General features: G+C 34.6%; 14 protein-coding genes across 21 annotated transcripts; 10 read left to right on the top strand and 4 right to left on the bottom strand.

Moving 5' to 3' along the window:
* The first annotated feature begins 14,892 nt into the window (after positions 1-14,892).
* On the top strand, positions 14,893-16,381 carry LOC143921775 (uncharacterized). The gene is made up of 3 exons (XM_077445161.1): positions 14,893-15,672; positions 15,753-15,787; positions 15,860-16,381. The coding sequence occupies exons 1-3, from the start codon at positions 15,116-15,118 to the stop codon at positions 16,120-16,122; spliced, it is 855 nt and encodes a 284-aa protein (XP_077301287.1). The 5' UTR covers positions 14,893-15,115; the 3' UTR covers positions 16,123-16,381.
* LOC143921776 (cancer-related nucleoside-triphosphatase homolog) lies at positions 16,140-17,434 on the bottom strand. Its single transcript, XM_077445163.1, has 5 exons — positions 17,304-17,434; positions 17,084-17,189; positions 16,757-17,013; positions 16,470-16,670; positions 16,140-16,311 (listed from the first exon to the last, which is right to left on the bottom strand). The coding sequence occupies exons 2-5, from the start codon at positions 17,184-17,186 to the stop codon at positions 16,246-16,248; spliced, it is 627 nt and encodes a 208-aa protein (XP_077301289.1). The 5' UTR covers positions 17,187-17,189; positions 17,304-17,434; the 3' UTR covers positions 16,140-16,245.
* A 953-nt stretch (positions 17,435-18,387) lies between these two features.
* Echs1 (Enoyl-CoA hydratase, short chain 1) lies at positions 18,388-24,176 on the top strand. Its single transcript, XM_077445160.1, has 6 exons — positions 18,388-18,736; positions 20,008-20,184; positions 20,607-20,755; positions 20,837-21,041; positions 21,179-21,366; positions 23,183-24,176. The coding sequence occupies exons 1-6, from the start codon at positions 18,625-18,627 to the stop codon at positions 23,246-23,248; spliced, it is 897 nt and encodes a 298-aa protein (XP_077301286.1). The 5' UTR covers positions 18,388-18,624; the 3' UTR covers positions 23,249-24,176.
* Positions 24,177-25,141: 965 nt separating this feature from the next.
* On the top strand, positions 25,142-29,657 carry Rpt1 (26S proteasome regulatory subunit Rpt1). The gene is made up of 10 exons (XM_077443738.1): positions 25,142-25,367; positions 25,610-25,647; positions 25,737-25,910; positions 25,988-26,127; positions 26,202-26,370; positions 27,384-27,516; positions 27,612-27,738; positions 27,817-27,913; positions 27,990-28,198; positions 28,280-29,657. Exons 1-10 carry the CDS (start codon positions 25,292-25,294, stop codon positions 28,422-28,424), a joined length of 1,308 nt encoding a protein of 435 aa, XP_077299864.1. The 5' UTR covers positions 25,142-25,291; the 3' UTR covers positions 28,425-29,657.
* Positions 28,817-32,195, top strand: LOC143920781 (uncharacterized). Its single transcript, XM_077443736.1, has 8 exons — positions 28,817-28,946; positions 29,672-29,797; positions 29,876-30,004; positions 30,250-30,651; positions 30,722-30,813; positions 30,958-31,126; positions 31,198-31,552; positions 31,796-32,195. The coding sequence occupies exons 1-8, from the start codon at positions 28,929-28,931 to the stop codon at positions 31,909-31,911; spliced, it is 1,407 nt and encodes a 468-aa protein (XP_077299862.1). The 5' UTR covers positions 28,817-28,928; the 3' UTR covers positions 31,912-32,195.
* Positions 32,196-56,547: 24,352 nt separating this feature from the next.
* LOC143921317 (uncharacterized) lies at positions 56,548-57,925 on the bottom strand. The gene is made up of 3 exons (XM_077444565.1): positions 57,261-57,925; positions 56,830-57,142; positions 56,548-56,711 (listed from the first exon to the last, which is right to left on the bottom strand). Exons 1-2 carry the CDS (start codon positions 57,506-57,508, stop codon positions 56,902-56,904), a joined length of 489 nt encoding a protein of 162 aa, XP_077300691.1. The 5' UTR covers positions 57,509-57,925; the 3' UTR covers positions 56,548-56,711; positions 56,830-56,901.
* A 10,730-nt stretch (positions 57,926-68,655) lies between these two features.
* Positions 68,656-70,742, top strand: LOC143921065 (TBC1 domain family member 31). Its single transcript, XM_077444184.1, has one exon. It carries the CDS (start codon positions 68,733-68,735, stop codon positions 70,686-70,688), a length of 1,956 nt encoding a protein of 651 aa, XP_077300310.1. The 5' UTR covers positions 68,656-68,732; the 3' UTR covers positions 70,689-70,742.
* Positions 70,743-72,216: 1,474 nt separating this feature from the next.
* Positions 72,217-76,241, top strand: l(2)10685 (5-methylcytosine rRNA methyltransferase l(2)10685). Its single transcript, XM_077444529.1, has 11 exons — positions 72,217-72,294; positions 72,391-72,494; positions 72,584-72,779; positions 72,861-73,110; positions 73,534-73,709; positions 73,783-73,908; positions 73,997-74,180; positions 74,264-74,384; positions 75,411-75,535; positions 75,613-75,750; positions 75,830-76,241. The coding sequence occupies exons 2-11, from the start codon at positions 72,414-72,416 to the stop codon at positions 75,978-75,980; spliced, it is 1,548 nt and encodes a 515-aa protein (XP_077300655.1). The 5' UTR covers positions 72,217-72,294; positions 72,391-72,413; the 3' UTR covers positions 75,981-76,241.
* MFS3 (major facilitator superfamily transporter 3) lies at positions 75,979-94,864 on the bottom strand. 3 transcript variants are annotated; one of them, XM_077444531.1, is made up of 12 exons: positions 94,776-94,864; positions 90,295-90,500; positions 83,102-83,316; positions 82,416-82,500; positions 82,194-82,342; positions 78,241-78,388; positions 77,413-77,576; positions 77,191-77,340; positions 76,975-77,107; positions 76,744-76,899; positions 76,564-76,649; positions 75,979-76,498 (listed from the first exon to the last, which is right to left on the bottom strand). In XM_077444531.1, exons 2-12 carry the CDS (start codon positions 90,329-90,331, stop codon positions 76,298-76,300), a joined length of 1,524 nt encoding a protein of 507 aa, XP_077300657.1. In that variant the 5' UTR covers positions 90,332-90,500; positions 94,776-94,864; the 3' UTR covers positions 75,979-76,297. The 3 variants fall into 3 exon arrangements, with proteins under 3 accessions (XP_077300657.1, XP_077300659.1, XP_077300658.1); XM_077444533.1 differs by lacking the exon at positions 90,295-90,500 and having other exon boundaries at positions 94,776-94,861; XM_077444532.1 differs by lacking the exons at positions 78,241-78,388; positions 94,776-94,864 and adding an exon at positions 80,492-80,639 and having other exon boundaries at positions 90,295-90,520.
* Positions 91,157-101,849, top strand: LOC143921292 (solute carrier family 25 member 16-like). 5 transcript variants are annotated; one of them, XR_013261419.1, is made up of 8 exons: positions 91,157-91,297; positions 93,360-93,594; positions 96,138-96,364; positions 99,288-99,470; positions 99,542-99,698; positions 99,774-99,915; positions 100,619-101,065; positions 101,181-101,847. XR_013261419.1 is itself a non-coding variant. In XM_077444534.1 (7 exons), exons 2-7 carry the CDS (start codon positions 93,531-93,533, stop codon positions 100,791-100,793), a joined length of 948 nt encoding a protein of 315 aa, XP_077300660.1. In that variant the 5' UTR covers positions 91,157-91,297; positions 93,360-93,530; the 3' UTR covers positions 100,794-101,849. The 5 variants fall into 5 exon arrangements, 3 of the variants coding, with proteins under 3 accessions (XP_077300660.1, XP_077300662.1, XP_077300661.1); XR_013261420.1 differs by having other exon boundaries at positions 91,267-91,516; positions 101,181-101,686; XM_077444534.1 differs by having other exon boundaries at positions 100,619-101,849.
* mts (protein phosphatase 2 catalytic subunit mts) lies at positions 101,835-108,638 on the bottom strand. 2 transcript variants are annotated; one of them, XM_077444539.1, is made up of 6 exons: positions 108,077-108,289; positions 107,813-108,019; positions 105,911-106,120; positions 105,522-105,826; positions 104,200-104,439; positions 101,835-104,117 (listed from the first exon to the last, which is right to left on the bottom strand). In XM_077444539.1, the coding sequence occupies exons 2-6, from the start codon at positions 107,912-107,914 to the stop codon at positions 104,045-104,047; spliced, it is 930 nt and encodes a 309-aa protein (XP_077300665.1). In that variant the 5' UTR covers positions 107,915-108,019; positions 108,077-108,289; the 3' UTR covers positions 101,835-104,044. The 2 variants fall into 2 exon arrangements, with proteins under 2 accessions (XP_077300665.1, XP_077300663.1); XM_077444537.1 differs by having other exon boundaries at positions 107,813-108,638.
* A 4,971-nt stretch (positions 108,639-113,609) lies between these two features.
* Positions 113,610-115,683, top strand: Rack1 (Receptor of activated protein kinase C 1). Its single transcript, XM_077444597.1, has 5 exons — positions 113,610-113,843; positions 114,161-114,369; positions 114,739-114,945; positions 115,022-115,273; positions 115,356-115,683. Exons 1-5 carry the CDS (start codon positions 113,735-113,737, stop codon positions 115,530-115,532), a joined length of 954 nt encoding a protein of 317 aa, XP_077300723.1. The 5' UTR covers positions 113,610-113,734; the 3' UTR covers positions 115,533-115,683.
* A 915-nt stretch (positions 115,684-116,598) lies between these two features.
* SCAR (wiskott-Aldrich syndrome protein family member 3 SCAR) lies at positions 116,599-136,502 on the top strand. The gene is made up of 8 exons (XM_077443934.1): positions 116,599-116,798; positions 133,382-133,574; positions 133,670-133,821; positions 134,079-134,347; positions 134,428-134,632; positions 134,810-134,920; positions 135,001-135,417; positions 135,507-136,502. The coding sequence occupies exons 2-8, from the start codon at positions 133,453-133,455 to the stop codon at positions 135,710-135,712; spliced, it is 1,482 nt and encodes a 493-aa protein (XP_077300060.1). The 5' UTR covers positions 116,599-116,798; positions 133,382-133,452; the 3' UTR covers positions 135,713-136,502.
* Positions 136,503-141,733: 5,231 nt separating this feature from the next.
* On the top strand, positions 141,734-143,884 carry Ing5 (inhibitor of growth protein 5). The gene has a single exon (XM_077443682.1). It carries the CDS (start codon positions 141,847-141,849, stop codon positions 142,534-142,536), a length of 690 nt encoding a protein of 229 aa, XP_077299808.1. The 5' UTR covers positions 141,734-141,846; the 3' UTR covers positions 142,537-143,884.
* The last annotated feature ends 295 nt before the right edge of the window (positions 143,885-144,179 follow it).

Here is a 144,179-nt window from a genome sequence, read left to right as displayed (position 1 = left end):
CGGTTGAGATAAAAATATTATTGTGTGAAAATCATCATTCTGTGGAAAATTTTACCTCTAATCAATTACGTGATTTGGGACATGGGAGATAATTAAATTCAAGGAAATATAAAAATAAGATATCTACAACGGGGGAGGGGATACCACTTCCGGTCGACTTAAAAATTTGAAAAAAAATCACAACTCAACGATTGCCATTTCACTCACCATTACAAAGTTCCAGCGTGATAGGATTAACAGTGACGATCGGTGGGTAAATAGCGTGAAGGTGACCCGTAAGGTTTTGGGAAATGCAGATGATCTTTATTTGTAAAATGCTGACGCTTCAATGTAATCACGTTCCAGAAATAACGCAATTCATTTGGAAGAAGATAGTCACGGTGTTGATAATTCGAACCAATTTCAAATAATGAGACCAGTATGCTTCTGAATACAAACTTCTTGTCCAAGACATACCTATTTGGAAAATTATTTTCACTGGTAACATTTTTAGTGGCTGCCATAATGTGAAAAATCAGTTCCATGACATGCAATTTCCCAAAATCAACCTTTATACAGTGATCCTAAATCACTGGTGCTCTTGCGTTACCACTTATGTACATTGCATCATTAAAATAAAAAAAAATACTTGCTATGATGTATCATATGTATGTAGTTGGAAAAGATATGTCCGATAGTCCGATAGTGGAAAGCAGAACCGCACCGTCCATATGTGCGAATTATGCAAATCACACAGGCGGCCGAGCTCCTCTAGGCGGGCCTGATGGAAAGGATATATGTATGTCCCGTAACGAATAAAGGTATGTAAGTGAGAAAGGAAATGAAAGATATACATGATTTGGTGAATAGGACAGGATATACATACATATATCTGGACATATGTATACCTATAATCTAATATATAATTTCGAAAGAGACTTTGTATGTAAATATACTCGTATATGTATCTTTGGTTGGGAATCATTAACAAGTCAAAATTTTTATGACAACGAGTAGATTTTTTTTTTTTGATTCAAAAAATTTAATAAAAAAACAAATGAATATTTACTACTAGATTCGCCATGTTTACGCTGTTTATATTACAAATACAGAGCGAAGCCGGATAAAACAACTATGAATAATAACTATATGTTTAAAATTATAGATATGTATGTATATATGCATACATATTTCAGTAGGCTTACTTGAAACCATCAAAATAATCAAAGAATTGTTCCAATTTTTATCAGACTAGCCCTAGAAAACATGTATGTGCTAAAACTATCCTAGTATGAACGTATGTATATAAAAAAAAATGCACAGGTATTTTTAGATTTCTTACAACTAAAATATAGTTGGTTGAAAAAATTATTTCTAAATTCAATAGTATAATGATAAATAATAAGAACTCACTTGGTTAGAAGAACAAAAACAGACTCTGTTTGTGAAAATTTTCTAATAAACAATTGAATAGTATAATTTAAAAATAAAATATTTTAATTTGAACTCTTACAAATTAATCACACTTGCTTCTACGCCATTGGTCGAATGAGAGACCGCCTTCACAGTATCTACCAATCATATAACCCCATTTCTTAGTCACCGCAACGCGATTGGTCAACAATGCGCTTTCCTTTGTTGGCGCGAAAGTCGCGAGTTTGCGCGTGCCGGATGTCTCCGACGACCATCATCGATCAGGGCCACCACGTACATAATTCCATGTCCGATCCGCGTTAATGGCGGACATAAACATGTCCAACACGCGCGCGCACGCCATAGCCAATCCCCTTTAATTGATCCGAACACAATGTCGTTCCATTCGGCGCAGGCGTACCAACTGTCCGGACATGCCCAATTACAGGGAAAGATCGACTCATGAGCGATGACACGTTTAAGGACGCAGTTAAGGGTTAAAGTGTGCAATTTTGACAATGTGAGAGGATAGTTAGCGTGCCGTAGCACAATTTGTCTCGTTCTGTACGCGCACTTAGCATTAAACAACTTGAAGTGGTCGTTAAAAAGTGTCATGGACGACATTAAAAGCATATAAATTGCGACATCGACGCGCGGATAGATAAGGTTAAATTGCAGTATATCATTTTAGCATTCGTAGACTTGTCGTTGCACTTACGCAGTCTTCGTTCTCACGCACGGGAAAATTAATGACTACCCCGTCAATATAGACTAACCTACCTACATACATAGTGCCAGGGCTCCATCGAGAGCGAAACTAAACGAAACTAAGAAAGAAGAGAGCAAAGCTAGAATTTGCATAAATGAGGTGAAGCTCCTCTCCGAAAAATAGTTTGGTAAAGAGGTTAGTAAGGTGCTGAGAGTCATCTTTTTTTTAAGACGAGCGTCTTGTCTCCCAACTGATGGATTTTATTCACAACACAATACAATCGGTTTGATTTTCGAGATCGACAAAAGATTCTCAAAAAAATCAATTTATCGCTCGATAAATTGCTTGGTGAATTGTATCCTAACCAAAAAGTTTTCAGCAACGATTTTTGCCAGCAGCATGGCTCGGTGGTTGGGGAACACTGAGAGGCGCCGGGTTGACATCGATTGTAAAGAATTTATTCTGAGTATATTGTCTGCTGGTCAGACTTGGATATTTGTGACCCAAATTCGATCGTTTCCTATGAGAGTTTGCCAATTTTTCTGATTTCATTAAATTGACTAAAAAAACCATCCTACCTACCTACTATGTCACCAATATTTGAGTATGATTTATGTACAATAAAATTTATATACCAGTTAAAAATTCGTAGATGTCTCGTTAATTTCGAGTTTTTAGTGTCTGATAATAAAAATGCTGCATTGTTTGTAAATGGCCAAGGAGGCGCATTGAGGTTTACCCGTTGGGCCTTCCTAGTATACATATATGTATGTATAATATATATTGATGCGTAGGGGTGGGTGGAGGATCCAAGTAAAAGGCCAAAGTCGTTTCACAGCATTTATTGGTGATTAAGGAGATAAACGCACTCGGAGATACTCCGTCCAGAATGTCTTGATATAGCCTAAGTACCACCTTATAACGAATAGGTCTCTCAGGGCATCTTTGACATCCGGTTTGCTTACCTATTTTTATGGTCACGTTCTAGATGTCCCACGCTACCGCTGTGGGTTCTGAGAACTCTACCGGAATGCGACCGAGTTACCGCTACCCCCACCAAGTGCATTCGGGGGTATCTCATTGTAAGCCGAGCCTGGAGATAATCCTCGAAACCAATTATAACGGTCACACAGTCTCTGGGATGCTACTCGGCCTAATCCGATTGCACTTACTCGGCCTAATCCGAGTGTACGTAACAATATTTATGTAAAATATAAAATAAAATTTTATATTTTAATTTTAATAAAAGTTTCGAAAACCCGATATCATTTTTGTAAAAAATTGAATGATTTTTTTGACGTAATATGGACTAGTAAAATAAAATTTGACAAACAATTTTCTAAATATCACTTTTAAATGGCCTAGAATAACAATTTATGTTAAAATTAATTTCATTATTTTAATTTGTGCTTTTTTATTAATATTGCATTTTTAACTTTATCTATATACGTAGTTTTTTTTAATATTGCATTTTATTAAATTGTACTATGCAGCATGTGTTAATAAAAATGAGGGGGGGGGGGCGCAAATTTTAGTTATTGGCCGGGACGCTGAAAATCCTCGTGGCGACCCTGGTAAAACAAACAAAATTCCCACCATTTCCATTGTTCAACTTTTAACCTGTGTAAGTGACCAACGACTGTAAACCAGGTTAATCAGACCTGAAATATTCTAGTAACTATGATTCCATCATAATTGATTCAAGAGAAATAAAAAAAAATGAAAAATATATAGCTTTTATATCATCAAAAAGTTAGCTACATGTAAAAATAAAATACTAAGAATTGAACTAAGACATCAAAGAGCCAAGATTTTCCCAGTTTGCTGTTATAAGAAATGATTGAAATTTGTTATATCTTTCCCATTAGTCACTCTTCCTTTCGATCATCACACCAGAAAATTCCCATCTTCCTTTCATCTTAGTCCGGCATTAATGGTAACCGTAACGTGTGCAAACATGTACTTAACAAGAAACCGCAAAGTGCACATCGAACGATTGATCAAGTCCAATAATTTAAAGCGTATTAAACCCTTTTGTGAGATACCAACAAAATAATAAACACATTGAATAGTAATAAACTGAATGAGGTAAGCACGTCGGGGTGTGTTTATTCTCGTTAGTTAAACGGTCGACAATATTGCGGTTAACAACTGGGTAGTGAACGACTTCAACCAGTTAACGATTAATCTGATGCAGGTATCACCAGTGCTACCTAGAAGTTATAAGATCGATTTTCTCCGTAGATATGTTCTACGAAAAAACCTTGTAAATCTAAACCGCATTTGCTTACAAAATATGTTCCCTTCTCTATATGATAAATTATTTATATTTTTGGCGGAATATTTTTTTTAATTTGGAATTTTGACTTAATCGATCTATTTATACAGCCGGGACTGTATAAATAAGGGATAAGATTTACAAATATGTTTAATCAAAAATACTGAAAGTCACACATTCACAGAAAAAATGATCTTAAAATTTGCACATTGGTGTTAAAAACCTGAAATATGTCACTCAAAATAAATCAAAATTAGCATAATACGATGTCGATTTAATTTCTTTAAAGCAGTTAATAATGTTGAGATCCAAGATCATTAATCAGCGTGTAATATTTTTAACTGTTATCAGATGTTTTTGGCATCCATAAGTTGTTTGCGTCTTTCTAAAAAGTGAAGCCTCAGAGTTTATAATTGACATTTTCCTTAAAATTAAAGAATCTCCGGTCGCATTGTCGAGTTGTTTTTTTTTGTACACATTTTTAATCAACAGTCGAATGTGTCGAGTCACCCAGGTTAATAAACAGGCGATGAGTCTCTCGGTACGTGGCGGTGGTCTGAAACAAATACCGCTACACGAGCTTTTGCCCACACTATGACAAGAAATAACTCAATGGCTTGATTAGTTTTATTTATCAAAATAATTAATGGAGAGACAGTGTCCCTCCAGCAAAAAATCCAAATTTGGTAGTTAAGAAGAGGCAATTGCTTTTATAGTAAATTTGACCTTGCTCAGTGATTGTGCACAATTACTATATGAATATTATAATAGGTGGTTAGCCTGACATGCAACAGGTTTTATCAAAACATTTCACCCTGTTGGAAAATGTTTTATAACACAGGATTTTTTTAAAGAACTCCAGAGCTCTAGATACAGAAATATACATACATATTTTAATTTTGACTCTTACTTATGAGATCTTACATTTTTAAATAAAGTATATACAATACCTGTGTATTGTTATATTTTATGCAATTTATATCTATATATAAATATAATATGTACATTCCATACCACACACCGAACATGGGGATTTGGGCATGTAGACAAACGGTAATGACACTAAGCTACATATGTATATAAAGTATTATTTCAAGAACATATTTATTAAGAAAATGAGTTATTCAAAACTTATATTTACATATGTGAACTTTATAAATTTCATGAAAATATGCTCAAATAGTTGTGCAGTTTGAAAACTTAATAATTGGTATCTGAAAGTACTAATTAATGAAAACTTTTGGAATTCTATACATGTATTATTACTTTCATCATCAAATGATAATATTACCACAATAACTATTTTTACTTTTTTATGTGCTCCGTTGCATAGGAAAAGCTGCTTTAAATTTCATTAAATGATATTTGAATATAATTTTATTTAGTAAAAAGCTTGACAAGAAGTGAATTCTGGCACCTTTTTTTAAAAAAAAAAGCACTGGACTTGCTATTATAAATACGACGTAAAATCATCCCTAAAAATAGTTCCCAATTTAGATTTTTCACAACATAATTCAGATATATGTATGATTCAATTTACACTCAAAACTATCCTCAATACGATAACCATCCCTAATCCTAAATACCAATCAAAAATTCAGTTTTTAGATTTATAAATGACCTACCGTTAATGGCGTAGGAAAAGCTGCTTTAAATTTTATTTAAATGATATTTGAATATAATTAATGAACTATGTACATATGCAGGTATCAAAGATGATTTTTGAATATTTTATTAAAAATTATTTAATCATTTATAGTAAATTTGAAACTAAATAATATAATATTAACCAGTTTAATTTTTAACAGAATGCTCTTGTAATGCACGTTTCATTTCTATCGAAAATGTACCAAGATCATTAAGCTCATCTTCATCTTTCTTTTTATTATAAAATAAATCTGGTTCATTGTTATCTTTTTCAGGGCTGTTATCATCAACGTAAACACATTTATCGTCATTCATGTCTTGGTCACTTGTCATTGAATACGGTTCTGATACAGTATATTCTGTGCCTAATGAATTTTGTAAAAACAGTGGATGATTACAATCAATTTCTTCGATCATAAATCTATTCTTGAATTTATCAGTCATTTCATCTGAATCGTCTGAAATCTATTAATATTTCAATTATATTATGTATTTAAAAAATGATTTTACTAAAAATATTACATCTCAATTATTAGTACCTCTAATTCAATACCTCTCTCAATCATTAGTACCTTTGAACTATTTTCATCTAACAATAAAATGCTTTTTTCTTGCTGTTCTTCCAAATTTTGAAGATTTTTTATATCACCTTTAAAATTTAAAGTAGGTAAATACATATACATACATATGTTATTAATAAGCAAACATAAATATTATTCTTCCATATTCATACCTTCAATCTCCATAGTCTCTGATTTATTACATCGTTTATGACATATATCAACAGCAGTTTGGATTATTTGATCAATGTCTTCTTGTATTGCTTCTTTTATCTCACATTTATTCTTTACATTATGTGACTCGTTTTCAATATACTTTTTTTCTGTATTCTCTTGTAATGCACTCACTGAAATATCTTCAGAAATATCTTTGACTTCGGTTATTTTACATCCCCCAGATGGTTCTAATATAAAAATAATAATAAAAAATCTTCTAAAATCATTATTTCCAAAAATAATGATATATATTTTTTAATTAACTATGAATATGAACCTTTACTTCCATACAACAAATCAGCAAGTAAATGAACTTCATTTTTATCAAAAACGTTTCCATTGTTGCCAAATCGTCCATCATATAGTTTTGGTCCCCATTTAAGAGTCTCAACCTCCTCATTTTCAATTTCTTGGACCAAACATTTACCTTTAACGTTTTCAGACCAATTAATGCATGCTGTCGTCCACGGAAGTTTGATATCTTACATATATACATACAACGAAAAGATAAACAATTAAAATTTAAAAAATGATAATTAATATTTTATATATATGTACATATGTAAAAATCGAAATCACCATCATTTGTATTATCTCCTGAATCACTGGAATCGTCTGAATCGTTGCCATGATCATTTGATGAAATATTGGTATCATCTTCAATTGCACTTTCATCATAAGTTGTCTCTATGACATCCTGAATAAATACACCATTATTATTTTATACTTATTCTTTAATCAATGTGTAAAATATATAAAATACCTCTTCGGTGTTGATTTTAGTTATTCCCAATGATTGTTCCATACGTCGTTTATCGCGCATTTGTATTAAATAATTAACGGAGTCCATTATTTTCTGTTGATCTCGTTTTATCCAACGATCCCTTTCTGCTACCTCTTCATCTATACCACCTTTAATTATAATATTAAATCAAAAACTATATTATGTTTTTCAAATAAACTAACCTAAATTTAAATTAAAAAAAAGTTTAATTTAATATGAAAATACCTCGCTGCCATGCTAAAGCACAGGCCCTATCTCTAGGGAAAATGGGTCTATTGTCAAGATTCAGTAATTCTTTTAGCCTTAAAATTACCGTTTTCCGATATGCTGGAATATTTTTAATGACAGGATTTCCAGTTAAAATCAACACTGTAAGAAGGAATAAAAAGTTTATTAAAATCATAAACAGATTTTTTAATTTTACTACAATTTATTTTTCTCTACCGGACAGTGCTGGAAGTTTTTCCAACACATCCAAAATCAAAGCACTTTCCAAACGATTATGAGACAAATCTAAAACTGACAAGTGCCGACATTCATCTAAGCCTTTTATATCATCTATAAAACAGAATCATAATTAAATTTACTAAATACAATATCACCAATCACACTTAATATATACATACATATGTATATACATATATGTATACATATATATTTGAACTTACCAACAGTATACAGAAAATTATTTCCCATATTTAAGGTGGCTAAATTTGGAACGACATTTAAATTTTCAATTTTACTTATCATATTGTGATCCAAATTTAGAGTGTCTAGTTTAGGACAACCTTCGAGATTTTCAATTTTTTTTATTAAATTATAATGTAAAAAGAGACATTTCATTTCAGATTGTTGACTCAAACCTTCCAACTTTTTTATGCCATTATTTTCGAGAAACAAGCATTTCAGTCCAGTGTATTCTTCCAAGTTTTCAATCTTTGCAAACCCCTTTAATGATATTAAATAAATAAAAACAAATATTTTCGGATAAGATTATATGAAAGATATTATTATACTCACTTTGAAATGTAAATATAAAACATCATTCAAATATGGAGTGGTGTACAACTTTTGATCTTTACAGTGCCTCAAAATAAATTGTTTACTCATAATTGGACCTCGGTGTATTTTGGCTGGAATATTTTTTTCTTTATTCTCACCAGCCGTATTCTGAACTGTCAATTCATCTTTAACAATAGAATTCTTATTTTCAGTAGCACTTTCAGTATTTGTGTTTGTCGGTTCGATTAACGGAGCGTCAATTTTGTCATCAACACAAGCCGTTTTTTCTGTTTGTATCACATTATTTATACATGTGGGTTTGTCATTATTTATTTTTCTTTCAAATTTAGGTTCGTTTGCTATTTTGCTACTATAATAATTGTTTACAGAAAGTTTGGAATTTTTCAAAGCCAAATTTACATCCTTCATGAGATTCTCTAATGTGTGAATTTTATTCTGAATATCAGTTCTAATCACATCCTGAATTATTTGATCACCATCGCTTTTATCATTCTCAGGATTGTGCTTATTAATTTCTGAAATAATAAAAAAAAATACATAAATTATCATTAAAAACTAGATTATTTCCCAAATCTGATAGATGTTACAACCTTCAATCTCACTGCTTAGCTCTGATTGAGTGGATTGCGGTGAAACAATTTTCCCCAAAGCATCTACTGTTTCAGCAAGTTTTGTTTCAATACTATTCGCTGAATTTATTTTCTTGTTTTTCTCTAATTCTTTCAACATAAACTTTGTTTTTGTGAGTAAATTCTTCTGAGTAATCTCATCAGGTATGTCGGGTAATATGAGACTAATCTTCTCCAATAATTCTTGAGTTTCTTTTAATTTGTTTTCAATTTTAATATCAATTTTGTCTTTACAACCATCATTCATTTTCAAATATTCCTGGTAGGCATCGTAATCGATATTCAAAAATTTGAACATTTCATTTATACCATCAACATTATCGTCTCTGCTCATTTCTGCGACCATCTCATTCAGTGCGTTAGATTCGCGCAAATTTATAACGTCTGATATTTTACCTTCCATTCTGTAGATATCTTGTTTTCAAAACGAATCTTCAAACGACCTCGTTTGAATACACAAATTATTGCATAACAAACAACTTGAGTGAATACATTGGCAATTATAGTCACAATCAATAAATGTATCTCCATAGTTACAAAACATATTTATAGTGTACTAGTTGTTTTACCCGGCTTCGCTCAATATTTGTAATATAAACAGCGTAAACATGGCGAATCTAATAGTAAATATTAATATGTTTTTTTATTAAATTTATTTGAATCGAAAAAAATATAATATTCAACCAATTGAATTGTTGTCACAGAAACTTTGCTTTGTTTTCGAAGTTCCCAACCAACATTACATATTTTCTTACATACTTACATACAAATTCTCTTTATTATATATTAGACAAAAAAAATATACTTCTATTTATGTACGTACATATATACGGTTCGGTGATTACTGGTCACAAATTACTCGTCACAAAGTCACTAAAATCTCTATAACGGAACATCTGGCAGCCGAAAAGTCCATCATACTAACGATAACTATCATAGTAACGAGAACTTGAGTGCCAAATATTGTGTATTCGCGATTTTCATGGCAAAAATTGTCTTTGTGACCACCCCAATGTGACGAATAGTCCAATTACCCATATATACATATATAAGGTAGATTGGCTCATAGGCGTCTAGGTAAACTAGCATTATCTCAACTTTTCAAAATACAGTAAAAATATTATATTATTACCCAGGGCTTTTTCTCCCGGGTGACCGTCACCGCACCGAATGTTAAAAAGTCAAAAATGTTCGTTTACCATGCGAACATATGAAAAACGTATACGTTTTCATATACATATGAAAAACGGTTAGTATACATATCAGTGGCGTGCGGTAAAAGTCTCTCTCCCCACGTTGTACATCCTCACTTAATTTGCGCGAGCAGGATACAACAGGAACAAGAGGATCAGGCTTTTCCTCCCGTATTCTGCGAGCGCACATTAAACAAGGCTGTATGACAAAAAGAGAGATAATTTCACCGCATGCCACTCATATATACATATATTATATATATATATATATATATATATATATATATATATATATATATATATATATATATATATATATATATATATATATATATATATATGGGCGACTTTAACGCAAAAATAGGACAAAAGGCAAATACAGAAAGAGCAGTAGGCAATTTTGGTACCGGCCAAAGAAACGACAGAGGCGATCGCCTCATAGAATTCGCAGAACACAACAGGCTCTTTATCACTAATTCATTTTTCAGGAAAAACACCAACAATAAGTGGACTTGGAAGAGTCCTAAAGGAGACAGAAACGAGATCGATTTCATCCTAACAAATGCCCTGCACTCCGTTAAAGACATTAGTGTTTTAAGTAAAGTAGATATAGGTAGCGATCACAGATTAGTCCGTGCCAAGATGGCCATTAATATAAATTGCGAACGTAGGAAATTAATAAAAGGATGCAGTAACTCTCCAGATTTCGCTCAACTAAGGTCTAGGAAAAAGGAATTCGAACTCGAACTTGGAAATCGATACGGGAAATTAAACCCAGAAGCAGACATCGAGGAATTGAACACTGTAATTAGTTCGGTTCTAACCTCAACAGGTAAGAAATTAGTTGGACTCAGGAAACAGATTAAGCTAAGTAAAATTTCAGAGGAAACCAAAAATCTAATTAAGCATAAAAGGAAGTTAGATAGGGATAATAATAAACAAGAATACAATCTAGTAAATAAGGAAATTAAGAAGAGAATAGTCAGGGATGTCAGGGATTTTAACAGCAAGCTAATAGAAAATACCATTATGAATAACCGTAGCCTGAAAAAGTGCAAACAAGATCTTTTCTTAGGCAAAAACCAAATGATCGCAATCAGATCAGAGAGCGGAGTAATAATTAGGAATAGAGAAGAGATCATAGACAGAGTTTATACGTTATATGCAAAACTTTACGAGAACAACAACGGTCAATTTCCCGTTCCGGAATCGACACACGGCCAAAGGGTTCCTGCAGTATTGCCTAGCGAAGTAGAGGCCGCGCTAAAAACTGCAAAGAACATATATATATATATATATATATATATATATATATATATATATATATATATATATATATATATATATATATATATATATATATATATATATATATATATATATATATATATATATATATATATATATATATATATATATATATATATATATATATATATATATATATATATATATATATATATATATATATATATATATATATATATATATATATATATATATATATATATATATATATATATATATATATATATATATATATATATATATATATATATATATATATATATATATATATATATATATATATATATATATATATATATATATATATATATATATATATATATATATATATATATATATATATATATATATATATATATATATATATATATATATATATATATATATATATATATATATATATATATATATATATATATATATATATATATATATATATATATATATATATATATATATATATATATATATATATATATATATATATATATATATATATATATATATATATATATATATATATATATATATATATATATATATATATATATATATATATATATATATATATATATATATATATATATATATATATATATATATATATATATATATATATATATATATATATATATATATATATATATATATATATATATATATATATATATATATATATATATATATATATATATATATATATATATATATATATATATATATATATATATATATATATATATATATATATATATATATATATATATATATATATATATATATATATATATATATATATATATATATATATATATATATATATATATATATATATATATATATATATATATATATATATATATATATATATATATATATATATATATATATATATATATATATATATATATATATATATATATATATATATATATATATATATATATATATATATATATATATATATATATATATATATATATATATATATATATATATATATATATATATATATATATATATATATATATATATATATATATATATATATATATATATATATATATATATATATATATATATATATATATATATATATATATATATATATATATATATATATATTTATATATATATATATATATATATATATATATATATATATATATATATATATATAAATATATATATATATATATATATATATATATATATATATATATATATATATATATATATATCGTTGTCGTCATTAATTGTCGTATTTCAATACTTTCTTTGCCAGCGCATCAGTGGAACGAAACATTTTTTTTATATACGTATTTATATTTATTTTTCAATCAAGCTTTATAAATATTTATCAATTTTTTAAAAGCTCTTCAATTTCGGGTTCATCATCAAAGTAAATTTCGGGTTCGTTGTCAAAGTCATATAAGGAGTTATTACTTGGGAATTGATTATTGTCGATAAATTCATTTTCAGAATCAGTAGAGCTGCTGATTTGTCGAGTTCCTCGGCGAGGAGCTATTATTTCGCTTTCGTCACTTTCACTGTCCGATATCATTTTGCAGAATTAAAATAAATGGCAAAAAACAATAGAAATCCGCTTTCAATTATATAGGTCACGAGACGTCACGAATTCGTGCAATCAATCAAATGCAACTGAAATGCATACAAAATGTTTATGATACATGTTGAAAAATTATTTGATTATTAGAAACTTCGCATCCTTGTTTGTCTCGCTCACACATACACAATTAAAACCAAGAAAGAAAGAGAGAAAGACCGCTACCTGTTTCAAATGTATCGCTTGTTTTGACAACGACAAATACATCGATGTCTAAAAATAGATTATTGAAAAAAATAATGCGTCGGAAACGATCGTCAAAACTTATTTAGTGTATATATGTAGGTATCTCTTTCGCACGCACGCATGTAAAAGCAAGACAGAAAGAGAGAGCGCGAGTCCACAACTGCTTCTTAAAAATGTATATAAAGTATTAAAAAAATTACGCGCGTTCGGCGAAGCAAGTATGTAAAAAAATATATTATATTTATTTTTTTATAAAGTAATTACAAATGTTAGCATTTTTCGCTTGGACATTGAAAAACCTCGTAGCAGCCAAAGGGTTAAATACCCTTTTTTTTTATCTTTCGACCTAAGATCTTTCGATTTTCGATCTTTGCCTTCCGATATTTGCGTTTTCGGGCTTTTCAATTTCGGTCCCGTGAGGTAGACCCTTTTCTCCCATGTAACGCGGTGGAACGACGTTCTGGTACCTTTTTGTCTCAGCATTTTTTATGTTCCGAACGAATATTCTATATAATATAATTTGAATATAATATTTTCCAATAAAAAACTTGACAAGAAGTGAGTTCCGATTTTTCAAAAAAAAGTCCTGCGTAATAACTTACTACCCATCTGTACAATTTTTTTTTTATTAAATTCACTGGTTATAAAAATAGTGTTAAAAAATTAATTTATCCAAGATATTTCTTCAAATATCAAATAGCTTTACAAGATAATTCATTTAATTGAAAAAAAGCTATGGCCAACAGGGAAACACTCCGTGGATTAATTATGAAAACTATTCTAACATTTCAAGGACGGAAGACCAACAACTGCAAGGGCGGATCCAGAGGGGGGGCGATGGTAGCAATCGCCCTCCCCCTCCCTAAATTGTATTGCCGTTTGAAAATTATACATACATACATATATTGATTTAAAATATTTTTGTTGTGGCGTACAAAATGGTTGTCCTTTTGTTACCTATGTTCATTGGATTTTAATTGCATCATGAATAAATATTAATTGCATTATTTTTTTTTATCGCCCCCTCCCCCCCCCCCTAGAAAAAGTCCTGGATCCGTCCTTGAACAACTGCAACATTTCCCATGCTTATACATATTTTATAACATCAGGAATCAAAAGACTAAAAGTGAAATCAATGAACGAAGTAAATAAAATGCGGAAGGTTAGAAGGACGAATGCTATTCAGAAAGCTTCATCCAAATAGGCGACGATGAATATTATATATGTAACTTACATGTATTTGATGCAAATATTTAATTTAATGTTTATGATATTTATTTAATTGTATAAATAAATAAAATAATTTAAGAAAAGTAGTTGGTCGTATATTTGACTATTTTAGTTCAGCCCACGTTGTTTTCTATTTCCTGTTTGTAACAACGAGTGACAGCCATTTGTTTACCCTTTATCATTTCGTGTAGAGTATCTTTACCACATGGCTAACTTATTAATTTCATAGATAGGCATTATTATTAGGTGTAAAAAATATTTTCATATCTTTATTTCGATTTAACCGAATTATCAACAAACAACATTTTATAACCTTTAAAATTACTTTTCAACATGGGTTGTGATTTATTTGTCGAACACTCAAAATCGTCTAACGATGATACATTAATATTAAATAATAACATATTACTTTCCGGAAACAATAATTGTATCGATAGATGCAACTCTTCGTATAATATTTCATTATGGAATCGACCATACAATGACTTTTTTAAATTTTATTTATACATTAACCTGACAAAATTAGATTTAAACGGGATCAATCTGACATCGCTGCCAAACGATTTCTCCAAATTAAAATCCCTACAAGAGTGTCGATTATCAAGAAATCAGCTAACCGAAGTCCCGTACATAATTAAGGATCTTCACTGTTTACGATCAATTGAACTAGATGGGAACAGCATATCGTGTCTTCCCGCTTTCCTAGATTATTTGCCAAATTTATCACTATTAGATGCGTACGATAATAATATAACATATATATACTGCTCGTTGGAACATTTAGAGTATTTAGACGTTGCCTTAAATTACGTAGAACCTGAGACTGATAATTATTATGACCAAAAATTAAATCTACGTGCCCAACTTAATTATTCGAGAAATGATGACTGGTATGTACACCATTATTTTCATTTCATATTCACCGATTTATTATATATATTTACATATGTACAATACTTTTCGTTCACAGGAAATTTTTCGACGATCACAATATCCTTGAAGAAAGTAAGATTTTTTGTATTTTTTTTTCCTAAATAATATATTTTCAAATTAATTTTTAAATTAATATTGTTATAGGTGATAATGAACATAATCAGGTAATTGAGGATTGTGTATATGAAAATTGGGATGATGATGAAGATGATTATTGGACTCCAGCTAATACCAAACATACAAGACTTGACTCGGCCTTATTATGGGAGACTTTTGTCAATAAAGAAATGAGAAAGGGGAATTTCTGTCCGGTAGATTATCATGTGCAACGTGTTCCTCAGACGAAGCATAATGAATATCACATACCTGGACAATTTGACGATGCCACATCTGATGAAGATAACTAATGTGATTGATGAATTACTGATTTTAACACTACCAACTAAGCGTAATTAAATTTCCAACCAACGATAAATAAAATTTGTTTATTTTTTTCGTAATAAATGTAAATCAAATTACCATAATTTAAATCAGTTTGCCTTAGTAATTAAGTCTAGAAGTTCATCAGGAACCTGGTTCCTGTTTGTTAAGTTTACCTAAAAATATTTTTTTACCATTAGATATGATATGAATTGACAATATTAAGTATGAATCCTATTTTCAAATAAAAAAAATAAAAAATATTATTTACTTATTTTCATGTCACATTCCTTCCGGTGTAAACATGTTAAATATGGATGTTAGAAATACTCACAGTAAATAGTTTACTTCTGGGATCGTTCCGAATTGACTCTACCAATGGAATTGGTCTCCCTTTGGTGACCGGTATCGTAGCCAATATGATACATTTTTCGTCTTTGAATACCTTTTGAATTTCTTCTTTAAATTTATTACTAAAGATTTCCATTTTTCCAATTTCATCTATGATAATGACACAATCTTTCTCTGGATCTCTCTGTTAAAGTTTATTTAATTTTTATGTATGTACATAATTAAATATAATTTCTAAAATAAAAATCTAGTAAAAATAAAGTTACATACCTGTTGAAATATAGGAAGCACCATCGACTCAAATTCATTCAGCAAAACCGAATATTGACCGACCTTAAATTTAGATTCAATTTGAGTGTCTTCAGAAAGCCTTGCAAGCGGACCCCTCGCACCATTGATATTGACAACATCAAATCCAACTCTACGCTGATTTCTTCTTAATTCTTCTGTATAGAATCCTATAACCGGCATGTTCAACTGCTGCAGCAATGAGCATAATGCCTTTATAATTGTTGTTTTCCCAATTCCTATTAATTTGTTCATTGAAGTATACGCATAAAAACATTAAAATGAAACATAAATTTATAATAACTTCACCTGGAGGCCCAGTCAATATAAACCGTTTCCCATTCGAATTTGACATTTTCATAATAAGGTTATATTTACAATTAGTGTTAAGGTCGCTTTCTACGTTAGTCATGACCTGAAATTTTAGTATCAATTTTTTCATGTTTCATTTTAGCAAATAGAATCTTTAATTTTAGCATCTATGTATTTTAGATATACATAATTTTAAAAATAATGATTATTTTTATACTTTTTAACATAATTTATGAAATGGCAACTATTATGAAAGTGTGGCAGCTCGCTATATGACATGGTCGAGTTCGGTCACCTTCCTGCGAGTTGGGACCAACTCGGCCGTGTTCAGAGTTGCTACCTCACTCCGTCTTCGGCTGCCATTATAAAAACATGTGCATCAACATGCCAGTCGTCTCCTTCGTTCTATCCCCATAAAAGTATTTCCATGAGAAAATACATAAATAAACGCAAAAAAAATCCACACAAACATAAATTTTAACGTCTGGAAAAAATGCTTAAATTACGGATCTCAGTATTTCAAATCATGATCAATAAAATATTGAAAATTGACACGAGAAATCGGCCGAATTGATCGCACTTAATTATTTACAAAACAAGTAGTAGTTGTATTGGAGTCATACTAGTTGTATTATATTTGGCAACTACAATAAAACATGTGAGTGTCACAGAATCACGATGAATATCTTATTTCGGTAAACGGACTATATATATACTAGTATATATATACTAGTCATATGTGAATCAGTCACAGGACAACCAGTCGCTCGAGATCGGTCACACGTGATCACCCGTCACACTAAACCTGGTCACGAGAAAACTGGTCACACCCGAAAATTGGTCACGAAAAAACTTGTCACACCCAAAAATTAAAAATTAATCGAATTTTTGGGTGTGACCAGTTTTTTGTGAGCAATTTTCGGGTGTGACGGGTGACCGATCTAGAGCGACCGGTTGTCCTGTGACCGGTTCACATTTGACTAGTAATCACCGAACCCTTATTTCAATCCCAATGACTTGGATTTTTCTGATTTGTCATTATAAATAAAATATTGTTGCGTAGGGGTGGGTAAATCGCTTCACAGCATTTATTCAACGATTCAAGAGGTCCACACGTAACCACCGCTCACTCCAGAATAATGTGATCTACCGTGTGTACCTCCTTATAAAGGAAAAGTTGCCCAACATAGCTTCCTCTATTCATTAATGTGTCTATTGTCTAGGCACGTAGTTTAACCTGGCGAGTCACACGCACTCGCCCAGGTCTATAAGAACTCTAGCGCATCCTTTATTCGGACATCCTTTGTTCCTGGGTGTCTATTGTTGACCCACAAATGCACTTAGACAGTAGATACTCTCATCTTCCCACGTTATAATGTTGATTGTATATAGAAGACGTATAGCCGTTTTATGATTTGTTACTGTCTGCTCCAACCGGCAAGTGCACATTTGTACAAGAGCACACATCACATCACATACCACAGTCGTACACGGCACTTGTCAGTCGACATTCGTTTCGTGCAAAATAGTGTGTAATAATGTCTAGTTCCGGTTTAATCCGCACCCTGGTGGGACAAGCCTCTCGAATCACCAGACTTCCTCTGTCTGCCTCCGCACCTTCAGTAGCCTCACTTCGACTTTACTCCACAGGTTCGTCATTTCAAATATGTACACATCCACAAAATACATTTCTATCGTCTTGACTAAATTTCACTTATTCGTTGCAATGAAAAGTTTTTTTTTTATTACTACATGCTCAAGCTTTTGTCTTATATATTAAAAAAATAACTCGTAGAACCTGTTTTAAAGCTGATCATATGGAAATAGATTGCCATGTAGCCGTCAGTTCAAAGTCCTTGAAAATCAAAGACGTGTTTCTAACTTTTTTGAAAAATCTCTTTCAAATGACGGGCTGAAAACCAGACTGGTACAAGTGACATTTTTAAAAAAATCTGGTTAAGTGCTAAAATAATAGTATATATGAAATTTTATTATTATAGCACTTAAACCAGCTTTTTTTAAAAATGTCACTTGTACCAGTCTGGTTTTCAGCCCGTCAAATGTGTTTAATTAAAAATGTATACACGACTTCTTATTACATACGTAATTAATTAATTTTGATTTTTAAATGCTTTTTATTATTACGAAATTATGTTCACAATACATCTTATATCTATTTTAATAGCTACTGATCTACTGATCATTTTCTATTTTACAATTTAATTTAATTTGGTTAGTAATCATAGTATTATATTATTCTAATGTTAATCTACAGCATAATAGGAAAAAGAGCTCAAAAACCTATGTACAATTCATTAATTAATTAATAATTAATATAAATAATATGTAGATTTATGTCGCGTTATTGTATGAAATTTCAATTGCACTGAAAAAATATTATTTATACAACTATCCCAAGGTTCAAAATCAATAGATAAATTTATCGTGAATAAAACCATTGCACTAAAATATTCTATACTATTTTTAAATATTAATCTTCAAAAATAAATTATTTCAGTTAATGATTATTTATAATATTTATAAAAAATTTAATATAATTTAAATATCAATACATGTTTCATTATAGGTTTGTCTATCAATCTATACGACTTGTTAATACTATATGTATAGTAAATTTGCTCTATCTACTGGTCAATTTTTGCAACAATTTCGTGCATTTTCCCAGCTCTTTTATAATTCAACTGAATATTTTGACCGAGTCAACACGTATAAGGTTCAAAGTCTATTGAAATCTAAATATACGTACATATTTATGTCCCCACTCACAATCCCAGCCCTCATGTGTTATCTCGTTACTTTGAATTACAAACACACAAAGGCCCATAATTTGTTGTCAGTTTGAACTTATTGTTATTAATGAATGATAGATCGTAATATAACATTTTTATTGATTTGTTCAGCGCCCAACTATGAATTCATCAAAACTGAAGTAACCGGTGCGAAGAAAAATGTCGCCGTCATTACTTTGAACAGACCGAAAGCTTTGAACGCTCTGTGCTTCGGTTTGATGGCTGAAGTCATCGACGCTGTGAAGAAATTCGACTCGGATAAATCCATCGGCGCAGTCATATTGACAGGTATATTTTTAGTTCGGTACTAAATAACAGAATTACAATATTTGCGATAATACTATCACCAAATTTATCACCAGTTATCACCAAATGTTTGTTAGGACTGAGTTTTTTTTATGTTACATACATTTTAAGTTACGTGTTTTGTAACGTGTGCATATTTCATTGGCCATATTTTTGTCACGGCAAATATTTGAACAATTTTTTTCAGCGTATCACTACTCCCGCTCTTATCGTATTTATTACGACTATTTACATTACGTAACAAACAATTAATCTGTTGTTTTCATTCTACTGTTGTTAAATAAGATTTCGACTGAATTGTTTGACTTTTCGTCTCTCAAAATAAGAGCTGATAAATGAATTATTTGTTTTGCACTTATCAATGCGTAATTTATCTACATAATTATTTCATGTTGATTTTTCAGGCAGTGAAAAAGCTTTTGCTGCCGGAGCCGATATTAAGGAAATGCAAAATAACACATATGCCAATTGCTTAGGGGGTGGATTTTTAAACGAGTGGAATAAAGTGGGAGAATGCTCCAAACCCCTCATAGCAGCCGTCAATGGTTTTGCTGTGAGATTTTAGTCATCTGATTATTCATATGTACATATTTTTAATAAATTATTAATTTTATTATTATTTTATTTATTTTAGTTGGGAGGTGGTTGCGAACTAGCAATGATGTGTGACATTATATATGCCGGGGATAAAGCAAAATTCGGACAGCCTGAAATAGCCATCGGAACAATTCCCGGAGCCGGAGGCACCCAACGATTGACCAGATTTGTAGGAAAATCAAAAGCAATGGAAATTTGCCTTACTGGAAATTTTGTCAGTGCTCAAGAAGCTGAAACTATGGGTATTGTTTTACAATATTACGCTAAATATGTATTCATATAAAATTCCTAGTTGCAGTGGCAAATTCGGAATATCTGTAATGTTACTATGACCGAATATGACAAATAAAGTAATAAAAGCGTTTATCCCATTTTACAGGATTAGTTAGCAAAGTATTCCCTGCTGATAAGTTACTTGAAGAGACTGTCAAATTAGGCGAAAAGATCGGTTCGCATTCACCATTGATTGTGAAGATGTGCAAAGAATCAGTAAATAGGGCATATGAAACGACACTGCAAGAAGGTCTCCTGTTTGAAAAGAGAATGTTCCATGGAACATTTGCAACTGTTAGTAAATTTCTTTTTTTACTAACCTCTTTTACGTTTCACTTACGATTACAATTCATTACTAACCTCTTTTACGTTTCACTTACGATTACAATTCAGGAAAAAGTTTGCCTCTTATCCGATCGTTTTCATACTTTGCCATATTGCTCATTTTGGTCATCAATATAAGTAAATGGAGCCTCCGCTATTACGATGGTGCAAATATATTTGTAATTTGCCCGCCGACATTCTATTTGACGTTAATCGCCCTAAAAGTTCAGTGGCATTGATCGCCCACTGCGCTCGCTTCGGCGTTTTCTTGGTGAATATACCTTTTCGCCGTCATTTAACTTAAATTCAAATTCTGTACACTTTTTTGATAAACATCGTATTAACCCTTTCGCGGGCCGTGGGAATACGGTTTCCCAGTGACTTAATTGACTTCAAAAAGCTGTTGGGTGTACATACATATGAGAATTTTTAAAAGCAGTGACATTTAGCGGAATTCCCCACCAACACGATGCAATAGATTCCTACTGTATCGATTGAAGTGGCGGTTCATCTATATGGGCTGCGGGGCTACAGCCCTCCCAGTATAGTACAAATGCATGCTATTATTGCCGTCCATATGGGCTGCAGGGCTTCAGATCTCCCAATAGAGTACATGGTATGGCCAACAAGCTATTACATCCCGATTAATCCCTGCAGCCCCCCCTCTATGAATTCTCACGAGCCGCCACTCTTCGATTGTAACATAATCATAATTTTCCCGTGTTAGCTGAGTAAATATCAGTTTTTTCGAGGTGTAGTCTTATTTTTTAACTTTATAAGAATTTTAACGATCAATTTATGTTCCTTGCACTTTGTTTTATTATATGTAATATAAATTATTATTGAATTGTTCCATATTCTTATGATTTTCGAAAATGGGAATATATATTCCCACGGATCTAAGTGAAGCGTATATTTTATAATATTGGATTTTACAAAATTTTTCTTTTATTTGTTAGATGTCACAAAATTGGAATTTAAACAACCCCACCCAATTGGAATCTTTTCATCTTCATCTTTTGTTTGTTTATTTGCTCTTTTATTTTTAAATATATATGATTTTATCTTAAAATGCATTTTTTTTAAATTATATGTTTGCACCACTCAAGGATCCGTGGGAAGTATACTTCCCACTTTTTTTTTCTGTTTAAAACATATTTATTGAAAGTTTTTTCCACATTTGCATGTGTATTTTTTAGTAATACTATCAAAATGAAATTTGTAAAAATCTATTAGAAATAATATGTCCGCGAAAGGGTTAATTCAGAAAACTTGTGTGTCACTATAAAAATAATGATTGTCTGTAAAACATTACAATAATTCATATATGTATGTATGTATTTTCGTTTATCTTTCTCTCTGGTTGTCAATAATATATAGAACTAATTACACTGAGTAACAAAAAAAATTACCAGAGCGGAGACTAACCAATCTTTACTAACTTTAACCCACTGAATTCGAATATGATAATGATTTTTGTTGGTTGGTGATCGTTTATGAGATATGAGCGTTTAAAAAAATGTGCGATTTTTAGTTTTTTGGGGTCTTTAACTCAAAATCTAGTATTACTGTGCTCAAAGTCAGTATTGAAATCAATAGTCAGATGTTTTTCCTATTGATTGTGATATTTCATTGCTTTAAAATACTTATAATTAATTGTCAAGCGAATTTTAAAAGTCAAAAATATATTTTTTTATGGATTTTTTTTCCGTGCTATTTTTATTTATTTGGCAAATTTTTTTTTCACCACGTACAAAATTAATGTTATTTTTTAATTGTTTTGCAGAAAGATCGTCTGGAAGGTATGACTGCTTTCGTCGAAAAGAGGCCTCCCAATTTCATCGCTGAATAAATAAGAAATTTGTAATTGAATTTTTATGGCATTTTATTGAGTTTCGAATAATTACTTCCATTGTTATAGATCAGTGTGCATATATTTTTATACAGTGTAATATACAACATATTGAACTATTTTTTAAATATACACTTACAAAATAATGTACAGTGTACTTTTTTGTTTTTACCTTGTAATCATTTATTATAATAATAGAGATATTTTCAAAAATTCGAAGTACGTACAGACATACATGCACCCATTTTATTACATCACAATACACACTACTGAAAAGGGCGTATTGTTCTCCCTCGAAAAGTCTTCATAAATGTACTCAATATATGAACATATAAGATATTTACAATTATTGATCATTAATATAATTCCAATGTATTAATACAATTCCGATTTAAAATCTACTCGATAGAATTTTGCAAATACACCTTCAAGAAAGGTAAACATTATACATCTAATATATAATTTTGAAGGATACTTTGTATGTATGTATATATGTAGGGTTAAAGTAAGGTTTGGGTGGTAGAATCCGTGACGTCGTAAAAATCTAACTTTCTATGACGACGATATCAATATCGATTCCTTTTTCAGTTCCTGTTCGGATTATTTATTCAGTTCCATATCCGGATTCCTTTGATAGTTCCGGATCCGGATTTCTTTTTCAGTTCTGGATCCGGATTTCGTTTTTAGTTCCGGATCCCGATACATTTTTTGTTCCGGATCAGGATTCATATTTAGCCATGTTTAAGCGGTTTATATTACAAATACCGAGCGAAGCGGGATAAAACCACTAATAATACCTTATAATATGATTATCCGAAAAAAAAAAGATTAATTTAGCCTTAAAAAAATAATTATAACAATTATTCAGTTAGTATTTGGACACTTGTTTGTTTTTGAGATGTTGAATTTTGAAATAGAGGAACCACATAAAATTAATTGGCCATTTGAATTTCATACCCAAACTACGATAAGAAATTAAATCCCATATTCCCACAGGGTCTACCTCACTGGCCCGAATGTGAAACGCCAGAAAACGCAAATATCGGAAGGCAAAGATCGAAAATCGAAAGATCTTAAGTCGAAAGATCAAAAAAAAAGGGTGCATGGTAAACGGTACATACTCACTTAATTTGCGCGAGCAGGATACAACAGGAACAAGAGGACTTTTCCTCTCGTATTCTGCGCGCGCACATTAATACGGGAGGAAAAGCCTGTTCCTCTTGTTCCTGTTGCATCCTGCTCGCGCAAATTAAGTGAGTATGTACCGTTTACCATGCACCCTTTTTTTGATCTTTCGACTTAAGATCTTTCGATTTTCGATCTTTACCTTCCGATATTTGCGATTTCGAGCGTTTCACATTCGGGCCCGTGACGGAGACCGATTCCCACAATAGTGCTATCTTACGCTACTAATCAATCGCTACATCTGTATTAACTGTTAGAGTTTAAAAAGTAGAGCAGAGAGAATAGTTACGGTTCTAAAATCTCTAGTATTCAAATGGTTCGGTGATTACTAGTCAAATGTGAACCGGTCACAGGACAACCGGTCGCTCTAGATCGGTCACACGTGATCACCCGTCACACTAAAACTGGTCACACCCTAACACTGGTCACGAGAAAACTGCTCACACCCTAAAATCGGTCACGAGAAAACTGGTTAACCGATCTAGAGCGACCGGTTGTCCTGTGACTGGTTCACATATGACTAGTAGTCCGTTTACCATTCAAATATTGACCAATTACTTTAGCTTCTCCCCTAAATTAATTTTTAAGATGATTTTAAAATATCTAACACCCAAAAACTATTGTAAATATAAATGAAAATAGCTATTTGGGTGGGATATATCATGCAAATAATAACATTAATATCGATTTTGAGTGCGTGAAATTGTTGCAGTGTCATGTATGTATATGGCCGCCTCAGTATCGCTTGTGGCCGACAAAATCTGCTGGTCGCGGTGACAGTTGTGCATTCGTAGGCCGCGTTGGGTCGAAGCGTTTCCAGATTCAGCATCAGTTCAGACTCCAACTCCAGCTTCAGCCATGCCGGACCATTTGGGAGATGACATGCGCCGCACCAAAACAGACGATAAGGAAGAACCAGAGAAGGAAATCAAGTGTAAGAACACACACACGCTCATTGGTTGACTGTACAAATGTATTGTTTTTTATGTATATGGTTGAATTTTTAAATGTCATTTTGAAATAATTCACTTTCACGAACTCTTTTACTTGATACGTAAAGACAGTAATTTCGTATTTAAACTATAGTGAATCAAGTCAATAGTCAATTTTATTGAATTGTACAATGCCTTTATACCCAATAGTGATTCATATATGTATATATGTTTTCAATTACAGCTCTAGATGAAGGTGATATTGCACTATTAAAAACATACGTAAGTTATAAATTACTTGAGAATATTTTTAATTACTTTAATACATGCACGTATCATATAATACTCATTTTTATGCGTACGCTGTTCAGGGTCAGGGTCAATACACAAAAAGCATAAAAGCCATAGAAGATGATATCCAAACAGTTATAAAACTCGTAAACGAATTGACTGGCATAAAGGAATCCGATACAGGTCTGGCACCGCCTGCTCTTTGGGATTTGGCTGCCGATAAGCAAACTTTACAAAATGAACAACCTCTTCAGGTCAGTATATGTACTTTCTGTGAATTTTGTCTCATTTTTCATTCATCCACTATAAATAGTGTATTGTATACATTTAGGTCGCTAGATGTACTAAAATCATCAATGCCGATTCTGATAACCCCAAATATATAATCAACGTTAAGCAATTTGCAAAGTTTGTTGTTGATTTGGCTGATTCCGTAGCGCCGACAGATATCGAAGAAGGAATGCGAGTTGGGTATGTTTTTTGCAGTCTGCATTTGTGTGATGCCTTTGGTTATGATTTTTTTTTTATATCTTCTTGTTTTTTAGGGTTGATCGTAATAAGTATCAAATTCATATCCCATTGCCGCCTAAAATTGATCCCACAGTCACGATGATGCAGGTTGAAGATAAACCTGACGTCACGTACAGCGATGTTGGAGGTTGTAAAGAACAAATTGAAAAATTGAGAGAAGTCGTTGAAACTCCATTGCTTCATGTTAGTTGTGCTCTACTTGAGTTACCATTATTTAACTGTACTAATTTAGCAATTTTTTAACATTCTAAATTGTATTTTTACATAAGTACATACAATATAAAAATATATATTTACACTATACATACATATCTGTATGTATGCATAATGTTTTCCCACATTTTTTCTATTTAAAATCTATGTATCTTATACTATAGTATCTAAATCAGTGGTTCTTAACCTGGTTGGAGGTACTGAACCCCATCAGTTTCATATGCGCATTCACCGAACCCTTCTTAATTGGAAAAATAAAATATGATTTTTTTCAAATTCAAAACATAGGTATATATTTTACTGGTGCACAAAATGAACCGTGCATCAACATCACTGTGTTCAAAGAACAAAACCATTAAAAGATAATTTTCACAAAAAAACAAAAACAATCATGAATATTTACTGCAAATCAGTGTGACTTCTGCTGTTGCCTTTCAGAGATCAGTTCAGAAACGCGCAGCTTTACCTTGGCAAGTGCCATTCTCATGTTATTTTCGCAACAAAGGCTGTTCCTTTTCTTCGTTTTTATGTCCAGCATCCTCGAAAAGGATTGCTCGCAAAGATATGTTGTAACAAACGGTATGAAAATCTCCAGAGCTTTCTTAGCAATAACAGGGTACGTTACCATTTGTTGACACCAAAACGTTGAGAGCGTTGTTGTTCTGAAGAGTTGCTGTTGAAAACCTGGCTCTGCTGAATTTCCGCCGAACCCCTGAGATTGACTCACCAAACCCCTGGGGTTCGATCGAACCCAGGTTAAGAACCACTGATCTAAATACTATGGTATCTTATGGTACCCTAACTTAGACCATAGATGGAATTTGGAAGGGTTTAGATTTTTTTTGTTGAGATCACAATAAATCTGTTGATTGACTATACCAAATTCTCAATGTTGAATTGATTTTTACAAATGACAACTATTTGTATACTAAATCAATTTATTTTTCAAAACTTTTGTTACAACATCCTTTTTTTTATTACAGCCTGAAAAATTCGTCAAATTGGGAATTGAGCCTCCTAAAGGTGTTTTGTTATTCGGCCCACCTGGAACCGGTAAAACTCTGTGCGCTCGAGCTGTAGCTAACAGAACCGATGCTTGTTTCATTAGAGTAATCGGTATATATACATACACATATATATTTATTTATTTTTATTCATCATACAATTTTAGCAATGTGCATTTTTAAAATGTATTAACATATTGTTTTTAGGATCAGAATTAGTTCAGAAGTATGTCGGTGAAGGTGCCCGTATGGTGAGAGAACTTTTCGAAATGGCTCGTAGTAAGAAAGCCTGTCTCATTTTCTTTGATGAAATTGATGCCATCGGTGGTGCTAGGTTATAAAATAATTTAAATCGTATGAAATACTATACAAATCTCTCAAGTCGAATTCTAATATAACGATTTCCGGTTAGGTTCGACGACGGTGCTGGTGGAGACAATGAAGTCCAACGTACCATGTTAGAACTCATCAATCAACTCGACGGATTCGATCCTCGTGGAAACATCAAGGTCTTGACAACTAATATTAGTATATTATATAATTGTTCATATGATTGATTATTTAACATGAAATTTTTTGATGTAGGTTCTTATGGCTACAAATCGTCCAGATACTCTCGATCCAGCTCTGATGCGTCCAGGTCGTCTCGACCGAAAAGTCGAGTTTGGTCTGCCAGATCTTGAAGGTCGTACACATATATTCAAAATCCATGCACGTTCGATGAGCGTCGAACGTGATATACGTTTTGACCTATTGGCTAGGTTGTGTCCAAACTCAACGGGCGCCGAAATTAGGTCTGTGGTTTTATAACTATTCTTAGGTAATAAAAATTTTATAGACTTGTTTTACATAACTAACATATTTTTGAATTTTAGGTCCGTTTGCACTGAAGCTGGTATGTTTGCGATCCGAGCTCGCAGGAAAGTTGCCACTGAGAAGGATTTCCTCGAGGCGGTGAACAAAGTTATTAAATCGTACGCTAAGTTCTCGGCCACTCCTAGATATATGACTTATAATTAAATTTTTCGCATAAAATTGATTTTATATTTGCTATATTAATTAAAATAATCGTCTTAATAAAGATTTTTGAATCAATGTGTTTTTTATTCATTTTAAAAATAGAAATCTGCAACGCAGGATTATATTTGAATGGTACAAGGTGTATTTCCAGTTTAAAGTTAAAAAAGTTACTTAATGGTAGTTGTGTTTTAAATGTTGATTCCGGTCGAATCTATTTTTTTTCTGACGCCTTCGTCAAAAATATTCTTTCCTTTATTATTTCTAATGTTCCCTTCTTTAAATGGAATTTTAGTAAATATATATTTGTATGGAATGGGAGTAAATGAAGTATGAGTAATTTAAAACAAACATGTAAATCGAAATGTTGCCATAGTGTGTCAGTTGATATTAACAGTATTCTCCATATAGTACATAATATTACAACAATAATTCTTGTCATTTATCGAGATACGACTGTGTTATTATATATTGTTATTGGAAATAAATTTTAAGTATATTAACAAAATGAATACAGATAAAAAGGTAATTAATACGTTTTTAAGAATTCTGTGAAAACAAAACGTCAATTAATTTTAGTTTTCTGAAAGTAAAATGTAAATTTGTACGTAACCTCAAAGCTGTAGTAAAAACTCCAATTTGTTTTATTAAAATAGCGATAAAAAAATCATGGTGTATATAAGTATAATATAGCATCCCGTAAAAATTACATGATATCCTTGGCTAATAACTGCATAACTGTATAATTTAAGTTTTACCTTTTAGAATCCATTCCATATGTACTTTTCTAATAACATATTTTATTGCCTTATCGGAAAATCTTAGTTAATTTAAAATTATTTCATTAAATGATCATCTGTATTTTATTGAAAATCAAAAACATTAAGACATTTTGATAGATGTATTCATTTAGAGCTACATATTGAAAAACCAGTTAAAATAATGTTCTTTATTTATGGGTTGTATAGAAAGTATGTACATATATTTTTTACAGTGAATATTTGTTTGTACGCTATAGTTTTCATTTTAGAATCATCAAATTTGGTATACTATCTCATGGTACGCCAATTTAGACCACAGACGATTTTTGATGGAGATCGGATCGTGAGGTCAATATTTCCTGAAAAAGTTCCATGTTTTACTTTTTTTTCAACTTTAATCTGCCACATCTCGAATATTATTAATTTGAATTTTTACTTCGAAGCTAATATGTAAAATATATTTGATTTAGATGATTATTATTGTTTTAGATTTTACCTATTGATATTATGGATTTATGTAATATACTCCAATGTCTAGGTTTTAATATTAAAAATGTATTAAAAGAATATAAACCTCTCGGCGAAGCCGGAACGACTATTGAAGTTAACTGCAATGTAAGTTTGGCATATACATATATATTTTAAGGCACACTTTGAAACAAATTCAAATCAATTGGAGTGAAAATTATTTAGATTGCAGGAATAAAAGTAGTTTTAGAATCTAAAAACACTGAATGCAACTGTCCAAAGCTTGAATACATAGATGAAAATGAAAAGTGGGAAATGTCTGGCACCAGCGGTGGAATACAAGTTTCTAGAACGGTAAGTCGTCACATGTTATACTGTGTATTATGTACATATACTAAGATTAATAACAGTATTACACAACGCTTATAACCAGGGACTAAACAACATTTTAATTGATTTAAAAAAAAAACAGCACATTTTATTTTTGATCTTTCGGTTTTTATTTTGCATTTCTTTTTCACACTTCCAAAAAATAGCGGTTTATTTCTCTATTTTGTTTTAGTCACTGTGTTACCAATTACTTGCATTTAATCTTTTAGGAAAACAATTTAGTATTTCAACGAGACTTGTGCAAAAGCATGATTATGCATGTCAAAAGCGAAGTCAATAATTTAGTTGAACTACTCCGGACGAAGATTATTCCAGTCACGCCCCCAAATAAAAATATATTGAATAAATCATTTCCAAAGAGCGCCGATGCACATTTGGGAAATAGTATATCTGTGAGCTCTTCGTGTTTATTTTCATCTCCTCCCAACTCAAGAGGCCTTCAAATTAAAGTTGAAACTCCAGGTAGATGCAGATCTCTTGACACTCTCAACGATACTAATTCTAAGATCGCTCTGTTGCCAGAACCAAGAGCCTTAAGTGCTTCTCAAAAGTCGTTAATAGAAGATTCAAATCAGAATATTGATAAGATTGTCGATGAAAAACAAACCTCTGTATGTAACATATTTAATTTATCGATATATTTTTATATTATTTATTTTAAATAAAATATTTCTTATGCAGAAAGTAAAAACAATTGTACGGCAAAACACATATACTGCTAGTCCTACAAATTCTCATGAGCCTCGTCATGTACTTCCATCACGAACATCGAGGTACATTTTACAATTATTTGTATATAAATCAATATATTTTAACTTTCGAAGCTCTTGTAGTATAACTTGTAAGCTCCTGCAGGTTCAATGATGCATTGAATATGTCAACATAAAATGTAACCTTTGAAGAAAATATATTTTCAGCCCCATTCCTGCTATACCATCAACTGTGATTTTAAATTTACATCAAGCTGAAAAAATTGCCGATGATCTAATGGTACTTATTCAAGAAACAATAAAAACTATGGAGCCGGTTTACGAAAAATCCCAATCATCTTTAGTCATGGATGTATCGAAGATATCTGTGGCTAAAGTAATATTTCTATCATTAGTTGAATTAATTATAAATATTTAATTCAATAACGGTTTTGTCATCCGTTTCAGTCCCAAGTCTTGGAGCCGAGAGGTAGAACTGGATCTACACTATCCACAAGATCTGCCATGCCATTCGCTTCTAGTCCCAATTTAAGTAACATCAAAGAAATCTCAAAAGCTTCACTGAGCGTATCTAAAAGAAGACTCAGCTATAAAATTTCCCCGGCCGTAGTGAAATCCGAAATGAAAACAAATAGTTTGAAGAGGAGCATCCCAAAGAAGCTATCCTCTATTACATCGATTAGCCCGAGCTTCGGGGTAGTAGGAGGCATCAAAAAGAACCTGGGCTTAGGCTCTGTTCTTGGCAATCCGATTGTGGGCTCCTACAAGTCATTAGTTGACAAAAGCGGTATCAATAATTCAGGTAGACAACTCACGTACTCCTGCATGTGTACATATAAACGTATTTCTGCAAAAAGAATTCAACCCACATATGAAAGTTATCATTTGAATAACCACAACTCGATTAACCTTTATTTTACACAAAGGGTAAAGGTACAATTAAATTATAATTTTTAATTAAAAAATACAAATTAATATGAAATCCTTTTTGTAGAATTTCATCCAAATTTAACATCTTTTCAATTTTTATTTACATTGTTAACAGCTAAGGCGAAAAGTTCACTCGGGTTGTCGAGTGAAGTCAGCGAACCAAAGAAGAAAAACCTATATAGTCACATAAAATCTACGATTCCAAGACAAGTGTCATCAGCAAAAAAGTAACAATGCTTAATTTTAAAATATTCGGTTTTTTATTGTTGTAGGATATTATTATTATTAAGACAATATGTGTTATATAAAAAATATATTTAATATCATGGACATTTTTTTAATATCATACTTGTAAAAGGTCGAAACTAAAAAGATTGATTATTCAAGAAGTTCATATTATTGAAAAAAAAATTAATATACTTTGAATTGAAGAGATTCAATCTGTAATCCTTTTGCTCATTTACTACCAATCAAAGTGTGAAAATTATTGAATAAAAATTTTGAATTTTTGTGACAAAACAAGAAATGTAGAAATAATCTACACATTATTTTTACAAAATATTTTAATATACACAGATTTTGAATACCAATTATTTCATTTTCAAAAAAAAAAAAAACGACGTGAAAAGATTATCACAATATTGAAATGTATAAAAGAAATTTTGGGCGAAATTTCGAGCTTTAAATAATCTTGCTCAAACATATGCAAATATTTCAGCCACATAAAAATTTAGTTAAAAGGTTAAAAAGTAAATTGAATTTTATTCATGTAAAAATGTAAATAAAAAAGAATATATGTATTTATGTAATCGAAATCATAAAATTTATCAATAAGTTCATGGAATTTTAAACTCTTTAATATTTTTTTATTCACATACATATAGTCAAAATTATATAAATGCCAACAGACTGATGTCAATCATTTGTAATTATTTACATACATATAATAAAACTATATAATGTTAACAAATGAGTTTGATTAAAATAGAAAATAAATGACTTAATTTATTTCAATGAACGATAAAGAAAATAAAATTAAATACCAATTCTTTCTAATAAATTTGACATTTATAAATTTGAAAAAATAACGGTTACATGATTCGTGCTACGTCAACCAGTGCTTATAAAATAATAAATTTCACATAAAGAAATACGTTTTATAATACAATATTATTCATACATATGTATGTACATATGTACATACAAACATACATACATAATTAGGTAGTGCCAAAAATACGTGCCATTTAGCAAATAAAAATCGGAAGGAGGGAGATATGGAGACTAAGGTGGATTCAATAATAGCTCCAATCTAAAGTTCCTGATATATTTTTTTTAATTGTGTTTCTCGCCGAATGGAGTTATGGAGGATGAACGAATGAGACGACTGGCATGTTAATGCACGTGTTTATTATATGACAGCTGAAGACAGAGTGAGTAGCGGCTCTCCGAACCCAGCCGGGTTGGTCCCCACTCGCAGGAAGGCAACCAAACTCGACCATGTCGTATAAGCGAGCCGCCACAGAGTCTATTCGATTCTCAGGCGTTAGTTGGGGAGACATCCATCGGTTCAATTTAGACAATTTCCCAATCAACAAAAAATAACGATACACAGTTAAGACCAGTCAGAAAAAACAATTGGTTTTTCAAGTGGATAGCAAAAAAAAATACAATACTTGCGTCCCTTATATTTTATCCCTTTCAAAACATTAGTGTAGAAACTGCAAGTATTTTTGGCATGACCTATAATATAATATTATATATTATAATATATTAACTATATGTAAGTATCTATTTGTATGAATCATTACCATGAAAAAAGAGTACACAAAATAAAGCTGTACTTAGTTAACATCATAGAACATAATCAGTACGAACACAATATCTATCAATAACTCAACGTACATAAATAAAAATGAAAATTGTATGTTGCCTGCACCAGTAAATTAGTGATGACAAATGTCCTCTGTTCTCAATGAGTTTGTAATCACTAAATATGTATGTATTGATTACTAAATCAATCATATCAAAATCAATACATATGTATATACAAATTTTCATCGACCAAACAATTACAGCTGATGTTCAAGTTAAAGATCTAACCATACCTTACAATTTATTGACATTTCAGTCTAAACTTTAGAGTTAAATATAATTAATTAAGAAAATTGGGAGCTTATGAGAAATAATTCAAAAGCATGGCACTATTTTCTTACGAAATCAAGTATTTTTCAAAGAAGTTAAATGATCTCCGATTTGCCCTTATAACACGAGACAAATCACTAAAAACATCCAGAGGTATTCAAAGAGTTTAAAGTAACCTCGATTTGCCTTTGTAATACGGGACGATTTATCAACGAAATCGAGCGCTAAATTAAACTCAATTAAGAATTTACAAATTTATGAAAAATGGTTTTCATAATACAGGACTATATATACTTATAATACGGAACTGATCACAAATGACATCGAACGGTTTTCAAACAGGTAAAAGTAACCTAGATTTGCCCTTATAATACGGGACGACTTACTAACGAAATCGATCTTTAAATAAGACTCAATTGACAATTAAGAGGCTTATGGAAAATGGTTTAAAAGCATTAAACGATATTATTATTTCTTCTAATATAAAGAAATTTACAACGAAGTTAAATGATCTTCGATTCGCCCTTAAAATACGGGACTGATCACAAATGACATCGAACGGTTTTCAAAGAGGTAAAAGTAATCTCGATTTGCCCTTATAATACGGGACTGATCACAAATGACATCGAACGGTTTTCAAAGTGGTTAAGGTAACCTCTTTTTGCCCTTATAATACGGGACTTATCACAAATGACATCGAACGGTTTTCAAAGAGGTAAAAGTAACCTCTTTTTGCCCTTATAATACGGGACTGATCACAAATAACATCGAACGGCTTTCAAAGAGGTAAAGGTAACCTCGATTTGCCCTTATAATACGGGACTGATCACAAATAACATCGAACGGTTTTCAAAGAGGTAAAGGTAACCTCGATTTGCCCTAATAATACGGGACTGATCACAAATAACATCGAACGGTTTTCAAAGAGGTAAAGGTAGCCTCGATTTGCCCTTATAATACGGGACTGATCACAAATAACATCGAACGGTTTTCAAAGAAGTTAAGGTAACCTCTTTTTGCCCTTATAATACGGGACTGATCACAAATAACATCGAACGGTTTTCAAAGAGGTTAAGGTAACCTCGACTTTCCCTTATATAACGGGACGACTTTCAAACGAAATCGAGCGTCAAATAAGACTCTTTTGAGAATTTAGAGGCGTACGGGAAATGGTTCAAAACATTAAACGGTATTATTATTTCTTCTGATATAAAGAAATTTACAACGACGTTAAATGATCTTCGATTCGCCCTTATAATACGGGACTGATCACAAATGACATCGAACGGTTTTCAAAGAGGTAAAAGTAATCTCGATTTGCCCTTATTATACGGGACTGATCACAAATGACATCGAACGGTTTTCAAAGTGGTTAAGGTAACATCGTCGTTCCCTTATATAACGGGACGACTTTCAAACGAAATCGAGCGTCAAATAAGACTCTTTTGAGAATTTAGAGGCTTACGGGAAATGGTTTAAAAGCATTAAACGGTATTATTATTTCTTCTGATATAAGGAAATTTACAACGACGTTAAATGATCTTCGATTCGCCCTTATAATACGGGACTGATCACAAATGACATCGAACGGTTTTTAAAGAGGTAAAAGTAACCTCGATTTGCCCTGATAATACGGGACTGATCACAAATGACATCGAACGGTTTTCAAAGAGGTAAAAGTAACCTCTTTTTGCCCTTATAATACGGGACTGATCACAAATGACATCGAACGGTTTTCAAAGAGGTTAAGGTAACCTCTTTTTGCCCTTATAATACGGGACTGATCAAAAATAACATCGAACGGTTTTCAAAGTGGTTAAGGTAACCTCGACTTTCCCTTATATAAAGGGACGACTTTCAAACGAAATCGAGCGTCAAATAAGACTCTTTTGAGAAATTAGAGGCGTACGGGAAATGGTTCAAAACATTAAACGGTATTATTATTTCTTCTGATATAAAGAAATTTCCAACGACGTTAAATGATCTTCGATTCGCCCTTATAATACGGGACTGATCACAAATGACATCGAACGGTTTTCAAAGAGGTAAAAGTAATCTCGATTTGCCCTTATAATACGGGACTGATCACAAATGACATCGAACGGTTTTCAAAGTGGTTAAAGTAACCTCGACTTTCCCTTATATAACGGGACGACTTTCAAACGAAATCGAGCGTCAAATAAGACTCTTTTGAGAATTTAGAGGCGTACGGGAAATGGTTTAAAAGCATTAAACGGTATTATTATTTCTTCTGATATAAAGAAATTTACAACGACGTTAAATGATCTTCGATTCGCCCTTATAATACGGGACTGATCACAAATAACATCATTTTTGAACGGTTTTCAAAGAGGTAAAAGTAACCTCGATTTGCCCTTATAATACGGGACTTATCACAAATGACATCAAACGGTTTTCAAAGAGGTAAAAGTAACCTCTTTTTGCCCTTATAATACGGGACTGATCACAAATAACATAGAACGGTTTTCAAAGAGGTAAAGGTAGCCTCGATTTGCCCTTATAATACGGGACTGATCACAAATAACATCGAACGGTTTTCAAAGAGGTAAAAGTAATCTCGATTTGCCCTTATAATACGGGACTTATTACAAATGACATCGAACGGTTTTCAAAGAGGTAAAGGTAACCTCTTTTTGCCCTTATAATACGGGACTGATCACAAATAACATCGAACGGTTTTCAAAGTGGTTAAGGTAACCTCGACTTTCCCTTATATAACGGGACGACTTTCAAACAAAATCGAGCGTCAAATAAGACTCTTTTGAGAATTTAGAGGCTTACGGGAAATGGTTTAAAAGCATTAAACGGTATTATTATTTCTTCTGATATAAAGAAATTTACAACGATATTAAATGATCTTCGATTCGCCCTTATAATACGGGACTGATCACAAATGACATCGAACGGTTTTCAAAGAGGTAAAAGTAACCTCGATTTGCCCTTATAATACGGGACTGATCACAAATGACATCGAACGGTTTTCAAAGAGGTAAAACTAACCTCGATTTGCCCTTATAATACGGGACTTATCACAAATGACATCGAACGGTTTTCAAAGAGGTAAAAGTAATCTCGATTTGCCCTTATAATACGGGACTGATCACAAATGACATCGAACGGTTTTCAAAGTGGTTAAGGTAACCTCTTTTTGCCCTTATAATACGGGACTTATCACAAATGACATCGAACGGTTTTCAAAGAGGTAAAAGTAACCTCTTTTTGCCCTTATAATACGGGACTGATCACAAATAACATCGAACGGCTTTCAAAGAGGTAAAGGTAACCTCGATTTGCCCTTATAATACGGGACTGATCACAAATAACATCGAACGGTTTTCAAAGAGGTAAAGGTAACCTCGATTTGCCCTAATAATACGGGACTGATCACAAATAACATCGAACGGTTTTCAAAGAGGTAAAGGTAGCCTCGATTTGCCCTTATAATACGGGACTGATCACAAATAACATCGAACGGTTTTCAAAGAGGTTAAGGTAACCTCTTTTTGCCCTTATAATACGGGACTGATCACAAATAACATCGAACGGTTTTCAAAGAGGTTAAGGTAACCTCGACTTTCCCTTATATAACGGGACGACTTTCAAACGAAATCGAGCGTCAAATAAGACTCTTTTGAGAATTTAGAGGCGTACGGGAAATGGTTCAAAACATTAAACGGTATTATTATTTCTTCTGATATAAAGAAATTTACAACGACGTTAAATGATCTTCGATTCGCCCTTATAATACGGGACTGATCACAAATGACATCGAACGGTTTTCAAAGAGGTAAAAGTAATCTCGATTTGCCCTTATTATACGGGACTGATCACAAATGACATCGAACGGTTTTCAAAGTGGTTAAGGTAACCTCGACGTTCCCTTATATAACGGGACGACTTTCAAACGAAATCGAGCGTCAAATAAGACTCTTTTGAGAATTTAGAGGCTTACGGGAAATGGTTTAAAAGCATTAAACGGTATTATTATTTCTTCTGATATAAGGAAATTTACAACGACGTTAAATGATCTTCGATTCGCCCTTATAATACGGGACTGATCACAAATGACATCGAACGGTTTTTAAAGAGGTAAAAGTAACCTCGATTTGCCCTGATAATACGGGACTGATCACAAATGACATCGAACGGTTTTCAAAGAGGTAAAAGTAACCTCTTTTTGCCCTTATAATACGGGACTGATCACAAATGACATCGAACGGTTTTCAAAGAGGTAAAAGTAACCTCTTTTTGCCCTTATAATACGGGACTGATCACAAATAACATCGAACGGTTTTCAAAGAGGTAAAGGTAACCTCTTTTTGCCCTTATAATACGGGACTGATCACAAATAACATCGAACGGTTTTCAAAGTGGTTAAGGTAACCTCGACTTTCCCTTATATAACGGGACGACTTTCAAACGAAATCGAGCGTCAAATAAGACTCTTTTGAGAATTTAGAGGCGTACGGGAAATGGTTCAAAACATTAAACGGTATTATTATTTCTTCTGATATAAAGAAATTTCCAACGACGTTAAATGATCTTCGATTCGCCCTTATAATACGGGACTGATCACAAATGACATCGAACGGTTTTCAAAGAGGTAAAAGTAATCTCGATTTGCCCTTATAATACGGGACTGATCACAAATGACATCGAACGGTTTTCAAAGTGGTTAAGGTAACCTCGACTTTCCCTTATATAACGGGACGACTTTCAAACGAAATCGAGCGTCAAATAAGACTCTTTTGAGAATTTAGAGGCGTACGGGAAATGGTTTAAAAGCATTAAACGGTATTATTATTTCTTCTGATATAAAGAAATTTACAACGACGTTAAATGATCTTCGATTCGCCCTTATAATACGGGACTGATCACAAATAACATCATTTTTGAACGGTTTTCAAAGAGGTAAAAGTAACCTCGATTTGCCCTTATAATACGGGACTTATCACAAATGACATCAAACGGTTTTCAAAGAGGTAAAAGTAACCTCTTTTTGCCCTTATAATACGGGACTGATCACAAATAACATCGAACGGTTTTCAAAGAGGTAAAAGTAACCTCGATTTGCCCTTATAATACGGGACTGATCACAAATAACATCGAACGGTTTTCAAAGAGGTTAAGGTAACCTCATTTTGCCCTTATAATACGGGACTGATCACAAATAACATCGAACGGTTTTCAAAGAGGTAAAAGTAGCCTCGATTTGCCCTTATAATACGGGACTGATCACAAATAACATCGAGCGGTTTTCAAAGAGGTAAAGGTAGCCTCGATTTGCCCTTATAATACGGGACTGATCACAAATAACATCGAACAGTTTTGAAAGAGGTAAAGGTAACCTCGATTTGCCCTTATAATACGGGACTGATCACAAACAACATCGAACGGTTTTCAAAGAGGTAAAGGTAGCCTCGATTTGCCCTTATAATACGGGACGACTTTCAAACGAAATCGAGCGTCAAATAAGACTCTTTTGAGAATTTAGAGGCGTACGGGAAATGGTTCAAAACATTAAACGGTATTATTATTTCTTCTGATATAAAGAAATTTACAACGACGTTAAATGATCTTCGATTCGCCCTTATAATACGGGACTGATCACAAATGACATCGAACGGTTTTCAAAGAGGTAAAAGTAATCTCGATTTGCCCTTATTATACGGGACTGATCACAAATGACATCGAACGGTTTTCAAAGTGGTTAAGGTAACCTCGACGTTCTCTTATATAACGGGACGACTTTCAAACGAAATCGAGCGTCAAATAAGACTCTTTTGAGAATTTAGAGGCTTACGGGAAATGGTTTAAAAGCATTAAACGGTATTATTATTTCTTCTGATATAAGGAAATTTACAACGACGTTAAATGATCTTCGATTCGCCCTTATAATACGGGACTGATCACAAATGACATCGAACGGTTTTTAAAGAGGTAAAAAGAACCTCGATTTGCCCTGATAATACGGGACTGATCACAAATGACATCGAACGGTTTTCAAAGAGGTTAAGGTAACCTCTTTTTGCCCTTATAATACGGGACGTATCACAAATGACATCGAACGGTTTTCAAAGAGGTAAAAGTAACCTCTTTTTGCCCTTATAATACGGGACTGATCACAAATAACATCGAACGGTTTTCAAAGAGGTTAAGGTAACCTCTTTTTGCCCTTATAATACGGGACTGATCACAAATAACATCGAACGGTTTTCAAAGAGGTTAAGGTAACCTCGACTTTCCCTTATATAACGGGACGACTTTCAAACGAAATCGAGCGTCAAATAAGACTCTTTTGAGAATTTAGAGGCGTACGGGAAATGGTTCAAAACATTAAACGGTATTATTATTTCTTCTGATATAAAGAAATTTACAACGACGTTAAATGATCTTCGATTCGCCCTTATAATACGGGACTGATCACAAATGACATCGAACGGTTTTCAAAGAGGTAAAAGTAATCTCGATTTGCCCTTATAATACGGGACTGATCACAAATGACATCGAACGGTTTTCAAAGAGGTTAAGGTAACCTCGATTTGCCCTTATAATACGGGACTGATCACAAATAACATCGAACGGTTTTCAAAGAGGTAAAAGTAACCTCTTTTTGCCCTTATAATACGGGACTGATCACAAATAACATCGAACGGTTTTCAAAAAGGTAAAGGTAACCTCGATTTGCCCTTATAATACGGGACTGATCACAAATAACATCGAACGGTTTTCAAAGAGGTAAAGGTAGCCTCGATTTGCCCTTATAATACGGGACTGTTCACAAATAACATCGAACGGTTTTCAAAGAGGTAAAGGTAGCCTCGATTTGCCCTTATAATACGGGACTGATCACAAATGACATCGAACGGTTTTCAAAGAGGTAAAAGTAATCTCGATTTGCCCTTATAATACGGGACTGATCACAAATGACATCGAACGGTTTTCAAAGTGGTTAAGGTAACCTCGACTTTCCCTTATATAACGGGACGACTTTCAAACGAAATCGAGCGTCAAATAAGACTCTTTTGAGAATTTAGAGGCGTACGGGAAATGGTTTAAAAGCATTAAACGGTATTATTATTTCTTCTGATATAAAGAAATTTACAACGACGTTAAATGATCTTCGATTCGCCCTTATAATACGGGACTGATCACAAATGACATCGAACGGTTTTCAAAGAGGTAAAAGTAATCTCGATTTGCCCTTATAATACGGGACTGATCACAAATGACATCGAACGGTTTTCAATGAGGTTAAGGTAACCTCTTTTTGCCCTTATAATACGGGACTGATCACAAATAACATCGAACGGTTTTCAAAGAGGTAAAAGTTACCTCTTTTTGCCCTTATAATACGGGACTGATCATAAATAACATCGAACGGTTTTCAAAGAGGTAAAGGTAACCTCGATTTGCCCTTATAATACGGGACTGTTCACAAATAACATCGAACGGTTTTCAAAGAGGTAAAGGTAGCCTCGATTTGCCCTTATAATACGGGACTGATCACAAATGACATCGAACGGTTTTCAAAGAGGTAAAAGTAATTTCGATTTGCCCTTATAATACGGGACTGATCACAAATGACATCGAACGGTTTTCAAAGAGGTTAAGGTAACCTCGATTTGCCCTTATAATACGGGACTGATCACAAATGACATCGAACGGTTTTCAAAGAGGTTAAGGTAACCTCGATTTGCCCTTATAATACGGGACTGATCATAAATAACATCGAACGGTTTTCAAAGAGGTAAAGGTAACCTCGATTTGCCCTTATAATACGGGACTGTTCACAAATAACATCGAACGGTTTTCAAAGAGGTAAAGGTAGCCTCGATTTGCCCTTATAATACGGGACTGATCACAAATGACATCGAACGGTTTTCAAAGAGGTAAAAGTAATTTCGATTTGCCCTTATAATACGGGACTGATCACAAATGACATCGAACGGTTTTCAAAGAGGTTAAGGTAACCTCGATTTGCCCTTATAATACGGGACTGATCACAAATGACATCGAACGGTTTTCAAAGAGGTTAAGGTAACCTCGATTTGCCCTTATAATACGGGACTGATCACAAATGACATCGAACGGTTTTCAAAGAAGTAAAAGTAACCTCTTTTTGCCCTTATAATACGGGACTGATCATAAATAACATCGAACGGTTTTCAAAGAGGTAAAGGTAACCTCGATTTGCCCTTATAATACGGGACTGTTCACAAATAACATCGAACGGTTTTCAAAGAGGTAAAGGTAGCCTCGATTTGCCCTTATAATACGGGACTGATCACAAATGACATCGAAGGGTTTTCAAAGAGGTAAAAGTAATTTCGATTTGCCCTTATAATACGGGACTGATCACAAATAACATCGAACGGTTTTCAAAGAGGTAAAAGTAACCTCTTTTTGCCCTTATAATACGGGACTGATCACAAATAACATCGAACGGTTTTCAAAGAGGTAAAGGTAACCTCTTTTTGCCCTTATAATACGGGACTGATCACAAATAACATCGAACGGTTTTCAAAGAGGTTAAGGTTACCTCGACTTTCCCTTATATAACGGGACGACTTTCAAACGAAATCGAGCGTCAAATAAGACTCTTTTGAGAATTTAGAGGCTTACGGGAAATGGTTTAAAAGCATTAAACGGTATTATTATTTCTTCTGATATAAAGAAATTTACAACGACGTTAAATGATCTTCGATTCGCCCTTATAATACGGGACTGATCACAAATGACATCGAACGGTTTTCAAAGAGGTAAAAGTAATCTCGATTTGCCCTTATAAAACGGGACTGATCACAAATGACATCGAACGGTTTTCAAAGAGGTTAAGGTAACCTCTTTTTGCCCTTATAATACGGGACTGATCACAAATAACATCGAACGGTTTTCAAAGAGGTTAAGGTTACCTCGACTTTCCCTTATATAACGGGACGACTTTCAAACGAAATTGAGCGTCAAATAAGACTCTTTTGAGAATTTAGAGGCTTACGGGAAATGGTTTAAAAGCATTAAACGGTATTGTTATTTCTTCTGATATAAAGAAATTTACAACGACGTTAAATGATCTTCGATTCGCCCTTATAATACGGGACTGATCACAAATGACATCGAACGGTTTTCAAAGAGGTAAAAGTAATCTCGATTTGCCCTTATAATACGGGACTGATCACAAATGACATCGAACGGTTTTCAAAGAGGTTAAGGTAACCTCTTTTTGCCCTTATAATACGGGACTGATCACAAATAACATCGAACGGTTTTCAAAGAGGTAAAAGTAACCTCTTTTTGCCCTTATAATACGGGACTGATCATAAATAACATCGAACGGTTTTCAAAGAGGTAAAGGTAGCCTCGATTTGCCCTTATAATACGGGACTGATCACAAATGACATCGAACGGTTTTCAAAGAGGTAAAAGTAATCTCGATTTGCCCTTATAATACGGGACTGATCACAAATGACATCCAACGGTTTTCAAAGAGGTTAAGGTAACCTCGATTTGCCCTTATAATACGGGACTGATCACAAATAACATCGAACGGTTTTCAAAGAGGTAAAAGTAACCTCTTTTTGCCCTTATAATACGGGACTGATCACAAATAACATCGAACGGTTTTCAAAAAGGTAAAGGTAACCTCGATTTGCCCTTATAATACGGGACTGATCACAAATAACATCGAACGGTTTTCAAAGAGGTAAAGGTAGCCTCGATTTGCCCTTATAATACGGGACTGATCACAAATAACATCGAACGGTTTTCAAAGAGGTTAAGGTAACCTCGACTTTCCCTTATATAACGGGACGACTTTCAAACGAAATCGAGCGTCAAATAAGACTCTTTTGAGAATTTAGAGGCTTACGGGAAATGGTTTAAAAGCATTAAGCGGTATTATTATTTCTTATGATATAAAGAAATTTACAACGACGTTAAATGATTTTCGATTCGCCCTTATAATACGGGACAGATCACAATTGAGCATCGAACGGTTTTTAAAGAGGTAAAAGTAACCTCGATTTGCCCTGATAATACGGGACTGATCACAAATGACATCGAACGGTTTTCAAAGAGGTAAAAGTAACCTCTTTTTGCCCTTATAATACGGGACTGATCACAAATGACATCGAACGGTTTTCAAAGAGGTTAAGGTAACCTCGATTTGCCCTTATAATACGGGACTGATCACAAATAACATCGAACGGTTTTCAAAGAGGTAAAAGTAACCTCTTTTTGCCCTTATAATACGGGACTGATCATAAATAACATCGAACGGTTTTCAAAGAGGTAAAGGTAACCTCGATTTGCCCTTATAATACGGGACTGTTCACAAATAACATCGAACGGTTTTCAAAGAGGTAAAGGTAGCCTCGATTTGCCCTTATAATACGGGACTGATCACAAATGACATCGAACGGTTTTCAAAGAGGTAAAAGTAATTTCGATTTGCCCTTATAATACGGGACTGATCACAAATAACATCGAACGGTTTTCAAAGAGGTAAAAGTAACCTCTTTTTGCCCTTATAATACGGGACTGATCACAAATAACATCGAACGGTTTTCAAAGAGGTAAAGGTAACCTCTTTTTGCCCTTATAATACGGGACTGATCACAAATAACATCGAACGGTTTTCAAAGAGGTTAAGGTTACCTCGACTTTCCCTTATATAACGGGACGACTTTCAAACGAAATCGAGCGTCAAATAAGACTCTTTTGAGAATTTAGAGGCTTACGGGAAATGGTTTAAAAGCATTAAACGGTATTATTATTTCTTCTGATATAAAGAAATTTACAACGACGTTAAATGATCTTCGATTCGCCCTTATAATACGGGACTGATCACAAATGACATCGAACGGTTTTCAAAGAGGTAAAAGTAATCTCGATTTGCCCTTATAATACGGGACTGATCACAAATGACATCGAACGGTTTTCAAAGAGGTTAAGGTAACCTCTTTTTGCCCTTATAATACGGGACTGATCACAAATAACATCGAACGGTTTTCAAAGAGGTTAAGGTTACCTCGACTTTCCCTTATAATACGGGACTGATCACAAATAACATCGAACGGTTTTCAAAGAGGTTAAGGTAACCTCTTTTTGCCCTTATAATACGGGACTGATCACAAATAACATCGAACGGTTTTCAAAGTGGTTAAGGTAACCTCGACTTTCCCTTATATAACGGGACGACTTTCAAACGAAATCGAGCGTCAAATAAGACTCTTTTGGGAATTTAGAGGCGTACGGGAAATGGTTCAAAACATTAAACGGTATTATTATTTCTTTTGATATAAAGAAATTTCCATCGACGTTAAATGATCTTCGATTCGCCCTTATAATACGGGACTGATCACAAATGACATCGAACGGTTTTCAAAGAGGTAAAAGTTATCTCGATTTGCCCTTATAATACGGGACTGATCACAAATGACATCGAACGGTTTTCAATGAGGTTAAGGTAACCTCTTTTTGCCCTTATAATACGGGACTGATCACAAATAACATCGAACGGTTTTCAAAGAGGTAAAAGTAACCTCTTTTTGCCCTTATAATACGGGACTGATCATAAATAACATCGAACGGTTTTCAAAGAGGTAAAGGTAACCTCGATTTGCCCTTTTAATACGGGACTGTTCACAAATAACATCGAACGGTTTTCAAAGAGGTAAAGGTAGCCTCGATTTGCCCTTATAATACGGGACTGATCACAAATGACATCGAACGGTTTTCAAAGAGGTAAAAGTAATCTCGATTTGCCCTTATAATACGGGACTGATCACAAATGACATCGAACGGTTTTCAAAGAGGTTAAGGTAACCTCGATTTGCCCTTATAATACGGGACTGATCACAAATGACATCGAACGGTTTTCAAAGAGGTAAAAGTAATCTCGATTTGCCCTTAAAATACGGGACTGATCACAAATGACATCGAACGGTTTTCAATGAGGTTAAGGTAACCTCGATTTGCCCTTATAATACGGGACTGATCACAAATAACATCGAACGGTTTTCAAAGAGGTAAAAGTAACCTCTTTTTGCCCTTATAATACGGGACTGATCACAAATAACATCGAACGGTTTTCAAAGAGGTAAAGGTAACCTCTTTTTGCCCTTATAATACGGGACTGATCACAAATAACATCGAACGGTTTTCAAAGAGGTTAAGGTAACCTCGACTTTCCCTTATATAACGGGACGACTTTCAAACGAAATCGAGCGTCAAATAAGACTCTTTTGAGAATTTAGAGGCTTACGGGAAATGGTTTAAAAGCATTAAACGGTATTATTATTTCTTCTGATATAAAGAAATTTACAACGACGTTAAATGATCTTCGATTTGCCCTTATAATACGGGACTGATCACAAATGACATCGAACGGTTTTCAAAGAGGTAAAAGTAATCTCGATTTGCCCTTATAATACGGGACTGATCACAAATGACATCGAACGGTTTTTAAAGAGGTAAAAGTAACCTAGATTTGCCCTTATAATACGGGACTGATCACAAATAACATCGAAAGGTTTTCAAAGAGGTAAAGGTAACCTCGATTTGCCCTTATAATACGGGACTGATCACAAATAACATCGAACGGTTTTCAAAGAGGTTAAGGTTACCTCTTTTTGCCCTTATAATACGGGACTGATCACAAATAACATCGAACGGTTTTCAAAGAGGTTAAGGTAACCTCGACTTTCCCTTATATAACGGGACGACTTTCAAACGAAATCGAGCGTCAAATAAGACTCTTTTGAGAATTTAGAGGCTTATGGGAAATGGTTTAAAAGCATTAAACGTTATTATTATTTCTTCTGATATAAAGAAATTTACAACGACGTTAAATGATCTTCGATTCGCCCTTATAATACGGGACTGATCACAAATGACATCGAACGGTTTTCAAAGAGGTAAAAGTAATCTCGATTTGCCCTTATAATACGGGACTGATCACAAATGACATCGAACGGTTTTCAAAGAGGTAAAAGTAATCTCGATTTGCCCTTATAATACGGGACTGATCACAAATGACATCGAACGGTTTTCAAAGAGGTAAAAGTAACCTCTTTTTGCCCTTATAATACGGGACTGATCACAAATGACATCGAACGGTTTTCAAAGAGGTAAAGGTAACCTCGATTTGCCCGTAAAATACGGGACTGATCACAAATAACATCGAACGGTTTTCAAAGAGGTAAAGGTAACCTCGATTTGCCCGTAAAATACGGGACTGATCACAAATAACATCGAACGGTTTTCAAAGAGGTAAAGGTAACCTCGATTTGCCCTTTTAATACGGGACTGTTCACAAATAACATCGAACGGTTTTCAAAGAGGTAAAGGTAGCCTCGATTTGCCCTTATAATACGGGACTGATCACAAATGACATCCAACGGTTTTCAAAGAGGTAAAAGTAATCTCGATTTGCCCTTATAATACGGGACTGATCACAAATGACATCGAACGGTTTTCAAAGAGGTTAAGGTAACCTCGATTTGCCCTTTTAATACGGGACTGATCACAAATGACATCGAACGGTTTTCAAAGAGGTAAAAGTAATCTCGATTTGCCCTTATAATACGGGACTGATCACAAATGACATCGAACGGTTTTCAATGAGGTTAAGGTAACCTCGATTTGCCCTTATAATACGGGACTGATCACAAATAACATCGAACGGTTTTCAAAGAGGTAAAAGTAACCTCTTTTTGCCCTTATAATACGGGACTGATCACAAATAACATCGAACGGTTTTCAAAGAGGTAAAGGTAACCTCTTTTTGCCCTTATAATACGGGACTGATCACAAATAACATCGAACGGTTTTCAAAGAGGTAAAGGTAACCTCGATTTGCCCGTAAAATACGGGACTGATCACAAATAACATCGAACGGTTTTCAAAGAGGTTAAGGTTACCTCTTTTTGCCCTTATAATACGGGACTGATCACAAATAACATCGAACGGTTTTCAAAGAGGTTAAGGTAACCTCGACTTTCCCTTATATAACGGGACGACTTTCAAACGAAATCGAGCGTCAAATAAGACTCTTTTGAGAATTTAGAGGCTTACGGGAAATGGTTTAAAATCATTAAACGGTATTATTATTTCTTCTGATATAAAGAAATTTACAACGACGTTAAATGATCTTCGATTCGCCCTTATAATACGGGACTGATCACAAATGACATCGAACGGTTTTCAAAGAGGTAAAAGTAACCTCGATTTGCCCTTATAATACGGGACTGATCTCAAATAACATCGAACGGTTTTCAAAGTGGTTAAGGTAACCTCGATTTGCCCGTATAATACGGGACTGATCACAAATGACATCGAACGGTTTTCAAAGAAGTAAAAGTAACCTCTTTTTGCCCTTATAATACGGGACTGATCACAAATAACATCGAACGGTTTTCAAAGAGGTAAAGGTTACCTCGATTTGCCCGTAAAATACGGGACTGTTCACAAATGACATCGAATGGTTTTCAAAGAGGTCAAAGTAACCTCTTTTTGCCCTTATAATACGGGACTGATCATAAATAACACACTTGCTTTTCAAAGAGGTAAAGGTAACCTCGATTTGCCCTTATAATACGGGACTGATCACAAATGACATCGAACGGTTTTCAAAGAGGTAAAAGTAACCTCGATTTGCCCTTATAATACGGGACTGATCACAAATAACATCGAACGGTTTTCAAAGAGGTTAAGGTAACCTCTTTTTGCCCTTATAATACGGGACTGATCACAAATAACATCGAACGGTTTTCAAAGTGGTTAAGGTAACCTCGACTTTCCCTTATATAACGGGACGACTTTCAAACGAAATCGAGCGTCAAATAAGACTCTTTTGAGAATTACGAGGCGTACGGGAAATGGTTTAAAAGCATTAAACGGTATTATTATTTCTTCTGATATAAAGAAATTTACAACGACGTTAAATGATCTTCGATTCGCCCTTATAATACGGGACTGATCACAAATGACATCGAACGGTTTTCAAAGAGGTAAAAGTAACCTCGATTTGCCCTTATAATACGGGACTGATCTCAAATAACATCGAACGGTTTTCAAAGTGGTTAAGGTAACCTCGATTTGCCCGTATAATACGGGACTGATCACAAATGACATCGAACGGTTTTCAAAGAAGTAAAAGTAACCTCGATTTGCCCTTATAATACGGGACTGATCACAAATAACATCGAACGGTTTTCAAAGTGGTTAAGGTAACCTCGATTTGCCCGTATAATACGGGACTGATCACAAATGACATCGAATGGTTTTCAAAGAGGTCAAAGTAACCTCTTTTTGCCCTTATAATACGGGACTGATCATAAATAACACACTAGCTTTTCAAAGAGGTAAAGGTAACCTCGATTTGCCCTTATAATACGGGACTGATCACAAATGACATCGAACGGTTTTCAAAGAAGTAAAAGTAACCTCGATTTGCCCTTATATTACGGGACTGATCACAAATAACATCGAACGGTTTTCAAAGAGGTAAAAGTAACCTCTTTTTGCCCTTATAATACGGGACTGATCACAAATAACATCGAACGGTTTTCAAAGAGGTAAAGGTAGCCTCGATTTGCCCTTATAATACGGGACTGATCACAAATAACATCGAACGGTTTTCAAAGTGGTTAAGGTAACCTCGACTTTCCCTTATATAACGGGACGACTTTCAAACGAAATCGAGCGTCAAATAAGACTCTTTTGAGAATTTAGAGGCGTACGGGAAATGGTTTAAAAGCATTAAACGGTATTATTATTTCTTCTGATATAAAGAAATTTACAACGACGTTAAATGATCTTTGATTCGCCCTTATAATACGGGACTGATCACAAATGACATCGAACGGTTTTCAAAGAGGTAAAAGTAATCTCGATTTGCCCTTATAATACGGGACTGATCACAAATGACATCGAACGGTTTTCAAAGAGGTAAAAGTAACCTCTTTTTGCCCTTATAATACGGGACTGATCACAAATAACATCGAACGGTTTTCAAAGAGGTTAAGGTAACCTCGACTTTCCCTTATATAACGGGACGACTTTCAAACGAAATCGAGCGTCAAATAAGACTCTTTTGAGAATTTAGAGGCTTACGGGAAATGGTTTAAAAGCATTAAACGGTATTATTATTTCTTCTGATATAAAGAAATTTACAACGACGTTAAATGATCTTCGATTCGCTCTTATAATACGGGACTGATCACAAATGACATCGAACGGTTTTCAAAGAGGTAAAAGTAATCTCGATTTGCCCTTATAATACGGGACTGATCACAAATAACATCGAACGGTTTTCAAAGAGGTAAATATCACCTCATTGCCCTTATGATAAGGGACTGATCACAAGTGATATCGAACAGTTTTCGAACAGATTTAAGTTACCTCGATTTGTCCTTATAATACGGGACGAATCATATTTGCTTCCGAGAAAGAATAGGACAATGATTTTTAATTGTTAGTTTAAAACCTGTCCAATCACGTCCAATAATTCTTACTGAAAATTAATTCCATAAAGACGGTATCACAAAGTGAGGACACAAACGAGTCAAAAAGTTTCTCTACCGAACGGTTATGATGACCACAAATTCAAAAATATATAATTTTTCGTTCTTGTGATGCGATGGAGTGTCGATTTTGTCTGTATTCCACACTCGCTATTTTTATTTCTCTATTTATTACAATCTTGACTCATTAGTGTAATGTATCATTCGCCCAATTTTTAATATTATATACTCATATTACACTGAAACTGAAATAAATATGAGACAATGCAAATTGAATCCATGTAACGAATCTGTTAGAAACAACAACGGAGAGGAAGAAGTGAGAAGAAAAGTTACTTGTATATCTCAGAGCAATATTTACGACGGCGTAAGCAAGAGATTTTAAAAAATCTTCATTAATTTACAAACAGATGAAAAATTTATTCGATGTTTGAAAGTGCTTTAAAATCTACGCAGCCTTCTTAAAATTTAATTATTGGATTCGAATATTTTCATAACTATAGAAAACACTTGTAGCAGAATTAGCCCTCGCCAAATGAAAGGCATCAATGATTATCGCATCATGATAAGTACTGCCGATTGGCTTCTTTCTAATTCAATATGAAATGACACTGGAAAATTTACCGGGAGTGTAATACAGATATTACTAACAAACTAACTAGTATATTTTATGACAGAATCACTAATTGAATAACCATATTTACACACTTGTGAAGAGTCTCGGTGATTACAACAAAATGTCTATACCCTTCAGATATAAACACAGATTACCTAAACACAATCTGCGTTAGGTCATCCACTTTAGTTAGTCTTTAATTAATATTATGTATTAGATGTATTATGAGCATTTATAAGAATTCTAAATAGGTTTATGATCTATTTTCCCTATTATGCTGTACATTAACCTTCGAATAATATAATACTATGATTACTAACAAAATTAAATTAAAATTGTAAAATAGAAAATGATCAGTACATCAGTAGCTATTAAAATAGATATAAGATGTATAGTGAACATAATTTCGAACTAATAAAAAGCATTTAAAAATCAAAATCAAACCGGGAGTGTAAAAACAAGTTTCACTATTATACTTCTCCCCAAAGTATAAAATTAAGAAAAATATAGGTTATATTAATAGTGGTGGTAAATAATGATATCTTGGAGTAGCACAATTAAGAAGAGGAAATAACCATGTGATTTTATCCAGTGATGAAATATGATTCTAACATAATGGCACGTAAGCAATGGATGATATTTTTGGAAAAAAAATTCTAAGCTATTAAAACAAAAATGATGTTTACAGTTTAAGTATAGTCTCATAATAAAATATAAAATAAAAATTAACTATGATTGAACAGAAAACTCAGTGCGAAACCATTGATGGAAAATACTAGTTCTTTGTATTTTATCATAAAACTTTTGTACACCGATGATGCACCTACATATTTTTTTCGTTTACATATTTACAATCAACTCTATCCCGTTCCAATCCCAATGCTCAGTGCTAGCATCTTTCCATCGAATTTGAATATTCTTGTGTATTCCATAATCATTGTTGTCACCTAGAAATAAAAAAAAATATATTTTAGTGCAATGAAAATATAGAAAATTCTTCAGTAATAATAGAAACCAAAGAAAAAATTTTTAACAGAGGAAGGGGGGACCAGATAGTCCTGCCAATACTACTACAAACTCAAAGAAGAAGTAGAAAAATACGAAGAAAAAAAATCCAAAAATCGACATTAAAAGTTAATTCAAGACTTTAAATTACGAAAAATATTAAAGCTGGATATTTACTGTATCTTTGTACATACATAGTAACAATAGATGAAGTTTCAAAGCAAGATGATAGATCATGCGAAAATTCGAACTCGAGATTTTGACTTATTCGAAGTCAGAATCAATTGATCACGTTTTCATGATCTAGAAAAAATGTGTGTGTATTTTTTGAACACTGTTAGTCCTATCAAACTGAAACTTAGTATTGGGTACTGAAATTCTTATGGACACAACGTAAATTTTTTTTGAGTGTACTGAACGCAATAGTGACATCATCTCCATAATCACTATAAATCGATTAATAACTTTTGTGCGCATGAGCTGAATATGCGAATTGGTAATTTTATTCCAATTCGGTATGCTTTAATCTAGAAGCAGGTGTGGTTTTAAACCATACCTGTTGTGAATGATGTATATAGATCTATCAACACTAACGCGGAAAATATTTCAATCGATGTCGGTTAAACTCGTGTTGTTATTACTGGTCCATCCAGCATTCGCTTCGCATCCGAAATGGCGACAACGGAACAAGCGTTTGAGCCATCTCAACCAAATACTTCAGGAAGTAGGGAACGTATACGTTCTATCCGTCTGGAACGGAACGGGAGACTGACTGCCCGTAAGAGGGTGGGTAAAAGTCGGGTTTATAGACGGGTCGAGGCTAGGTTTGGTCCTTGCTGTGATTGGCTGCTTTGTGGAGTATTGCCATGCCGTGAATAAACTCGACTTTTACTGCCTGGTTCGCATATAAATTCGGACGGTTGGGCAGCGTACGGAAATATTCCATGTATTGCGAATGGAATATACACGCATTCGTTTGTGGTTCAATACAAATTTATCTAAAAATGAATCAAAACGGGCACGCGTTGCGCCAAATTGACGCTTCATCTTTCTTTTCACAGGCATCCACATATTTTCAACATTTTGCGTATGTATTTCACTATCATTTGGATCCACGAAATTATCCTGGTAAACCACAAACCAATCCTTGTATATTCCATTCGTAATATGTGGAATATTTCCGTACGCTGCCCAACCGTCCGAAATTAGATGTGATCCAGGCAGTATTTGTCGGAGTATTTCATCTTGTAAAAGTCGAGATTATTCAAGGTACGGCAATACTCGACAAAGTAGCCAAAACAGCCAATCACAGCAGGGACTGAGCCTAGCCTCGTCCGCCTCGTCTATAAACCCGACTTTTACCAGAGAGTGCCTGAAAAATCCCAGGGGCCGATTGATCGATTCGGCGCGCATTCGCAATAGTAGCAACAGCTGACCTTCCATTGTATTTGCACCGCATTTGTGTCCGTGAGCATACTCCGTGCGTTGCTTTTATACAATTCGACATTGGATCGACATCATCCTGCAGAACAATCAACAGGTACGTATGTACAACGATTGGTTGCGTTTTACTATCAGCTATGGGTCTGATTCCTCGAACTTCTAATCATCAAACATTGAATTCAATGGATCAGATGCAGAATAATTTATTAATATGACAACCGAATTTTGAAATCTCTCTTTTATTTTTCTTTTATATTTTGTATTTATAAAATCCAATTAATTTAATAGAAATTAAAACGAACTTTCAAAAATTGATGTATATATGCGTTAAGCATACTTTGTAGTAAGCCTGTAGTAACCAATGTTGTTATATTTAGAGGTAGGATAGTCACAGTGCTATCCATTTTTCGGCAAACCTTTAACAATGCATTTACAACCTTTGAACAATACACGGCCCCCTCAGGCTCCGGTGACTAGTTATATTGGTCGCTCTCTGGCTGACCGAGCTCTAATTGTGAGTGATATGAATCTATCAAGATTAACGCGGAAAATATTTCAATCTACATATATATCAGATAAAAGGGTGACTGGTGTGACTGTTCATCCAGCATTCGCTTCGTATCCGAAATGGCGACAACGGAAGAACCATTTTAGCCATCTCAGCCAAATACTTCAGCAAGTTGGGGAACGTATGCATTATATCGGTCGGGAACGGAACGGGAGACTTACTTGCCGCCAGCCCCCCTTTACACGAGAAGGGTGGATTGGACCGGCACCGTGCCTGCTCCGGTATAGCTCGTGCAGCGAAAGCTGGCACGTACCAATACAAGCACGTATATTGTGTCCGTGAAGATATGAATAAGATTTTTTGTATCTGTTTTCTAGGACAATCAGTTGGTCCCTTTCATACGCACCCACTTTCCGAGACTGACAGAAACAACAATTATTTTTTGTATTGCTCAAAGTGTGCACTACAGGGTGATTTTTTCCAGTTTCACTGGTCAGTCACCGATCAACCCCCACAAACTGACGTAACGCGTTCTTATATTGTTTGCTAATTGGTTAATTGGAGTTAGTTCATTAGAATTAGTGGATATATGATAATAAAATGCTTTGTAATAAAATTGGATCTGGGAAAACACTAACGGGACAATCTCGCGAAATTGTGTATAATGTTTTCAACTATTTCATGCATCGTATAGTGAATAGTGAAAGTGACGAAAGAAATAGTTTTATGAAAAATTTATATACTTCAACTGCGGAAGCGACTGGTGTTTCTAATAGAAGTGTTCAGCGAATTGTTTGTGAAGTACGAAATCAATTTGTGGTGGCTAATAAACCGCCAACATCGCAACCTTCAATATCGGAGCCATCAACGACACAACCTTTATCTTCAGAGTCATCAGAACCAGCAGCATCCACATCTTCATCGACTGTGCGAGTTGTTTTAAGGACTTTTATTTATGACAAGTTCTGACTCGGCCACAAAATTCTGAAGCCGACAAACAATTCTATGCAAAATAATGAAAAAATATTTTGATGGTCTAGGCACCCAACAGTAAACAAATTTGAAGTGAGCAAATTAACAACAAAGTGTAGCGCTTCCTTTGCGAATTTATTTTATTATCTTTGTAACGGTCGGGACTTTACTAATACTAGCCGACAAAGAAGAATGTCTATACATAATAATGAAAAGGACTGCATAATTATCAAAATTCGAACACTTTTAAAATCACTTATTTCCTGTTTAATATAATTCATATCCTATATTTTTTTCTAATTTTTTAATTCTTATTAATTTTTGCATACGTACGTTTGTTTTACTTATAATTAAAAAAAAACGCTATTTATCATTTTATTCGTGGCACGTATTCAAATATTAAATAAATATGCCATCTAAATTATATCACAGATCTTAAAAACATTACACGATCGGTTGAAATAAAATTTATAAATATTAGCGTGTTAATTTCAACAGCCTGTATATGAAAAATGCATTTGTGTAAGTACTGTGCACGCGCCTTCTGTAGCTAATATACCTATACTAGGCGCTGTGTTAGGGCGCAAACACACAGCGAAGGATGCGGTATCTTGTACGTGGGATATTTTTTTTAGATAGTTTTAAACATACAAAAAAAACATGATAGACGGCGGTCATATACGCGGTATCGTGCGGTATATACATGGGATCGTCTATTCATTGAAACGGTCTCGTTAAAATTCTATAGAATTGTTTATACTAACTTGAAGATGCCGCTCTAATCCATCTTTCCCGTCTAAAGTGGGGCTAAAAGAGAGCCTGGAAAATCCCAAGGGCCAATTGATCGGTTCGCTGGCTCGCCAATTGCAACAGCTGACTATCCACTGCATTTGCACCTCCGTCTGTCTCCGCGAGCATGCTCCATACGTTGCAGTTATGCAATTCGACATTGGATCGATATCATCCTGCAAAACAATCAACAGGTACGTATGTAAGTCAACTATCAAGACTAAAACAGAAATATTTCAATCTATATCAGATAAAAGCGTACCGTAATGACTGGTCCCTCCAGCATTCGCTTCGTATCGGAAATGGCGACAACAGAAGAACCGTTTGAACCATCTCAGCCAAATACTTCAGGAAGTTGGGGGAACGTATGCGTTGTATCCATCTGGAACGGAACGGGAGACTGAGTGGCCGTAAGAGAGTGCCTGGAAAATCCCAGGGTCCAATTGATCGGTACGCCGCGCAGTCGCAATAGTAGCAACAGGTGACCTTCCACAGTATTTGCAGCTCCATCTGTGTCCGCGACCATGCTCCATACGTTGCAGTTATGTATTTCGACAAATCGGATCGATATCATCCTGCAGAACAATCAACAGGTACGTATGTAAGTTAACCTTCGTATGGTAGTTGTGAGTTATACGGATCTATCAAGACTAACGCAGGAAATATTTCAATCCATATCAGATAAAAGCGTACCGTAATGACTGGTCCATCCAGCATTCACTTCGGATCCAAAATGGCGGCAACTGAAGAACCGATTGAGCCATCTCAGCCAAATACTTCAGCAAGTGGGGGGAACGAATTCGTTGTATCCATCTGGAACGTAACGGGAGACTGAGTGGCCGTAAGAGAGTGCCTGGGAAATCCCAGGGTCCAATTGATCGGTTCGCCGCGCAGTCGCAAAAGTAGCAATAGCTGACCTTCCACAGTATTTGCAGCTCCATCTGTGTCCGCGACCATGCTCCATACGTTGCACTTATGTATTTCGACAAATCGGATCGATATCTTCCTGCAGAACAATCAACAGGTACTTATGTAAGTCAACCTTCGTATGATAGTTGTGAGTGATATGGATATATCAAGACTAACGCATGAAATATTTCAATCCATATCAGATAAAAGCGTACCGTAATGACTGTTCCCTCCAGCATTCGCTTCGGATCCAAAATGGCGGCAACTGAAGAACCGATTGAGCCATCTCAGCCAAATACTTCAGCAAGTTGGGGGAACGAATTCGTTGTATCCGTCTGGAACGGAACGGGAGACTGAGTGGCCGTAAGAGAGTGCCTGGAAAATCCCAGGGTCCAATTGATCGGTACGCCGCGCAGTCGCAATAGTACCAACAGGTGACCTTCCACAGTATTTGCAGCTCCATCTGTGTCCGCGACCATGCTCCATACGTTGCAGTTATGTTTTTCGACAAATCGGATCGATATCTTCCTGCAGAACAATCAACAGGTACTTATGTAAGTCAACCTTCGTATGATAGTTGTGAGTGATATGGATCTATCAAGACTAACGCATGAAATATTTCAATCCATATCAGATAAAAGCGTACCGTAATGACTGTTCCCTCCAGCATTCGCTTCGGATCCAAAATGGCGGCAACTGAAGAACCGATTGAGCCATCTCAGCCAAATACTTCAGCAAGTTGGGGGAACGAATTCGTTGTATCCGTCTGGAACGGAACGGGAGACTGAGTGGCCGTAAGAGAGTGCCTGGAAAATCCCAGGGTCCAATTGATCGGTACGCCGCGCAGTCGCAATAGTACCAACAGGTGACCTTCCACAGTATTTGCAGCTCCATCTGTGTCCGCGACCATGCTCCATACGTTGCAGTTATGTTTTTCGACAAATCGGATCGATATCTTCCTGCAGAACAATCAACAGGTACTTATGTAAGTCAACCTTCGTATGATAGTTGTGAGTGATATGGATCTATCAAGACTAACGCATGAAATACTTCAATCCATATCAGATAAAAGCGTACCGTAATGACTGGTCCCTCCAGCATTCGCTTCGTATCGGAAATGGCGACAACAGAAGAACCGTTTGAACCATCTCAGCCAAATACTTCGGCAAGTTGGGGAAACGTATGCGTTGTATCCATCTGGAACGGAACGGGAGACTGAGTGGCCGTAAGAGAGTGCCTGGAAAATCCCAGGGTCCAATTGATCGGTACGCCGCGCAGTCGCAATAGTACCAACAGGTGACCTTCCACAGTATTTGCAGCTCCATCCGTGTCCGCGACCATGCTCCATACGTTGCAGTTATGTTTTTCGACAAATCGGATCGATATCTTCCTGCAGAACAATCAACAGGTACTTATGTAAGTCAACTTTCGTATGATAGTTGTGAGTGATATGGATCTATCAAGACTAACGCATGAAATAGTTCAATCCATATCAGATAAAAGCGTACCGTAATGACTGTTCCCTCCAGCATTCGCTTCGGATCCAAAATGGCGGCAACTGAAGAACCGATTGAGCCATCTCAGCCAAATACTTCAGCAAGTTGGGGGAACGAATTCGTTGTATCCATCTGGAACGTAACGGGAGACTGAGTGGCCGTAAGAGAGTGCCTGGGAAATCCCAGGGTCCAATTGATCGGTTCGCCGCGCAGTCGCAATAGTAGCAACAGGTGACCTTCCACAGTATTTGCAGCTCCATCTGTGTCCGCGACCATGCTCCATACGTTGCAGTTATGAATTTCGACAAATCGGATCGATATCATCCTGCAGAACAATCAACAGGTACGTATGTAAGTCAACCTTCGTGTGGTAGTTGTGAGTAATATGGATCTATCAAGACTAACGCATGAAATATTTCAATCCATATCAGATAAAAGCGTACCGTAATGACTGGTCCCTCCAGCATTCGCTTCGTATCGGAAATGGCGACAACAGAAGAACCGTTTGAACCATCTCAGCCAAATACTTCGGCAAGTTGGGGAAACGTATGCGTTGTATCCATCTGGAACGGAACGGGAGACTGAGTGGCCGTAAGAGAGTGCCTGGAAAATCCCAGGGTCCAATTGATCGGTACGCCGCGCAGTCGCAATAGTACCAACAGGTGACCTTCCACAGTATTTGCAGCTCCATCTGTGTCCGCGACCATGCTCCATACGTTGCAGTTATGAATTTCGACAAATCGGATCGATATCATCCTGCAGAACAATCAACAGGTACGTATGTAAGTTAACCTTCATATGGTAGTTGTGAGTGATATGGATCTATGAAGACTAAACCAGAAAATATTTCAATCGATATCAGATAAAAGCGTACCGTAATGACTGGTCCATCCTGCATTCGCTTCGTATCGGAAATGACGACAACGGAAGAACCATTTGAGCCATCTCAGCCAAATACTTCAGCAAGTTGGGGGAACGTATGCGTTGTATCCGTCTGGAACGGAACGGGATACTGAGTGGCCGTAAGAGAGTGCCTGGAAAATCCCAGGGTCCAATTGATCGGTTCGCCGCGCAGTCGCAATAGTAGCAACAGGTGACCTTCCACAGTATTTGCAGCTCCATCTGTGTCCGCGACCATGCTCCATACGTTGCAGTTATGAATTTCGACAAATCGGATCGATATCATCCTGCAGAACAATCAACAGGTACGTATGTAAGTCAACCTTCGTGTGGTAGTTGTGAGTAATATGGATCTATCAAGACTAACGCATGAAATATTTCAATCCATATCAGATAAAAGCGTACCGTAATGACTGGTCCTTCCAGCATTTGCTTCGTATCGGAAATGGCGACAACAGAAGAACCGTTTGAACCATCTCAGCCAAATACTTCGGCAAGTTGGGGAAACGTATGCGTTGTATCCATCTGGAACGGAACGGGAGACTGAGTGGCCGTAAGAGAGTGCCTGGGAAATCCCAGGGTCCAATTGATCGGTTCGCCGCGCAGTCGCAATAGTAGCAACAGGTGACCTTCCACAGTATTTGCAGCTCCATCTGTGTCCGCGACAATGCTCCATACGTTGCAGTTATGAATTTCGACAAATCGGATCGATATCATCCTGCAGAACAATCAACAGGTACGTATGTAAGTCAACCTTCGTGTGGTAGTTGTGAGTAATATGGATCTATCAAGACTAACGCATGAAATATTTCAATCCATATCAGATAAAAGCGTACCGTAATGACTGGTCCCTCCAGCATTCGCTTCGTATCGGAAATGGCGACAACAGAAGAACCGTTTGAACCATCTCAGCCAAATACTTCGGCAAGTTGGGGAAACGTATGCGTTGTATCCATCTGGAACGGAACGGGAGACTGAGTGGCCGTAAGAGAGTGCCTGGAAAATCCCAGGGTCCAATTGATCGGTACGCCGCGCAGTCGCAATAGTACCAACAGGTGACCTTCCACAGTATTTGCAGCTCCATCTGTGTCCGCGACCATGCTCCATACGTTGCAGTTATGAATTTCGACAAATCGGATCGATATCATCCTGCAGAACAATCAACAGGTACGTATGTAAGTCAACCTTCGTGTGGTAGTTGTGAGTAATATGGATCTATCAAGACTAACGCATGAAATATTTCAATCCATATCAGATAAAAGCGTACCGTAATGACTGGTCCTTCCAGCATTTGCTTCGTATCGGAAATGGCGACAACAGAAGAACCGTTTGAACCATCTCAGCCAAATACTTCGGCAAGTTGGGGAAACGTATGCGTTGTATCCATCTGGAACGGAACGGGAGACTGAGTGGCCGTAAGAGAGTGCCTGGGAAATCCCAGGGTCCAATTGATCGGTTCGCCGCGCAGTCGCAATAGTAGCAACAGGTGACCTTCCACAGTATTTGCAGCTCCATCTGTGTCCGCGACAATGCTCCATACGTTGCAGTTATGAATTTCGACAAATCGGATCGATATCATCCTGCAGAACAATCAACAGGTACGTATGTAAGTCAACCTTCGTGTGGTAGTTGTGAGTAATATGGATCTATCAAGACTAACGCATGAAATATTTCAATCCATATCAGATAAAAGCGTACCGTAATGACTGGTCCCTCCAGCATTCGCTTCGTATCGGAAATGGCGACAACAGAAGAACCGTTTGAACCATCTCAGCCAAATACTTCGGCAAGTTGGGGAAACGTATGCGTTGTATCCATCTGGAACGGAACGGGAGACTGAGTGGCCGTAAGAGAGTGCCTGGAAAATCCCAGGGTCCAATTGATCGGTACGCCGCGCAGTCGCAATAGTACCAACAGGTGACCTTCCACAGTATTTGCAGCTCCATCTGTGTCCGCGACCATGCTCCATACGTTGCAGTTATGAATTTCGACAAATCGGATCGATATCATCCTGCAGAACAATCAACAGGTACGTATGTAAGTCAACCTTCGTGTGGTAGTTGTGAGTAATATGGATCTATCAAGACTAACGCATGAAATATTTCAATCCATATCAGATAAAAGCGTACCGTAATGACTGGTCCCTCCAGCATTCGCTTCGTATCGGAAATGGCGACAACAGAAGAACCGTTTGAACCATCTCAGCCAAATACTTCAGCAAGTTGGGGAAACGTATGCGTTGTATCCATCTGGAACGGAACGGGAGACTGAGTGGCCGTAAGAGAGTGCCTTGGAAATCCCAGGGTCCAATTGATCGGCTCGCCGCGCAGTCGCCATAGTTAGCAACAGCTGACGTTCCACAGTATTTGAAGCTCAATCTGTGTCCGCGACCATGCTCCATACGTTGCAGTTATGTATTTCGACAAATCGGATCGATATCATCCTGCAGAACAATCAACAGGTACGTATGTAAGTCAACCTTCATATGGTAGTTGTGAGTGATATGGATCTATGAAGACTAAACCAGAAAATATTTCAATCGATATCAGATAAAAGCGTACCGTAATGACTGGTCCATCCTGCATTCGCTTCGTATCGGAAATGACGACAACGGAAGAACCGTTTGAGCCATCTCAGCCAAATACTTCAGCAAGTTGGGGGAACGTATGCGTTGTATCCGTCTGGAACGGAACGGGATACTGAGTGGCCGTAAGAGAGTGCCTGGAAAATCCCAGGGTCCAATTGATCGGTACGCCGCGCAGTCGCAATAGTACCAACAGGTGACCTTCCACAGTATTTGCAGCTCCATCTGTGTCCGCGACCATGCTCCATACGTTGCAGTTATGAATTTCGACAAATCGGATCGATATCATCCTGCAGAACAATCAACAGGTACGTATGTAAGTCAACCTTCGTGTGGTAGTTGTGAGTAATATGGATCTATCAAGACTAACGCATGAAATAGTTCAATCCATATCAGATAAAAGCGTACCGTAATGACTGTTCCCTCCAGCATTCGCTTCGGATCCAAAATGGCGGCAACTGAAGAACCGATTGAGCCATCTCAGCCAAATACTTCAGCAAGATGGGGGAACGAATTCGTTGTATCCATCTGGAACGTAACGGGAGACTGAGTGGCCGTAAGAGAGTGCCTGGGAAATCCCAGGGTCCAATTGATCGGTTCGCCGCGCAGTCGCAATAGTAGCAACAGGTGACCTTCCACAGTATTTGCAGCTCCATCTGTGTCCGCGACCATGCTCCATACGTTGCAGTTATGAATTTCGACAAATCGGATCGATATCATCCTGCAGAACAATCAACAGGTACGTATGTAAGTCAACCTTCGTGTGGTAGTTGTGAGTAATATGGATCTATCAAGACTAACGCATGAAATATTTCAATCCATATCAGATAAAAGCGTACCGTAATGACTGGTCCCTCCAGCATTCGCTTCGTATCGGAAATGGCGACAACATAAGAACCGTTTGAACCATCTCAGCCAAATACTTCGGCAAGTTGGGGAAACGTATGCGTTGTATCCATCTGGAACGGAACGGGAGACTGAGTGGCCGTAAGAGAGTGCCTGGAAAATCCCAGGGTCCAATTGATCGGTACGCCGCGCAGTCGCAATAGTACCAACAGGTGACCTTCCACAGTATTTGCAGCTCCATCTGTGTCCGCGACCATGCTCCATACGTTGCAGTTATGAATTTCGACAAATCGGATCGATATCATCCTGCAGAACAATCAACAGGTACGTATGTAAGTCAACCTTCGTGTGGTAGTTGTGAGTAATATGGATCTATCAAGACTAACGCATGAAATATTTCAATCCATATCAGATAAAAGCGTACCGTAATGACTGGTCCCTCCAGCATTCGCTTCGTATCGGAAATGGCGACAACAGAAGAACCGTTTGAACCATCTCAGCCAAATACTTCAGCAAGTTGGGGAAACGTATGCGTTGTATCCATCTGGAACGGAACGGGAGACTGAGTGGCCGTAAGAGAGTGCCTTGGAAATCCCAGGGTCCAATTGATCGGCTCGCCGCGCAGTCGCCATAGTTAGCAACAGCTGACGTTCCACAGTATTTGCAGCTCAATCTGTGTCCGCGACCATGCTCCATACGTTGCAGTTATGTATTTCGACAAATCGGATCGATATCATCCTGCAGAACAATCAACAGGTACGTATGTAAGTCAACCTTCATATGGTAGTTGTGAGTGATATGGATCTATGAAGACTAAACCAGAAAATATTTCAATCGATATCAGATAAAAGCGTACCGTAATGACTGGTCCATCCTGCATTCGCTTCGTATCGGAAATGACGACAACGGAAGAACCGTTTGAGCCATCTCAGCCAAATACTTCAGCAAGTTGGGGGAACGTATGCGTTGTATCCGTCTGGAACGGAACGGGATACTGAGTGGCCGTAAGAGAGTGCCTGGAAAATCCCAGGGTCCAATTGATCGGTTCGCCGCGCAGTCGCAATAGTAGCAACAGCTGACCCTCCACAGCAGGCCTGGGCAAACGTTTTGGATGAAGGGCCACATTAGAAATTAAAAATGAGCAGCGAGCCGCAAGTAAAATACTATTTTTAGATATACATTATTCATTATCGTGAAAGGAATTAAAACATAATTTTTTTTTAAATTCCATACAAAAAAATAATTTAATTTGACGAATGAAACTGTTTTACATCTTTAACAGCTTTTTTATTTTGCAAAAAAAAAATTAAGAAATTCTTAAAAATGCTTGTAAATTTTTACTGTGATGCTTGATTGTAAAGAATTTTTATTGATATTCATTATTGAAAATGTTTGTTTACATATTAAGGGCATTGTAGAATTTTTCAAATTTCTTCATGACGGTGTAATTCCCTTAAATCAGCATCCCACTGTAAATATATAATCTTAATTTATATCTCCGTCGATACGCTATCAATATATATTGCAATTGATCTCGTATAATTGCCAAGCCTATCTCAATTTTTCGGAAGTCGCCAAACCTTCATGGAAACTCACCACTTAAATCGTTGATAATTTCACCATACTCAAATTTATTATATTTTCTGATATCGTCAGTATTTTCATGGTTGAAAAGTTTCGCAAATTTTATCCTGGATAAAATTTGATCTTTAAGTGATACCAATGACAAAAGATCTACAATAATTTCAAATTTAGAGTTACATCCGCGTATGAAAATTAATAACTGTGTGGTATCTTTTCGATCATTACTTTCGTCGAGAGCTATCGAGTACCACGCGATCAATTCTAATATTGATGATAATTGCTCATTAAAGTTTGTAGTCTAGTTTGGCCCAAATTCGAATTGTATCATTTTTCAGAAACCAGGGCTTCCGAGCCGGTTTGAACCGAAACCGAAAAGCCGGCTTTTTAACCATTTATCAAAAAACCGAAAACCGGCTTTTTGGCTTGATCAACCGGCTTTTAAAGGTTTTCTTTAATTAATGTTTTTTTCCTCAAAATTAACAATTATGAATTTCAAATATTTCTATGAAAGATCAAAATAAAAGTGTATAAACTCTCTTAGGTAATAGGCGTATATTTCTTTGAACAAAAAAAAGGTACATACTTTCTTTCTTGAGCGGTTTCTTTGAGATTTAGAAGTGGACGAAGACCAATAAAATATTATTGAAAGTATGTAGTTTCAATGACCTACCCAACTTCAGGTATAAAAAGCGTCACTATCGCAAATCCTTGTACATACTTGTCAACAACATAACAGTAGTCGTAAACTCAAATGATTTATGGCAATATGCATAGGAATTTCCGAAATATAATTTTTTTTTCTTCGAAGGAATTGGAAGCCCTTTAAATATTGAGGCCACATACCAACTTTTATTGTGGATTTAAAATGAATTTGTTTCCGACTTTGCAACGGTTTGTTTTTGGATTTTTAAGCTAAAACAGATGCGTAAAAACAGCTTCGAAATGTCTTTATCTTTGATATATCTTTATCTATATCTTTGAATCTCGGCAGTTCTTAATATTTATTCACGATTCCACAATTATAGTTTTTCTGCGAGGTTACACATTATTTTTTTAATAATATATTCTTGATAGTAGCTTATTTAAATCATTTAATTATTTGTGCGTATTTAGGATCTGCCATTTTACGGCTGTGATATATTATACAAATTGTATTTATTGTAATATTTGTAATAATAATATAAAATAATGATCTTATGAAAGTTCATAATGTTTATAACTCAATTGAATTCATAAAAAACTATTTTTTTGCATAATATAATATATATTTACATTCTTTTTTTCGATATAAAAATTTTGAACTTATTTTGAAATCTTAATTTTCTAAAACCGGTGAAAACTGGCCAACCGGCTTTTTATTTGTAAAAAAAAGAAAATCTTTTTTTTTTATTTCGGGTGGTTTTTTGGAACCCCTAGTCAGAAACGATAAAACATTTAAAAAATAAACTTTTTTTGAATTTGGCTCGCGGGCCGCACCAAAATACTTGGCGGGCCGCGGTTTGCCCAGGCCTGTTCCACAGTATTTGCACCTCCATCTGTGTCCGCGAGCATGCTCCGTACGTTGCAGCTATGCAATTCGACATTGGATCGATATCATCCTGCCGAACAATCAACAGGTAGATAGCACTGTAGCCGTAGCACACTAACATATGTACATGTAAAAATGTTGATTGGCTCGAGATTCGGAGATATATGTGTTTTTTAAATTGCGCGATTTTTCTATATCTTCGTGCTATTCGGTCGATGTCTCAAAATCTGTCAATTTCCTGTACAAAATGAATTTTGAAATCTATAGTCGGGTATTTTATCTTTAATTTGTAGTACTTTTCATCTTTCAAATCTATTTAAATAGTCGTCCAGTTCAAATCAAAAGTCAAAAGTACTTTTTTTCCCACTGTTAATACTATTTTATATGGAATATTTTCTATTGAAACATGTTTATTGGGATAGTGTTCTAGCCACACTATTTTTTGTTTTCGTTTAAAAGGGTTAATTTGAAGTGTGCTGAATTTTAAATTGGTAAAATTGCGAGCTAAAAGCTCGTACTAGTAATTACTCGTATTTACACGAATCTGAATTGAATTAATAGGGATAATATATTAAATTGTCTTTATATGAGAATTAAATAAAATTCCACTTAGAAAAATCATATTTCGACTATTCTAGTGGATTAATAGCAAAAATTCGTTGATTTTATTGAGATAAGCCAGTTATCAATTGAATTCCCATGAGTTTTGAGTAACATCCTTTTTTTCATTCATTCTTTTGGGTAAAAAAACAAATGAAATTCCAATAATTTAATTTATCGTTGTCCTAATAGAAACTGTAGAAGAAAAGAACGTATATATTTTTTTCTTGTTATTGTGTATTCGTATAATATTTATGATATTATATTTCATTGTTGAGTTTCAAAGTAAGTGTATTATTTAATTTCAAAAAACGTGAAACTTAAAAATGAATTATAATTAATACGCTAAATTTCAAAGACTTATTTATTTATCTGTGATTAGCTGAACCCGGCATGCGTTGCAATGCCAGAATAAGGCATGCAATTCCCGTTCCATTAACATTCGACATTATTGCGTTGCAATGCCAACCATTCCGGTTTTCCGGTCCCGTTCCCGTTTTTGGGCGAATTTTTTTATAGAAACCATCGCGGGCATGCACACAATAGCTCATGTGAGTTTCGTCGCAATCGGTTGAATGGTATAGGAACGCATTCGTGACAGACAGACAAACATTGGTTTTTATATAGATATAGCTCAACCCAGCATACGTTGCAATGCCACAATAACGCATGCAATTCCCGTTCCCGTTCTCATTTGTTGGAAAAATGCAGGCAGCGAACACATTTGAAATTATTCAATTGTTTGTTTGGAAACCTGGTAGGATTAATTGAAATTTTGTAGGATTAATTGAAAGCAGCGACAATTTCTCGTTTAGTGCCCGTATTGAATTGACAACGTTGATCGATTTGTTCATCAGTGGTTCCCATGAAATAAATTTGAAGAAATTTGTAAATTCGTAAATTTGTATTGGTAGTAGTGATCCTGCACGATGATAAATTTGCCCTTGAACTTTAAATGTTGATATGTAATTATCACGCACGATATTTATTGCACCGAACGATGTCATTTGGAAACATGAATTGTACTTGAGTATGTCTTTTAAGAAAGGTTTTGATTGTCTTGTGTCACCTGATACCAACGTTGATAATGGTTCGGGTGGTAAATGTAATTCTGGCGATTTCACTTTTCCACCCGCGCAGCACATTCATGGTTTTTCATGTTTACATTTGAGGGCACTGCAATACACGCATAATTTATCCATTTTTTTAATCAGCACACTCGGATGAAGACTGTAATCATAATTAGCATCGTAATTAAATGCACCAAGATTTAAATCAGCGTGCAGTGTTAGTCTGTGTCGAGCAGTGTGTGTTCGATCGGTTTCTCGTCTTGCATTCTGTTGTTTTTTTTTATTCAGACACACGACCTTGAGTAGTGCGTATTCGATTGGTCTTGCATCCCGTTGCTCGTCTGTTTCTGAAACTCGTGATGCCTTTTTCTTTCGTGCTTGAGGTGTACATAGATTGAGCAATCGCTTTTCGTTTGGGTGGCATAATTAATTAAATGTATGAAATGGTAGTTTCCTACTTTACCTATCAATAAAAACACTGGTATTGTAAATGTTCCTTTGTCTACGAATTTGCTTCCTTCAGTTGGCAGACGTCGTGTTTCAAGTAATGGTTAGAGTTGGCGAACTTGTATATCGCGTTTCGAGTGTTTTCACAGTAAGTTTCCCGGACATGCATACAACAAATCCTGAAAGTTCCATCGTAGTCGGTTGAGTGTTTTAGGAGCCTATATTAATTAAATGTATAAAATGGTAGTCTCCTACTTTACCTATCAATAAAAACAATAAAGTTGCTCGCCTGTTTTGTCCGCGACTTAATACGATTTTTTTTCTTCAGTTGGCAGACGTCGCGTTTGTTAACGAATGACGAATATTTGACGAATGGTTAAGATATTCGAGTGCGAGGCGGCGCGATTATTGTCAAACTAGCGGCGTGATGCATTGAAGGCGGGAAGGTAACTTTCGCGTCATGCGTTACAATGCCACATGCAATTCCTGTTCCCGTTCCCATTTGTCGGAACAACGCAGGCAGCAAACGCAGACCGATTTTAGGTGTGACCAGTTTTCTCGTGACCGATTTTAGGGTGTGACCAGTATTTTCGTGACCGATTTTAGGGTGTGGCCAGTTTTTCTCGTGACCAGTTTTAAGGTGTGACCAGTTTTAGGGTGTGACCAGTTTTCTCGCGACCAGCTTTAGCGTGACGGGTAATTACGAGTGACCGATCTAGAGCGACCGGTTTTTCTGTGACCGGTTCTCATTTGACTAGTAATCACCGAACCGTAATAAGCTTGTATACTGAACAATAATAAACGATCCTCTTAAACTTTCCATAAACCGGGACACTGATCAACACACCTTCCCGCGTCCTAAATTATGTTTGTCAATTAGTTGATTAGTTACTTTCAAGCAATTTTTTTGCGACAGGGACAGTCAAAACTGAACTTCATCTTGTAATTAAATAATTAATTCATTGATGCGGTCTTTTGGCAACACTGATTATCATCGGTTATTTAAAGTCTGACGCCAGCTGTCAAAAGTTTCATCACACATAAACCTTCGTCACCTCGTCTGATGCAGACGAAAAAACCATTCAATTTCCGATCCCAAGACTCAGATGGTCCTGTTTTATGCATCCACCACACCATCCAGGAATCCTGCGATCAATTCAGACGTCTAAGATTCATATCGGCGACGTTCAACCACCCTGGAGAGCTGCTGGCTTGCAGCGACCATCGTGGTAATGTCTTCGTATTTGATCTTTCAACCTGCTTCCATTGGAGACTTCATCGGTGTGAACCGGGACGCACCCTATCATTTTCACCTACTCAAACAAACATACTGTTGATAGCTAAAGGCGCACCTCAATTCGATATACTAATCGTCAACGCTTTAAATGAAAATGTTATTTCAGTACTCTCAGGACACACAGTTCAAGCTGAACATGCTTCGTTCTCCAACGAATCTAACTTGGTACTGACTCATCGATTTAACGAGGCCATCATATGGGAATTATTGAATTACACAAAATTTTTCGTTCTCAATCTAAATAGTGGACCTAGAGTGAGATGTGTCCAATTTGCACCCATTTCAGCTAACATTGCCGCATGTTTTGATGATAATACTTTACAAATTTGGAGCAAAAACACGATGGAACCCTTGAAACGGTTCACATCAAAATCACTTGGTAATGTAACATGCTTCACTTTCACCACTAATGGAAAAATTTTGGCAGCAGCTGGATTGTCTTCAAACATGTTTCTCATAGATGTCGACACATGGAGTATACAATCCTTGAATATCAGTAAAGACAAAGTCAGCGGTGTAAAACAGATATGCTTTTCATCTTACAAATGCTACGGAGGGGCCAATCGAATACTGTCAATAGTTTCAAGTGATTGTTCAATTCATTTCTATGACATATTAAACAAACAACTAGTATGCACACTGCTTCCCGACGATTCCAATTTCAAAACATTAGCGCTGGGCTCAAACGGAAAGTTTATCGCATGTATATTACAATTGGGACAGATTAATGTTTACAATATTTCCCAAATTTTAGACAGGTGCAAAATCGAACATTCAAATACTTTCAAAAACGAAGCGAAGAACAGTGTACCAGTACAAATGTCTACAAGTAGTGAAATGATTGTAGATAATCGATACGACAATATCATTGATCAAATGAAAGTATCCCTAAATAAGACTAGATTGGAAAAGATACTGTCGCAGTTCAACGAGTATCCATCTAAATATCGGAAAACAATTTGGGGAGCTCTTTTGGATGTACCATGTAACAGGAACGCTTTTGTTAACCTCATAAATAGACCTATGCACCCCTTGTGCGCTAATATAGAAGACGAATACAAATTGCCGAGTAGTATTTATGTAAAGCATTTGAAGCGACTTCTTTCCTGCTTATTTTATTGGTGTCCGAGTTTAATTAAATGTAACTTCTTAGTAGAATTCGTATTTCCATTTGTGAACGCATTTTACAATGATCCTTTGTACTGTTTTGAAATTGTCGCCACTATCTTAGTTAATCAGTGTCAAGCATGGTTTGAATTTTCACCTTTGATGCCTATAAGTGTTTTCGCTATAGTAGAAAATACTCTCGGCAATTACGATAGAAAGTTGCTAAGTCACTTTTTCAAATACAAAATTACCAGCGAAGTCTATGCCTGGCAAATACTTAAGACAGGGTTCAGTGAAGTGCTAACTTCATCCGAATGGTTTACAATGTGGGATCATGTAATGACTAGTGATGCTGCATTTTTATTAATGGCAGTCATAGCTTATAACATGATGAATCGAAATGCATTGTTGAATTTTAGTAAAATAAATCAATTTCAGGCGTTTTATATAAAACAGAATCCGATTGATATTATGGCGTTGATTAAAAAAAGTTATTCAATGTTAGAAATTTCTACTGGTACCATTCAAGCTAAGCAATATTTGAAAAAATTCATTCCTTTAACAAGGGGCGAATGTTATCCTCAATATCCCTTAAATTCTATTTATTTGAATTGAAAATTTGGAAATTTTATTAGATAAATTTATTTATTTTATAATATTAAACGCTTCTAAGATAAATAAATGGTGTTTTACTGTAATTTTAAGTTTAAAATTTCATTAAATACTACTTTGATTGGTTGTGTATGTAATGTTAATGATCCAACATGATGGTTGAAAAAGTTTTTCTTAGTTGTTACTCGTTCCATCAGTGAAACTTAAGTAGACTTAGGTTACTCGTTCCATCAGTGTACAAAGCCAGAGAGCGAAAAAGCTTGTAAAAACATGTTTTTTCTAAGAAGTGAACAATAGTGCCCCGATCCCTAGCCTAAATCTATTTCTAAGTAAACATTTTTGTTGGAAAGTTTCATTTGTAGCAAATATACCAAATATCATTTCATCTACATTCAACAGATCAATCCTGTTGTGAACACCGTGTATGCTTATATTTTTATTTTTGAGTGATCTAATATATCATTTAATCAATTTGATTTTTCTCTACTCACTTTATTTTATTGATTTTTTTTCTTGAAATTAATCTAAATATAAAATACAATAATAATAAAAATTGGCAAAAAATTAAATGGGCATTATTTTAATCGATTTCGGTAAATATATAAATTAGTTTTCGGCCAGTATTTTATTAACAAACCGGAAAGTATCATATTATCAAATATCAGTATAAATAAAGAATGGACAATATAAAAATTTGGCGTACATTCGTCAGATTAAATAAAAATGCCTGTTGGATGGAATTGTCCATCAAGATCGTATAATATCAATCTTGCGGTGCTACCAAAAAAAAAAGTAGTACTGACTATTCATCAAAATAAAACTTACCATTTATCACATTAATAATGAAAGATGGATATTAGCCGTTTAATACAAATACTGGCTATTTAATATAAATACTGACCTTTCATTTTTAAATACTGAAAAATTTCGTCAAACGAAAAAATCGAAAGTGAAGTAAGAAGAGGCTAGTAATAAAAAATAGACTAAATTACTTACCAATAAAATACATTCCATAATTAGTGAAACATAGAATAGCCTTGTAAAAAATCGGTAAACGGGCTACTAGTCATATGTAAACCAGTCACAGGACAACCTGTCGCTCTAGATCGGCCACACGTGATCACCCGTCACACTAAAACTGGTCACACCCTAAAATCGGTCACAAGAAAACTGGTTGACCGATTTTAGGGTGTGACGGGTGATCACGTGTGACAGATCTAGAGTGACCGGTTGTTCTGTGACTGGTTCACATTTGACTAGTAATCACCGAACCAAAAAATCGGTTCGGTGATTACTGGTCACAAATTACTCGTCACAAAGTCACTAAAATCTCTATAACGGAACATCTGGCAGCCGAAAAGAAAATCATACTAACGATAACTATCATAGTAACGAGAACTTGAGTGCCAAATATTGTGTATTCGCGATTTTCATGGCAAAAATTGTCTTTGTGACCACCCCAATGTGACGAATAGTCCAATTACCAAAAAATCATTAGTGAATTGAAATTCCATAACTTATGACTATGGCCGATATATCTTTTTTTTATGTTCAACGTTTGACATTTGCCTAACCTATAAGTTATAATCATCCTTTAAATACGAAACATGTTCGTATATTTGTAACTAATATTCTACTGTTATTTCAAATTTAAGAAATATATGAATCTGCATTAAAAACCTTATTTCAATATTTTATAATATAGACCAATAAATAAACAAACTCAAAATGTTTTCCAACAATTTATTTGAATTCAAATCGCATTTTCTCTTAACTATTAAGAGATATAAATTCATCAAAAAGTATTGGGTGAGTTCAAATTTACATATCTTCATACATACGTTAATTTACATGACGCAAGTTGGCACGTATTAAAAAATTCAATATGTACTAAACAGATGCCAACTAAAAAAAACAAAAAATTAACTGCTACTGATCGTGCAATGGCATACTTCGATGACTTTTATGGATCTGTTTTCGGTACCGACAGATGGATTGCGATAAGAAGGGCGTTAGAGAGAAAACACAAATACGTAGCCGTAGTTAACAACTATGGTGAAAATGAGAATGCTTCAAAGTTTTTAGAAAGTCACGGTTTGTATTCTATGATGAGAAACACGTTTTTAAGTCTGCATCAACCAATTTCTGTTATTATTTGTCCTGTTTATTTGTTAGGTGCTCACAATTTAAGAAGATTATTCAAAGCTCAGAAAGAATTTAATAAAAACGAAAATACAATCGAAAAAATAGACACTGAACAAAAATCAGACAGTCTAGAGAGATTCATTCGAAATAGTGGTATAGCAGAAATTGAAGAATTTTACAGTCAAAAGTCTGATTTTATAATACCTGAAAAGTTAGATGTTGGGAAAGCAATAATTGGCGAACAAAATACCATTAAACCAGAAGAAACAGTTTCTAAAAGGTATTTGAATGTATGTTATACATCAGACATGGCCAAAAGTTGGTCATACAAAGTGGAATTGGTCCATTTAATACTTTTCTTTAATTTCCACAAATTTATTTATTTTGATGAATCATAACGATTATTTTTTCTAACTGCATTACTGATTCGGTCAACCAATATCCCTCCTTATCGATTTTTTTCTGGCTATGGCTATGACTTGAAGTTTCAAGAAATAATCAATCTGACCCGCCACCTGAAACAATTGTCCATTTCTATTATACACCGATCAAATATGGGAAGACTGAAATTATTGGACTAGTTTTATATTAATCAGTCAATAGGATTTGAATAGTTATAAAATTACACCAATGAGAACTTTTTATTCTTACAATCGTTCATTAATGAACAGTAAAACTGAGTAATATTTCGTATAATTTACAGTATACCAAACCAATCATTAGCAGCTAGCTTAGACACGGCTAAATATGACGAATCAAGGATTATCGCTGCAAATGTGGGAATGCGTGCTGTTGGTTTATGGACTTACGTTCCAGCCTCGCGATTGAAAGGATGTGAAGATTGGCTCCCTGAATCTGAACATTATAAATACTATTCAAGTAATTTTTTCAGCATTTATGAGTCATTCATATGTATGTAGTCAAATTCAATACTTTTATTTAAAACATCCAGGTGCAGACGATTATCCACTTACTATTGAAGAAGAAAATGAACTCGATTTTCCCTCACAATTACAAGTGTATTCATTTGAAAGTAACACCTCGAATAAATTTCCTGAACCGAAGCGTGGAATAACAGGTATTTGGGATATATGTACATGTATTTTTATACTGCATGCTACAAATGGACATATAATATCGATTGAAATTTTTATTCTCATATACAGGTGTGTACGACTATTATTTAATGGATGGAGCTTCTATATTGCCCATATTAGCGCTTGATTTACAACCTGGTGACAGAGTTTTAGATATGTGCGCTGCACCCGGTGGAAAATCTCTTGCCATATTACAAACATTGCTATGTAGAAATCTAGTTACTAATGATGTTTCATTTTCTAGAGTCAATAGGTAGAATTTTAACATTTCAATTGATAAAAATCTATACAATACAATAAAACAATATTACTTTACTTTATATTTGTTTATTTCAGGATACTAAAAGTTTTTGATGAATATCTTTTAAATTATTCTACTGACCCCAAATGGAACGATGAAGTAACTATCACTAATGAAGATGCTCGACATATTACTGATGAGCATGGTTTCGATAAAGTACATACCGAATTCGATAAATATTGCAATGTTCCGTCATTTTGTTATAGGCTTTAGTTTGAATAATTTTAATACATATGTGTACTAGTTTTTTCAAATGTACTTTTAATGAATTGAAAGCTTTTTAACACTCTTTGGTTACCCCACTTGGTAAACCCACTCAAGAGATCTCATCTAGAGCCGAGAGCGAAACCAGGCCCTGGGAATGTAATAATTCTGGGCCATTTTTTGGGGGGGAAGGTGGGCTTATTTTGGAAGTTTGAAAACAAAATATTCGCTTTATTTGGTATGTTAAATAATTGTGAAAAAAAAAACTATGCAATGCATACAAGGTGCATAATTTCAAAATATGTATTTATATCATAAATTTTCAAAATATGTATTTAATTTCAAAATATGTATTTATTCAAAATATGTATTTGTATCTGTATCACAGACCCTAAAAAATGTTCTCAAATAAACTGAACGTTTCTAAAAACTTAAATAATTATATTTCTAAAAAGTGAAGCTCCCTATATACATACATATGTATCTAAAATACGGTCTCCGTGACGGGCCCGAATGTGAAACGCCCGAAAACGCAAGCATCGGAAGGTAAAGATCGAAAATCGAAAGATCAAAAAAAAGGGTGCATGGTAAACGGTACATACTCACTTAATTTGCGCGAGCAGGATGCAACAGGAACAAGAGGAACAGGCTTTTCCTCCCGTATTAATGTGCGCGCGCAGAATACGGGAGGAAAAGTCTGTTCCTCTTGTTCCTGTTGTATCCTGCTCGCGCAAATTAAGTGAGTATGTACCGTTTACCATGCACCTTTTTTTTGATCTTTCGATTTTCGATCTTTGCCTTCCGATATTTGCGTTTTCGGGCGTTTCACATTCGGGCCCGTGAGGTAGACCCCTAAAAAAACCAGTCAATGTCACACCATCATCATAACAATAATAATGCAATCAATTAAAAATAATTTGTAACAACTGCCTGTATGTATGTACATGTGTTTATTGTTTTATGTTCTAATAATTTCAGATACTCGTAGATGTACCATGCACAACAGATAGGCATTCTTTGAAAGAAGATGACAATAATATTTTCAAAACTTCAAGAATTAAGGAACGATTGACATTGCCTGAAGAGCAATCAAAAATATTGAGGTAAAACAATGATTCCGAAAAATAATTCAATGTAAAAAATTGCATTGTTTATATTGAAACTTAATTTCTGTCAATAGCAATGCTTTACACTTATGCAAAGTTGGAGGTACCGTGGTATATAGCACATGTACTCTGAGTCCCATACAGAACGACGGCGTTGTTCATATGGCTTTGAAGAGAGCATGGGAGGAGCACCGAGTACGAGCTACCATTAAGTAAAAATAAATAAGTGTCATTTTATACATAACAAAGTAAAATTCCATCAAAATGAAAAATTCTAAATTTTATTTTCAGAACCTTAACGAAAGCATTCGACCCTGCACAATGTCTCTTCAAACTCTGCACGGATGAAGTGAAACCAAAATTTGGCCAGTTGGTATTACCTGATGTTTCTTCCAATTTTGGACCATCGTACTTCTGTAAGATCGTGAAAACACAAGCGTGATTGTATTGAAACATACATTTATTTAATCCAATATTATACAATCATTGTATTAAATACATTTGAATAAATTAGAAACAATTACATATACATATAAACCTATTTTTGGCATTTGAAAACAATACATCATATAATAGAATAAATACATTTTAATGCCTGCAATTGAGAGATTGTTTCCTCGTCATTATAATTATAATTCGATACATTATCACGTAAACATTTTTTATATTATAATTTACGCTTTATAATAGAATCACATATAAGCACATTTATTTCACACCATAAAATTTGATTAATCTTCAAAATAATAATCATAATCTTCAATGTACGTTAGTATCCTCGACTTTCAGCTTTTCATTCAAAGGCTGATTTTCCATTTTCAAATCTTCTTCGTCTCCACACTTTTCTGGTCGGTTCCACGGTTGCTCTTCCCCAGAGCCAAAAATCATATAAACCAATATTTCAATCACGTACAGACCAATTGTCACAAAGAATATAACCCGCCACGCTGATATTGTTTGCTAAATCAAAGATACGATATTAATAATTGGTTGAAAAATATCAAAACGCATTTAAATCCACTTACATTTCCATGAGTGAGTTGTCCAACAAATATCGGAACGATAATACCTGGTATAGTTGCCATAGTATTCGTTATTGCCATTAGAGTTCCTTTTAATTTTTATAATAATTAATTGAAATATAACTTGTTTTTAAAATAGGAATGGGCATAAAAACCCTAAATAATTCAAAAAGATTTTCTAACCTGCAAAATTTGGAGCAATATCAATATGGTTAGAAAGAAACCCGCAAAACATTCCACCGATACATGTTACACCAATAGCCATGAGGACTACAGCTAAAGTCCGATGGCATCCAATGTAACACAATCCCAGTAAGCAAATTAGAGGTATGCATGAAGCTGAAAAAATAAACAGCATATTTATTAACTTAATTTGGTTGCATTATATTATAATTCTAGTAGCAAACTTCTTACCGAACAAAGTGCCAATTTTACGTGACGTTGTAGTTGTAATAGTTCCTTTAACCTTCAAGTAGTCTAAGGTCCTACTGAGACCCAAACTGAACAACCACAATGTCAAAAATGGAATAGCAGTCACAACTGCATTCTAAAAACAATTAACAAGATATGTATGCATACCTATTTTTATATATAACTGTTAAAATACATATTGAAATTAATTGTATTTACTTCGGTTATATTAAACTTGAGAACTTGTTTCATGTAGAATGGGAGTTCAATAAGCAACATATACCATCCCCAATTTGAGCATGTATGAGCCACCATAATTGCTAAAAAAGGTGGCGATGTTAACACAGCCTTCCAGGGAACTGGCAATTTCTAAAAATAATCTGAATTTTGTTGAAAATGGACATTTTAATTGTTCTAGAATCCTCAATAATTTCTACTAACCTTTGTTGACCCTTTTGGCTTGGATCCTAAAGCATTTACGAGCATGTCTCTCTCTTCTTGATCGATATAAGGTTGCTGCTGTGGTGAATCTTGTACAAAAACTATCCACAAGAAGCACCAAGTTGTTGATAGACCACCCATCACGTAAAACACAGATTCCCATCCTAACAGAGACCAATCATACGTTTAATTCTGTATTCTTAAAGTCTACACAAATTGAAGTAATACATATGTGTAAAAAAATTAATTTCGTTCAACAGAACATTGTGATGTAAATTTTCATTTCTAAATCTATGTATATACATATAGTAACTTTCTCCACGTGAAAACAACAAAAAACATCTAAAAAGATAAAACACAAAGTACATTATTCATATTTAACATTCAACAAATACAAAGGCAACAAATAGATGGACCTTTAAATTTAAACACAATCATGGTCTCAAAAGTTGATATCAGTTATTGTACATCACTGATGCATTCATAGCCCTCATTAATTTATAATATTTACTAAATTCTTTAATTTCCCGTATTTCGGTGCAAAAAAGAACAACTGTTTTTGTATCCATCATAATATGATTCCAATAATCCATTTATCATTGTAAAATGCAGTGTTGCAGTGAATGAATATAGCAGATGACATGATGGACATATCGTTATTATTCCTTGTAATTAACCAATTGTACAATCAAACTTTTTCCTATAATATGTATATACAATACATTTAAATTTAGAACTTAGCATACAAGAAGCCAATATACAGTATTGTACATATGTATGAAATATAATATATTAGTGGGAAAGAAGAAAATGGTGAAAATTTGTTACCTAGTTGTGCAGATAGTAAACCAGCTAGTAGCATTGACAGAACAGTACCGAGGGCAGTTCCGGCATATACGATAGCCGACATTCCACCACGTTCAGCGGGCGGAGCCCAACGAGACAGCAGGACATGCATACCAGGAAACGTCACTCCCTAATACAAAACACCTCACATGGGATACTTGATTTTTCACAAATACATAATATTATATTTCATTATCTTTTAAATTGTATTTAGTACAACTAAAACTGAATTAATCAGAAGTAACACAAGTCATGCCCTCGGTTAAGACAAAACATGCGAAAGAAACATAACAACGCATACACCTGCATTATTTTTTTTATGTACATGTCTTCACATTGTACAGGTGACACTAAATCAACTAAGACATTTTAGAACGCTCTTCAAGATTGTGAGGAATGACTTAATACATACATATTATACAAACAAAGGAGATTTTAATAGCAATCTAATGACTGAAAAGTACAAACATACTTATGTTCATTAGCCATTGGGGTGAATTAGGAACTTTTCATAAATATTGTAGCGTATACTAAAAAAAGCCGCCGGTTAAGCGCAATCGGATTAGGCCGAGGCGCATCCCTGACACTGTGCGACCGTTATAATTGGTTTCGAGGATTATCTGCAGACTAAGTGCAAGTAGGCTAAACAATGGCCACCGAATTGGCGTAGTAGCAGCACTCGGTCGCATTCTCGTGGAATTCTCAGAAGTGACCGATAGCGTGGGACTGAATGTCGTGGGAATACATATCCGGGTATATGCCTAAACAATAGGGAAGTAACCGGACGTCGAAGATTGCCCTGAGCGACCTGTTCCTTTATAAGGAGGTACTTAGACCATATCAAGACATTCTGGACGGAGCACTGGCAGTGCGTGTATCTCCTTAATCACCAATAAATGCTGTGACACGACTTTGGCCTTTTACTCGGATCCTCCACTCACCCCTACGCAACAATATGTATATAGCCAGCAGCATAGCTCGGACGTTAAGCTTCTGCTTACCGTCAAGAAGGTGCCGGGTTCTATCCCTGAATGAAAATGAATTTTTCAGAGTATGCTGTTGGTCAGACCTGGATTTGTGATTCCAGGTTGATCGTTTCCTATCAGAGTTTGCCAATTTTCTCTGATTTCATTGTTGAAACGGTTCCCGGAAAAAAAAATTGGCTAAAAATCCTTCCTACCTACTATGTCACCACTATTTGAAAAATTTGATTGATGTACAATAAAAATTTATGTACAATTCATAGATGTCTCGTTAATTTGCGAGTTTTTTCAGTGTCTCGCAATTCAACGACTTATAATAAAAATGCTGTATTTGTATTTGTAATTGGCCAGGAAGGCGCATTGGGATTTACCTGTAAGGCCTTCCTGGTATATATGTAAAATAAAAAAATAAAAATAAATTTAATTAAAAAAAATAATAATTTAAAATATATGTAAACAGGGTAATAGTAGTATATTGTTGCGTAGGGGTGGGTTGAGGATCTAAGTGAAAGACCAGAGTCGCTTCACAGCATTTATTGAATGATTCAGGAGGGCCACGCGCAGCCAGCGCTCGTTCCAGAATACCTCCTTTTAAAGGGCGAGTTATTCACTACAGCTTCCCCGATCCGTTTATTTATGCATTGTTTAGGCACGTACAGTTTTACAGTCTCATGCTCTAAGGCACATACAATCTCTAGCTCTCGCCAGGATTCTGAGAACTCTAGCGGGAACTGACTGATCTAATCCAAGAGCCTCCATTGTTCGCTTCCGAATACACTTAACCGGCAGCTCCTCTTAGACCGTTTTCCCACGTTACAATATCATGACACCATTATGACAATATCATGACACCATTCGAAATTCATTCCAATTGTGACTTACTGAGCAAATCTCAAAAGAAGATGCTTGAAATCAATAAATCTAACCAAATCTTCAATCCTTGTATTTCCCATTCCTTCCGTTGATTGAAAAAAATTAGAAATTAACTTAAATGGTATCAAATTATAGCTTGACAAAGAGCGTTCTTAAATGTCTTAAATATAATCTACAGAACATTAAAAGCTGAAAACATGAAGACCATCATGGAAGAAAGTACAGCCGAGTGTGGTGCAAAATACATATATGATCGTGATTTGAAGATAGTGCGAACCATAGCCATTGACGTAGTGATGATGATGAAAAATGTATATATTCAAATATATACACAGCACATTCCCAGCATTTGACAACATTGTGCGGTGTAAACTCACCCCAGCTCCGCAACACGTTTGTCCCAGTTAAGTACGCTTTAGCTCCTCCTATGGTGGTACCTACGTGAACCATGAACGTCATTCGTCTTCGCTCGTCGGGTAGACCCCAACGTCCTATCAAACAATACAGGGCCGGAAGTGCCATCCCCTTGTAACATAATGTGATCATGCAATCTAATTTTCCAAATATATAAATACAATTAAACATTCAAAACATAAATGTTACACATGTAGATAACTTTCCAATCGACATAAACAGCACAATCAATTAGTTTTAGCGAAAAAAAATAACAAATTATTTTAGTAATAGATGTAAATTGATTTAATTCTACATATTCTTGTAAAAATCTCAAAATTTAATTACGATGATCGTTGTTCAATTTTAGTGCGATAAAATTAAATCCTACATTAAAAGTCATATGATGATTGGTACAAATCAAATAAAATTTGATGCCTTTTTAATATCATATATATGTATATATAATATCGCTATTCTGTGTGTCTGTCTGGGATAACGCTCGCCGTACTATAATAGTCGTTTCGATTCGACATACTTACATATGTACGTCACAGCTGAACCACTACCAAAACGTATATACGAATACAATAACAAAAGAAAAACCTTCTATATATACTATTGGTTACCAATGTTTCCTCTTGGCAGAGAATTTACCGCCATCTATTAAAAACTTATTCAATTAATTAATTTTTCTATTGGTGTTTTATATTGTTTACATTTATGTAGGTAGTTAGGTAGTTTTTACCATTTTTTTTTCATATTAAACAATTAAATATAAATATTAAATTAAATGTATTTAAAAGTGTTTGAAAAAAATTCGACCGTGTGGGGATGGAACACATGACCGGCGACACATTTCTTTTAAAAATTTTTTTAATTTAATAACATAATATGCCAACACCCATGCGATGATATGCCATCGGGTACAACACTAGTTTAGTAATAATGTTAATATTTAAAACCAGCAGTATAGCTCGGTGGTTGCATTAATGCTTACCACCGAGAGGATCCAGGGTTCAAGTACTGGGTTGACCTTGATTGAAGAGAATTTATTCGGAATATTACTGACAAAACCATTCTACTCACTATTTATCACCACCATTTGAATATGATTTCAAATTTATATATGTAAAAGTTTCAATACCATAGGTATTGTATTGGGGTAAAATTTTTATATATATAAAAGTTTCAATACCATAGTCATTGCATTAGGGCAAAACCCGTAATGGCATCATGGTAAAATATAAATAAAAAAATCATTATTTCTTTTGCAACGTGTGCTAAAAGTCTAATCTGACCTTGTATTTAGTATACTGTATAACCATTATGCTTGTATAGTGTATGTATGCTCGTCTGTTTGTTTTACTCGTTATTCTATTCAAACATCCATAGTGAAACTATGTATTTTCAATTCAAACATCCATAGTGAAACATTGATAAAACCTCCATACATCTAAACGTATTTTCTCCTGACTGACTTAATCTAAAATAACATTTAGCTGATTTCCTTAATTTGGCAACGCTAAGTGTACAAATAAATTGAAAAGAAAGACTTGATCATGCCGTGCCGCGGTTATTTCGGTACCCAAATTAGTACACATTTATTACAGCACGTCATGCGGGATTTACTGCTTCTAAAACACAATTATGTCGTCTTATTGCAAGTGCAAGTGCGTAACTTACGCCACCAATTCCTTCGCCGATCCTCATTGCGATGACGGCAACGTAATGCCAAGTTGCCATTGCCGGCGTTAAAAGTGTACATATGACATTTATAAATACGCTGAAAAACATGACCCACTTTGCGGAAAACATTTCTGCAATCCTGCCACCTGCAATTTAATATTAAAACTTAGTCGAATTCAATATGTTTGATTATATTCTAATATTGTTGAAACAGCCCACCTGGAATTTGAGATATGAAATATCCCCAAAAGTAACAACTCAATAACATTCCTTGCAATGGCTCCGACCATAAAAATGGTCCATCCTATAAATTAAAAAATATATATATGATATTATAGTGTAAAATTTAAATCCAAAAAAATTGGGTCAATGGTTCTTAACCTTATGTGCCATGATGTTCAATTGACATTCCCTCATTAAGAAGAGTCTTAAATTAAATGCTATACACTCGTTCAAGTATCACTCAATTGATTTGTAAATAACATTGTTCTCATTTATGAACAACGCGAATGTATTTTTATTAATGTCAAAAGTCATCAAATTATCTTCTGAAGAAGAATATTATGGCTCAATTGATATACTCAAATTAAATTGATTTGTGTATTATTTCACTTCAATTCCATTAAGTTGAACAGCTTATTTATTTGTACTTCATATTTATTGACAAATCACTTCCAAGTGTTTAAAAGCTACTATGATTCTGTAGGTATCTTATATATGTAATTAATATACCTGAATGCAATAAAAAGTTTTACTTTGACATCTATCATATAATTATTTTTGTTTTTGAGCTTTATTCTTGAAACACCATATTAAATATCATAACTTTGTATGATTTCCACACAATACTTCTAAAATGTGAATTCTGTGCATGGTTTTTAACTACAATTAACTTAATATCATACCTCAACAGTGGTCGTTGAATTTTCTGCCACACAACCATCGTCCTCTTGTGCATTTGATGTAGTATTATCATGAGATAACTCCTTAGATAGCTCATGAAGCGCAGTATGATTTAACATTCCAACTAACGCCACTGATAAGTTTACTTTCAATCCGTAAACAATACCCATTCCAATAGACCCAAGAACGGCCAATACATATCTTGCTGGTATTAATTCTGAAGCAATAAATAAATTTCACATGCAATACAGCTACAGTATATTAATACATTTAATATGATATATTTAATAGATATTTTTAGTAGAAAATTTTAAACATGCTGGAAAACAGTACGGGAAGTTTGTGCGGTATTTACGCGATATTATATACGTAACTTTAGATAAGGTTTATATCAAGTGAAATCTAACATACAAAGAAATCAATTTATACTCTTTGTAATCCATATTTACACCACATATGTATATAATCTGTATAAATAAAATTGAAAATTATGATAGTGTATTACATATTAGTTAAATGGATCCTTGTAATGTTTTATTTAACTTTCAATATAAAATTTATGTATATAGCATTTTTGCTATATAACTGCAAACCCTGAAAATAAATAATCATCTTTCACAATCACGTTGCTGGGGAGTTCTACCAAGGTAATTCTAACTCCGATAATTCTGTCGATACTATCAAAGTGATATAGAAAGCATTCAGACAAACGTCGACTGTTTGATTTTCCCAAACCACTAAAAATATCCCCCAATTCAATTTTGCTTTATGTGTTTGCTATTTATAAATTTTGTATATAACTACGATTTATTTATGTGAGTAAGTATGTATGTACATACTTTTGACGACTTCGAGTTGGATTGTTATTTTACTTCCTTCAAAAACTGAATACTCTGGTATTTATTTTTGTTCCCAAATCTACTACATACATACGTAGCCATACCAAATACATACGTATACATACCAAATCTACTACATATATACGTAGCCATACTAAATACGTATACATACCAAATCTACTACATACATACGTAGAATCATACAAAAATTCAAACTCGAGATTTTGACTGATTCACTGATCACGTTTTCGTGATGTGGAAAAAATGTGAGTATGTGTGTTTGATTTTTTGAATACCGTTTGTCGTTTCAAACTGAAACTTAATATTGGTTACTGAAATGTTTATCGATACGATGTTAATTTTTAAGTTGACTCAATTATTCAATTATCAATTCAATATTCATGGATTCAATTATCTCCTATTCCACACAAACGATCAAACTGAAACTTTTTTACATTTTACATTTCATATGATGTATTTCATACACTTATATTTTTTAAATACTTTTACTTCAACCAGAAGTACATATGTTCATACATATGTAGTACTTTTACTCTAGAGAATCGAGGTTTTTTTTATGTTTTTTTCAAAATCTTTCAATGTATTGAACCGAAATTTCATATATAGAAGTTTCATATATATATATATATATATATATATATATATGAATATATATATATATATATATATATATATATATATATATATAACTTAATGCCAAGTAACATATATAATTAAGTGAAGATCCGTCAACCAGAAGTGGCAGTTTACTCTTATTCGATTTTTCTTCCACATTTTTTTTCAACTCTTTAAATATATGTGCTTTTCATGAAAAAAATCCAGTATAATCCTTATATCAGTGTCATTTAAATAATAAAAAATTAACAAATTTGATAAACCGGAAGTGGGACTTTCTCCTCTGAGAAAAGTTTATGACTATACGATTTTTTCCACACTACTGGGCGTATCAAGCTGAAAATTTATATACTAACTTAGAGCTACAAAGGTTTTGATAAAGAATTCTTAAACCGAAAATAGTAATTTTTTCAACCAAACCATTTTTTTTCGACATTTTGAATTATTTCCATCTTCTTGATAGGTTATGCTTATAATATGTATAATGATTTAAGTAATAAAAACATTTTGAACAAAATCCGACAACCGGAAGTAGAACTTTTGCCTTGGGTGAGTTTCCCTGCATTAACGCTCAAGCATGTATCGAAAATGCTGTCATAGCCGATCCTCAAATAAATACATACATAGATAAAGTCGTGGGTTGGTCACATCCGAATCTGAAATCCGATAAAATTAGTATACTCTCCTTCATGAATTGAATCCTACACATACATATGTACATATATAATGAAAACATTGCCGTATGCACTTTGTCAATATTATAAATTATTTTACTCGGACTTAATAGATATAATGCTAAGCATAAAAGTAATGAAATCTAATCGTTATAACTTTTTCATTGTTTTCAAATAATAACTACATACATATTACCTATTTTGCAAAGACAACGCAACGAATAGAGCACTTTGCCAATACTCCCATCGTTGATATGCTGACGATGATAACGCATGCCAGAAATTGCCACTTCATTTGTCATGACATGGTCGTGCGTTATAAATGCGTTCGATAAATTTGGATAGCACTTGATGCAATATGAAAAACGAGCGATTAATTGACATGTCGTTGATTGAACTCAAGTGCCAAATTTGTGAAAGCTTCAAATGATGAACCATAAGATAATCCGTTTTCAATACACCTTTTCAACAAAATTATTGAATGTATCTATGTACATACATACATACATATAATACATATATCAACTAAGAAGAGACGGGGATGAGTATGGAGAAGGAAAGCACGTGTGCATTATCAGTAGGTATATGTACATATGTATATATATACGTACTTCAAATATTATTCACGAAAATTTCCTATCTAATCTATTATACTACAACTCAAAATGAAGTATGATTCACAGCTGTGTGATTGAATGATTAAAAAATCAATCAGTTGATAAAAACGTGTACTTTTTCTTACGCCTTAGATAAAAATCAAGTTACACAACTTAGATCAAGATTGAACGTGTGCTCGGAACGAATCATGTGATTGATTTTGAATTAGTTTTTATTTCGGAAAAAACATTAACTAAATTCCTTTTGATTTACTAAAATGTGAGATATCGACTCGACTTGTCTAAAAATTTTAATCCAAACCTATAACAAGCATCGATAAAAATAGTAGATGTAATTGTAAATCGATGAATAAATTGACACAATATGTTATACTTATACAACTATCAAATTTAATTAAATAATTATAAATCTACAGAATCGCTGGCGCTAGCGTAATGCATAGCGTACTAATTTTCTGTTATTTGGTGTTTTCTAAATTTCTTCACTTCACCTAACTACAAAAATTTGTGAACGTTTTTTTTCAAATATATTAAAATTGTTCGAATTTCATCGACAAAATATATTACAGCTGCTATTGGGTGATGATTAAAAGAGAAAGATAATGTTTATTTTCGTCTATTGTATCCGGCAAGTATTTTTTCATTAATAATAACGGGTTAATGTGATTCATTAATACTATCAGAGGTACTGGAAAGAAATCCATTATTTTTATATGTTGACTTTGAGGTCAGTTTGTGCCCAAACACGGTGGAGGGAATGTCTACATTTCTAACTTTTTTTTTCTATATTTAACAAACCCAACCTAATCAAATCTTATTCAATACATTTTTTAATACCCTAACTCAACTTACCCCCTTCCTAATGTGATCAATCACATTAATCATTAATTGTTAATAATATACAATTTATCACATTTATCATAACATATGTACGTATGTACATACATACATATGTAATTTAGGGTAAGATAGAGATTTAGGGAAACTTCTCAAAATTTCTCACTACCGGTATCTGCTGCCAAATGAAAAACTGACTACCGGTAAATACCGGTATTAATTTATTTAAGCAATCTGTGCACAAAACTTAATTAATAATTAATAAAATAATAATATAATGAATTGTAGGTTAATCATTAATTATTTTAATTAATTACTTCCTTAATTACAAAATAATGTTTCGAGTCCACAGCAGGAATTGCTGATTAACGAGTGTCAAATAATTTTTTGCGGGCTCCTTGCTTTGGAGAATTTTTGCAACGTGTCTTCTCATTGTACATAAACAGTCAGTTAATCAATATACGATATTTTCGGCATACTTTATTTTTGATTTTAAATTTGTGATACACTTAACAGCTCCTTTGAATAGCAGGTCAAAAAGGATGTCGAGTGTTTGACTCATTCTTTGATTAATCCATACAAACTAGCCGATACAAGGTTCTAAAAGACTAAATTCCAAACAATTCAACTAACATAAAATATAAATAGTTATACATACTTGGTATGTATTGTATATATGTTATCTAGTACATCTCTAAATACTTTTAAAAAATTTACATACATATAAAGTCTCATTGCGTATAGAGTAACACGGATTTTAGTAAAACAGCTTTTTTTTCGCTATCAACATATATTTATTGCCTAAAAACAATATTAAGAGGGCTGTACACCCGAAACCTTAATCTTGTTGCCGTTCCTTTCTTCGATATATATATCGAGTGAATGTATATATTGAGTGAATGCGAAAATATATATATATCAATATATATATTGAGTGAATGCGACAGTTGCGTTTTGACCAGATAATACGTATTTTAAATCGACAAAATCGAGGTTTCGTATTCTCCAATTTTTCCTCCGAAACTGGACCAATTTTTAAAAAAAATTTCATCATCGTTATGAGAAAGATATTTTATATGCACCTATGCGCGTATTTTTTTTTAAATTGACCGTTAAATAAGCACACTGGACTCTTTTCGTGGGTGTAAAAAAGAGGCGATTTTATAGATGTTTGGCGGCTCCTAGCTCCCATAAAAAATAACTAATCAAAAAAATAAAACGATAGATGCATGCCAATGGTGAATATCCATAGCATATTAAAAAATAATTTCTCTAGTGCCATAATTGAGAAAGGGAGAAATGTAATACGTTTGTATGGACAAGGCGCTGGTGTCCAGCCCTCTTAAATACATTTCCATTGTAAAAGTACTTTCACCCAACTAAATAAAAATATCTCCGTGTGTATTTTGAAAACATAACAAACGTGTACAATATCTCTTACAGCAATTTAGGTTAAGTTGTTTATGTCGTACGGAAAATATTAGGCTTCATTTTTTTAAATGTGATAAATATTCTGAAAAAAATTTGGCAACCCTTCCAAACTCTCCGGTGCTAAAAGCCGGTATTCTATAAAGAGCATATGTGAAATTTAATTACTGAGCATACAAATTCATCACAGAAACACCAGTAATTGACGATAATAGTAGTGAAAATAGTCCTCTAATTTTCCAATCGTTGAACTTTCGTAGGGTCGTCCGTCGAGTAAAGACACACCCATTTCCGGAAGGTCATCGAAGGTCGGCCAAAGGAAACCCATGCGATAAAATCCCAACCGTGCATCTATTTTTGAAAAATCTCGCAAAGGACGCTTAAGGTCACCAAGAAATCGGTGTATTTTCGCAACGGAATGCGACATATTAACGTTGCACACGTGAAAGTGTTGCAGTTGTCTCGAATCCTGTTTTATTGATTTATCGCATATTATTAAAATCTCTTCCAAGTAACCCAAATTCTCAACAATATGTATTGCTATTTATAAGCGCACGAATCATTTGAACGAACACAATTTATACACATAACTTTATATATCTACATCTAGGCATAGGCAGATCGATGTACAATATAATACGAGAAAAGACCAATATAACATGAAATGAATGATTATAAGATTATTGTTCATTAAAACGGAGAGCATCAATTCCAATAAGTAACTGAAGTCTAAAAGTAGCTGAATCCGATATTGTTTTCAAGACGAATTTTTAGAATTTCATTTTAAGAGGTTTGTAAATCAAATCGTCTAAAAGTATTTTACATGTACCTATACAAACATTTACATACATACTTGAGTTTCTAAAGAAATCTAACTTTATTTCTCTCAAGAAATAAAGCAGCTTACAATAATCAATACCGCCAAAAATTCATCTACCACTCAATATCAATTTATAAATTATCACAAAATGTTTAGAAATATTCATGCAATTTTCCATTATATTTCGGAAATCATACCTCTTATATACAATCATACCTCTTATATACATAGTGATATGTACTTCCATTCTGAGATGCATTCTCAGTTGATCCATTCTAATAAGCAAAAATGCCATACCTTGGAGACAAAAGAAAGATCGCAAAAATGACATGAGATGCCATAAAGGAAGAGATATACCTTAGATGAATACAGCTGAAGAACTTTAACATACATAGACCCAAATATGTATATTTTAATTAAAACAAAAAGATAAAATAATTACGATAATATATGTAAGTAAATTTATAATATCGATAGAAAACTTTCTAATGTTTTACTATAAAGATCTATCTTTATAGTTTCTAATGTTTTACTATAAAGACATTAAGTCAGCATGATTGAGTAATAAAAAGGTTTTACGATAGAACGATCCATCTTAAATGGGCTAAGTTTATTAAAGTCGATTCAATACTGTCTATATTGATCAAAATTTCTATGAAAAATTCGGGAAAACAATTTGATCCAAATAAATTACTCTTACTAGTAGATGTAATATTTAAAATCTATTTTTTTCTATAAATATAAATTTTGAAACCATTATTTCTGATGTTTGTCATATAAATTTTCTCTCAATTATAGACAAATGTATTACTTAAATAATCTTGGTAAAATTATGATAGGTACGCTTAAATATGACCTCGCCTTGAAGTATTCTTCGACTTATGATAATTCCAAAGTAAATACAATTATTCATTATACAAAGATTTAATAACAAGTCGACCGGTTTTACTATTTGCGCAAAAAACGCGTTGAATTTTGTCGTCTGAGTTACAGAAAACATTTTAGATTGACCGATGTTGCCACAAAAGCGAAAATATATAATTTTCGAGAGCTTTTAAAATTGACCCCGTGACCTTGACGTCACATTTTAACGTTGATATGGCAAACTTGCAGCTTTTTTGTATTCATATCAAATAGTATGTATGTATAAATGAAAACTAAAATAATTTGCTAAATTATATATTTTTCAACGAGAAAGCAAAAATTTTCTCGTGCAAAATTAAATGTCGATATGTTTCACACAAAATATTGTTTTCGAAATATTGTGGCTGTATGTATATTTACGTAAATGTGTATAACTGAATTTATTTTCGAAACAAATAAGGATTTATAATAAAAGCTCACTTCTAAATGGGTTGCCCTTTGCTGGAACTTCCTCCATCGTGCTAATTTTTGTTTAGTTTGTATTGGGGAAACAGCAATGAGAAACGTTTCCCGAGACGAGAAAGAAACACGACCGAATCGGAGAACTTCTCGCCCTCGACTGAATAGAGGTTTTTGTCCAAGAGTGACGAGTGCAAGAGGTTGACGTGACCGACGGCTTGTACTTACTGCAACAGAAATATGTACTGACGAAGATCAAAAAAATACATTAAAAGATAAGTTTTAATTTATAAAATTGACTTTGTTTTAAAAATGGGCAGAGAGCAAAATCTAATCAAGATTGCATATTGATAAACTATCGACAGGGTCGGAAAATTCGGGAAAATTGAATTGCGACATCTATGTAATTCTTTAAAATTTAGATGTTATTTTAATATTTGAATATTTATTAGTTGCAGTATTGATTCATCATAAGCTTTTTTTGAAATGAACGTATATTAAACAATAAAAAAAATAATAAATTAAAAAATATTTAAACATATTTAATTTGATATTATCCACGAACAAAATCGTTAGTCTCAAATTAAGATTTTTGATTTTGAGACATCTATGTAAGTTATTTAATAGCTCACATTTACGCGTAAAAGTATAATATCTATTTTTAACGCCAGAGTTCGTCGCTCTCCGCATAACCTAGCATTCTTTTTGGCATAGTTTTAAAACTAAATTTGTATTCCGACTCAAATCAGCATCCAATGGAAACCATTCATTTTTGCTATAATTCATCGTGATAACAGTTATTAAAAAATAGTCGAACACCTGTCAAAATATTATAAAATGCACGTCACGTGAGTCTGTAGCGTCGGTAAAGCAGGTAGCGTTTATGTCAGTAGTGCATCAGTTAAGAGTGAACGGTCGGGTAGTGGTGTGAGCATAACATAACGGTAGCGGAGTCGAGGTGGAAGTGGAAGCGGCGATGAAACGTCAGCTGTTGGAGTCGTCCGACGCGAGCCATCGAGCGAAGGTGAGCGGAGAAAGTCATCCCAATTGTGGACATTCTAAACACACTGGAATTTCTCCAGTAACGAGAAAGTGGCCGAGCACGGCGCGCGCCTTCACGTCTCTGTAAAATATCCGACACATTCCGAACCGTACTTTCAGCGTTTTAGTGCTTCAGTGCGACACACGACTGACGTTCCTCGTCTCCCGTGTGTGTCCCGAAAATTTATTTCATTCTTACAATGTTTGTTTAAATAATTTTCTTTTGTTTTATAATTATTTAAATTTTTCGGCCAATTAGAGATCAGCTCACAAGTGCTACCAACTTATTTCGACCGCGATACATTTTGCGTCAAGTTTTCTTTAAAAAGTGCAATCAAAATATCGAAAGATTCTGTGATAAAAAAATGTAACCCCTCAACTATGTATCATAAACGTCAGTGTAAAAAAACAAATTTGTTAATCAGTGATCCGTGACCCCCGATTTCAAAGGGGAAAAATGAGAAATCAATTTTCTTTTTTTATTTTCATTCTTCCATAGTTATATTTAATTTTATAATAAATAAATTGATTAAACTCAGCTCTTTCAATCACGTTTCCAGGAAGAGTTTCTCTTTTCTTAACCCTTTGAATGCTGACCAACGCCGATCGGCGTTTTGCCAACAAATCCATGAGCCTGAAATACGCCCATAGGCGTTGTTTTTAGGAGTATGTAAAAAATAAACAAGAATACTGCCCGCTAAGCCTTTCCAGGTAGCATTGAACATGGGTCGTGTAATCCATTTCAATGTTTATAAAGACTGGTTTACATCGGAATTTCTGAATTTATAACCATAGCAGAATTTCTCGATGGAAATCCCTAACTGCTGAGTATTTTAGATTATGGCTTAGCATTTAGATTTTGTTTACATTTGGATGGAACTGGTTTTGGAATTCATTAATAGACTTATTTTATTTATTTTATATTGTTGCAAGATGTATTAGAGAGTCTAACACACCTTTAAAAAATGTGTTTAAACTAGGGTAGTGATCTAGGGTTTTTTTGGATTAGCTACCTGCTTTCTATTGGATTTCTAAATAATTCCAGTTGTATATGTTGGCGAAATTTTCAGCGTGGCGGGCTTTCAACAGAAAATACGTCAGCACTCAAAGGGTTAAAAAATAAAATAAATATTTTATAAAGAAGTTAAAAATTAAATATTATTAGTGTTGTTTTTTTTTTTTTCGAGAGATTTTGTGTTTTTAAGCTTAAGAATCCCTGACTTAATAACAATACCAAATATATAAATAGGTATATTATGTTTTTTTATCTCTTCTTAGACATACCTGCCTGTACAGAGTTCAAAAAAATACATATGTATATCGCGTCATGAATTTAGATTAAACCAAAAACCATTATATCTATAAGCGTTTTCACTATATATGGTAATCTTATACATGGATTTACAATATTATCTATTCTAAACAGATACTTCATACAACTTTTTGAACGATTGAAATGCTAATATAATTTTAACATTGATCTATGATACGAAATATGATAATAGTTTAAAAAAAAACCTCATTCAAATTCTAATCATTGCTCACCCTTGACCTAACCAGAATTTTCTTACCTTGCCCAACCGAAGAGTGTTTCATTTTTTTTTTTTTTGACAGAATTATCGCATTGACGTATTTACTATTAATGCACATCTTTACAATATAAGGTTTAAACGATATGAAATGACATTTTGCTTATGAATTGTTTCGAAGCCAGTTGACTGTTGTTGTCAGGTGAACATATCGTTGTTAGTATTATTTTGGAAGCTTCGAGTTGAAATAGAACAGTAGAACTTCAACTTGAAGCTCTGTTAGTAATTGTACTATTTAAATAAGCATACAAATTGTTTGTTTGCCCATTGTTGACATCTCAAACTGACGCGTAATTGTATAGTGCAACATTTTAAGTATTGATACCCAAGCTGAACTTTGAGTGCGTAATGTGACCGATATCAGCTGTGAACTTTCTCCATTAATGTTTAGTTTCTTTTAAAATTCCTCTCGATACGACTATTACGTATATTTTATGTTGTAATTGTTATTTGCAGATAACTAATGACATCGTTTAGATAGCGACGTGGATGGTAGCTGTACGAAATCAATGTGTACCGTATTGATATATTTACACGCAGTGACCATTATCAGTGATCGTTTTTTTAATTTGACTGGCTCCGTGACGTAATATTTGGATACGTCTTCTAAATTTGGACGTAAAAAATATGACTTTAGCCATGGAACGGAAGAACGATTCGGAGTTTATCCTCAAGTCACTGTTAGCTGGTGGTGAGTTTTTATTTTTATTTATTTTAAATCAATGTCAATTGTTTTTGTTTTTAGAAAGACTGTACCTCAAGTTTGCATAAGCAAATAACCATTATTGCCTGTTGCATTTAGTATGGAATATTTGAGTTTTTCGTAAATTTTTATGGTTGTGGCTATTTGCAGGTACTTTATCTGCGAATTATTGGCTATTTGCAGGTACCATATCTGCGACAGGCGCAAAGCCTTCTGCGCTTGCGCATGAACTTATAATCCGATTATAATTTCATACATTTAATTTATGCTAGGCTTGTTTAATCAATCGTTCATTATACATGAGGCAAATAAATTTCGCACGTTATTATAATAGATTTATATCATTTAGCTAGTTCGCGGCTTGTAATTGTATGTACATAGGTATTATACGTTGTATATGATAATAATTTTCTAACAATTAATAATATTAACTAATTTGGATTATATTTTTTACTCTACGTCACTTTACGAGATCGAACTGAATTTTAAGAGGTTTAAAACAAAATTTTAACAGTAAACACGCTGACAGTGACAGTTCACGCGCATGCGCAGAAGGCTTTGCGTCAGTCGCAGATATAGTACCTGCAAATAGCCAATAATTCACAGATATAGTATTAGCAAATAGCAAATCATTTGCAGATATAGTACCTGCAAATAGCCACGACCAATTTTTATTTTAAAAATTTCATACATCGTCAAAATTTTATTTTGTTTTTTTTTACGTTTTTTCCACGCCTTAACCTTGACACTTATTGAATTTCCAATACGATATCCCCTTGTACTCATCACCATAAAAACATAAATCATCGATAAATTACCACGGTCTCGCTACACTTTCTTTTTACCAACATTCTCGTTGAGTAATCTCGATTACACTCACACTAATGCAATCTTCAAGGTGTAGACAATCATCAGGTGAAACTCGACACCCAAATCAGCTTTCTTTTCTTTGTGGTGATAAAATTCAGATTATGCTTAATTATGCTTGTTGCGTGATCAATAATAGAGAATACATAGTATTAGATTTGTAGCGATTCTCATTTCACGCTACATTACTGCAAAATATTTCGATACGTTTTATTATTATAATTAGTGTGTATCTTTTCCTCTCAGTAACGATATTTCATGTATAATTCATAAGTGTAAAATTATTTATTTCAAGTATTTACCTCCATCCGTTCTCTGGCTTAATCTTTACCTTTATTCATATGTATTTCTTTTGTGAACCGTTTACCTGTTTAACACGTTTCACACTACTATTAAAATTCGCCTTTGCACTGTACGAATTTAATATACGACGCATTTCAACAACTGACGCATATATTTGAATTCTCTTTTTGATTAAAAAAAAAGTTGTTTGTGATATTTTATCCCGAATAAGTATGTTGAATTTACAGGCTTTATGAAAAAAAAAATTTATTAGCCAAAAATTTAAATTAAATTTTGTACAAGGCTTTTATATGTTTCACTTCGCTAATGATTCAGTTGAAATTCCTGCATTCTTCCGATTGGTTTGAAACTTTGCCATTTTGCGCGGTTTGGTCACTGATAGAAATTTAAATCGCTTCTGATAGGTCGATGGTGAAAAATAATCGTAATAAAGACATGTAAGGATGCAAAAATTTTGTAGACGTTGAAGTTGAAGTGGCGAGAAACCTTATATGTTTGACTTACCGCCACCCACTCGTTTTGTCAGATTTTAATTGTTTAAACGCCTATAACTTTATCTTTTTCACATTATATCTTTTAAAATTTGCATTATAGACTCTCATTATCTCCCATATATTTCACTAATAGATTATATAATTTGAGCTGGGTTTATCTACCAGGAAATCAAGGATTAACGCAAACTCAAACAGTTTAGAATCTTTTCGATCTAATCGGACGGGACACGTGGCAGGGGTGATAATTTAAGGCATTATTTATTGACAGGGCTTCCCAATACGCGAAACGCGTTCATTATTTCGTATTCGTAAATCAACTCCTACATGTTACCTTGTCACGTGTTTTAATGTAATTTTTTTGCTGCATAATAATAACAAAATTGTTTAAAATCCAGAAAAAAAAGTAATAAGATCTTTCACATTCGTCTGAATTGTGTTGATTTTCTTTAATTTTTAGTCTTACTATGTATTATAATACGAAAATAACCGAAGTGTCCTTGTTTCTATTTCATTATTCAGGGCATTAGTGCACTTTTACACACACACCAACAGTTAAACAGATGTTTTTTTTCCTGATCAAATTTACTGAAAAAATATTTGTTCACGATTGCTTTCTTTCTGCTTTATCTTTGTACATATATTCCCAGCTGATAAATAACTCTTGCTTTTCCGTGATAAATATCGTACGATGTCTCATGAATTTCGATGTCAATAAAACAACTCGACATGCGTATATCGTACTACATTTTAAACTTTAAAAATACTTCATGTCGATTCTTTTAACTTTTTAACGGTACGTTCTGTGGCTTGTCGCCAAGACTAATTTTGCGTAATTTGTTTACCTTTTTTCCGGGTATATGCTTACAGGCGTCGCTGGGATGTGCTCCAAGACTACTGTAGCTCCTCTCGACAGGCTGAAGATCCTCCTCCAAGCTCACCAGCCTCGTTACAAGTCTATGAGAGTCCCCCAAGGACTCGCAGCCATAGTCAAAGACGAATCCATATTAGCTCTCTATAAGGGAAATGGAGCTCAAATGGTCCGAATATTCCCTTACGCTGCAACTCAATTTACTTCGTTCGAAATTTATAAAAAGGTAATTTTATTCCACTTTTCTATAAGATCTATAATAGTTTCCGTATATATGTAAATATATACGGAATATATGTATATATGTAAATAAGTATTTTCGTTAAATGTATTAGCTATTAAATTTTATTTTGCAAATTTTGAGCCACAACTCAATGGTAGACATAAGATGATCGTGTTTCAAATCCCACAGACGAAAAACTTAATTAAATTTTATAAGTAAATGCTAGAGTTCACTGTTATCAGTAATAACTTATTACATACTGTATTTATACATATACGTATACTAAGTATCATTTTAATTGCGCCCTTGAATTCAAAGTTTTTATCTTAAGTTTCAATGATGATAAATCTAATGACGTGCTTTAATTTAAAATCACACACCAATTCATGACTAGAGCAGATTTTAGCTTATAAGCTTATTCTTTAAATACGCTTATTTAAGAATATTTTCGCAAAGAAAAACCGAGTAAATTAAGCGTCAAATTTTGCAATATAATATCATCATCATCTACAGCCATTCACCATCCACTTCCTGGCAGAGGATGAAAGCCTCTCCAACACGCTTCCGCTCGTCTCACTTTGGGCAACTCTCATCCATCTCACTCCACACTTCTTCCATGCGGTCTTTCTTTTACCATTTTGCAATCTCTCGGGTACCATTCTAACACTTCTTTTGTCCACCTTTCGTCCATTCTTTTAGCCACGCGGCTCGCCCATATCCATTTCAACCACTACACTCTATCTACTATCCTTGTCATACTTCTCACCCACGTTATCAATTTATCAGTTTTTCGTATTGAAAAACCGGATTTGGTCTTAAAACGATTTTTTTACCAATTTTTCTGATCAAAGTTGGCTTACTCAATAATACAGTTGCGTTTATTCAATTTAATTGATCACTCAACCTAAAAATGTGTGGCTAAATTTCATTATTGGCGTGTTAATGTGGTATTTAAAATATGATTTTCTTCATTTGAAATTTCATCATAATTATCTACTTAATTTTTAAAATTGAATTATGTGTTCGACGTTGAATTTTTTTTTTTTTTTTTGTCATTCAATTTCATAATTCGGTAAATTATGCATACTTATTACAAATTTATACTGAAATCAAAAAATCATAAAATAATGCTTCTTCTCTTTAGAAGTCTCTGAGTAACGCTTTTATAAGCATATTTACGAATCCAAAGTGAGTCGTAATGTCATATATCGTTATTCTACGCTATAAAATTGTAAACTGTGTATATGTTAGTTATTACCAAATAGCTATATTGGGTAAAATTACCTGTTTCAGCTTCTCACGTTGCGTAATACAGCGACACGTTCTTCCACCGAACAAAAAGATCTTTGACATTAAAGATGACTCCGCAATGTCTCTTGTCGGAATCCTTCCTCACTTTCGCAATTTTCGCAATAATTTTCGACCCGCTCGCTCAATTTTCACTCGCAATCACCGGTAAAAGTGACATTCTTCGCCGTGTGATCATGTAGGCTTCGTTTTTAACATCCGCGTTTCGACGGCACGCGTTGTACATAGTATTTTATGTATACTATAAAACTTGTTCTTTACAATTTCGGTTTTGAATACTAATTAAGAACAAGAGACCGGAATCTCTTTATTTGAACAGAGCAAAAAGTGTCCACAATCACACTTAGCCCAAGGACGCGATTTGATCGGTCGATGGAAACCTTGCATGTATGCTTTGACTTTGAATACCTGGAAAAGGTGCATTTATTTTTAAATCAATCGCACTTCTAAACGAATATTATATACATAAACTACACTTGCAGTCTGGTTTTACTTCAATTATCAATTCAATTTGTTTCCAAAGAGAAAAATCATGTGTTTTTTTTCATTTTTTTTATTTTAATATACGTATAGAGGCAACTAGAAACGCTTCCATGGCAAAAGAACATAAGTATTTTATAATTTACATACTATAGGACGGGTTAAAGGTTTCGACCGTTTCCCGGCCTATGGAAACTCAATTGAGTTTGAAAGAGGATCGTTTATTTTTGTTCAATTGTTACAATGGTCATTGTATGTACGAAGAGGTTGAGCTTCGGAGAAGTGAGCTGGTTGAACTCCAGATGTTCACTCTGGTGTTGGGAGCTGGTGCGTCGCTTTATATACGTTCTGGCTTGAAGCGTGCCGCGTGCAGATGCTTTGTCTTCGTTTCCAGGACACGTGTTGACCTATTATCGAGGCGCGTGCTTTATAGCTGTGGCGTCAGCGCCAGGACGTCGCTCATTTAAGAATGCGGTCGTGTGCCACGAGTAAATGTCTTTTTAAGACACATGTTATGGTATCCTGATGACGACACTGTTGGGTTTCGTTTGTTTTACGATCGAGCGATGAACTCTTTCTTCTGGAATAGTCTAAGGGGATCGATCGATGATGAGATCACTGGTTTTGATTCGTAATAGCACAAGTCGTGCTATATTCCTACAATACTATTTCTAATTTTTTACGGGTTAGTCTATAGTAGTCTATACATAAACTTGTCACTGTGTGCGCTTGTCGCTGTGTTTAGTTGTCTTGCGTTCAATAGTCGCGTGTTCTCTTATTCTCTGCTCAGTTGTCTAATCACCAATCTCAAAATGTCTTGAAACTTGACCGTTTATTTAAAAAAATGATCTTAAAATAAATAGCATCTACCTGAAGACAATCTTAATCATCTTTTTTTCTGTGGATTTTCTTTGAATTTTTACCTGAAACAAAAATTCTAGGTATTGATCGTATCTTATCTTTATACAAATTTTAATAGAAAGAGGGTTTACAAGTACTCAAATCAGCTCAAGTTGAAAATTCTGTAATTCCTAAAAGCAACTGAATAAAACTATTTAGTATTAAATTTGACTCACAATTCGAAACCTCGCTTTTGTATCTCCATTTGCAAATTTATAAAATACATTATATTTTTCAGTATCTGTTGCGACTAGGATTACCAAGACACACAGACAAATTCATAGCTGGTGCTGGAGCTGGTGTGACGGCTGTAGCTCTTACCTATCCATTGGACACGATCCGAGCACGTCTAGCTTTCCAAGTAGTCGGTGATACTCGATATACGGGCATCGCCAATGCAGCCGTAACAATATTCAAAACGGTCTGATTTCCTACTATCAAAATTAACATAAATTTATATCTTAAATATTAATCTAAAATTCGTCAATTCAGGAAGGCGGCGTACGAGCTTTGTATCGAGGCTTTGTACCGACTTTAATGGGTATGGTGCCTTATGCTGGCCTTTCTTTCTACTGCTTTGAAATGCTCAAGTATATGTTTATGAAATATATACCACAATATGCGTGTGGTAAACTCGACAGAAACTCTGGTAATATTTAATTTCCCCGTATGCTATTATGGTTTTATGTTGTTGGCGGATTTGAACGACTCTTTGCGGTTTTAGGTGGTTTAGTTTTGTCGATACCGGCTAAACTGCTGTGTGGAGGATTTGCAGGAGCCGTAGCTCAATCTGTATCGTATCCGTTGGATGTAACTCGGAGACGGATGCAATTGGCGCTGATGAATCCTCTTACGGAAAAGTTTGGGTATGTTTTTTATTTAAGCTGAATTGAATAGGTAAAGGTTTTGCTTCTAGTATTTGGTTACCTGATCCTAATTTAAAGTTTACCACTGGGTATCGAAGCCCTGCTTTCTTATCTCTTTGCTTTGCAGGTGTTTAATATATTGATTTGGGTATGAATGGTTCCAAGTATTGTGCACGAATCATTTATTTACAGGTCTAATTGTGAATATTATTATATATTTTTCTTTGAATTCTGTGATTATTTTAAGCACTTAGTAATGCTATAAAAAAATTCAATGGAACAATTATCCAACTCGACTTCAAATACCTTTAAGGGAGCATTTACATTTATTAATTTCTTTGAAATGCACCAATTAACTTTACTTCACGGTGAATTCTGACAATAACTGAATATTACGTTTTAAAGCAATTTTCTTCTCTCTCTGGTGATGGGTTTATAAAATTTTCAATGTGTTTTTTCTTCTTACATGTATGATCTTCTCTACATATTCATCCAAATGCAGAAGGTTGGTAATATCTGGTGTATTTAATGTTTATTTATAAATCTTACAAGCGCTAACACAGCTCACCATTGACCTCATACATATGTATATTAATGTCACTAGAGTTAAAAATTTTAATATTATGTGGTTAAAGTGCTTTTTAAATTAAATTGCAACTCATCCATATATCGTCTTTACCTTAACCATTTTATGTATTTTCAGTATGGGTATGGTTCAAACACTGACTCTGATATACAAGGAAGATGGTGTTGTTAAAGGATTATACCGAGGTATGAGCATTAACTATTTGAGAGCCATTCCAATGGTTGCCGTTTCATTCTCCACATACGAGCTGATGAAGCAGACGCTCAACCTGGACACTGGAATGAAAATTTAATCTCGCCTTCGAAACTGGACGCACAACGTATTCACATCTATGAAACCTATGAAAATAGCTTTATTATAAATATAGAAAATTTTCACACCAGCTCTTAAGTATAAAAAAATTCAACTCTGAATAGTTGGTGTCTTACGAAAACTCCATGACATTATAGAACATTTCCGATGTGGTTATGTTAGACAATGTGAGGCCCCATTAGTAGCGAGTTAAATAATTGGCTATTCTTTAAAATAAGTATTTTCAACATCGCCTTACTCTTGAATAGAACGGCAGGTTGTTCCTACGTTTGTCTTTTTATGGTGCAATGGTGAATCTAATACATAATACCGAAAGGTATTAATTCTTACTAAAAAGTTGGTAAGACGTTCGAAAACATTTCAAAAGTCTTCTGTTAAGGTTTCGAAGTGATTAAATACTTTCAAAGCCATTAAATATAAATAAATATTCCCATGAAACAATGATTGAAGGAATGCCTTGAACATTGAAGTACATACGTTGAATCTCAACCAGTTTACCAGTCGGTTCAATTATTGTTATGATTAAGTACTATTTTTATGGAGAAAGTTAGTAGTTAGTCAATTTTGTATGGTTTGATAAAAAGTATTGTATTGATATTTTATTTTTTTAGGTTAGGTTTTTTTGACGATATTATAATTTTGACCAGCACATATATTTCAATATGTATGTAATGTTGCCTTAATGGTTGTATATTTATTATACTCTTGTGAACGTTTATTTATTCAAAGTATGTTTAATGTAGGAATATTAAACATTAAAGTGTTTATAGTAAACAAGTTGAAGTCTTTATGTGTATATAGCTTTATTGTTTAACTATTAACATTTTGCCAGTATGTACTTAATAATATATATCAAAAAATTTAAATTTTCTGAAAGCAAAAAAACCAGTATATTAACACATTCAAATAATACTACGAAATGCAACAGAAAGTGTATTCGTTCAACAATACAAAGATATCATCGACGACTTTTTATTATATTTTGTATTATTTTTTTTCTTCCTTTTATTGGTATAAATATTATTTTTATATATATTTTTATTGTTTCATTATAAACGTTAATACCGTTTAATTCTCCCCAAAAACAACATGTTGAATAGAAAAATCACTTTGATCGAAACAATGCATTTGTATCTTTATTTTCTAATGATAATTTTTATTTTTCTCTACTCTTTGCTTTAGTATTCACTACGCAAAAAGTATAATACTTTAATTCGATATAAAACCTAAGAGAAAATTATAAATACTGTTGGTTAAACTCTTCCGTCAACATTAAAAAGCGCCACATGTATCAAAAGGTAAAAATGAATTTTAAAATACACATGAGTGTTCTTGTTGAATTTATTAATTATAAATATGTATGTTGTTTTTCATTTAATCATATAACTAATTATTTTATCTAACATTGAATGAATCTATGACTTTACCAACGGAGTTCTCATATATATGTATATATATATATATACCAAACAATACACTTATACATAAAAATAATTTGAAACCATGTAATTTGGTACAAACGTATCAAACATGTCAAATTTGGCAAAAGACATGTATCGGTAAAATTTATTAATTTTAAATAGTGATAATCATCAGAGAACAGTAAATGATAATTTATAAAATCAAAAAAAACACTAGTGACAAATAAAGTAAAATTTTACATATAAATACTAGTTTAATATAAAAAATAATGCTTTCTCTTGTAGACACGCGTAATGCCCATTGATTATTTATGAATAATGTTTGAATAAGCAAGAACACAAAACATGTCGCAAAACAATGAACTGAACTGATTGTGCTAAAATTAAATTAAACTAGTAATAATATTAAAAAGTACACTGAACATAAATTGGTCGCTAGATGCGCGCACATCAGCTGCACTTTTCTCGAGAATGTTTCTAAAACTGTGAATCCAGTGGGGTTACACAATCACCATATAATAAAAAAGTGCAGTGTTAGATCAAAAACACAACATTAAAAAAACGTTAAAATGCTTCTGCAATTATTTTCTATAATAATGTAGGTAAAAACTTACTTTAAACTGTGAAAAAGGCAATAAATCAAAAATTATAAGAAAAAGAAAAAAAAACCGAAATGTTAAACCTCAGCTAAAACCGGCTTTTCATAAGTTGTTACACCGTCTTAATTGGGATTTTTTTATTTTTTTCTATTACTTATAAATATATAATCCAAAGCTACTTTCGTTTACTTGTACCATTCAATTGAAATAATTACACGATTAAATGCTCTTCTCGATCAAAGAACAAAATTAAATGAGAAACAATATAAGTATTTGTGATTTAGTTTTATTTTGGTTATATAGTTCAGATTTACAATTATTAAATCACATGTAAACCGTACCATTCCAGAGTTTTTTTATTATTTAGTTTTAAGGTGGCTAAGAGAGCTTCAAACTTCATTTGAGGATCGTTCTTTTATATCTGACATAAAAAGCGAGAAAACCCAGTAAATTTCAGTCCGTGTGAGTCAAAGATGTTTGCAAAATAAATGATGATTATTTTAAATATATTTCACACTTTTTTAATTACCTTTCATTCATATTTCTTGACAACTACTGTCAAATTATAACTATTCCTAATACAAATGAAATATTTCATATTTGAAGCATATATACAATATGAAATCACATTATACTAATGTTGGCATATTAAAATCAAATATGCTGTGTTATTTCAAAGTGAATAAGTTTAAATGCTGTGTGAAGTATGCACATTATCATTATTTTTTTAGACAAGATTAAAAAAAAGGGTGTCACTCGCGTTTCAAAAAACTTACGAACAAGTAATCAGTGACAAGTTTCTAAACATGTATTTAAAAAAAATGACAATCTACAAGGAAGATTGTATTCATAATGAAGAATTTATAGTAAAAAGCATATAACGAGAGCACAACGCTCTCCTCAACATGTTTTATAAAACGTCCAGAACATGATGGAGTAATTGGCAACTATTACATACACTTACAACAAAACAAAAAAAAAAGATAAAAACATAGAAATTGAAGATTGCACTATCGGCGCAGGCAAAATACGTCCACAGCATACGGTTTTAACATTTTGCTTTTTCATAAATATTTTGTATACAAACACCCGTTGGATGGCAACACATGACAAAACACTAAAATCTGGGCACAACATCTCCACGTGCAACAACACTGTTTTTGGGCGGGGTGTGTACCGGAGAGGACTGTGATAGAGAAAAAAGGCGTTGCTTAAAGGAAGTAATCTGGCGTTCTTCTTGTTACGTGTGGCTCACCACGCCTTGGTGCCGGATCAAACTGGAGGCTGAAACGATACAAGGAGAAAATTATACACCACTGAAAATCACAAATAAACAATAAACCATGATATTACTAGAAAGACTTACAATGAGTATTTTAAAGCGTCGTCTAACTCCATAATCGCAGCTTGATTACCACAACGATAACAGTAGTTGGGTGCACTAAATATAGTGACTACATTGCGATCGTGACACCAATTGTACCCTTCCATGACAAGTTGATGGGCACGGGAAACTAAAGTTAATCCGTTGCTATGATTGAAAGTTTCTGAAATGTCTTGCCCGAACGTATAACCTGCTCCCCGAGGAGATATTCCCCAACCGCCCCTACAACAAAAATAATAACTATAAATTTCATTTGTAAAACATACATATATTTGAAAGCAAAGAGGAATAAAATTAATAACTTTTGATATAAGGAGGAAGAATATACACATTACTTATATATGGCATCACCAAATTACGGTCTTATTCACATCCTTTATATGATTATTATTATTTTAGAATGACAAAACCTATGAAGAGTTAAGTAAAAATATATACGAGAGATAATGAGAGCCTATAATGCAAATTTTATAAGATATAATGTGAATACGATAAAGTTATAGGCGTTTAAACAATTAAAATCTGACAAGACGAGTGGGTGGCGAAAAGTCAAACATATAAGGTTACTACCTATTAAACGTCACCGTCTTCAAAAATTACGAATATTTAGAAGTGTTTATTACGATAATTTTTCACCATCGAACTATCAGAATCTATTTAAATTTGCATCGTTGATCAAACCGCGCAAAATGGCAAAGTTTCAAAACGATCGGAAGACTGTAGGAAAAGATACTGAATCGTTTATTAAGCAAACTTTAGAAGAGGTCTTGTAAAAATGAAAAAACATTTAAAGTTTCACATTGTTTAACAAAAATTAGCACTAACAACCAATAAATGGTTGAAATCACATCATAATCAAATTGAAATTATGGATAAGTTGTTCTTATACATTTTTATTTTTACACTCATCAAAAAGCAATTATATATTTGATTTGATGAAAGTAAAATTAAACAAGAAAAGCTAAATTTATTTATTTCTAAATTAGTATTCTTTCAAAATCTTATAATAAGCATTTTAATATCGAAGCCTAAACTCAATATTCAGTTTTCATATATAGGAACGATCCCTACAAATGTATTCAAGAAACTATTGTATTGATAATTCATACAATACTATTAAAGAGATAAATTTATTAATAATAAATAATGGAAATTAAAATGACAAAGCATTGTGCAAGATAAAGAGATCAAAAGCACAATAGACAGATCAAGATGTGAACGAAAAAATAATAATAATAGAAATAAACAAGAAACACTAATAGACTGCTCGAAAGACTGTAATAATAATATCGATGAATACATACCTATCGTCTGGATCTGACCAAAGCAGATCGCACATGGGCCCCTCGTGTGGGACTTCTTGCAGACGATCTAATGCCCGAATGTGATCCAAAGTGTCGATCGACGGTGACAAGCCTCCGTGCAAACAGAAGATTTGGCCGTCGACGAGCGCCGTCAACGGCAAATAATCAAACAAGTCGGTAAAAAATTTCCATACATTCGCATTGGCATACTTGCGAAGACATTCATCATAAAATCCATATACTTGAGTGATCTGTCGCGACTCGTGGTTACCGCGTAATATCGTTATTCTTTCGCGGTACCGCACCTGCAACCAAAACAAAACAAACACACACGTTCAATAACTTCGTACGTGACCTCTGTCGCATTCGCATTTCCGCACGATACTGACTTTGAGTGCGACGAGTAGGGTGACGGTCTCCACACTGTAGTAGCCCCTGTCCACGTAATCACCCATGAACAGGTAGTTGGTGTCGGGGGAGCGTCCACCGATGCGGAACAGTTCCATCAGATCGTGGAACTGACCGTGCACATCCCCGCACACGGTCACCGGACATTTCACCTCTTGCACATTTGACTCGCGCGTTAATATTTCCTTTGCCTGAAAACATGCGTCACAAACGTTAACAATCTAGTCCATTATTTGCCTGAAGATAACAATTCATTATAAATGAGAGTATGTATTATGAGATCAAAAACAGAATCATACCAGAGTTTTATGCAGTAGTCTACAATGGTGTTGATTTTGGGTGTGCTGAATATGAGGAATTAAAAAAAAAAAGTGATATTCTTAAAACGAATTTTATTATTATTTATACATTAATTCGATTCTTCGCTCTTTAGAAATTAATTTTTTAATTAAGCTTTCATAAGATCAATTTTTCATACACAACACACCCAATATCAACAACCAATGTACGCCACTGGTTTTATACCTTTTATAAAAGGAACATCTATGTATGTGGTTCACTTCCTATTCATCAGAACAGAGCACACCAGAAAATCTCATTAAATTAGTTCAGAAAATCGTGTACACATAAATATGTATTCACCAAGTTATCATATCAATGATCTAAATTTTTACTATATACATATGTATGTCTCATAGCACATATCTGTGGATATCTCATAGCACGTATCTAAATACTTGGTAATATTTCAATTCGATAAGTTTAACCTCAAAAATAGCGAAATCAATACTTTGACTATATTTTTATGTACAGAGCAAACAATAAAAAATGATAATGCATCGTTTATTCTACATAGTCCTATTCAATACCGTGTTAAACACTCGTGAAGATTACACTGTGTACATTTCCTATCGATTAATAAAACAGTCAAGGTTTTACACATATTTGTTTTAGCATTATTTGTATTAAATATTAGGACAATTAGTGTCTCGTGGCCAAAATGTTTTGTTTTTATTGTTCATCCACGTTGCACAAGTCTTACACCTCCGAATGCTCCACTTCCTACATTCCAAGAACACACCGGTCACGTCTAGTACCAAATTGAAGATAAGACGTACAATTGTGCACATACGATTGAATCGAGTAGTGACAGCGTCTTATTTGTACTTTTGTATAGTTTGTTTATATGGATTTCGCGAACATTTTTCAAGCTCGCGTCGTTTCAACTTTTCTACATAATCCCATATCGGTGATTTATAATCGAATGCATCATCCAGGTCGAGTAAACACTCGGAGGTCAGTGCTGTCTTCATTCTCAAGCGTTCGATGAGTAATATATATCTACATTTGAAAACATCTAAGAATGAAAATAACATAAACGTAACGCAGCCATCAAACGAGAGAAACTCCGTCGATAAGAAAAAGCGACATTGATAAAAAAAAAAGTATCTTTGTTATTTTTATTGAAGTACAATATAGATATGGAGCGTGTGGGAAAATGATATAAAAAAAAAAAAAAAAGAATCGAGATAATTTGAATTTAACGTTAGAACAAATGAATATCGTTTTTTTTATTTTGTATCGATGACAGTTGCGAGAGGCAGGGGGAGGGGAGGGGAGGAGAGGGGAGGTGGAGGGGTAGAGTTGGGATGACATTGGCCAGGTTTGATGGTGAAACTTGATGAGTGTTCGGCGACTTCCTCGAAGTGGGCGTGACTCATCGTCCGAGTCTCCGAGCGGGGCGGTGCGGGGGCGGGGGAGGGGAGGGGGGGGAGGGGAGAGGGGGGCTCAGCCTCTGCGGGGTGGGGCGGGGCGCGCATCGATGTGTGGGGGTGGGGGGTGGGGGGTAGGGGTGTGGGTGGGCGGGGGCGGGGGCGGCTTACCTTGTCGCAGAGCACTTTGACCTGAGTCTCTGTAAGTTGTTTGCAGTCGTTGAGCTGGTCTATCCAGTGGTCGAGCTCCTTGAGAGCGGCTTTGTCCTCCATGTCGGCGGCCGTGCGAGTGCGAGTGCGAGTGCGAGTGCGAGCGCTCGGCGACGGTTCGGACGCTCACACGCCTCACGCTCCACGCTCACCGCTCACCGCTCACCGCTCACCGCTCAGCGCTCCCCGCAATCCGCAATCCGCAATCCGCAATCCGCTGTCCGCTCTCCGAGGGACGCCCGCCACTGCGGCGCTCGAGCACTCCGACCCGCGACGATCGACAACCGACGATCGGGCCGCGACAGTCCGCCGACACGAACACGAACACGAACGCGCAAATGGCCGCCGACCGTGACGTCACCCGCCGCTCGGCTCCTAGCTGTAGCCGTAGCCGTGCCCGAACCCGCACCCGCACCCGCTCCCACACCCGTTGCCTCCGACTCGCGCACCGAACGGCGACCGCCGCTCGCTTTTCGCCACCTCGCCCGTTCGCCGCTCCATATTCCAATCGTCGTTTTCTCCACGGTTACACGACAATTGGTGCAAGGACAAAATATTCAACGACAAAATGTACCCGAAAATTAGTGCACTGACAAAATGTACCCGCGACAAAATGTACCCGCGACAAAATGTTTAAGCGACAAAATGTTCAAAAATGTTCAAAATGTTCAACCGTATCCAATATTTACGTATTTAAATTGAAAAAAAAACTTTCCGAGCATATGAACTGCAGATTACATTGCATTAGTTTATATGGCAGGGCTTCTCAACCGTAATATAAAATCTTATAATGAAAATAAATAAATAAAAGCCAAAATTACAAATCTTTTCTTCATATGAAATAAGTTGTATTCAGTTGAAAACAAAACAAAAATCATTTAAACATAATATGAGCATACAAAATAGATAAAGAAAAAAGATCATCATTTGACATGTATTTTTAAAATCATTTTTAAATTTATTACTTAATTTTTTAATTAATCTGCAGTTCATACGCTCGGAAAGTTTTTTTTTTTCAATTTAAATACGTAAATATTGGATACGGTTGAGAACCCCTGTCATTTATACTAATTTAATAACGCCCGCGATGTGTACGATAAAAAGTAAATTATTCATTTGAAATAAAGAAAATTTTGGAGACGGTTGAGAAGCCCTGCCATATAAACTAATGCAATGTAATCTGGAGTTCATACGCTCGGAAAGTTTTTTTTTTCAATTTTAATACGTAAATATTGGATACGGTTGAGAACCCCTGTCATTTATACTAATTCAATGACATCTTAAAATGATATTCAATGAGTCACAATGACATTCGCTTAAAATGTAATTGTTCAATTTAAATAAGTATATGTTGGTACGGTTGAGAACACCTTTAATTTATAATAATTTAATAACATCCGCGATCTATACGATAAAAAGTACCATATACATCGATAAATATAATACAATAAAAAGTTACTTTTGCCATTAAAATAGGATAATTTAGGATTTTTGAACATTTTGTCGCGGGTACATTTTGTCGCGGGTACATTTTGTCGCGGGTACATTTTGTCGCGGGTACATTTTGTCGCGGGTACATTTTGTCAGTGCACTAATTTTCGGGTACATTTTGTCGTTGAACATTTTGTCCTTGCACCAATTGTCGCGTCCCCATTCCAATCGTCGTTTTCTCCACACCTTCCTATAATCTATTGATTTCAATTCGATGATTTGTAACAAATTAGAAATCATATTAGGTAGGAAGCTTGCATGTAGCGTATATGCACATTTAGTGCCTATTACATACGGGTCTACCTCACGGGGGCTCGGTGATTACTAGTCAAATGGGAACTGGTCACGGAACAACCGGTCACACCCTAAAATCGGTCAACCAGTTTTCTCGTGACCGGTTTTAGGGTGTGACCAGTTTTCTCGTGACTAGTTTTAGTGTGACGGGTGATCACGTGTGACCGATCTAGATCGATTGGTTGTCCTGTGACTGGTTTACATATAACTAGTGGTCCGTTTACCCTCACGGAACCGAAAGCGAAACGCCCGAAAACGCAAATATTGCAAAGCAAAGATCGAAAATCGAAAGATCAAAAAAAAAGAGTGCATGGTAAACGGTACTATGTATATATAATATATATGAGTGGCATGTGGTGCAATTATCTCTCTTTTTGTCATACGGCCTTGTTTAATGTGCGCGCGCAGATACGAGAGGAAAAGCCTGTTCCTCTTGTTTCTATTGTACCCTGCTCGCGCAAATTAAGTGAGGATGTATTTATCTTTCGACTAAAGATCTTTCAATTTTCGATCTTTGCCTTCCGATGTTTGCGTTTTCGGGCGTTTCACTTTCGGTCCCTCGAGGTAGACCCGTTCTATACGAATTATTTATATTTCCACATTTTGCAGACAATAAAAATTTGTGTTATTCTATATTTTATTTTACGATTTGTGCTTTGTGCTCTTGGTGGAGAAAATATTTGTGATTTTCCAAAAATGGAATATGGTGATGATGACGCTATATACATTATAACACTTGAATCTGAAGATGAAAGTGATGGTGAGGACAATATAAATGCATAAGCTAAAAATTAATAAATTTTATTTTTTAGTTAATGCAATAATATCGCAAGCCACTGATAAATGAGGCATGAAATTCATTGCCAGCTATAATAAAAGATATTTTATTTATTGTTGATTTCAATTTATTTGTTGATAACGAAATTTAGTTTGTAGTGATGGCAGCAGTAAAATTTTGAAAAAAAATAATGAATTTTGATCTGGAATAAATTGACATGGTAGCAATAGTTCTTGTTATGGGAAAAATAATTTTAAAAATATATGATTGTGTTTTAGCCCTTAAATTAATTCTTGAAAGTCTGGGCGTGTGAGCAATAGCGGCGTTTGAAGCCTGGGCAGTCAACCGGCTAGAGAAGCGCGGCCACCCAACGAATCACGCAATCGAACAGGCGATTTTAAAATTAGATGTTCATAGAAATCACACTAGAGAGAAGATCTAGGGTTGAAAAGAGATTGGTAAGGGAACAAACAAAGGACGCTGAACTCCACAAGAAGAAAACAAGAGAGTGATGTTTGAATGCATTGACCGTTATCATTTTGAACTAAGGAAGTAGCCATATTTCAAGCTGTCTAAGCCAAGTCTCATAAATATCATTTGTAAATTTATGACTTAGAGTTGAGGGGGGGGGGGCAATACTGCCGTGGCGGCCATTTTGGATCGTAACCTCAAAACTGTCACCGACATTATTATTGTTCATATTTACCGAAAACTCTTTACATATAAATATATCCGAGATTCCGAATTCCGAGATCGTCGAAGTTGCCACTTGCAAACCGCGTATTTCGAACAAGCAATTGTACCTGTACTAGGTTATTTACGTAAAGCATCCTACTCAAACACAAACCTTGACATTTACAGTACTGCCACTACATAAAAACATTTTGATTCATTTAAATGTTGCATATATCAATGACATTGACTCAATACGAGTATCTAAAAGTGTGTCGATTTGAAAATCTGATTGATATACATTTTTTTCAATTTTCCCAAAATTTCCGTCATCCAAAGTTCCCAGGAAAAAAACCCCGGTTTATTCCCGGGAATAAACCGGGTTTTTTCCCACCGGCACCAGGGACGTCATTTGGGGGGGGGGCATGGGATGGCAATTGCCATCCCTTTGTTTTGGAATAGTGTGAATTTAGAAAACAGTAAGATTTAACGATTAATGAATTAATATGATTGTTATGTTATGTTACTTTTGAGTACCATAGACTAGGCCAGAAATAGAATCGCTGCAATAAAGCTATGTAAAAAAGGTTATATTTTGTTTTGTTAAATAGTATTCCTTGGGTAAAATTCTTAGAAATTGTTCGACCTGTGGAGCGAATTGTTAGAAAGGTACACCGCATTTTATTCACAACTGAAACGGTCGTTTGTTTATGACTTCCCTTCGTAGAATTAACGGAACCAAAAATACAATTGCAAGAAGAGTTACTAAGTGAAAGTCAACGATGGTATTCCCACTGTCAATCTGCACGTGCATTACACACGTGCAATTTTTTCAGACGTCATTTGGGGGGGGGGCATGGGGGGGGCACTCTCCTCTCCTAAATTTAGGAATAGTGTGAATTTAGAAAATATTATGAATTTAATGATTAATGAGATACTATGGATCTATGAATGCTACGTTTATTTCTTATGTTATTTTTGGGTAGCTTAGTAACTAATAAAATAATCGCTGCAACGTGCTTTGAAAAAAAAAGATTTTATTATTTCGAAGAAAGTATTTTTGGTTTTTAAGTGGTATGTATGCCTTGGGTAAAATTTTTAGAAATTGTTCATTCTATGGAGCGAATCGTTAGAAAGGTCTCTTTTACTTTATTTTCTCTCAAAAACAGATGTGTAACGTTTATTTTTACACACCTCCTTTACGTTTCACTTATTCCGCAAGTTCGTATTTATTTTTTGTTTTCAAGAAAGGTTTTAAATTAATATTTTACTGAATCTGTTCAATCACAAATGATTTTATTTCTCGTATTTTTATTTACAGACGCCCATTCTCACACAAAACAGCGAATGAGATGGGTTTAATCTTCATGTGTAATTCGGTCCAAAAAAAGTTTTAGTTATTTTATAAAATTGCTTTCTGACCAAAACTTTACCAATTTTAGTACATAAAGAATACAAATATAAATTTTCAGCTTGATACGTTCAGGGGTGTGGTAAAAAAACCGTGTGTTCATAACATTTTTGACATTTCTACGAGGAAAAATTCCCACTTCTGGTTAATTAAATTTAATGATTTTTTTAATCATATTTTCATCACATTGATGGAAGAAAAATCTGGTTAACTGCCACTGTCGGTTAACGGGTGTTCACGAATTTCATATATAACTTGGTATTAAGTTTATAATTCTAGATATGAAATATCAGTTCAATACGCCAAAAAGCTTCCGAGAAACATATAACACCTCGATGTTAAAGGGTAAAAGTACTACTTCCAGTTGAGATAAAAATAATTTTATATATACATACATATGTACATGTATAAAATTATAAAAATAATAAAAATACAATCAGAAACACACAATTTTCTAGATTATGAAAACGTGATCAGTGATCGATTCTGAGTTTGAATTTTTGCATGATCTCAAAACTTCATCTATTGTTATTACGTACATTTGTACGTAATAAGATAAAGTAAAACGACAGTCGGTAGAAATTAAGTTGATTGATAGTTTTTTAGTGACACAGTCTGATGGACGATTTTTGTTGACCATGTGAAGATTTTTGGAAAAAAATTTTCACCTGCGACGCTTTTTTGACTTTTTACATAATATTTTTTCAAAAATAACCTTTTTTTATATTTTAAAACTTAATGAGGTGTATGCAAAGAATATTATCCATTTTTATTGCAATATAAAAAAAAAATCAATTTCACACAATTTTTGCCTGCTCCCCCTAAGAAAAAGCTGAAATGACGTCCCTGGTCGGCACATCTCTAGGTATCACCAACCCTAGTAACGTCACTGGATTTCAGGACATGATATTCGTTCAAATATCAATTGCTATTGTATCTACATAGCAGTTACCAGATTTTTTTTATTTTATAACAACACAATTATTTTTCAGATGTACTTATTTGAATTTTTTCAACTAAAATAACATTTAAACAATATGAAATATTTTAATTTAATAATAATTTCAATAATAACGTGCGCGAATAATAATAAACAAGCCGTGGCGTCGAGCAGAAACACCGAGACATGGCCGATATGCGCGTGTTTGAGAATCTTCGCCGGTCGGGGTTCTTTTGGCTGCAGACGTTGGCCGGGACGGTTGTGCTCTCCCAGTCGTCGGTCAGCTCGCCCTGAAACATGTCTGAAACGCTGCTGCAGCGCGGGACGCTCTTCGGCCACAATGGCTGGGTTACGCAAATCGCCACCAACCCCAAATACCCTGACATGATCTTATCTGCATCCAGAGGTACGCAATTTTTTTTATACTCCACGTTTACATCGATACTGCAAGCCGCGTGACACGCACTCCCTCGTAATCCGACCCATCCTGGGCCATCCTCCCTTCTCCCGTCAATTCATTCCTCGAACTGGTGCCCCGCATCCCTTTACTTTCCTTTCCATCTATTATTTGTGTGTATTTCGTTCATTATGATGAGAAAAAAACTTAACCACGTGATAACCTATGATCGGTTAGCGGATATGGGACTGATGCTTTCCCCTCGATATTGCTATTTTTAGAAGATCGAAGTTCAATACTTGACTGGTTTGTTTGACTGCTTTCAGATAAGACTTTGATTGTATGGAAACTCACCAAGAATGAGTTCAGCTACGGAGTGCCCAACAAGAGGCTTTACGGCCACTCTCACTTCATCTCCGACGTGGTACTCTCCAGCGATGGCAACTACGCCCTCTCCGGCTCTTGGGACAAGACCCTGCGTCTGTGGGATCTTGGCGCAGGAAAGACCACTCGCCGTTTCGAAGATCACACAAAGGTGTGATAAATCTTTCTTATCATTTCTAAACGAAATATGGTGTCAACAGTTATGCGCCTATGCGAGGCAGAAGATTAGATTGTTTTGTCTTCGTATGGTTTTTGTTTAAATGAGTTTGTGGGTGGTGTCGCCCGAGCGCGGGCAGAAGATTCACTGCTTACCGGTTGTGGATCCAATTTCCAACCGCTGTAAGTAGTAACAACATTACCAAATATCTGTAGATAGTAATCTTAGAACAGTAGAATAGAACTGAGTGATGTTCGAGAGCGCATTGCAGGCTTTAGTCAACCATGAAAAAGTTGCAGTGTGCTCTTGTAAACATTTCAATGCAGGAGTGTCACTGTATAACAAATTCATTTGCTTTTTCAGGACGTCCTTTCTGTAGCGTTTTCCGCTGATAACAGACAGATCGTCTCCGGATCCCGAGACAAAACAATCAAGCTGTGGAATACGTTGGCCGAATGCAAGTTCACCATCATGGAAGATGGACACAGTGACTGGGTGTCATGTGTTCGTTTCTCACCTAACCACACCAATCCCATCATTGTGTCTGCTGGTTGGGACCGTGCCGTCAAGGTAATGGATAATCTCACGATTGAAATATTAAACAGCCATTGGACGCGTTCTAATATATGTAATATTCTTTTTATAGGTATGGAATCTTACCAACTGCAAGTTGAAAATCAACCACTTGGGACATACCGGATACTTGAACACCGTAACCGTCTCTCCTGATGGTTCGTTGTGCGCATCCGGTGGTAAGGATTGCAAAGCTATGTTGTGGGACTTGAACGAAGGCAAGCACCTTCACACCCTCGACCACAATGACATTATTCAAGCGTTGTGCTTCTCGCCCAACCGTTACTGGCTTTGCGCCGCTTTCGGTGCTTGCATCAAGATTTGGGTATGTTTCGTTTCGTCACTAAATTTCATGTATGAAATTGTTAAAAATTTGTTTTATTAATTTGCCTTTTTCTTTTTTCCAGGATTTGGAAAGCAAGGAAATGGTCGATGAATTGAGACCCGACGTAGTATCTCTCTCGTCCAAGGCTGTGCCAATTCAATGCCTTTCTCTGGCGTGGTCCACCGATGGCCAAACACTCTTCGCTGGTTACAGTGATAACACCATTCGAGTGTGGCAAGTGTCAGTGTCTGCACGATAAAAAAAAAACTTTCCATTTGTTCTTTTTATATTTTCGATACATAATTATAATTGTATAATTATGACTCAATAAATTTAAATTTGAAAAGACTTGTATTTATTTATTAAATTATTTGTAAGTTGTAAATAAAATTTGTATATTTTTTTACTCAATTCTTTATTTTATCCATTGCCCTGAAATATTGCAAAACCTGTTGAAATCATACACAATTCGAATCGATGATTTCGGATGTTTTGGTAGTTATCAATCAAGTAAGGATTATTTTCATTACATGCAATGCTACATAAACACGAAACCAGTGGATATTCGCCGAGCTAACGTTGGATTCGTGTTAATGCAGCGGGTTGGTCTGATGCTGCGATAATGATGGTCTAAGTATCCATTGCATGCTAGTATCGTTCAAAGCAAATTACACGTGCGGGAAAAGAATACCCATAGTAATGATTTATTGGAAGTCTTCTTTTTACACCTTTAGGTCTTGTTCATAGTCTCGACTAAGTCGCTGTTCATACTAATGTCTAATAGTGTTCATAGTAACCGCGACAAACTGTCGCGCTTACTATGAACATTATTAGACATTAGTATGAACAAGGCCTTACGTTTCACTTACGATTACAATTCATTTAACCTTATGCATGATTTTTATAGTAATTTAAATGAAGAGTTGGCAAAATAAATGGTTCGGTAATAATCCCGCAGAAAGCGATCTCGATCACGGAACATCTGGCACCCAAAAAACTCCATCAATCGAAAGTACTAAGGGGAATTCGAGTGTCCAATATTTCGTATTCGCAATTTTTGTGGCAACGATTGTCTAAATTTAAATTTAAAATTGCGCAATAATCCGTTTACCAAAATAAATATCTTGTCAAACAAAATGAATCAAATTTTTTTTTATAATAAAATTAAAAAATGCCGACTTCAAACTATCGAAAATAAAATCAAAATATTTCAGTATATACTGATTTAGTAAATATTAAACGCGCTTACGCAATCTAATGTGGATATAAATCGAGTTAGAAATTCGGAAACGCACGTCAATAGAGTAATTGGCAACGGAGCGCGTATGGCCGTGGAAGCGGTTGTTGCGATCCGTCAGTGGCAGCGGCGCTGCAGCCGCAGTTGGCCGCCGGCTGGGCGTGACGGCCTCTCTTAGGCCTCCGCCCCTTTCGAGAGCCCGCCGCGCGCCCCGCACCGCCCCGCATCGCACCCCCGCACCGCGACCGCAAGGCAACCGCAACCGCAACCGCAACCGCAACCCCGCAGGTGAAGTGAACAACCCTTCGGTCCGGCGGACGAGGAGAGCCGCCCCGCCCCCTCTCCGAGCCGCTTCCTCGTTTTCCTCCCTCCCTGTCACTCTCCCTCGCCACTCCCCTTCTTGCACAAATGTCATTTTTTCCGCGAAATTACGACCGTTTGCTGTCAAACCCCCCGCACCGCCCCACCCCGCCACAATGACATTAACCCTCAAACCGACCACCCCTACTCGCGTTGAATCCCCGAAAACATTTTTAATTTATCAATCCGATTACTTACGACGATTCTGCCAATTGTAAATTTAAATACATTGTAACCGACCTTTTGACTTATTGCGAATTTTCATAACTGATCTTATTAACCTCAAATCGTATCGTACTTTATATAATTAATCAATTCTCTTGAGGTGTCTTTGGGTTGCATTCGATACGATATAGTTTTGATTTTTTCATTCGAGTAGTAGGAATTTTTGTGTGCCCTAAATTGTACAATATTTTACGCGCATTTATATCAATATGTACACGCCACTCTGTCGATAAATTTCAGTAGCACATATCATATTTAAATATCTCCTTAATGTGAATATTTTAGATAAAAAAGTAAATTGCCCAATATATATATATATATATATTGTATAATATTAGTACATCGCTCCCAGTATCTCAATAGTGGTGATAGTTCTAACGAAATCTAGTGATTACATTTATATCGTATAACGTGTATTATCACCTGCAATTTATATAATAGAACATTTTTATAATTGAACTATATCATTCATCACCTTGATTGTAAAATAACAGTAGTGTGTGTGGGTAAAATTTTCGCACATCGTATAGAATTCGTCATAGATTACAACTTATGACAGCATAGTGTAAAGTGCAATTCACAATAGTTGTATTCGAATTATTATAAAATACTACACGAAAGTTAAACAATATTTTAAACGTTTGTGCAATAGGTCAATTGTAGGTCCTTTATCGATTTTTCAATTTGTGAAATGTTTATTTGAATATGTTCATCCTTAATCATATCCAATTTTTAGTCTTAATTTGTTTTTGTTATGGAATTTGATGTCACCATTACATAGATTTACAGTTTATCGGCCAATTCTTATTTATTTGACCGTGCATTTGAATTTTACACATATACAAAAAATTCTTCAATGATCGTTCCGTTGTGGGGAAAATATTGTTTCTTTACTATGTAAAAAGCTTTAACGACTTTTAATTCCTTAATCCTCAAAAATACAACCACTACTTTTCACTTATATATATAAAATATATAGTTCTCCTTACAAGGAGCCGACCTATTTGATTAATATTTTGTCAATTGAATATTCACTTATATATTATTGATTTACTTCACTTATATTTAAGTGAAAGTAAACTGTATACAACAGAAATAACAATACAATGTTGCTGAATTTGCCGAATAATTTTTTTTTATATATATTTCATTTTTATAATAGATGCAATGAGAGACTGCCCCAAAGAGACACCTATGGTTAAACTTGTACATAAATATTTAACACATTCTAGAATGTAGGTATATTTAACAATCAACAAATTCGGATTTCGGGGGAGAGGGTGCCGATTTTATTGGATCTGTCAACGATTAAGTTAGATAAAATGGAAAACTGGAAATAGGAGATGGTCGATCTGGATTTTATAACCATTCAAATCTTACCAGCAGCGTATGAAAATCGAATAATTATTCGATTCCGGCTGGGATTCAAACCCTCGACCTCTACTGGTTAATAATGGCATAACCAATGAGCTATTCTGTGACATAGGGTGACCATACCTACCGTTTTGGCCGATACGGTTACGTTTTTGCTTGCTTTGCGTTTGCCCCGTCATTCACAGAAGAATTTTATTATACACTTATTTCCATAAATTTCCAAATCAAAAACAAATATATAAATATACATATACATAGGTATTTATTTAAATATATATTTTATGTTGTATAGTAGTATAATTTATATTTGCAGTTATTTTGTTTGTTAATTTTACACGTTTTAGAAAAAATCAGCTTGTGGCACATGAACATCAGATATTATATGATTTTTTTTATCTCGTTCATTATGTCCGTATAATTCCAAAAAATTATAATTCCTTGACAATACTAATAATCATTTGAGGGAAAAATTATACTATTTTTGATTATATAGGGGGGGGGGGGCAATTTTTTTGCGAAGCGTCCCATTTTGAGTCATGGGAAATGTGGTCACCCTACTTAAACATCCTATAGATGTGAAACGTGGTATTTTTTTCTTGTTTCGATACCGTATTTCTTATCATTTTGTGTTTGATGTCTAGTACTACTTTTTTCTCGTTTGATGTCTAGTACTACTAGTACCTTCTCTTTTACTTATGTTCGAATTGACTTTGAGCTAAGCACCAACCTTATTATATTATATCAATATAATTGATACTATGAATATTTTAAATAATTTTATTGCATACATATTTATTATGGACCGTTTAGATTGCATTATCTTTCTCATTATTTACCTCGATGTTATTTTAAACGTTCTTATTATTTTTCAACTTCACTACAGTGCAGTGCGCTATCTCGGTCGACTGGTCATCATTTTTGCACATTTTCAAATGAACAACATTCAATATTGTACGTAGATAGACTGGTTTCGCTTTGTGCGCTTTCAACCAGTTCGTTCTTATCTTTACACCATTCACTTGTTTGCTTTGCGATTGATACTGGTCGCCAAAGTGAGGGTCGAGGTTTTTCCTGTGATACATTCATGGTGATGCATGTCGTTCCCCACGTGTTGTTGTTCGTGTAAACACGTCTCTGGGTATACAAGTAACCGACTGGGTGGGATATCGTCATCCCCTCCTGAAAACGATCATCGATGTCTCCCCAACGAACCTTTCGGGTTTATTTACGTTCTGTTCTATAATTGAGCTAGCTATGTTTTTGACCTGATGATGCCGTTGCTGTGACCAGGACTAACTAGGGTGTGTGGGTTAGAAAGGAGATTATGGAGTATTTTAATTGGCTGTTGGATTGTCGCGTGTGTCACGGTCACGGTGTGCACTTTTCGATCTTCACATATTGCACATAATTGTGCATCTCGAATGCTACTGAGTGCACTCTTTGCTGAGTTTCCTCGAATAAATCGACCCCAGGAACTTTAATGATGATACACTTGCAGTTCTACAGTGATTGGTGCTCGTCGACCACTGGTTTCTCTGTGCTGAGAGTACACGCTAACTATTCGACGGATCTGTTCCGTACTTCTTTCTGAGCTGGCTGGCTGACAGATCAAGAACTTGTACTACTACTCGCTGCGTCTTTCACTCCGATCTCGGAAACCCCTCTACACGTTCGCGCTTCAATGGTTTTGTATTTTAGGAGACGTGTCCTTTTCACGCGCATTTTTTTCTTTTATACTCGGGATAATACAGCATAGGGATTTTGAGCAATGATCTTGTCTATCAATTGAAATTTCTGGATGTTTAAAAATAAGAACTTTTTAAAATCAAAATCAAAGGTTTGGATGTATCGATCTAACGAGAAGGTAGGACTTCTAATTTTGTCTAAAATTATCTGTTGATCACCATCCGAGATTAAGGCGACAAATGCGAAAAGTATATATTATATTTGGTAAACGGACTATTTCGTACATTGCGATCGCGCACACGACAATCGTTGCCACGAAAATCGCGAATACGGAATACCTGGCACTCGTTATCGTTAGTATGATTGTTTGCGTGGGTTGCTCTCGATGGATGGATTTTTCCAGATGGTGCCAGATGTTCCGTGATTGAGATTTAAGTGACGTGTGCGAGATCATTTTGTGCGGAATAATCTCCGAACCATTATTCCCTTCCCCAAAATCATCACTAAAGAGCGGTGGTCAGGTTTCCGCCGTAAAATAACAATAGACCTCTCCATTGTCCGAGAAAGCAGGACAGCAAAAAAAAATGGTTGACAATAGTGAACCATTTTTTTAGCCGTCGAGCAACCTGACCGCCGTCCCTCAATCATCCCAGTTGACCAAAATGGTTCACTATTGTCAATTACTATTGTAAACCATGCTTTTTTGCTCCCTTGCTCTGTGTACTAATGAAGTGGTCTATTGTTATTTAACAAGCACCCAGCCAATGCCGAAAACTAGTGGGTTACGCTAATGTATGTATTTCTAATACAACCTGTATGTTGACTTTTTATTTTTCTTCCGAATAGTCTATTCTGCTAATGTAGACTGCACAAGACACTAAAGTGAAAACACACAGAGAGGTACGCGGCACGTGCTTTTTTTCTTTCGATATTTTGCACAAGCAAAAATCATTGATTCCCGCATTTGAAGAAATTTTTCGAAATAATGAGATCGTACGAATTAACAATGACACGAAGACACGCCTATCACGGCTACGGAACCTGTGCCGTACTTTTGAGTGTGTTCTTACTATGTACATATAATTGTATCAAAGAAACGATGCTATCAAAAGAACATTGTTGTGCTATCAGAAACTACACACCAACAACTCCAGAATGAGTAAAAATGCTATAAATTCTATAACGATGATGTCCAATATCCACTAGGACTTAACGATTGATTTATAGCCACACTTAACTCCTTCACAACTACCAAAATCTCCAAAGTCTAGACTGAGTTTACGACGTTTTTAAATTCAGCAGTACATACGTATGTATGTATGTTTTCTAAAGCCCGTTACTAACGGTCTTGCATCACATCTTATAATTTGAGACAATTCTGGGAAAGAAACATCTCCGCCGCGTTGATTATGCCTAAATTCGGATATTGTACACTTGGGTCGGCTAAATTCACCACCATTATAATATAATTACGTACATTTCGAACGGTTGAACTTTGATACGAGTGTGTGTGTTCAATTAGAGATGCTAGACTTCATACGATATGGAATGTTCAGAAATTAATTGTGGCGTCGGACGTCGGTGTTGCGGCGTGAGTTCAAATCGGCCACAGTAATTGTTCGTTAACCGTTTAAATGACACATATTATTCCCCTCTTCGCTTCTTCTCTCCTTCCCTGTTTCCCCTGGTTTGATTAGTAGTTCCGGCTGCAAGCCATGCGACCGCATTGTGTGTGGTGGTCACGAAACAATCATATGTGCATACATATAATATCGTACTGGTTGTCCGTTTAATTATACTACAAAAAAATACTCAAATAATTCATTTTCGTTTGTTTTTATTTAGTTTTGTATATATGTAACAGTTGAAGTGTATCTTCCAGTTGTAATATATTTTGATTAAGTAAATAGTTGGAATATATTCCATCTAACCTGGCACCAACTACCGTTAAGTGGGCTGTACACCCGAAACCTTAATATATATATATTGAGTAAATGTATATATTGAGTGAATGCGACAATATATATATATATATATATATTGAGTGACTGCGACAGTTGCGCTTCGACCAGATAATACGTATTTTAATCGGTATGAGAAAGATATTTTCTGTGCAACTATGCGCGTATTTTTTTTAAAATCGACCGTTAAATAAGCACGCTGGACTCTTCGTGGGTGTAAAAAAGAGGCGATTTTATAGATGTTTGGCGGCTCCTAGCTCATATAAAAAATAACTAATCAAAAAAATAAAACGATAGATGCATCCCAATGGTGGATATCCATAGCATATTAAAAAATAATTTCTCTAGTGCCATAATTGAGGAAGGGAGAAGTGTAATACGTTGTAATGTAATGTAATACGTTGTAATGTAATGTAATACGTTGTAATGTAATGGAATGGCTGGTGTCCAGCCCTCTTAAGGCGAAATCAAACAGGGAAGAACGGCGCGTCGCGTGCTTGGCTCCCTGCTGTGGGGGGGGGGGTCTCCTATATTTCTTCATATATGGGATACATCGTTATCGATCACTGTCAAGCAAGGATACAATTTTACCGAAAACACTCCAGGGGGGTGATTTTGGGACGGTGTGTGCTGAGCGTTCCATGAATATGTGTAAGGCATTCCACATTTTTTTCATATGCTTAAAACTATTTAAAAAGACCATGCGCCACACGTTCATAGCTGATTTCCCCCTTATAGTTGAAATGTATTTTCAGTTGTAATACATATATTTTGACTATTTGAAATATATTCGATCTAACCCATGTTAATTCATATGGCGAATTAAATTCCAACTGGTCAAAATATATTACAACTGAAAATACAGTTCCAGTATAAGTTAGTTCCAGGTTAGATGGAGAGGTTAGGTTTTCGTGAAAACATCACTCGACTAGTAATGGCGAAAACTCACTGAGTGGTACGTGTTTTTTTTAGTTACTTTTAATCATGCGAAAAAAACGCGGCACCTCTAGCCCATATACATGGTACACTGTCCCAAAAATCACTCCCTGGAGTATTTTACAAATCCAATGCTGGATAACGGCGAATCCCATTTTTGAAGATATGTAGGAGAAACTTGTCGGTTGCATATGAATATGCATACACGTGCGACCTCCCAAACATATGCATTCTGCACGTGCAACTACTAATACCGGACCCAGAGGGTGCCGCGTATTGTTCAAATATTGTAAATGCATTGTTAAAGGTTTGCCGAACCTTTTTACAACAATGGAACAATGAGCGGCATCTTGGCTATCCTACCTCTAGCAACTACACCCGAATTCGGTTTGGGGAACATCCACTATTAATGGTCACAACCAAGGACGTGACGTCCCATATCACTCAGTGTGTTTTTTCGCTCTGAATTGAGTTGGAAATTGGACACATTCTTAGTTATCGTAATACGATACTCATTACCTTTATTCGTAATACCTTGCAAATATTACCGTATTATTGAATTCTAAAGCATTCGCAAAGACATAAGTGCTGTCAAAGGTCAACTGCTATATTACAACTGGCGCACATTGCTTAAAGTGTATTTGCGCTTGTAGAGATATAATTTAATAGTTGGCAAAATTAACGATTTTGTAATCTTATTGGGTTACGTCTTTAATCGTGTGAAAGCTGAAAAATGAAAATATCCCGAAATAGGGGTTCCAAAAAACCGCCCGAAATAAAAAGCCGGTTTTCGGTTTTTTTACAAATAAAAAGCCGGTTGGCCGGCTTTCACCGGTTTTAGAAAAATACGATTTTTTTTAAGTTTAAAATATTTATATAGAAAAAAAATGTAAATATGTATATATTTGCATAATATATATCTATATTATGCAAAAAATAGTTTTTTTATAAATTAAATTAAGTTATAAACAATATAAACTTTCATAAGATCATTACTTTATATTATTATTACAAATATTACAAATAATACAATTTGTATTATATGTACATATATCACAGTCGTAAAATGGCAGATCCTAAATACGCACATATAATTAAATGATTTAAATAAGCTACTATCAAGAATATATTATTTAAAAAATAATGTGTAACCTCGCAGAAAAACTATAATTGTGGAATTTAATATTAAGAACTGCTGAGATTCAAAGATATATTATAGATAAAGAGATTTCAAATTTGTTTTCACGCATCTGTTTTAGCTTAAAAAATCCAAAAGCAACCGTTGTAAATTTCGGAAACAAATGCATTTGAAACGGCAAATTCCATTTGATCACGAACATTTTAAATCCATAATAAAAATAGGTATGTGGCCTCAATATTTAAAGGGTAATTCCTTCGAAGAAAAATCAATTATATTTCGGAAATTCCTATACATTTTGCCATAAATCATTTGACTACTTTTTTTGATGTTTTCAAGTACAACGATTTGCGATAGTGTGGGAATTGCGATAGTGTAGGATTTGCGATAGATAAGGATGCTTTTTATACCTGAAGTTGGGTAGGTCATTGAAACTACATACTTTCAATAATATTTTATTGATTTATGACCATTACTAAATCTCAAAGAAACCGCTCAAGAAAGAAAGTAATATAGCTTTTTTTTTGTTCAAAGAAATATACGCCTATTACCTAAGAGCGTTTATACACATTTATTTTGACCTTTCATAGAAATTTAAAATTCATAATTGTTAATTTTGAGGAAAAAAACATTAATTAAAGAAAACCTTAAAAAGCCGGTTGATCGAGCCAAAAAGCCGGTTTTCGGTTTTTTGAAAAATGGTCAAAAAGCCGGCTTTTCGGTTTTGGTTTAAACCGGCTTGGAAGCCCTAATCCCGAAATGATTTTTTTCCCTTAAAAGGGTGAGGCTTGCCAAATAAATTTTGTGATACTCTTCGATAATCCCTGGTGCTAGTGGGTCATCTGCGATAAATGGCACATTTTTTTAGCCAGCAGCATATACTACAAAGTTGTCATGGGTTCCATCTCACTGGTTGTGATTGATTGAATAAAAAATATAATAAAACTTAATATTACATTGAGGCAATGGTTGCTATCCAAAATTGTGGCATATTTAATGGGGCGCAAAATATTCTTGAGATAATAAATAGCCTACTTCACACAATTGAGACAAATTGTAACAAATTGAGAGGTCCACAAGTTGGGTGTATAATGTGTACGAACACAATTTAACGTTGATGCTAATGACTTGAATTAAATTTTGTCAATATTAATAACACAGAAAGGCTATTTATTGGAATACAAAGTGATGAGGCACTTTGTTATAGTTTTAGCAAAAGCACTGAGTCTTGTGCATTCTGGTTAAAATAATAAAAAAAACGAAAAGCCAGTATTAGTTAATCAAGCACTGAATGCACTACAACAACATATGTTCACGTGCCAGTTAGGGATTTCAGCTTTAACTATAATGAAAACCAAATTTCGAAACAGGCTACAGTCTGGAGAAAAGCTATATTTGTCTAATATATGTAGCTCTTCTACGTCTACGAGTTTAATATAACATCAATATTCGATAATCTCTCAAAATTCATCCAAAACCAAGGTTATATAAATACTAACTAATGTTATTACTAGTGGCGTTCCATGGAAATCGCCCTGTTTTTGTCGCACAGCCTTACATGTGTGCGAGCGGGATACAAGGGGACATATGACGTCATACCAAGTCCCCTTGTATCCAACTCGCGCACACGGAAATAAGGCTGTGCGATTAAAAGAGGGAGAACACTGGTTGTTTCCAATTGTGTAATAATTGAAATAAACTACAAACGAAACCCTATTACCCCAAGTTGGGTCGAGACTAAAAAAAATTATAAAACGGCAAGGAATTGCTGTTGTTATACATGACGTGCTTGAAGAAGGAACTACTAAGTAAAAAAATTCTTCCTAAGTTGTATTTTGAAGTTAGCTCAGAGAATTTGTTCTGAAAAATGTGCTGTACCACATTTTGAATCGTTCACGTGCCCAACTAACTAACCAACTAACGCCCTCATTCCGTGTGTGTATTTGTTTAGTTGTTGAAGCCCGCTGTTTTGCATAATCAGTCACGGTTGTCTTGCGAAATGAGACGCGTTGAACGTTGATTGATATCTGTGAAAGATCTGTATTCAATTATTTTCAATCAGTTTGCTCCATGCTAGATCTGGGTATGGTGATTTTTGTCCTTCGGTTCCATTTTTTTACTCGCATTGGCGCGACAACTCTCAGATGGTTCTACGGACAAACCCAACCATGAGTTTGAAGACTCGTACTAACTGCTATAGAGCTTGATCCATCTATACATAAGAAGTTTCTAAATCGCTGACTTGTAGAGTGTAAGCCTTGGTTATTCATCACGCGGCCCCTTCAAATAGGGTTGCAAATAGTTGCCCAAATCGCATATTGCGTGTGTCAAACATAGCCAATATCAGAAGTAGTGCTTATATGGTGGTAGTCTAATTAAAGTCCCCCTAGCAAAACGCGGCAAGTATGCAGGGGAATACTTATTTATTATGTCGACGTTTCTGTTTGTTTTGTGTAGGAGGGGTTTGTTTATCTAGCTAAAACTCTGGGCGTAGTTTTCGGTTCTTAGTGATGTATTGTTTTAAAAGTTTGACTTTTTGAGGTTTTTCAATTTATTCGGTTCATAAGTGAGACGAGAAAGGAAGGGGAAGCTCAAAGTACCAATTTTCCACGTGGTCAAACAACGGAACAAATTAGGCATTTAGAAATCGCGAGCTATTTGCATATATACCTCGTTCGAATGTGAAATCAACACTTATTTTGAGGTCTCAGATTAGACAGAATCCTTATCGTTTTGTTGACATCGAAGATATGACCGATTTTGTGTACCCAATAGTTATATGGAGTCTTGTACAATATATATTGAGAAGGGATACCATTTTTTGCACGACCCAATCTGGGTTCGCCCGGCAAATCATACGTCAAATAGGTTGTCAGTAACAAAAATAAAATTTGATGAGAACTTATAAAAACAAAACGTCTGATATATAATTTCGAAAGAGATTTATGTATGTATATAAGGTTGGTTGGTAATCGAAAAACATTTCAAAGTTTATGTGAAAACGATTCCATATGATTCCATCGTAATATCTTAGCAAACAAACAAATCGTGATATCTTAGCAGCCAACACTTATTTATTTAAGGTTAGGTTAAGTTAGGGTTGGTTTTATTCATTTAAGATTAGGTTGTTAGGGTTGGTAATAATAAATTCACGATAAAATTTAATTTTTGTTACTGGCAACACGTTTGACGTTTGATTTGCCGGGCGGACCCCGATTGGGTCGTGCGAGCGATTTTAGACAGGGCCACTCTTTTTATTTGCAGGGCGAAATGTTTTAGATATAGTCATTTGTATATTATGTCGTGATAAATACCTAATTTGTCTGGAAATAGGGCTATTTTGCCGGGCCGATAAGTGGTACCCTATTGAGAAGTGGAGACGCTTCCGAGATGAAAGACCTCTAGACAGGGGAAGTCCTCAATTGGTGTCGGCGCAAAAATATCCATTAAATATGAGTCGACACATTTGAAATGAGATTGCACTTGAACGAAGCCGAGCTCCCAGAACTTACACAGCACCACTTGCACGTAATCGCCGGTGCACCATTAGAAAGAAGAAATGGTATGCGTTATTAGTCGTTAGAACCGATTAGTATTCGCGCGGAGTTGTAGTTGAGGGGAATACCGGAAGTTGCCACACCTCTCTACCACCCTCTTCCTCCTCCTCCTCTTCTTCGCCGCGTAACAATAACAATATCTGGAAAATTTGAGATGGATCGACTATCCGTTAGTTCGAGATGATCGTCTTGCTAATTGGTAGATGGCTAGACGCCATTCGCGACCGTAATTACAGTGATTTGTTATACCGTTCTTGAAAATTGTACACCTTTTTGAGTTTTCAATTTTTCTTCTCCCCCTCCATCACCACTTTACGTCACGTTTACTGGCATGTAATTGATTCGTTATCTTGTCACAGCTATCTGTGTGTTAATGTGCTTCGTTATCTCCTCAGATTTTTGACTTACTTACACGCATACGGATTTTTACTAGCCTCTTCTTAGCTCGCTTTTGATTTTTTTTACAAAATATATACCAGTTAATATAGCAAACTAGTCTTGTGACGGAACTTGTTTGACTGATATCAAATTTTGCGGCCAAGATATTTCAAGCGTGGTTTTTTTATGTTTTTAAGCATACCGTTACTGGAGACTTTTTGATAATGCAGGACACTCGAGTTTGTGTAACTGGTATTTAAACAGTTATTATGCGAAAACTCTATTTGAGGCCGTCGTGATAAGAAAGGCTTAAAGCTAGAGCTGTCAGTTTAGAAAATGTTTGATTAATTGGACTCAAACTTCCAGCTGATCAAGGACCACTTGTTCCCACCGATTGTTGGAAATCATATATGTACATACGTCACAATTGATCTTTTCTCTAATTGCTTTAGGTTTTACGGTACATGATACGTTGTTCATCTTTCAAATTTAATTTGGAGGTAAATTGAGGATGATATCTATATGCATCTATCCTCAACCTGTATTCAAATCCTAAACTAATACATCTTGTTTTATTGATCTTGCCTCTTCTTTAAATATCGGCAAAACGTGATGATTATTAATGTTTACTTCTGTCCTTGTTTCATTTATGGTCGTGACTTAACATTATCAGGTCGATCTTAATTGGATTTGATCAGATCCTCAAACATACCTTCAACTGATAAAAAGTTATGAACCTCTGCTCTAATAGGCACGTGCTAAATGCCTCTGTGAAACGAGTTTCGCATTCTGCTAGCTGTAAATGGGCATACGTGCTTTTTTCTTAACACTAACCTCCTCTAGTCTACGAACCCCTTTCTGAAACAAGAGGATACTACTGGCTACTTGACTAACAAAGTTCGTAACCTTTTTATAAAATTTCATTTATATTCTACGTACCTTTAAACCCTGTTTATGGTCATTTAAAGCGTATATGAAACTCCTGTTGAATAATTGCATAGAATTAAGGTGCAAACACACAGATTGGTATGTGGCATGTGTTTTTTTTAGATAGTTTTGCATATACAAAATAACACTGACATGCCTAGTCTGTGCCGTGGCGATCTTCTCAAAACTCACCTCCTAGAGTATTTTTGGTGATATTTTAAGGCGAAATAGCACTGAATCGAATGTTCTTGGCCTCCTGTGGTGAAAAACCAGCAAGGGATTATTTTTCGACAAGTTTCTCCTACATTTCTTCAAATATGGGAATCACCGTTTATTAGATTTTAGGCCTGGATGCCATTGCATAGATGGTGTGTACTAGCGTTTTTTTTATATGTGACACGTGCCTCTCTGTGTGTCTGCGTCCTTAGCCCTGTTTTCTTATCGATAACGTTGACTCCCATATTTGAAGAAATGTAAGCGAAACTTGTCAAAATAATAATATCGTTGGAATTAATAGTGATATGAAGATACGCCCATCACATCTGGAGTTACCTAGACGCGCTGTGCAACACTTATGAGTAGTCACCGGAGCCTGAAGGGGCCGTGTATTGTTCAAAGGTTGTAAATGCATTGTTAAAGGTTTGCCGAACAATGGATAGCACTGTGACTATCCTACCTCTACTTATGAGTAAAGAGTGGACCAAGTTTGCGCCGTTCTTTGTTCATTGTTCGCCGTGCATTGTTCATTTTTATGATGAACCTTTTTTTTGCACTCTAGCTTTGTAGTTTGTCCTGTTTCCTGGAAAATAGACCCAAACACCCTGTTTCCTCGAAAAAGGACGCTTCCGGCTCTACCTCTACGTAAGAGTGTATTCTTACCAGAGATCGGCGGCCAGGATTCTTTTATGCATATAAAATGGTTCAATATTGTCAATAAGTTGACAATAGTGAACCATTTCCTGTGCATAAAAGAATCCTGGCCGCCTATCTCTGGTTCTTACCATTAGTGTTGCAAGCACAATGAAACATACTTGAGTTCTAAGCATAAATCAGATCAGTATTCAAACTGTTGCCTTTTGAAAAAATTCTCTTTGATCTTGTTTGTGTTAAAAGAAGTTGTTTACATTGATTAAACCGCAAATGTTGACATGCGATTATGTTCCAGAACGTATGTTGACATTCTGAAGCGGATATTAGTCTCGACGGAAACTGGTCTACAGTCAGCGGTAGAACTACCAACGGTCGCTATTGTTTCGAAGAATCGTTCATTGTCTGCCAGCTATATGTATATTTTTTTTACATTTCCACAATACTTTACGCTTCGTCGACTTCTCAAATGTTTGCACTACTGCCTCACCCTGATTTCGAGTCGTGCGATTTAATATTTAAATTCGCTCGTTGCCTTCATAATGGATACTACGTAGGGTGAATTTCGGCGTGAGTCATGTAAAGGTCACACAAGATACGCAGACTGCGGTGACGTCATAGGGAGTCCCTGGAGATCCCTTTTTACAGGGGAGAAGGGAGTTGTCCGAAGGGATGGGAAGGAGTTGTACACATAATGCGACATTTGGCGAGCTGAATGTTTGATACATACGTGTTTTTTATAGACTCTTGTGGGGTTCAACCCAAATTTCAGCTCTAGATATCGAATTAGGACAGGTCGTTAGTTTTTTTGCAATGGACTTACTAATTTTCTTCTCCAACTACTTCTACCCTTCGATTGGAATATACTAAAACGAGGTCCAATGTTTGACAAGCGGTGTCGCAGTTCGCAAGTTGAGATGGGTTTTTACGTGGGTGTGCTTGCAGTTTCTGGAATATGTAGAGTATTGTGGCTTTAGAATAAGGATTGTGATATGTATGGCATTTACAAATAACCAAGAAAAATGCTTTTGAAGCTTGATTATTTCATATTTAATACAATACGTTTCGAATGAACAAAAAAAAAAAAAAAGTGTCGTTTAAATAAATTTCCTAGTTGGTACAATAGTTGCACTCATGAACTAATACTTAATTACATACACGTTTATTTACGTCATCGACTGTTGCATGACGTTCATTTATTTGCATTCTCTTGCATTTTTATTCGAGGATGAATACAATTTTAAGTCAAATGACTCATAGTGGCCTTGGGAGGGGGGGATTTAGTTTCTGTCATCATCATCATCGTACAAACTGCATTTTTTTCCTTCTGAAGTGCTGTTGTATCTGCGGTTAATTGGTAGAGATCGTTCTCGTCTTGCGTTCGTCGAGGGGTTGTCGTCGTATCCATCGATCCACCACCACTGCCATTACCACCCCCTTTAGAGACACGATTTTTCTTTTCGCGATTCAAGGGTGGGGAGGAAAGAAGCCCACGAATCGCTTGGAAAGCACTCCCAAGCTAAGAGTGTTCACAATCGGCGGGTCTGAGCACTCTATCCTCTCGTTAAATCGGGATTGGGTAGTATTTTTCAAGTACAATGTCGTGTCTCTATTATATGATGTCTTCTGAAAAGTTGAATTAAAATTGTTGGGTCTCACAATTTCGACAGGTGAAAAACACAAGAAAATGTATAAATGTTTTTTTCAGAAAATGGATATTAGTTTTTAAGTCATAGTCGTAATATTGCTGGTACATGCATAGGCAAATGGAAGCTTCTCGGTAAATTGTTACGTACTTAAAAACTTTAGTGTATCCATCAATGGCAACAATCTGGTGAGTGTGAATGCAAGACTTTCTGAATATATGTAATGTTTCGTTGCACTCTTACATTCGAGATTTATTCTTATCGTAATATGTACATAGTGTGAAATGCTTTGCCAGCAGTGTGGTATTAAACCCTCTCTCTTTCGCTGACCTTAACGATTGACGTTATGCTATAGGGTGACGTAAACTGCTTACCTCCTAAAACTTGTTTTATAAGAATTTTGCGCATTGTTCTTAAGTTGAAGATGTATCAGTAATGCGTTTCGAACGATGGATCGTCTTCTACCTTTCACTTGTCTTCTTGCACGTTTTCCCCTCTCCTCCTCCACTCCTCCACTCTCTTATTGCGGATGTTTTTATGAAAGTTTTTCTTCTCCTTGTGATTCGTACTCATAAGTAAAATACTAGCCAATGTATTTTCTAAATTATCTGAGCTGATCCCGATCGTCAAAGGTTTAGTATGCAGGTTGGTGAAGGCAAATTTTAAAAAAAGAAAGCTTATCTTTTAAAATAGCTAAACTATGTAACCTTTGTTGGACGTTTAGGACGATAGCTTTCCTTATTGATTTGTAGTTTTCATGACAGAAATTTAATAATCAACCAAGATTTCTAGTGCATAATTTATTCTTTTGATTAAATTTTTACGCCGTTTTTGACCTTTACTCATTGAAATTGCACGCTGAATTTTTCAGTACATTATCCATTGTAGCATCAACTAATTCAAACTCACTAGTATTTGTGGCGTTCCATTACGTAAACGTCCTAGATTGGCCAGTGACATAATCTTCCAACCTCAGCAAGAATTGAGGGAGGTCGTTGGGTCGACTTCCATTGCTGACCTACAATTGCTATCGTTCGAACAGCATATTCTTCTTCTATTTTTAACTGACACGATAAAAATTTTGTTTGTAAAATACGCATGAAACAAGCATGGTTTTTGTGGCATATTTAAATGAGCGGAAATTTGATTGTAAGGTTTTAGATTGATCTATGAGTTTGAGGATGCTGAAATATATCATCGACAACGCAAATCGTTAAACACAATTTAATTACCTGTTACTCCCACTCTATTTAAATCGTATTTGTTTTATAATGATCTAATTTTTACATATTAGTGTTGTAACCGATCACATATCATCGCATGGGTGTTGGCATATTAAGTTATTAAATAAAAAAAAATTAAAAGAAACGTGTCGTCGGTCATGTGTTCGATCCCCACGCGGTCGAATTTTTTTCAAATACCCTTTAAATATATTTAATTCAATATTTATATTTAATTGTTTAAAATGGAAAAAATTACCTACCTACCTACCTACATATAAATAACATAAAACACCGATAGAAAAATTAATTAATTAATTAATTAAATTTTAAATAGATGGCGGTAAATTCTCTGCCAAGCGGAAACATTAGTAGCGATCAGTATATATAGAAATTTTTTTCTTTTGTTATTGTTTTCGTATATATGTACATTTGGGCAGTGGTTTAGCTGTGATGTACGTCACGAATCGAAACGACTATTATAGTACGGCGAGCGTTATCTCAGACAGACAGACATACAGACGGAATAGTGATATTATATTAATTAATTATGTAATCTTTCAATGTTGCCTTATACCTGACATTTTCTTTTACAGATAATCGTTTAAGATGCGTCTTCGGTGAGGAATAGTGCAGTAAATAAGAGATATTATTGAATCGGTTCAGTATGCCTCTTCCGAAGCGGGCCGTTGCGCCCATCCACGTTTCACGCAGTGTACTGCCAGCTCATTTACCTGTTCCCAGTGAATTAGAAGCTGTAACAAATGGAACATTAGCCAATACTGTCAGGTAAATATCTTGAATCGATACCTTTATTTTGTAGTATTAAATAAATTGTTCACTTGCATAGAATTTTCACTAGTGTTTTATTTTTTATTTTTCAGGCAACTCTCTTCACTGTCGAGACATGCCGACGATCTCTTCGGTGAGTTGGCTCGGGAGGCAGGTGGAATTGCCGGACGAGCGTCTCACTTACAAGCGAGGCTTGACCGTCTTGCATTGAAACTGACACATTTAGATTCTACTGCTGAAGATGGTGAGATGCTAATTAATGTTTGCCATAGTTTTTGAAGAGTCCGACAAGTATTTCAACAACACTAACTTCATATATACTTTTGTATAATTTAATAATATAATCAACAGCTGGACAATATTAAATTTTATAAGTTTACTTTCATATTGTATGAAAAAAGTTGAAATAATACCCATATATGTAGGTTGCTGCTTGTAGAGTTTCATTCTACTAATTATACTTTAGGATGTGTATTAATTGTAGTTTAATTTTTATTTCAGTAACAATTCAAGACATTCAATTACGTAAACCTTTCAAAAGTTCTACACAATTCGATCAACAAATATTTTCGAGAGACACCATGCCGACAGCTATGTTGGAAACGTACGCCACTTGCGAACGTCCTCCACCTCTCGATAAATTGAACCAATACCGAGACGATGGTCGCGATGGTTTGAAATTCTATACGGATCCTGGTTACTTCTTCGAACTTTGGCGACAGGAAATGCTTCAAGATACCGAAAGGATACAACACGATAGAGGGAAAAAAGTAAATATAGATCATTTTTCAAATCGATGAAAGTGTATGTTAAGTAATGCAATGTATTCGATCGTTCATTTTATTTTAAGGTGCGCCCACGAGGAAGCGCAGGAGCTGGTGCAGATGCAGGTCGACGTAAACGACAGGTGCGTGCACCGCCATGCACCCGTGATAAACAACGTCAACGAGCTCTCACACGTGGAGAGCATCTTATGCCACAAGCTATTCCTCCGTCGCATCCTCCGCCAGAACCATATACACATGAACCTCCAACGTATATGCATCAACCGACTGGTAATTCCTATTTACCTTTTTGTTATCTATTTATAGTGATAACGTGTATCGAAAGACTTTCACTTGAGTGTTTCTGTTGAAACTAAAAATAATTGGTTGATGATATTATATAAATTTCCAGTCCATTTTTTAAAATTATCGAAATATTAAATTAAACATTATATTGTATTTTTTAAGGTGTCATGATGGTTGACGGACGAGATAGTGTGCCTGCAAGACCTAATTCAATAGAATTAAATCATCCTTATCAACCTCATCACTCAACACCGACTAATCATAATTCACATGGTAATTTATTGAATAGTATTTAAACTTATAATTTACATACATTTTTGTTGTTGAGTTAAATGTAACTGATTTCTTTATAGGCGAAGAACCGATGTACGGTACCGGACCGTTGTCATCTGAAAGTTTGTATAGCAGCGGTGGAGGAACTCCTAGGAGAAGTCAGAGTAGACCAGCTGGTCCCCCTCCAGCTCCACCAGCACTTGGTACACCAACGAGACGCTCTACGCCTGCTAGGGATGCGCTGCCACCACCACCACCGCCCCCGGCAGCTTCACCGCCTCCTCCAGCACCTCCACCAACATCGGCTTCACCGCCAGCGCCCCCACCGCCACCTCCTCCACCTCCGCCTGCTGAACCAGTGTCGCCTCCACCACCAATGGCTAACGGTGACGTTCGTTCACCAGGTTTAATCAAACCGCAACCTTTGAAAGCTGCCCCACCTCCTCCTGCACCGTTGCCGGATCCCAGAGATGATTTATTGAAAGCTATAAGAGATGGTATGTATTTTTTTTTAATTATATACACTAATTAGTTAATTCTTTTATTTTTTAATACCAAAACCAATCATAAATGTTTACTTTTACAGGTATTAAGCTTAGGAAAGTTGAAAAAACGAATGGAAGCCGCACAGCTGATTCTACTACTGGAACTGCTGTTGGTGGAGCTGCTTTGCATGATGTCGCAAGTATTCTCGCTCGTCGTGTAGCTGTAGAATTCAGCGAATCCGATAGTGCTTCCGATTCCGAGGCTGATTCAGACGGTTGGGCAGATCCACAACCGCCACCAGCGTGACACCAGCCACACCCTTCAATCAACGATTCAATCCAATCGAAATTCAACTCTAAAGTGGAAAAGCAAAATTATTCAAAACAACCGCACGACAATGAGCCAAATATAGAAACGAAAAATCCAAATGTGACCAGCCCGAAAGAATCATCAAAGACTGGTCGCCAAAGCGCCTCAAAGCAAGAACGTCCACCACCTGTAGAATCCGAGGTGATAAAACTGACTCATTTGAATTCCACGCAAGTAAAACCGACCAAGAGTCACGGCGGAAAGCATACTTTCAGAATTGATCCGAGTTTAATTAGCGGAGTACAAGCTGCGCCTGACATTACTCGCAATACTGATAAGAAGGAAAATGTATCGATGGATCCTGGCGTTGATGAAAAGAATAAGAGTGATTCTATTGCGAAAAAACTTGTTGCAGAACAAGCTAAAACTTTAATCCAGTCACCAGAGAAAATTAAAGGTGCTGTAGCTAGTTCATGCAGTCCAAAACCTATGGAAGATACTCATGTTATTATACGACAAAATTCTATCAACTCTTCCATGCGTAGCATGCAAAAAGCGATGCGTAGTTTTGATAGTGTGGTGTTGCCGACAAATGAACCTCAAAATATCCCTCCTCGTTTGGATAAATTTGGAGAGAAGGTCTTTGACGATACTGTGAGCAGTAATGAAAATAGATTAAAGGATGATACTGAAAAGTTGAGATTACAAGCACATTTACACAAAAAGTTGAACTATTCTGCTTCTTTTGCTGGACAATCCAAGTCAAACCCTCCTGTGAATGAACCTGAAAAAAAGATTAAGGAAACACAACCAGAAGGTAGAATGTCGAGGAGTGAAGGTCCTACTAAGGAAGACGACAACTCTGTATCTAATGTTATTAAACGTTTCAATGATAAATGTGAAACTCTTTCTAGAAACAAACCGATGAAAACAGAGTATGTCATTCCGGCAGATCAGTTGAATAAACAACACTTTAGCTCAAAACCAATGTATGCTACTATGGACTGTAGGAGTAAACGCAATAATTTAATGACTCGCGGCCACACCGTTACCGAGTATTCAGTTAAGACTGAATATTTCAAACGCCAGACGTCTATTGGCGCGCCGTATTCGTTGGAATCTGATCATAAAACTTATGTGAAAGGATCGGCTGACCACTCTGGCTCCCACTGCGTCCGCTGTGTTAAAACTGACACGAAGACTTTGGGACATTCCAAAGTTAGGTCAAAGAGTCAAAGCTCTGCAGATGATGAGGTTTTCAAGAGGTCTGGTTATGATTACAACGCTTTCGAAGACAGGTATAGGGGTAATGTGGCCAGTCAGAGAGTGCGTTTTAACGAACAAGTTTATAACCAGCCGAAGTCGCCTTTTCCCGGTAACACCAGGGGTAGAAACCGTCCCACTTCGGCTGGAAATTCCGATTGCGAACGCGATGATGATCTTTTTGAAAAGTATGAAACGCTCGTTTGAATCATTATGATAATTGTATGTGAGGCGTATTGTCGATTTTTTTCTTTATTCGCAAGTATATAAATGTATTACCAAAGTATATGTATTGATTTTCTTAAAAATAATTAAGTCGTACTCGTATTAAATTGGATTCACATAAAAGTTCAGATTACAATTATATTCCTACATAAAAATATTTAATTATTTAACTTGGATTAATAAAAACCAAACCACAAATACGATAAAATATTAGTTATGTGTATATATACATATATTATATTTAGAATTTGTATAAGACTATTTTATTATTATACATATATGTATATTAGAATGAAGATTATTTTTATTATATCACTACTTCAATTGTTTTTCATGTTTTTAGTGAATAGTTTAAGTATAATATTTTAGATTTAGTTAAAGCTTTAATAAAAACTGTATATATGAAAATAGTAATAGCAGTTATTATTATTTTTTTTATCATTATCATATTGTTTTTAGCGATGCTTACAGCATCGCTTTAGACAGATGCCAAGTTACAGAGCATATTGTAAGCATTAAACATCACATCTAATGCTCTTTCATATTCTGTTGGAAGTTGAATTAATATTGTTTTGGAATTTAAAACTAATAATTCTATCAGAAGCATTATCGTAGAATGGATATTTGAATTTGCAATATGCTCTTACTCTCACTACTGCTTTAAAATATTAGTTACAATTAACATTTTATTATGACAATACATTTTTTCTTTAAAACTGTACGACTTATTAAATCTTATTATTGTTTATAATTTTAAAATGTATATCGACATTTGAATGTGCCACGATTTGTTTCTAATATACGTATGAATAACTTACATTCCCAAACGCTATAAATTAGTCTTTCTCAGGTGTTTGTAATCATTATATTATAACAATGATGAATTTAGTGAATATACTTAAAAATTAACCGTTCATGATAATATATACTAATTATAATATGCATAAAATATATTTAAAAGATACCTGCAAACTGAATCGTCAATGTGTATAATTGGACACTTGTTTTTATAAATATCATTATTTTACGAACATGGTGCAAATTTTATATGTTTACACACGTAGCCAGACTTCCAATAATGTATAATTAAGTGTCATTTTTCCTTCCTTTTAAATACCTCTTGTATATTATGTAATTGAAATCACTAAGGATTCAGCCAACATTCAATTCTTTATATTATCAATCCTTTGTGTGACATATATCAGTGTAATATTCTTTGAAAGTGCCAATGATTTATTTTGTCATATGGAATTGCTGGAGTATGTGTATTGATATCAGGCGCTTGTTTTGTGATTATTACCAATTAAGGAATGAGATATTACATGTGTGACATTCAAAGGATGCACGAGTCAATATTGAAGGAATTTCGATTATGTTCTATGTATCTTTTAGTATTTTTTTATTATTTATACTGTGTGCATGTAAATATAGAATCAATTTTGAAATTAAAATACCACTTTTGATTCGACATATGTACATGTTAAATTCGTTCCATTATATTTAGAGATTATATTTGTATGATCAGAATGCAATATTATGATAAATTGACGTCAAATACTAAATGTAATAATATATAGAGAGAGTTTGTAATAATATTCCACTCCTTGATTATGCTTTGGAATTTAAAGAAAAACGGTTAGTGAACGATAACTAAATTTAATCGTTTTTGCAGTTTATACATGTAATGTTAGTATGCAGGTTGTATATATTGAAATATCAGATATTCTTTTGATAGATTATTTTTTATTAAACTTTACATAATAATAATAAGCATGTCATCTATTTTACATGTCAACTTCTTCCAGTTTATCATCTCGTCTCTTAAGTGGAGAATTTATTGCAGTTCCATTATCTAAATGAGAATTTGCTTTTTCGAATTTATTATTGAATTTTGTACTTTGAAATTTAAAATATGTATAAAATGTGTTAAAATTATTTATATCGCTTGGAGGTTATAAGGTGGAAGAAGTTGAGTTTAGTAAAATCACTTAATGTACTAATATTGTATTTAAAAGTCTAATCAAATCAAATATAATATACATATAAAATTATAACACACTCGTAACGCAAGTGATGAATGTTCTTACTGTCAAGTTCAAAGTATAACACTTCATTGATTGAGAAAAATTCATGATATTGAAAATTATCAGTGTGATCATCAGCTTTTCATTAATTATCTATACACCTGTTTCTCGATTACCCACCTAGTCTGAACATGAGAGACGTTAAAAATTATGAGATTGAATGTTCTGTGTGTGTGTGTGTGTGTGTGAGTGCCTGAGGTAGCATAATAAAATAAATTTTAAAAAAACTACACTAATAATAGTATTTCAAGCAACGAAAAAATATTTCTGCCATTCATCATTATCGATTATTACTTTGCATTTATTTTTATTATACTATTTATATTCATACGATATATGTAATCAAGCAGAATATTATCAGTAAAAATCGTTAAGATTTCAATGTATCAAAAGGTCATCAATTTATTTATCTATATATGTATTTAAACGCTATACTCTTGTAATTGTACTGATGTGCTGGATTCTTTATTTTGCAGTTAAACTTGTTACAGAACATAATCAACATGCATTTTTGATGTGCTGCAAATTAATCGTGTTGTGTTATGCAATAGAGCCTTATAATATTATGTGTGTCAGAGAAGTTTGATTACAAACATGAAAACGAATGTTTTATATTATTAGACATTATATTTATTTGTAATTATTAGCTATGCATTACCATTTTTGTGTTTATATGCAGTATATGAATAAATAACTCAGTTATTTTGTATGTTTTTATTTTTATTTTTACCTATTCTTAAATGAACTATATACATAAAAGGATCATTCATGCACTCGGCAAAAGATGTTTTCTGAAGAACAATTTTTATGAGTTCTGAAATTGTTTATGACAATAATTTCACCTCCAGTTTTTACTGGAAATATCCTTCGAAATGGGCATTGACTTTGGGAAAGCCCATTCAGGGAAGTATATAATCAAATTAAGGCCACTGAAAACTTACACGTTAAAGCAAATTTGAAAATACATTTTATTGTGGTGCGAGAACTCGGTCTTTGAAATAATTTGTATGTAATATTCAATATAAACATATATGTATATGTATGTCTTTGAAATTATGTAATTGATATGGATGTACCTAATATCCATATAAATTATAAGTAACTTCATGACAAAAACTTTGCTACCAAACCAATGCATATTTAACATTTCTCTGGGCCTACTTGTTTATGTAGGCTCAATCAACGTCAGGGGATATGTCCTACATATAATAGATAATAGATAATATGGGGGTAGGGCGAGTGAGACGACGATGTTGGTTATGCACAACAATTTATTCTGACGGCCGGGAAAGAAGCGATTGCTTTCCGCGAAGTGCTGGCCAATTCGGTGGTTCTACAACCAGTACCTCAGGGCTGCCACAATACTATAAGATTTAGCACCTAAAAATTTCATCCATCGAGAGCTATCCACGCGAACTATCGTACTAACGAGAACTCGAGTACAAGATATTCCGTATTTGCGATTTTTGTGGCAGCAATTGTTATTAACGCGATCGCAACGTGCGAAATAATTCGTTTATTAAGAGGTTCTACATTAATGGGGTATTCTAGTCTAGAGGCATGAATTTTAGGTATTTTTTCAGGTGCAATAAAAAAAAAGCAAAAAATATTTCTAAAAGCCATTATTTTACAAAATATTTATTAGCGTTTGAAGAATACATAGAAAAAAAAATCAAAGAAAAAATTCAAAGAGTTACAGGCTGATGAAGTGAGGGGTCTCAAAAAAATGGTGCGCCCTGGTTGACACGATTCCAACCCTCCTAGTAATCCAAAATAAAAAAAGCAAATTAATTCTTAATCCAAACAAATGCTGATATGGCATGAACTACGGAAAAGTCAAACAAAATTTTTTTCGCAAAATAGCGGCTGTTTGTAATAAAAAGTCTATTTTTTACCAGTTTTTTTACTTTTTCGAATTTTTTAAAAATAGTATTGGAATTAATGGAATTTTGTCATAATTCTAGTTCATGCGATAGAGGAATGTATAGAGAAGGCTCACACCGAATTTCAAGTAAATTGGTTCAGTAGAACTAGAGATATCATGTCAACCGTCTTGAAAAAAGTAGTTTTGAGAAAAACGCGTTTAAAGTTTCGGGTAAAGTTACGCGCCGGTCAGATGCCATGTCACTAAAGCAGCTATATCTCCGAAAATAATTTTAATTTTGAAAAATCTTCTTAAAAACATATTCTTAAAGGTTTAAGCTTTGAAAATATGAAAGAAAAAAAATCGATTTTTTCAAATTTCTAGACTAGAATACCCCTTTAATCTAACAGTTGTAGTATTTTGTCAAAATTAAGATCGAAATTGATAGCGGTGTTTAAATACAATATATATTTAGTTTTTATTGATTATTTGAAGTTGTTATCAGGCAATAGGCGACTTAAAAGTGTCCGTGAAAGAAAGTGGTCGTATTTAACAGTGTTACGAGCCGGGTGGATTGGCTGGCCTGGCGGGAGTGTTGGCCAATGACAGTCGAATGCGCGCAGTCCGTTGATCGCCGATGGTCGCCATATTCGGATTCTGACAGCTGTCGTACCTGGTGACAGTCCGCAGGCAAAATGACGTCCGCCCTTTACCTGGAGCATTACCTGGACAGCCTGCAGCATCTGCCCGTCGAACTGCAGCGCAACTTCAAGCTGATGCGCGATCTGGACGATCGAGCGCACAACATCATGCGGAAAATCGACCTGCAGGCTGCCGACCTTCTGCCCAGAGCCTCTCACATCGAACCGGAAGCGCTCAGAGAACGAGTCAATGCGATCCAACTTTCGTTCAACAAAGCCAAGGAGTACGGAGACGACAAGGTTCAACTGGCTATACAAACGTACGAACTCGTAGACAAGCACATACGACGTCTGGATTCTGACCTAGCTCGGTTCGAAGCCGAAATCCAAGACAAGGCTTTGGGTGGGGCGCCAGCTGCCGAACCCGAGAGGCGTCGTCGCCGGCGTCCGGAGCCCCGGAAGCGGTCTGCTTCGTCCGAGTCGGAGCCCCGTCGAAGGCGCCGTCGTCCTCCTCAGCCGCCACCGACTCCTGCCGCTCCTCCTACGGACGTTCTCGACATGCCCGTCGACCCGAACGAGCCCACTTATTGTCTTTGTCACCAGGTGTCCTACGGCGAAATGATAGGCTGCGACAATCCCGATTGTCCGATAGAATGGTTCCACTTTGCATGCGTCGGTCTCACGACCAAGCCCAAAGGAAAGTGGTATTGTCCTAAATGCTCGCAGGATCGCAAGAGGAAATAATTACAATGTTGAATTTTTATAAATTATTTTTGTTCTCTCACTGATACTTGTAGACCATCTAACTGAATATCTTTTTTATAGGCCTGTCTATAGCATGTATTCTGACAATGCCTTGTCTTGACTTGCGTTTCAAAATTGAAATCGACAATAATTTGGAAATAAGGTGAACCACAATAATTGATTACTAAAGTATTAAATTTGATACATTTGAGATTTCAGGGAGAAAGTTAACATCTTTAATCATCACAAATTTCAAATTTTAATTAAAATTAAGTCTGCGAGTATTAGTAGGGAAGTATAATTAAATCCAGTATTGCCTTTATTGAATATGTATATTCCGAGTTGTAGGCAAAAGCCAAGAAAAATATTTAAGGAAATTAACAACTTGTGAAAATATTGCATCACACTTGATTTTTCTTTTTTTAGCAAAAATGATATAATTTCAACATATGTGTATATTTCAAGAACATTAACAATATACATGCTATACATTAATGTACCAAATTTATAATACATCAGGCGTTTAAGCTAATCCTAAAATATTTCCTGATTTTATTTTAGTTAATAATATGAAAGTTTTCTTTTGACTGAAATTTTATTGAGGTACGAGAATGCGAAGGTTTTTTTGGGAAATCGGATATTTTATTATATTAAAGTATTTATATTTTGTTTTGATGAATTAATATTATTATTTTGAATTAAACTTATATTATCAATGAATGATCTCGTCCATTTTTGTGATACTTAAACTTTTTAATTGGATATGTTTTATAATTTTACAGGTGGAAAAAATATAAATTAAAATGACATCTTTAAAGTTACTTCGAATCCGTTCGGATTATTTATTTTGAAAATAAATTGAATTTGTACAAAGCACCAAACAATTCTCATTATAAAACTGGAGCATGAAAGGTTTTATTCCACTAAATTTTAATCTCGAATCGCTAGCTTCATCACAATAGTTTTGTTATCATATGTATCCTACCCGAGTCAGCATGATATTCGCATGTAACTTTTAATGTAATTAGCCTGATAAGTTCATCATTCAACCTAAAAAATATACCATTAATTTCATGTAAGCCTAGTTCTAAGAATTCCATTTTTTGTTTTATATTAAAAGGAAAACCTTTTTGACAACTCTTGCTATTGATATTGTAACCGAGATATGTACGTACATATATACAATACTTCAATGAATTAAACAAAACCATCAGCTTATGTACATAAGTTACAATATTGTCGCAATATGAATTGTGGTTTACCTGTACGTATTCATTATATTATTACGATTGTTTATTAAAAAAAGATTTGTGATTAATCATATAAAAGTACATTTCATTTTCATATAATACTGATTTTTTTCTTATTCTCCTTTCTGTTCTTTATCCGTACCTTCCTTTTTATTTGTTATGAAGATACAATCATAATATACCTTTGGAATTGCGAAATTATGCAATATCTACATAACATTGCGTCCTCGTTTAATATACGCACATTTGGTAGCTTTTGTGTATCTGGAAGATAATTTTTTTTATTTACCGTGGGTTAATAGGAAGTGACGGTCAAATTTTTTTCATTCAAGTATTATGTAGGTTATCTATTGACAAATGTAAATAAATATTGTAAAATAGAGGTCACTGTGA

The sequence above is a fragment of the Arctopsyche grandis genome, chromosome 13 (genome assembly GCF_051622035.1).
Source record: "Arctopsyche grandis isolate Sample6627 chromosome 13, ASM5162203v2, whole genome shotgun sequence".
Classification (NCBI taxonomy): Eukaryota; Metazoa; Arthropoda; class Insecta; order Trichoptera; family Hydropsychidae; genus Arctopsyche; species Arctopsyche grandis.
This window is presented reverse-complemented; position numbering and strand designations above follow the sequence as displayed.

What these genes read in the sequence shown, in the direction of transcription:
- LOC143921775 (XM_077445161.1), top strand. Translation starts at nt 15,116, where the DNA reads ATGGGTTGTGATTTATTTGTCGAACACTCAAAATCGTCTAACGATGAT. An exon ending in TATTCGAGAAATGATGACTG is followed by an intron (nt 15,673 to 15,752) that starts GTATGTACACCA and finishes TTTCGTTCACAG; the next exon opens with GAAATTTTTCGACGATCACA. An exon ending in TCACAATATCCTTGAAGAAA is followed by an intron (nt 15,788 to 15,859) that starts GTAAGATTTTTT and finishes ATATTGTTATAG; the next exon opens with GTGATAATGAACATAATCAG.
- LOC143921776 (XM_077445163.1), bottom strand. Translation starts at nt 17,186, where the DNA reads ATGACTAACGTAGAAAGCGACCTTAACACTAATTGTAAATATAACCTT. An exon ending in TATATTGACTGGGCCTCCAG is followed by an intron (nt 17,014 to 17,083) that starts GTGAAGTTATTA and finishes ACAAATTAATAG; the next exon opens with GAATTGGGAAAACAACAATT. An exon ending in CCAGAAGTAAACTATTTACT is followed by an intron (nt 16,312 to 16,469) that starts GTGAGTATTTCT and finishes AAATATTTTTAG; the next exon opens with GTAAACTTAACAAACAGGAA.
- Echs1 (XM_077445160.1), top strand. Translation starts at nt 18,625, where the DNA reads ATGTCTAGTTCCGGTTTAATCCGCACCCTGGTGGGACAAGCCTCTCGA. An exon ending in ACTTCGACTTTACTCCACAG is followed by an intron (nt 18,737 to 20,007) that starts GTTCGTCATTTC and finishes TGATTTGTTCAG; the next exon opens with CGCCCAACTATGAATTCATC. An exon ending in CAGCCGTCAATGGTTTTGCT is followed by an intron (nt 20,756 to 20,836) that starts GTGAGATTTTAG and finishes TATTTATTTTAG; the next exon opens with TTGGGAGGTGGTTGCGAACT.
- Rpt1 (XM_077443738.1), top strand. Translation starts at nt 25,292, where the DNA reads ATGCCGGACCATTTGGGAGATGACATGCGCCGCACCAAAACAGACGAT. An exon ending in ACCAGAGAAGGAAATCAAGT is followed by an intron (nt 25,368 to 25,609) that starts GTAAGAACACAC and finishes TTTCAATTACAG; the next exon opens with CTCTAGATGAAGGTGATATT. An exon ending in GAAGAAGGAATGCGAGTTGG is followed by an intron (nt 26,128 to 26,201) that starts GTATGTTTTTTG and finishes CTTGTTTTTTAG; the next exon opens with GGTTGATCGTAATAAGTATC.
- LOC143920781 (XM_077443736.1), top strand. An exon ending in TCGATGAAAAACAAACCTCT is followed by an intron (nt 30,652 to 30,721) that starts GTATGTAACATA and finishes TTTCTTATGCAG; the next exon opens with AAAGTAAAAACAATTGTACG. An exon ending in AAGCGGTATCAATAATTCAG is followed by an intron (nt 31,553 to 31,795) that starts GTAGACAACTCA and finishes CATTGTTAACAG; the next exon opens with CTAAGGCGAAAAGTTCACTC.
- LOC143921317 (XM_077444565.1), bottom strand. Translation starts at nt 57,508, where the DNA reads ATGGAGCTGCAAATACTGTGGAAGGTCACCTGTTGGTACTATTGCGAC. An exon ending in TGGAGGGAACAGTCATTACG is followed by an intron (nt 57,143 to 57,260) that starts GTACGCTTTTAT and finishes ATTGTTCTGCAG; the next exon opens with GAAGATATCGATCCGATTTG.
- LOC143921065 (XM_077444184.1), top strand. Translation starts at nt 68,733, where the DNA reads ATGCAGACGAAAAAACCATTCAATTTCCGATCCCAAGACTCAGATGGT.
- MFS3 (XM_077444531.1), bottom strand. Translation starts at nt 90,331, where the DNA reads ATGGAGGAAGTTCCAGCAAAGGGCAACCCATTTAGAA. An exon ending in AAAGGGCAACCCATTTAGAA is followed by an intron (nt 83,317 to 90,294) that starts GTGAGCTTTTAT and finishes TTATTGCTTCAG; the next exon opens with AATTAATACCAGCAAGATAT. An exon ending in TCAAGTTTAATATAACCGAA is followed by an intron (nt 77,108 to 77,190) that starts GTAAATACAATT and finishes AATTGTTTTTAG; the next exon opens with AATGCAGTTGTGACTGCTAT.
- LOC143921292 (XM_077444534.1), top strand. Translation starts at nt 93,531, where the DNA reads ATGACTTTAGCCATGGAACGGAAGAACGATTCGGAGTTTATCCTCAAG. An exon ending in CCGTAACAATATTCAAAACG is followed by an intron (nt 99,471 to 99,541) that starts GTCTGATTTCCT and finishes TCGTCAATTCAG; the next exon opens with GAAGGCGGCGTACGAGCTTT. An exon ending in CCTCTTACGGAAAAGTTTGG is followed by an intron (nt 99,916 to 100,618) that starts GTATGTTTTTTA and finishes ATGTATTTTCAG; the next exon opens with TATGGGTATGGTTCAAACAC.
- mts (XM_077444537.1), bottom strand. Translation starts at nt 107,914, where the DNA reads ATGGAGGACAAAGCCGCTCTCAAGGAGCTCGACCACTGGATAGACCAG. An exon ending in TCAAAGTGCTCTGCGACAAG is followed by an intron (nt 106,121 to 107,812) that starts GTAAGCCGCCCC and finishes GCATGTTTTCAG; the next exon opens with GCAAAGGAAATATTAACGCG. An exon ending in TGGTCAGATCCAGACGATAG is followed by an intron (nt 104,440 to 105,521) that starts GTATGTATTCAT and finishes TTTTTGTTGTAG; the next exon opens with GGGCGGTTGGGGAATATCTC.
- Rack1 (XM_077444597.1), top strand. Translation starts at nt 113,735, where the DNA reads ATGTCTGAAACGCTGCTGCAGCGCGGGACGCTCTTCGGCCACAATGGC. An exon ending in GATCTTATCTGCATCCAGAG is followed by an intron (nt 113,844 to 114,160) that starts GTACGCAATTTT and finishes GACTGCTTTCAG; the next exon opens with ATAAGACTTTGATTGTATGG. An exon ending in GTTTCGAAGATCACACAAAG is followed by an intron (nt 114,370 to 114,738) that starts GTGTGATAAATC and finishes TTGCTTTTTCAG; the next exon opens with GACGTCCTTTCTGTAGCGTT.
- SCAR (XM_077443934.1), top strand. Translation starts at nt 133,453, where the DNA reads ATGCCTCTTCCGAAGCGGGCCGTTGCGCCCATCCACGTTTCACGCAGT. An exon ending in AACACGATAGAGGGAAAAAA is followed by an intron (nt 134,348 to 134,427) that starts GTAAATATAGAT and finishes TTTTATTTTAAG; the next exon opens with GTGCGCCCACGAGGAAGCGC. An exon ending in GACTAATCATAATTCACATG is followed by an intron (nt 134,921 to 135,000) that starts GTAATTTATTGA and finishes ATTTCTTTATAG; the next exon opens with GCGAAGAACCGATGTACGGT.
- Ing5 (XM_077443682.1), top strand. Translation starts at nt 141,847, where the DNA reads ATGACGTCCGCCCTTTACCTGGAGCATTACCTGGACAGCCTGCAGCAT.